The sequence below is a fragment of the Sinocyclocheilus anshuiensis genome, unplaced genomic scaffold, assembly GCF_001515605.1.
Source record: "Sinocyclocheilus anshuiensis isolate Anshui unplaced genomic scaffold, SAMN03320099.WGS_v1.1 scaffold186, whole genome shotgun sequence".
NCBI classification, from domain to species: domain Eukaryota; kingdom Metazoa; phylum Chordata; class Actinopteri; order Cypriniformes; family Cyprinidae; genus Sinocyclocheilus; species Sinocyclocheilus anshuiensis.
Window position 1 is genome coordinate 1181952 of NW_015542355.1, and position 107500 is coordinate 1289451.

Below are 107500 nucleotides of genomic sequence, written 5' to 3' on the forward strand. Positions count from 1 at the left end.
TTTGGTTCACAGTCATCAGTGGTGACACACTACTCTCTGCAATCACACACACACACACACACACACACACACACACACACACACACACACACACACACACACACACACACACACACACACACACACACACACACACACACACACACACACACACACACACACACACACACACACACACACACACACACACACACACACACACACACACACACACACACACACACACACACACACACACACACACACACACCTGAAAACCGTCTTCCATTCAATGGACTGCTGGGGTTGAAACCTTCAGGTCCAGTATTAGCACTGTAATTGGCCGCAGCAGGAGGCTAATGCGGACTCTCAGAGGTGCAGGACAATGAAACGGTGAAAGAGAATGAGAGATTAGTCACCTGCGACCCAGAACCATAGAAACCCACAACACTTTTGCTCCATGTACGAGCATGAACAAATAAACACAGTCTTAGAAATAAATGTTCTTTGATACATCTTTACAGAACAGTGCTAACAACTTTTTAATGCTCATTTAACGCTCATTTTCCTAACATTCCTATTTAAAAGTTAAATACAGTGAAAATATTTCTGAAAGTTCTGGGAAACGTCTAGTTGTAAAATGTTTTCAGAATATTTTTCAATGGTCATACATACATTATACGAACATTTATAAGAACGTTTTCCTCATTATACAAATGTCCTGCTAATGCTCTCCTTGGAAGATTCAATAAATGAGCTCTAGTGTTGTCTTCTACAATCAGTGAGTGAGCGCCACCAACGAAGTACAAGCGTTTTTTTGTTCCTTTGTTGTGGAACAAGCTTCTGACCTCTACCCGACCTGTTGAAACCATTGCAACCTCCAAGAAACAGCTGAAGGTAAAGAATCATGGAACAACAACCATAATCTATTTATCAATTCTGTCATCTTTATTTTATTTTTATACATTTTTTTTAAGCTTGACAGGTCCACTAACCATTTACTTTCATTTTATGGAAAAGAGTGACATGAGGGTGAGTAAATTTAAGAGAGGTAAAGTGAAGCTGACACATACTGTAGATGGTTTTCCAAAGATTAAAAAGGTTTGACTACGGCATCCAACCTTCTTGAATCTTTTTAAGAGTTATAACTAAATGCGTATGCTGTACGCGTCTCAAAACCGCTCTAGAACACAATATCCCAGGCCTTTACAGGTGAGCTATTGAATGGCATCATCCCCTGAAGCTCTCCCAGAGGTGATACAGCTGGACTAAGTTGGATCCGACCTTTTCCCCGAATATAAGTTTCATTTAAGCCTCCCTGCCTTCTCGTTTCAATCCCTTCCACCCCACTTTCGGTCTCCTCTGGCAAAATGACTAGTCGAGATTCTCTCACACGTTCCTCTCCAAACACTTGGCCACTCTGCTCTGCCGCTGCTATGGCAACGCCAGGTCGCTCTCAGCCAGGGAAATCAGACTAATAAATAGCTTTATGCTAATGTCCAGGGCAGCCAGAGAGTGTAGCTGCCAATCCTAATACACTTATTAAATTTCGATCAGATGCTGGGACACAGAGGGCACCTCTGCCGGCCTCTGCCCATTCTGACGCCATCACGCCCTCTTTCTCACCCACCCAAAGACTTTTTACGCTTTGCTCTTCTCTCTTGAATTGTTGGTTGTGGATCTGGCCACTTTGAGCTGAATAGATTCTGTTCTGAATCAGGTACTCAAGCTCCCTCTGCCCTGTACCTGATTTGCACTCCAGCATTCTGGATAATGTGTGCTATTGTCTCTCTCTATTGTCTCTCTCTCTCTATTGTCTCTCTCTCTCTCTCTCTATTGTCTCTCTCTCTCTCTCTCTTCTCTCTCTCTCTCTTCTCTCTCTTCTCTCTCTCTCTCTTCTCTCTCTCTTCTCTCTCTCTCTCTCTCTCTCTCTCTCTCTCTCTCTCTCTCTCTCCAGCCCTGTCAGGATTTTCAGCACTGTGAGGATGCTGCAAAGCTAAAGGTTTTCCCACAATCCTCCACGCTGAGGATCTTACAGGTTCTCTGCAGTATAACAGAGACTGAATACTAATCAAGCGTTCTGCCAACACTATTATCTTCCTCAGGTGAACACACCCTTTCTTTAAACAATCAACTACAGTCCATTATAGTGAAACTATAATGTTTAATTTCAGATTAAATACATTTCATTATGTAAGCCTGTTTCTGCCACTGAATAAAAAACTTTCTTGCAATTGTGAGTTTATATCTCTCTGATTTTATGAGAACAAAGTTAGAATTGGGAGATGTAAACTTGCAATTGCGAGAAAAAAGTCAGAATTGTTAGATAAAAAGTCGCAATTACATTTTTTTATTTTCAGTGGCAGAAACAAGCTTCCATATTTCATAACCTAAAGATAATTTTTCTCTTTAATGTTTACATTTTCTAAAAAAATTTAAAAAATAAAAAATAAGTGAAGCTTGCATATGCAAACCACATAGGGATGTGCCCAAATAGTGAATCCGAATTCGGAAAGACACAGAAAATGAATAACGTGTTCTACAGAGCCACTAAAGGGACATGGTTAGCCGCTTGCTAGCGGTAGCCTGTTACATTACAGTACATAAAATTTCAATTACCACATAAACAGAGTAAGGAAATATGACTGAGAGTCATACTGGCGCTCCGTAGTATACACAGAGTACGTGTGATCGTGAATCTCGAAAGTGAAAGTAATTCAAAAGAGATTTCAATGCCCCGCATATTAATAGTGGCTTCCTGATGACCGCAGTTTATATACAGTATAATTACCCAGCGATATACTTGCAAGAGAAAGCATTGATGTATTCCCTTTAGGGCTTCCGTAGAACACGTTATTCATTTTCTGTGCCTTTCCGAATTCGGATTCACTATTCGGGCACATCCCTAAAACCACACTTCTACAATGCTAGGTAGTCTTTAGTGGTAGTTAGGACATTGCTAGGAGGTTACTAGGATGTTGTTAGGGTTTTCTATGTGGTAACTAGGGCATTGCTAGATGGATGCCATGGTGTTCTGGATGGTTGATTGATAGGCTGTTGCAACAGTGTTCTATGTGGTTACTAAGGCAATGTAAGAATGTTTTATGGTGTTCCACATAGTTACTAGGGCATTGCTAGATGGTTGCTATGGTGTTCTGGGTGGATGCTAGGATGTTGCTAAGGTGTTTTATATGGCAACTACAGCATTGCTAGACAGTTGCTAGGGTGTTCTGAGTGGTTATTCAGGCTAGATTGTTCCTAGGGAGTTCTGGGTAGTGGCAAGGACTTAGGTGGTTGCTACAGTGATGTGGGTGGTTGCTAGGGCATAGCTAGCAGGTCGCTAGGGTGTTTCTAGGTGTTTCCTAAGATGCTTTGGGTGGTTGCTGGGGAGTTCTAACTGATTGCTAGGATGTTATAGGTGGTTACTAGGATATTGCTAGTTAGCTAAGGATGTTCATATAGCACAAACAGTGCAAGTCAGAGCAAAAGTGTAATACTTATGGTTAAAGGTTAAGGTTAAGTATGAGCAATAGTAATGGCAAAATCCACTGAAACAGTAAGAAAAAAAAGTGTGCACCACAGTCATATAGATTATGTTAACTTGTCACTAGTCTTTTGGCAGCTTTTCACATGTATTAATTAATGTATTACATGTACATGTATTATAATTAATTAATTTTTAACCACAGATCAGCTGCAAACTAAAACAGTGGTGTCCTGCTATGTGACATGCTATTTTTTTTTTGTTTTCAAAAAGATTATTCATGCAGTTTTTATGACCTCGTATTAATTGAGAGCCTACCTGCAAATTTTCTACTTTGAAAATTAATTTGTCACACAGCAGGACTATTTAAGAGCAACTGCAAAAACCTAAACTGTGACTAAAATGGTGAAAATCTTAAAAGAAATGGTCACACCAACAAAAAATATCCACCTTCTTTTACACACATTTTAACCTAACAAACCTAAAAAAAAAATAGACGTTATTTTTCAATACACATTTCTGCCATTATAAATGAAAACCTGTGTATTATATTTAATGATGTTGCAGATACACAAGCAGACATGTGTAGCAATATTTCATCATGCGCTATGATTTATGGCTGAGGATTTAAAAAATTAAATTATGTGTCACCATCAATGTACTATTGCAACAGCATCCTCTAGATTTAATTTCTCAACCATGGACTCTAATTTGTAGCTCTGTGACACAGCTCAATGTGTAATTATTCAGCAGCACAGCATGTGAAAATTAGTTTACTGTTGTTGTGTACGCTTGCTGTTTACTCAGATCTGCAGTAGTCCTTAGAGTGATTATGAGTCAGATTATTAGAGACGCATATGTTACAATGTATGGCACAGCACAGCCTTACACACATTATTAACAACACAGTGTGTGTGAGATTGTGTGTGTGTGTGCATATTTTATAACAGAGGGGTTTTTGCTGGTACATCACCTTACTGCCCCCCTCCACATACACGTTTCCATAAGGAGGACATTATATATGTGTATGTGGTGTGTGCAAGCACCCAAGCAGGACTGACACTGCTGCCCTCTAATGACTTAATTAGTGTTTAAGTGTGAAATACACATTGATTGGCTTGGAAGAGGTTCACTGCAGGCCTCGGCTCTCAATAGACTGAGAAAAAGATTCATCCATCCTGTCCGCTCTCTCTAATCAGTGGGCTCTTAGTGATACAAGTTAATCAATCAATATCCACTGCAATCACATCCTGACAAAGACTAAAATAGCCTAATGGTGAAAAAATCCACAGCCATAAATCACAGCGCATGATCAAACTATCATTACACATGTCTGCTTATGCAACATTGCAACCAATATTACAGGGACTTATGGTTGAAAAATAATGTCCATGATTTTTTTCTCAATATATTTAGGCTAAAATGAATATAGATGTATGAGAACGTACATAGTTTCATACTACATAATTTCTATGAAGGTCTTTACCATTTTTAATCACAATTGCTAAACTTACACATATACATATATGCTTATTATATACACAAACACACACACACAAAATAACATATACTGTAAAATATATTTAATGTTTAAAAATGTTTTAATCCATGTATTTTGTGTATATACACATTTTAACTATATATATATATATATATATATATATATGCATCAAAACGTCTACACTTTTCATCTTTTCAGTGCACCTGTTGTACTGAACTCTCCCATGTCTCTTCTGAGTTTTCTCTGTAGTCATTTTTGCAATCATTTATATAAGACCTGAATTTTAAAAGCGTGGGTTTTCTTTATCATTTTTTTCTCCTGTTCCATAATGCAGAAACAACTTTGAAGAAGCCACGATTTCCCCAAAAAGTATGAACACTGTGGCACAATCAAAATTTTGGTGTGTTGGTCTGACTGAACCAGGCCATCATGTTCATTATTATGAATTAGAAAAATGATTCTATGCTTAAACACAATCACTTTCTGCATATTGACTGTCTATGTTTTCAAAACAGTTATGCAAACATGCTAGAATCTATCAAAAAACTTAAGACAAGTTATAAGATAAACATTCAATGCTTTCATTTAATCTTGCAAGCCATTTACTCATCACAGTAAAATTATTTCTACTAATCTTCCAAAAAGAACATCTAATTTTTTAAACCGCTTGTGCAAATCAGAGTGCCTGCATGAATATTCATGATGGTTCTTGTCCGTACGGTCTGCAGTAGCGCAGACAATGCAAAAAGAAGTTTGCTTTTTACAAACTACCCCATTGGTAATGTGCATACAAATGGATGTCGTTCTATACATCCATCCGTTTAGCTCTGTAAACAATAGTTTTATTATGCATAAATGCATGTGATTTTAATCTGCATAAATGTATGCAAATGTAAGTGTGTGCGTGCATGAGTGAACTTATGCACATCTGTGTGTATGCACACGAAGCTCTCCATTATGGCTAGAGGAATCACCCTCATTTGCATAAGAAAGCAGAGGGGCAGATGTGTAGGGTTACGGACTGGACCGCTCGGCTGCAGGCAGCATAGACTTCTGTCATTGACTTGTGTCAGACAGAGAGAAATAAATTAACTCAGTTCTATGTAACGATGAGAAGGAGGGTCTGGGGTCACGACCCCTCTCCCTGACCCCTCCGTCATCAACACAGTGAACCCCACACTTTCATTGACTTCACGCCTACTTGAGTTTCCCCCAAAGGAATGACACAGTGTTCATTTCGGCTCACAGCTCAATTACTCTGCCACAAATAAATTGATTCAATATACAGTGCTGTAATCGAAATATCTTATACATTTTGAGGGATTTTCATTCAAGGCGATGTAATGGTATCAGCATACAGTGTGTAATACAGTCAAAGAAAGACAGAAATATTTATTTGCTACACTGCTAGGTTGATTGACAGGTTAATATTTAAAAAACAGGACAGGATCGTTGTCATCAGTCATGCCTGAGCCGCATAACTTTGCACTTATACACATAAACAAGCACACAAACACACATTCTAAGTATTAATTCAATTAAATCTGATTCTATTACTTTTAGTCATTAATAATGGAGTGCATTAATTGAATTTAAATCATATTTAACCTATGTACATTAAACATGGGGGTGCTTAATTACTGTGATATGGTTATCTACATCTATTTCCTTCTTCAAGCACATGTCTGCAGTACCCTTCTTATAATCATACTGCTGAAGAAGTTGAGAAGGGTCATTTTGAAGTCATTTGCATATGCATGTGAACACCATTGGGTTGCCAGGTCTTTGGAGAACCCACCTTTCCTGCGCTAGTCACCTTCACACATGCAGATGGAGTCGGTAACTGATTTCCATGCACGTTTTGATATGTACATAACTCTGCATATCATCCAGAGCCACGGGGGCTATTAAAACCCTGGATTAGCTTGTCAGCGACAGGGAGGAGTTGTGGAGGGTATAGAGTGAATAAGTTTGTGTCTGATTAAGCTTGAGGGAGCTCATCTGTCCGCCCAGGAGTAGAAATGACAGTCATTTGCTGCTACATGACACATCGCTCCTCACAATGTTATTCATAGCCTGACGTTCTGAAGGACTGATGCAGGGGAGAGAAATCTCTTGAAATAATGTGAGAGGGAGAGACAGATGGAGAGACATATAGATTAGGTGGAAGGAGAGAAGAAGTGGTGTGTGATGAAGATAGATAGATAGATAGATAGATAGATAGATAGATAGATAGATAGATAGATAGATAGATACTCTTTATCTGATATTATCTTATCTTCCTCTGCTGATCTAAAGCTTGACCAACTGAACTGTCTCAGGCTGCAGTGAAAAGGTCAGATTTAATCATGGGTGGTTGAGGAATTAACCTCTGTCATGTACGCACGTGTGTGTGTGTGTGTGTGTGTGCGTGTGCGTGTGCGTGTGCGTGTGCGTGTGCGTGTGTGTGTGTGTGTGTGTGTGTGTGTCTCAGCACATATGATTAGTGTGTTAATGATGGTGGAAGCCTTTGGAATGGGCACGGATGTGGGGCTGATTTGCATTCCAGGTTGTATTATGACTGGATGTGTGTGTCCATGCTGTTCCATTTATATTGCATATCTGACTGTTGAGGAGGGAGGTGCTAAGATTTTATTAGCTGATAAACTGTAGTACAATGGACCCAAGTCACAGCGAAAACAATTCTGGAAAGAAGTGCTAAAAGTAACAAAAACATGTTCTCTATGTTTACCAGAAACCAGCTTTCTATAACTGCATTGGATAAACATGTGATTATATAGATATGAACCACTTGTTTGCTTTTACTCTGGCATCTGAGTTCTATGCAAAACGCAATACCAAAACCTTTTAATGAACAAACACTGTAAGAATTTACAACTGTTATGAATCCAGAACAGACGCACAGGTGAGTAAGTAGTACTGTAACTGAGTTATTCCTTTTCATAATTTACCACGATAAATTAGTGCCTTCCTATCCATCTTTATTGATTTTAAGATTTGTTAACATTTTACTAATGTGAATGAATAACTGGAAAAATAAAGTTCAAATCTTATTTATACATAAACACCCTTTACTAAAATCTACCATGGTAAATATACTGTATGGTTACAATGCTATATATTTCTGAAGGATTTGTCTAAAAAGCATTTTTTGACTATTTTCTTCTTTTATTCAGTTATTCATTCACACAGAATGAATGTTGACAAATCTGGACATGAATGAAGATGAACAAGCACTAAAGCATGATAAATGTAGGAGGTTTGCAGCCCTAAAGATGCCTTATTTAAGCCCAGAGGGACTAAAAGACCCGTGAGATGAGGGAGGGCTGAGCCCACTTGACCTCTCTGAGCACACAAACACATACATTAGCACAGCGGGATTAGAACACGGCCCCGTTACCCCCGACAACAACACAGCCAATTAGAGAACATGGGATCAGCCCCCTACTGCAGTATGGATTAATAATGGACAAAAAAATAAAGTAAAATGAAACAATATACAGCTCTTCTGTGCTGCATCATTGTGTAGACACAAAAGCTACATGAAATAACTTTATAAAACTAAGCGTAAATACAAAATGATGTATATACTAAAGTACAGTGCATAATAGAAGAGCTGACTTGGCTCTGACTGAATCAAACCTGCTAAATTATACTCCCTCAAATATACAGTATGTTTGCGAACAAACTAATTGAGATTTATAAAGCGAGAGGACGGCCTGTCACTGCCTCTGACACACATTGAAACCGAGTGGCCTCATTAAAATGTGTATATTAGACCCATTCACACACTCAACACATAATAGAATGCTGCGTTGACGTGAAAGCACAGGAATCCACTGGAAACCTCGCAACCACGGCCTCAGGTGCAATGCGCTTCCTCACATGGCAAAACTCATTTGCTGCCACTATTCATTGTAGATTCATGAATTTATATTCGTTGTCAGATTAGTCACTGAAATAAGCTGTCATGACAGGCTGGATTGTCACCGAAAATTTCATTTTCTTGCATCGGGTCAATTACCATTCTGAAAAACAGAAAACTTTACACAAACTGAATCAAAGGGGTCTGGACTTTCATTCCAGCTAGAGCTGGGATGAAAAAAAATGCACAAAGCAGATTTTGCAATCAAAAGCACCAAATATGACAATCGAAATGCCGCAACAGAAAACATAAATGAAGTTGTTTCATCCTCAACAAAATGACAGAGTCACACTGGTTAGCGATGCATTAAACAATTAAAAAATTGCATTAAAAAACAATTGTTTATTTAGCATTTTTTTATTGCATGGCAATACATAAAGTCTGTTTTTTTTTTTTCAGATATGTCTAGAAAATGAATGGACATGCACGGAGGGAGTGAAAGACTCATAAGATGAGGGAAATACAACAACAGCTAGCGGAAATTAACTTTTTTACACCATATTCATAAATCATACCATTCTCAGCAAAAAAGCCAGATGCAGACACATTGGTCAGCTATGCATTACCACAAGAGTCCTATAGACACTGTCTCTGTAAATTCACCATTACTTCCTGGATTAGTTATCAGGCACTATTGATTTCCCCCCATCTTCGATTAGTTGAGAGGACCGGCAGCCGGCTGAGTACTCATTTCATAGAAATCAGCACATCGTATTGGTGAATGCAGTGGACAAACCCGCTGGTTAGCAGCACAGATATGAAACACACAAAGCTCATCTCTTGATTTACTCATAAGCACGTACACACACACACACACAAGTACCCAGAATCTCACACATAAACCCAAAGCGTTTCCTGAAGCTCTTAGATCAACTTCTATATTAATTTTAGGCAAATTATAAAAAAAATACTTGCGCAAAATGAATACTGAAAATGCTAAGGAATACAGTGCAAAATGTATTTACGCAATGACAGTATATTCAGAAAGATCTCAATAAGCTCAAAACACACAGGAGGCCAAACACACACACAGCATGATGCAAAATTCAAATTCATATCTGTCAGCAGATGGAGAGGTGCTGCCCAGAGCTGGGCAGTGTGTGTTCAAGTGTGTTTTGTGCTTTCAATCAGTGCAGTGTTGGCAGTGTTTGCGGAAAAGGACAGGGGGAGTATTGGTTTTGATCATGTAGCATCCAAACTCCCTCTCTCTCACACACACACACACACGTGCGCGCGCGCGCAGAGGGAGCAGAGGTCTCAATGGTGCTACAGTCTCAGTATTATCATTGCTCGCTAAATCAGATAACACAAGCTGTGATAAGCTTTTTTTCAGAGGTACATTTCAAAAGCAAATTTACCTCCTACATGACCATCTCTGGAAAAAAATATCTTTCTTCTCTCTCTGTATGAAACTGTACATTGAAACAAAGCAAGCAGTCTAGAGCACATTAAGTTAACCATCAGGATATGAAGAGGAGAGAAAGAGACACAGACAACATGAAAGAGAGAGGGGTGGAAATGGAAAAAACAAGATTCTGAAAAAGAAAAAAAGAAAAAGATGGGAGGATGAAGGAAGGAAAGAATGATGAAAGGAAGTAAATAAAAGAATGAAGGAAAGAAAGAAGGAAGAGAGTGACTAAAGGAAAAAAGAGTGACTAAAGGAAGAAGGAAAATAGTAACTAAAGGAAAGAAGAAAAGAATGACTAAATGAAGGAAGAAAAGATGATGGATGGAAAGCAGGAAGAAAGAAAGAAAGAAAGAGATGGATGATTGAAATAAAAATGATGGATGAAGGGAAAGAAAGAAAGAAAAGAGATGGATGGAAGGATAGATGGATGATTGAAATAAAAATGATGGATGAATAGAAAAAAAAGAAAGATGAATGATGGATGGATGGATGGATGGATGGATGGATGGATGAAAAGAAAGAAAGTAAGAAAGAAAGAAGGATGGATGGATGGATGAAAAGAAAGAAAGAAAGAAAGAAAGAAAGAAAGAAAAAAGGATGGATGGATTGAGGAAAGGAAAGGAAAGGAACGGAAAGGAAAGGAAAGGAAAGTCAGATGTTCTTAACAAAAGATGAGAATGAGAGCTGATGGAACAGGCAGCGTGTGAGATGACAGTAAGTGATCGAGTCAGTCTGTCAGCTGAGCTTCAGCACAGAAAGAGAGTTTGAGAGATTGAGAAAATAACCATAAGCGTGATAAGAATGAATGGAGACGTGTGTTTAGGAAGCATGTGCTATTGATCTCAACACTGCCACATGCATCGTGAAAGCTCATTAAACGGGCATCAAGGTTATAACCTCCTCCTAATTACCTTAATACATACTCACTCAGCTCTCCGTCATTACCTCCACTGAGCAGAACTCCACAGCGGGAGAATCCCATTACACACACTGCTTAAAGACACTCTGTGACAATGGAGGAAATGCATCCATACAGATTCACCACATCATTCATGTATAGAAAGCTTCTATAAGGGATAACTACATTTCAATAGGACTTTTCAAATTAAATCGTCAAGGCACTGCTGGTCAAGACAGTTTGAGGGATTCAATATTCTTCTTATTTAATATTCTGTGCAGATCTTCAGCTGGATCCATGCTCAATTGATTAGAAAATTAAGTTAAGCATCCCATCAATATTGAGCCACACTGAGTGTGTTTGGCTGATTGTGGTTGAGAAACTAAAGACCACGAAAGCTTTAGACAAATTCAATGAATCAAATCAATCATTTCAAGCCCAAATTTTTACCTGATAACTTTCTTGTATAATATACTGTAGGTCTATTGAAATCAAATTTGCTCCAAAAGTGGTAGCTCAATGCTTAACAAATATCTCAGAATCTAGCAAGCACATTCATTCTAAAATAATACAAGGAATAAGAAACGGTTATCAAATTATATCTAATCAAAAAAAAAGCTACTCATCTGATACACATTCCTAACCTGTACAACATAAAGCAAACTTTTTTCAGATGATCTGAGAAACGTAAGATCTCAGATGCACAGTGATACATAATACATCAATCTCAGACTGAAAGTTATATCTCAGAATAAAAAACAACAACTTTAAGACTTTACAATAAGGCTCTATTTAACACAAACTAACAATAAACAATACTTTCATAGCATTTATTAATTTGGGCAGGTGTCAATTAAAATATTTTAATATTATAAGATGTATTTCAACATTGCTTAATGCTTGAATATATGTTTATAATATTTAACACACACATATACTTACATGAATACATATAAATATATATTTATTTAAGTCAAAAATATTATTTAATATTGCTAAATCAACCTAAAAACATAAATTACCACCAAAACTACTTTAAATCAGGTAGAAATATCTCTGTATGTAATAACTGCAGGTTACCACTTTTTGCAGTGAGTAACATTACCATATCTTTAATATATAATGTTATTAATGTATATTTATAATTTAGCATTAACCAAAATTCAAAGTTAAGTATACAGCCTTACTGTAAAGTGTTTCCATTATCATAACTTGACTCTTTTAACTCTACAGTGAAACACTGAAGAGAAAGATAGCCCTTACCATTGAGACCAGTGAAGTTAGCCCAGTCCAGTAGAGACGAGTTGAATGACGGGATGGAGGAGATGTTGAAGAACAGGCCGGTTCCGTTGGTGGCATCACGGATGGTATCGGTGAACAGATTCATCTGTAGAAGCGTCTTTATCAGGTAGCGCAGCATCTCTGCTGTAGCTGCGGAGGGACGCGGCCCCTCTTTCTTTTTATGTGCTCTTCTGTGTCTCCTGTAACGTGTTTGACAGTCCTCTCGCTCTAAGAGTGAAGCTGAGAGTAGATGTTAGAGTTCCTCACTCTTCAAAGTCTTATTTCCTCAATTCAGTCCTATTGGAAACAATCAGATGTTGATGCATGAAAATGACAATAAAAGTCCATTGAGGCAGAAGAAGAACTTTTCTCATTAGTTGTCAGCACCGGGAGGGATGTCTCAATGAAGGGGTGCACCCCTCTTTCATCCTTCTGTTGTTCTTCTCTTGTGGAACATGTTAAATTCGTCCTGGTCTTTTGTCCTTTGTTCTGGAGTCACATAACTTCACACACGTTTGTCCTTCTGCACAATAACACCTCGATGGTGTGAAAGAATCTGGCTATCTGATGACCCTCCCGAATCGCTGCTCTTTTTCCCCACCCCTCCCACTATCCCTTGCTCAGTCTCGCTCTCCCGCCTCCCTCAGCCCTCCCTCCCCTCTTCCTATCCTCTTGCTTCCCGTGATGGTGTGATTGAGTCCCCAAGGGTCACCGAAAGAAAGGAGATCAGGTGCTGTTGGCAATAAATGTTTAATTATTGGATTAATAATCATCCCTGGAGGCATACATAAACAGGATGATACACTGTCCCGCAAGTGGATCCATATACACATGTGCGTGTATTCCCGCAGACGCACACGCAAACAAACAAACATGATGCAGCAAAAACTCCAGCCGTCTGGCAATATGGCAAAAACTGATTTGTCAATTACTGCTACATTGTCTTTTCACAACAAGCAGCCCACTGTGATCTCACACTGTTATCTCACTGTGATGTGCTCCTACAGTAATAGACTTATTCCACAAATTCCACTTTAGAGAAATCTCAGAGGGCTCAGCTGTGTGTTGGAAATCCTAAAAGAGGATATTTTTTCTGAAGTGTTGTTCTGGGTAACAGTTGGAATCGGTGGAATGTTTTTTTTTTATTCCATGTTTTATGTTTTGTTTTATGAATCCAATCTGTGGCAATTTGTTCAGTCGAATTGTAGTTATGAGTGCTTGCTCAATACTTAGATATTCGATATTTAAACAAACCCCTAACTGCAAGTATTATACTTGTTTCTGAAACAAATGTCATGAGTGATACCTAAAGTGGTGCAGCTTGTTGTGCACATCAGACTTGCAATTTTCACCCAGCGGACGATAAAACAGTTGAAAAATTTGTCAATGATTATGACTAGTAATAGTAATAGTAGTTGTAGTAGAAGTATTAAAAACAATTATAAAAAACTTAATAAATAAAAAATATAAAATAACTTTACATAAAATATAAAATAAATAAAAATATAGAAATCAATATTGTATTGCAAACCATTTTAAAATAACTTTGCATAAAACAAAAATAAAATAAAATATTACAAAATGTAAAAAAAAAAATACACAACATTTTTTGGGGATAAAATAAAAAAATAAACTTAAAAAAAAAAAAAATAAATACATATACACACACAGACACATACATATGGGTGGACATTTGACTTGGGCCGTAAGCAACCACAACACCCTAGAAACAGCATAGCAACCACACAGCAACAGACACTCTGAACGCCCTCACAACCACCCTAACATTGTGGTGGGGTCTTATGCACAGACAAGGTCCACTTTTACAGTTAAAAATATGTACAGTTTGCATTTTCTGTGTTCTTGATCTTTAAAAACAACAGATGCCTCCTTTGTAAGCAACTATCAGATTGAGAATCAAATGGTGTTTCAAAGGACACCGAAAAAAGAACATCTATTTCCTCCATCTGTTTTCTTGCGCACATCACCATATGCACAGGACCGAACGGTGTCATTCCTGTGAGAAAAAGCTTTTGTGCATGTCCACACAACACTCAGCAGGAGGACGCTGGGATTGTTGCATGTGTATGCATGTATGTATGTGAATGCGGTCTCACCGGACTCATGTGCTACGGATACGGCGCTTGACAGGATCAGTGTGCTGCCCATTAGTGTGGCCCTTCCCTGTTCATTGCGAGACAAAGGGACGCATCCGCGGTACAAAGTTAGCGTGACGACCCCCATCAAGCACTTTCGGAGAGGAAGTTTTCAGCCCAGCCCCCGTTTCTGTCAGTGATGTTTTGTATTCATGGGGTAGTTGTGCAAAAGGCTTCAGCACAGGGTGCCAATCTTCACAGAGTAGGGGGATTTCATAGACTACTAGGACTACTGCACAGTGAGGGTATCAGTTGGTAATACCATGGTACTTTGATATAGTCCATAGTGCTGAATGACTATCACAATCATATAATATGGTACTCACACAGTTTTTCAAAGAATATTTACATTTATGCACACTTTTATCCAAACTTTTATCCAAAGCAACTTACAAAAAAAGAACAAAAGCAATGTCAAATAGCAAACAATATTTATAATATACAATGCCAGATTTATTAGACAACTAGATTAGGAAGCAAGCTTCTCAATTCTCAATTATGGTTCATTTAAGTACAGTATATAGTATATATTTGAAGCATTAATTCAAAGTTCTTTCCTATAGGACTAAATGTAAAGATGCTACATGAGCAAAACGTCACTCTTTAATGAACTTTGATCCTGAAAACTGCCATTCACTTACACAGCAGTTTCCTCTGAATGCACCACAAATAGCTCATCGGCTTGTCAATAGATGTGATATGCACTGAATGTGGTTGCTATGGAAATGACTAGCTATCCATAACCTAATTCTCTAGGAAGCATGAAACCAATACAGTAGTCATTCTTTTGCAGTGTCAAACTTTAAAGCTTTGTGTGAAGTCAAAAGGCGTGCATGATCATCACTTAACGTTTCATCCTCTTAACATGCTGCTGATGTGCACAGTCTTTCAACAAACAACCAAACCTGACCCATAATACATGAAATCTTACATGATAAAGATGCAAAACAGGCACCTTTAACCATTTCAACACCAAATGGTGCTGAACAATTTATATGGAGCATAAAGCATGAATAATAAAAAATCATCAGAAATAATGCTCTCCCTTTGGTTAGGGAGAGCATAATGATCTTGTTATGATCATATCTTCTCCTCTGCGGACCCCAGGGGAGTTATTTATCTTTCAAGGGTACTAATACACGTTATAGTGCCACAAATTCACATTTTACAGAGGAAGTCCAAAAAAAAGTTAATTGTTGCTCCAATCCAACAGAAAAAAAAAAATTATAACGTTAAATGCAAATGAATTTAAATGTTTCTGAACTCTATACAGACACAAACTACAGAGACAAAACTATGCAGACACCTTATAGAATAAGCATTTTAGCTGTATTTATCACTAACAGGTGCAAAAGCCTTGTCCATAACGAAATGGTTTTGAAACTAAAAACTGAACAAATACCTGCCATTGAGGACAAAAATGTTCCAGTTAACCTGAATTCAACCAACATATAGGTGGACGGATGCACATACTTTTGGCTATTTAGTGTATATCTCAATACTAAGAATGCAAAGTCCATACTAGGGAATTCAAGGTCCAAAGCATCAATATCCGAAAGAAAAAGGAGACAAAACTCCTCTGGTTCATCCTCAGAATATGTATTAAGGTAGGGAAGTCGTGGCCTAATGGTTAGAGAGTCGGACTCGTAACCCAAAGGTTGTGGGTTCGAGTCCCGTACCGGCAGGGATTGTAGGTGGGGGGAGTGAATGTACAGCGCTCTCTCCCACCTTCAATACAAAGCAAAAAAAATGGCTGCCCACTGCTCCGGGTGTGTGTTCACGGTGTGTGTGTTCACTGCTGTGTGTGTGCACTTTGGATGGGATAAATGCAGAGCACTAATTCCTAGTATGGGTCACCATACTTGGCCACATGTCACGTCACTTCACTTAATGAATGCAACATCCACACTAACACAGGATTAGCTCATCGTTGCAGTTAACACATCACTGCAGACAGAAGAACTTTATTTAATGCCATTTACCAGGCTGTTAGCAGCGGCGCCTTGCTGTCTTAAAGACGGGAGGGTGTTCAGTTTTCTGCTCTCTCTCAGAAATCCTATAGTCCTTTAGAAATGGCCCCTAACAGTCACATCACGACTAGAGAGCTCTGTGAGAGAAGTCGATACTGCGCTCAAGACGGCAACAACGCCATTTTCCCTTTACCTGCTCAACACCATCACAATCGAAGACTCATTACCACAGATTCTTCCACTCTCTCCGAACACTCCAGAGCAATCAGTCTGAGTCAATTTAAAGACACGTGGACCAGCACCTCATTGATAAAACTTTACACCGCCGGAAGAGCAGAGAGGCATTGCAGGCTTTGTTTTCTCAAAATACTATTAGACTTGTTCTTTGTGATATCAGCTGCCAGAGATTTTCATTTGTGTTTTTGTGTTACCAGTTGATCCCATTGACCTCTACGGCTGCTGCTGTTCATTGTTATAGTCTTGAATGTCTACGAACTAGGGCTGTCAAATCAACTAACAATTTAAATTAAAATAATTACAAGATATCAGATTAAACTATATATACACAGTATATATCAGGGGTGTTCACATCTGCATTACATTCAGCATATATTATGTCTCTCTTCTAAATGGGAAGATACTAAATAATTCATGTGGCAAAACAGAAGGTTATACACATGATTTAAGAGCAGAATAATCAGTGGGTATGTTGACATGTGAGCTCGCACACACACAGCAAGCTGACACATGCCATCCTGTTCATGGTGAAAGATATAGAGATGTGTCTGGTCGGTCTGGGGTGTAGACGTGGGGGACATATTCTCTCAAAAGACCTCCAGCTAAGATAATAAAGATCACCGCCAGCGTGCCAAGCTGTGCCAGGGCTGTCTGAAGCAGCTGTGCCCGGGTCTGGTATACCTCTCTGCTGGGATGCTTTTGTTACGGATCTGTCATGAGGTTTGGATGACGGGCTGGACCTGGTTTTGTGTGAAGTGCGACCATCTGACAGATTGGTGATCTCAGCGAGCCCAGAATTCAGGTGCAGCCACCAGGTCCCACAGCTGGATGTAAAAGCTCCAGCAGGGTAAAAATCCTTTTTGTAATTGGGCGTCTTTTGGCTCTGGCACAAACAAGTTCTGACCTTTGATGGCTAAGCATTTGGTCTTCCTCATCATTAGGCTGCTCTGCCCACATGCCAAGAGATATAATTGGTCCTTTCCTCCTCAGTCCAGCTGGAGCAGAACGTTCATTGTCTCTCGAGACAGGGAATGCTTCACCATGGAAAGGTTCTTCACCAGTTCCTCTGCTTCTACAGACCCTTCAAAATTATGAAAATTATGCTTCATCATTTTGAGCTGTTTATGCACTGAATACAAATATTTCTAATGATATAATTACCATGTTTCTACTCAAAACCATAGTTGAGATATAATTATTTAAATGATTGCCGTCATACAAACTTTTGAGAAAATGGCCTCTAAAGAGTTTCACATAATTACAGACATAATTAGGGGATTTATTAAAAATTCAAAAATAATTAAGACATCAGTTACAGAAAAAATACAAAAATAATGCATTAATATTATAGTGAACATATTTAAAGTTGCGTCACACCAGCGCAATTTTGTAGAAATTTTGCACAAAAAAAAAAAATCTACTTTCAATAGAATAGCAAAGTATGAAGGGCATTCTTTGGCCCTCTCGTGAAATTCTCGATCATGTGGATTCCTATTAAAATTACTAGATTTCTCCTATGAAAATTAGTTGAAGAATGTTAAATGTGACCTCACCTTAACAACTTACAATTTTACCAACATGCTCTTCTTCTTTTTTTCTAGTGCCAAAACTGCAGTTATCATTTGAATGTTGAGATAAAACTGACAACATGAAAGCATAGACCTTGTTTTATCAAAAACAACATAAAACAGTCAAAAATATTATTTTTTTGCTTATAAATTGCGTTTCTCCACAAACGGTAACATAACCTGGATTTCCTCTTTTGTAGACGTTAAGTCAGGGAGGCAGGTTGGGGTGACAGAAGCAATATGTTGGGGTACCAAGGGACTATTCGCCACTAGGTGGCATGGGGAAAACTGAGGGCAAAGGTGCAGAGAGCTCAAACAAACCCTGTGCCTCAGTCAACAGAGTTAACTCTCCATAAACGCAAAGCAAACTCAGCGTAATCGCACAACAATGGCACAATTAGCAGTAACCCCATGGTTATTAGCTTGGAAAACACGCCCCCATGATTCATACCTTTCAGACATTTGCATGATCATCCATTTTTTTTGTGCCTCAATCCCTCATTTTATTTTAATTCCCTTCTTTTTTCTAAAAAGCTCATTTGTGAAAATGCTAAACACTCATTTAAATATGCATAGAGCAGCACCCCCATCTAAAATGAGGTGCTAATTTAAAAAACCTATAGACCATGTCTGGCTCATGTCTGTGTCTGAAGCTTAGAGCTTAAATCAGCAAATAACTAGCTCTGGATTGAGCAGAGCATTCTGCTTTAGCATTCACGATTTTGAAAGATCTTACAGGTACTTAGCAAAGCACCTCACTCTCCTACAATCAGTGGATCTCGGTTCGAACAGAGGAGAGTTCATCTCAATCAAGGTTGGTGCGACAGAAGAGGGCTCTGTATTGACTGTTGAGGAAAGATGAACTATTTGTTTTTGCTCCAAAGTGAAAGGGAAAAGGAGACCAGTGATTGGCTTTGCTTCGGGAAAAATGCCTTTCGGCAGCTTGCTGAGAAGGCCAGACCTCTGGAGGTGAATTACCCTTGTGGAAAATCAATGTTAGTCTGATCAAGTCTCTCTGTGAAGAATTTCGACTTATTCGCAAGGCAATTTGCCGATGGAACGGCTGTTGTCATTGAGCAATTCCTTACAAAGCACTTCCACACATGTGAGAGATTCCATCTCATTTGTTGTGTTTGTAAGTCTGCGGTGATGATCAATTGCATTCGGAGAACTGAAAAGTCAGCATAAAATGAGATCTGTTTTAAAAGAGAGTGAAATGCATGTCCATCAATCTCATTGAAATCTCATTGAAATAGAAGGATGTTTGTTCAACCATAGGCACTTTTTGAAAATAAACTCTCTTAAAACATACCATGCATACTTTCACTGGGTTAATTTGTCTACATACAATGTCAAACTGTGAAAACACATTCAACAAAGGAGAATTCTGTCATTGAAAACATTTTGAATAAAATGTCAGACTTGTTTCTTACTAAGGCTAATGAGATAATAGCTAGCACTATATGTAGCATAAATACACACAATGAAATCAGATTTTCACTCTTTTTGTATAATCAAATACAGCTTGACGACAGTATGCACAAAAATATTCTGATCACAAGTTTTCCTTGATTTTTCTTGCATTACTTGATTGACTCTCATCTCCTTTTTGTGAGTGTTTTGTTGAGTATATTAAGTGACAAAATACTGATTCCACAAAAAAACTAGTGGCTCACAAAGGTGGAAATGATGCTATAACATAATAAGGGACATAATATGTAATATTTTATTATTTAAAAAAAAACATAACAATTTACAACATAAATATTCCATGATTTATATTTATTTAAGCATTTGTTGTAATCAATGCAATTTAAAATACTGATATTATAATTAATATATTTTTTTAAATTGATATGTGAACAATAGATTTTTATAGTGAAAAGTGTGGGTCAGAAAAAAAATCTGTTTATAAAAGACATTTGGTAACAAAAATTAGCAAAAATAAAACTCAAAAGATATGAAGGCAAATAAATAAGCAAACTAACTGCCAACTAAGTTGAAGAAACACCACAAAACAATAACATTACAAATGCATATGCAAACCCTCATACAAATTCCTCTACTTATACAAAGCCCAATTCCAAATGCCGAGAGTATATGAAACTATGAAAGCATTAGATCCATAGCTCCATTGTTGATGAACCCGTCTGTCTATTGTTCACCCTACACAGAGACATCAAACCGCCCATCGGGTCTGTTAGAAAAACAGTGTATGCACAATGTAATATGAACACCATGCATCACCAGTCAGCTCTGGCCAGGGGCCCGTCCCCAACAGCTGGGTCCACTCTGCAGGGCTGGCGGGAGGGGTAGAGTAACAGGTAGCATCCCCAGGTGCTTGAGCTTCAGTGGGGTCGCTAACCCATCGTGCAGAGCGCTAGCAAAGCTGCGCTTAATTAGCTGAGAGGGAGCCCCCATTGGCCCGTAATGGGCCAGTTTGTGAAGCTCGAATGGGGTACGCTGAGGAAAAGATGAAGAGATGGGGGGAAAGGAGGAGGGGGGGCTCTCCTAAACCCTTCTCTGCATTATGGATTTGCCCATCTGGCCAAGTGAAAAAAGTCCCATCACCGGACGAGTTAAACAAAGACTGAGGTAGAGGGGGGGGCGTTTCCGAGATCACACGCTAAATTACAGTGGCCGTCACTCAACTATTGTGTATCTGATGGGCTGGCTATTCACAGCTGGGCTGGCCAAATTGTTCTTTTATACTCTTTTATAACCCTTTATTGAAGCCAGAGGGGTGAGTGAATGATTAACGGATGGGACAATGAGGTTTGCTCGTCTTCAGCCTCTCTGACTCAATTTAATTCGCTTATTTTTTTCATTCCCTCCTTCCCAGATGCAAATGCAAAAGGGCTCGCTTGGTTAACTGTGTCCACGGTGATCACATGCTGGAAAATTAAAAGTTGCTCTGCAGACAATGAAAAGCCTTCCAGTGATTTCGGTAAACTGTTTGTGCTCTTCAGGTTTTTGGCCCATATTTCTTTGCTCTTAGTTTAATTTAGTTTCACACATCAAAGAAACAATTAAATAAATACCAATGCCTGGTGTACACCATTTATATTTGGTCAAACAACATCTAAATAAATAAAATGAAAAGAAATAATAAGTTATTTTTCTTTTATGTTTTTTAAGAAAAAAAGAAACTTAAAAAAACTAGGCAGATATGGTCAAGACGACAACATAAAAATCAAATAAATTATTAAAATAATAAAATAGAGCTAAAAAATAAAACAAATATTATAATATATAAATTAAACTTCTAAAAGCTTTGCCTGGAGTCCTTACCTTATGTCTGTCAAGTGTATATCATTTTTAACATATTTTTAATTTCTTAATGTGTAAAAAAAAATCTAATTAAAAATTACCTTTAAATGACAAACATTGACCAAATAAAAGCACATTTAGTACATGCTGTCTAGCCAGGCCTCCCTCTTTTTGTTTCATCTCTCTCTCTCTCTCTCTCTCTCTCTCTCTCTCTCTCTGATGTCCATTTTGCTGCCCCTCTTAGTCTCCTGAGGGTACAAGCTGCTTAACAAACCTCTCGAATGAGACTTATCTTCCTCAAACCCACCTACCCCTCTGGACCCCAGCCTGCTGAAGTTTGGGGGCAATTATAGGGGAAGCAAGAGGCTCTTTTATTAGTTAAACAAATGAAGGGACCAGCTGGTATAGGCTCCATCACCCGCTGACATCCTCCAGGTACAGACTGAGACCTGCCATGGCTCTTCCCTCAGATCTCTCACATTGAAACTATTAGGAAACAGCGCCGAGGCAGAGGCTAACGACTTTCAGAGGAAATGACAGGGCTATAATGATATTTCTTACAGATCTGAAGACTGCTTTAGTGCAAGAGAACAAGAAAAATCTAGGGTAAAATTTGGTTCTGAGGTCAAGCACCAAAGGCAGACAAAAATTATTTCAAAACCAATTTACAGGTCAATGACATATAAGAGTGTCTATGATGAAGAAAAGGAAAAATCTTTTTAAAATTCTGTGCCAAGTACACTTTCTATTCAGTTTCATATAGTTAAAAAAAAACTTTTATACTATTTTCAACAAAATTTCAATTGCTGTAACCATCAGGTAAAAATTAGTTGCATATTTTCCTTGCATCTTACATATAATATGAAAATGTATACACATTTTCATATTATACAATAAGACGTAAGGAATGTATACACATTTTCAGTTGTTTTAGTGTATGTTTCAAGGGAGAAAGTATAATGAGTGATTAATTTATAAGTATAATTTAGGATATTTGAATATTTTAGGGTTTTTTTATATTTGGGATAACCTGAACCTTCCTTACCTTGTCATAAAAACTCAAATTATCTGATATTTTAATAATATTACTGACCTTAACACAGTTATGAGGTTATGCAGGGATCCTTTATATGACATCATTTCCTGTTTAATGGACAGTTAAATCACCCAGACAACTTGGACTTTGCAAATAATATCAAAATGAAATTTTAATTCTCATCATAGAAGTACTGCCTTTTTAATTAATTTTTTTAATTAAGTTTATCAACAGGAAAAAAATGTTCAAGCTTTTTAAAGTCACATGGATTTTGACTGGCTGTCAATATTTTTATCTTTCATCAGCTGGAAAAAAAAAGTGGTTCCAATGATATCATTCCTGTGTCATTAAAGCATTTTAATATATTTTTGTTAATGAATTAACAGGCAGGACAAAAAAATTGTTTTAAGGCCAATTCACATATATTCTAAAAAGGATTATTAAAATTGTACTGTTACAGTTATCGTCCTTGGAAGTTTACACTTCTCTTTTGTAAGTTTTAATTTGATAAATAGCACCACATGCCAAAAACATTATGCTGAATGTCTTCTTTTCACAACACACACACACACACACACACACACACACACACAAAGGCTGACAAACTGATTACAGAATAAGAACACAACAAGGGTGAGTGCTGCATCCCAGAGGACCTTGCTGTCCTCCAAACACAAAGCTTATTCCCAAACCCACTCTCACACAAGGAAGAGAGCCTTGTAATTAGGTTCACATCTTTTCATTCACATAATCATCACACCCTTGTCACAATTTGACGCACAATCAACTTTCTGAAGAGGACTGAAGTGCACAGAGCCGACCTATGTGCTCCCGCATACGCAAACAAGCTTATATTTGCCAAACACAATTAAAAGTTTCCTTGAAACACACATTGTGTTTGCTCCCTCCTCCGGTGTCATCTTTCGGTTTTTCCGGGAAACAGTAAAGCCGCACTCGCTGGCCATTTTCAAACACTTGGAAAAAGCTACATTGCATTTCAATAACGATGCTCTGTGCATTTCCTTTGTCCTCTATTTGTAGCAATTTGCTCCTGTCTAACAATAACAAAAGCAGTGCTGGAATACCAAATGTGAGAGGGCTCTACCTTATCCAACTCATTACTGCAATCCTTTTTTCTAATAAGAGACTTTATTAAGGCCTTGCCCTTCATTTGCACTCCTTGCAATTCATATAAAAATGTATCCCTCCATTCTACAGTCAGATCTCCAAAAGAACAAAACAAATTCAGATTGTCCTTGGAGCGCAGGGTGAATTAGTGCTTCAAAAACAGCAACTACAACTGTCTCTCACTGGAAATTGTCGTATAGCTAGTTAAACTTACAACAGTACTCAAAAAAACACCATGTAATTTGTATGTATGAGCATGTCCACTCTGGAGATGAATGATAGGTGTTCGTATAAGGCGTGAGGCCTTTAATTACTCGGTTGTTCTCATGGGACACATTACTGAGGGGAATCCATGTGGTCTTTATTAGTGCATTTTAATATTTGGGGGGTTGATATGGCACCGTTTCCTTTACCAGGGGCACATTTGTCCTGCTTTGGGGGGCTTGTGGGGTATCGGTTGAATATGCATGGGCTGGTAAGGTCCGGTCCCCAAGAGCATCAACCAATGACAGAGTGATGGACGAGGATGCCTGGCATCATCCAGAGTGGGGACCAGAGAACAAAGAGCAGCCCAGACCCCCAGACTAATGAAGGGGCCATGCTAATGAGGGACATGCCAACACTGGGGAACAGAGTTTCAGAAGCAAGAGATGGAATTCTGTGACCCTTTCTGGAAGATGACATTCCAGGAGAATTCCTCAAGATGAATACATAATATAGTTGGTTAAGTGCTCGGATGACGACTTGGTCGAGGGTTTTGACTTAGACGGTAAAAAGTTTACCTTTAAGTTCCATGCACTAGAGGTCGGGAGTGAAGACTGAAAGTTATGCAGTATCCATAGATATTTACTGTTGTAAGTGGCAGCGTGTGATGAGTCTCTTGGATATTAATTAGCTGATTGTGAATTCAAAACGACAATCAGGTTTTGTTGCTGTAAGGCGCATAGACTCTTTTGTTTTTCTCGCTCTCATTCTCATTCGGACTCCACCCATTACACACACACACACACACACAACTCAATAAGCACATATCCAGACAAATAATGCAAACTCTGGAGCAAGGGTTTCAAATCGGGGTCCGGGAACCCACAAACGACCAACAAAGCAGTGCTAGAGGTTAAAAAAAAGAGTGAAAAAATACAAGATTTTTTTTTACAAACAAAAGTATTTTTAGGGCTGTCAAAGTTAATGTGCACTTGATATACACTACTGTTCAAAAGTTTAAAGTATTTATTTATTTATGAAAGAAATTAATACTTTTATTTAGCGTGGATGCATTAAATTGATCTGAAGTGACAGTAAAGACATTTAAAAAAAAATTTAAAGATTTTCATCAAAGAATCCTGAAAAAAAATCGTTTCACAAAAAAACAATTAAGCTGCACAACTGTTCTCAGCACTGATAATAATAAGAAATGTTTCTTGAGCACTAAATCTGCATATTAGAATGATTTCTGAAGGATCATGCGACACTGAAGACTGGAGTAATGGCTGCTGAAAATTCAGTGCCATCAAATTTGCCCTAGTATAATTACAACAAAAAAGCCAATTATTTATTTTGGGAAACAATTACTTCAATTAGTTGTTTTTGTAACATTATACATAATTTCTTAGTATAAATGGATTTTTAAATGCGAAACTGCTTTCATATTTTAGCAAGGATGTCCCTCAAATATTTGGAAGTCCTTGGCAAAAGTTAAAAAACCCCTGCTTTAGAGAACACATAGACATGAACAAAAAAGTAATTCATTTTAATGGTGAAGTGGTGAAAGTGCTGGACAAACCTTTTGGGGAAAATTATTGTTGCAATTCCACCTGGTGCCACTAGTCATTTTCTCAGTTCAAAATTCATAGCTAAACAAAAGTCTTAATAATGCAATCCCTTGATATTATTTCTAGCTATGGCTTCTTTGCTTGCTAAATTATTCCAAACCAAACAAACGTTGACTTTTCTAATCAACAAAAGCACCATCATATCTGATGAATGCAATTAGATCCTTTTGAAATAGGGCAGGATTAGACTGTGAATGAGACAACAATGCCACACAAGTGCTCCCTGACCTTTCTTTGCAAATGCGAGCAAGCCCTCCAAAGCAGGTCCTCATGCCACTTTACACAACAGCGGCCAATAGCATGACTACAGATAAAATTGAAAATAACAACAGAACATAAGTCTAAGAAATAAAGGTTCTAAAACCAATTTGCTGACCTTAAGAACCTAAAAATGTAACTTCAAGTGCATTTTAAATCTCCAAAAGAAACATGCAACTAAAATGTGAGTGATGCTTACCTATCTTCAACATTCCGCCACGATGCTATGTTGTCGTTGCTAGGGAATTGCCAAGTGGTTGCTAGGTAGTATTTTACAGGCTGTAGTCAAAAGAGCCCACCTATAAATCTCTATATTATTCTGGTCCTATTTCAATGCATTTTTTGCCTTTTATTTGCCAAAATTATAAGGCCATCTTTCCTTCACAAGCTGCACCATTTGAGCCTTCATTAAATTAGTTAGCCGAAATAGTGCAGGACGATTCATGCAGTATAGTTCAAAAGTGGAAATAAAGGTATAACAAAGAGATGTAATGTTTACAGTAAATGTTTATAGTCTGAAGGGTCATTAGTGCATGCCGTTAATCAAAGGCAGGGGGAAAGGAAGAGCCCCGGTGGGCCCCACTGCAGCCCCTCTGTTTCCAGCCCCTTTTAATTAGACTCACAGCAGGGGCCACCGTACCCACACACGTGCCTCTCTGTCTCGCTCTCTCTCATCACTCTATCATCCGCTCATCCCCTCCACCCAGTATATGAGTTAGTGTCTGCGAGCCCCAGTGGGGCCAGGACATAATCATAGTCATGTGCTCAAAAGAGCATTTCCCTGCTACAGTCTGTCAGTAACCAATATTAAATAAGAAAAAGTGTGACAAGCCATCTGAATTTCATCTGATTTTCATCTAAGAGGATTATATGAGGATTTAAATAGTTTGTACAGGACTCAAAATGACCCAGCTAAGCGAATCTTAAAGAATACCTGTCTGTTTTGGGATAACGGGATGCCTATTACCAAAGGGGAGGATAGAAAGTGTTGCTGGCCATCTGCCCAGTCCCCTGTGCGCTGACATTTGGCTGCAGACCTTTAACCCTGCTGGAAAATCTCATGCCACAGAGTTTTCACCCCAGGACAATGACCCCTCAACCCCCGAAGCAAAATGACACCCGCAATACAATGTGATTCATTCATTATTATTTCAAGAAAACAATGAGCCACTTTTGACATCTTAAGACTGAAGCATCTCAACTTGACTCTGGAAAACCTCAACTGAGCAAATTTTCGCCTGATAAATGGCAACTTTTGATCATATGTCTATGGCTTAGATTTTTATTATGAGAATAAATATTCCAGTACTCACACAAGACTTTTCTAAAATCTGTAAAGAATATATCTCAACAACATACCCATATATATATATATATATATATATATATATATATACATAGTGGGTACGGAAAGTATTATATGAGTGTCACAGCAAAGGGTCTGAATACTTAGGACCATGTGATATTTCAGTTTTTCTTTTTTAATAAATCTGCAAAAATGTCAACAATTCTGTGTTTTTCTGTCAATATGGGGTGCTGTGTGTACATTAATGAGGAAAAAAAATTAACTTAAATGATTTTAGCAAATGGCTGCAATATAACAAAGAGTGAAAAATTTAAGGGGGTCTGAATACTTTCCGTACCCACTGTATATATATATATACACATACACACAAATAATATCTCCGATAACCAAAACGATTGTGCATCCCGATTCCCTACCATCCACACTGATTTTACAGCTCCATGCTCTTACTGAATGCCAAAAATTGTATTATTCGTAGAAATTTTATAATTTTATTTCTCCTGAGGAATTTGAGACACATTTGAGACAGAGTTGTAATTGAGTTATGTTTCTTGTAATAACTTTAAATCTTCTGAGCTTTGAAAGAGCAACCTATGAGCAATAACATTATCTAGGTTAACTTTGCTTCTGGATCACTGACTTTATGAAGCCGCTACACTGAATGTCTGTACTCTCACAGTAACTTTGCTTCTGGATCACTGACTTTATGAAGCCGCTACACTGAATGTCTGTACTCTCACAACATAAACCTGAATCAAGCCTTGTAACAAAGTAATCCTAACTGCTCCAACTGCAGACAGCAATAGACACCAACTGAACACCCTCAGCAGGGAGAGATAAGACACACATTCACCACGTATCCTCTTGAGCTTCTATTGTGGTTATCAATCAAGAGCGCACAAAGTCAGGGGACAGCAAGTGAGCCAATTTCCTCATGCAGAGCGTCCTCATTATGAGGCAGCTGAAAGGTGCCGACTGAATGAATCACCGTGCAGAGATTTAGAGGGCCGATGTCTGACACGGCATGCTGTGATGGATTTCATACGCCTCAATCACACGCTACGGCCTCGGTGGAAAATTCAGAGGTTGAAATTCTTATTGAAAGCAACAACGATACCTGTGCTTGTGTATTTGGATTTCACGCAAACTTGACTTACTGTTTGTCAAGCACATGTGAAAGTGAACTGGATCAGTCCTGTAAAGACTCTGACCCCATAGACAAGAACAAGCCAAAAAAATTTTATATATATATGCACTTCTCCTTTGCCGAGATAATCCATCCACCTCACAGGTGTGGCATATCAAGATGCTGATTAGACAGCATGATTATTGCACAGGTGTGCCTTAGGCTGGCCACAATAAAAGGCCACTCTAAAATGTGCAGTTTTACTGTATTGGGGGTCCGGGGGGGTCCGAAAACCAGTCAGTACCATGTGCATGATTATTGTCAAATATTCATTAAAATGATCTTAAAGTGGCCAATAAGAAATGATTAATCAGCCCGGTCTATTGCTACTTTCAAGTAAATTAAGTTATAGTCAAATAAACCGCAATCTGCTTGCATGCCTTGTCAAATCTACCATGTGTTCTGCAAACCCCCTGCCATAATGAGCAGTGACCGAGGCATGTGAGAGACCAGTGGTCAGTGCAGCTGCTGGGGGTAATGGTGTATTGAACGACGGACAGTTCTGGGGTCAGGGGCCGGATCCCACGGATCCATTCAAAGGAAGCAGCTGCTCCACACCTGGGCCACAGAGGACCAGAGAACTGATCATCCTTGGCCCTCCTCCAGCCCACGCCACCATCAGTCCGGTTCATCACTCACCAACTACATCAATACAAACCAGAGTAGACTACTCAATCGACTCATTTATCAAACTCATCACCATCTTGATGCCTTTATTGAGTCTCCCTTCACAGTTATTCATTCTGACTGAAAGTTATCAGCACTGATTGTGCATCAATGAGAGATGTGAAGAAATAAATAATTAATCTGAAAAAATGGATATGCTTCACTAAGAGCTCATTTGGGCTTCAAAAGCTCCAAAACAAATTAAAAAATGTTTTAGTTTGCTTTAGGGTCCTTCATTTGCTTTCATGAGACTACTTGTGCATGAAAAGCTGCCTTGTAAATCCTCCAGCTTTTGAAGTGCTGGTCATAGAAAAATCAATGGAAATGAAGGGATTTTCTCCTCAGTTTTCACTCAATCTTATTTTATTTGCAAATGAAGAGGTCCACTGAGGTGAGGGGATAACAGGACAATGAGGGCAACAGCGGCCATCCCTGACCCCTTACACAACACTTTAACACCACAAAGCCATCTGAAAATCTGTTTAAAGTGCAGATGAAAGTTGATTTTATTTGTCTACTTTTATGTTATGCTTGTGATTCCAGCACAGACATAAGGACAACATAGCAACATAGCATAGTGTTTACAATGGGACTACCACAGTGGTTCTCTGAGGCTCCCAGTTGTCCAACACAATATTAGAATCCTGCAGCCCCATAACATTTTCTTATGAAGAAAATGTGAACATTAAAAAAAGCAATGTAAAGCCATGCTAGGGTGATATGAGCTGTGTTGCAATGTGGTTGCTATAGGGTGATCTGAGTGGTTTCATATGGTTTCTAGGTGGTTGTTATTGCGTTCTTAGTAGTTGCTAGGTGATTGCTTACTAGCCCAAGTCAAAAAACCCACAAACAAATCTCTAAGCATGGCTTGGGTCCCTCCATGTAAGCCAGTGGGGCATTTTGGCAATTTTTATCAGTTGCCAGGTTGAAATCAGTGAGTCTAAATGCTTAGGAAAGTACAAATCCCCTCAACATTGCCACAAAGTTTTGATGTAGCATGCATGTCATGCACAAACAGTACAGGATTAGTTAAGCACAGAGGTTTAATATTTAAATGATAATGGTTTTCAAAAAAACATTATACTTTGATGTCTGCAAATAAGACGTCTTCAACAAAATTGAACAATGTCAATTTTATCTAAAGAGTTAAAGATGCTGTCCACAATAGGAATCTGTGCAAATAGGAGTTTTGCAAGAGGCCAAATATTCCCCTTACAGTGTTCAAGTTGGTCACAAAATTGAACCATGCAAATTTATCTGAAGAGTTAGAGACACCGTCTTATTTACCTTTGTGTGGTGAAATTTTGCAGGTGAAATCCAGTATTTTCAATAGAAATCTTTGAAATTTTTAAAGGAAGGGCAATTCATGTGAATTTGCCACACTGACCAACAAAATATGACTTTTTTTTTTTTTTGCAAAATTTCGCTATTGTGGCCTGAACCTGACATATTTGTACAGAAAAAAAAATTGTTTTGCAAACCGGAGACGTACATTTGGGCTCATCTCAAAATATTTTCTACTCTAACAAAGACTCAAATAACCAACCACAAAGCTTGCAGACTTAATTTTTACGTTAAGTTGGTCATGCAAATTCGCCACGTTGACCAACAGAAAGTGACTTCTGTGTGTGAACTCTGTTTCATACATCACTACACTATTGCCAATGAACATTTTTTTTCTGTGGAAATTCACTAATTCATCTTAAACCCGACATATTTGTACAGAAAAAGGGTTTGTTTTGCAAAACGAGGATGTGAAATACTCTTAACAAATCGAATGGCACAAAAAAAAAAAAAATACAAAGCACTGATAATTACACTTAAAATCATCTGGGGAAAAAACTCCATAATCCACTAAACCAGGGGTCTCCAAACTCAGTCCTGGAGGGTCGGTATCCTGCAGATTTTAGCTCCTTGCCTCAACACACCTGCCTGGAAGTTTCTAGAATGCCTAGTAAGACCTTGATCCGCTGGTTCAGGTGTGTTTAATTAGGGTTGGAGCTGAACTCTGCAGGGCGCCGCCCCTCCAGGACCATGTTTTGAGACCCCTGCACTAAACACTGAACAACAGCAAGCTGAATCTCAAATGATCTGATTGAATGTTTACCAACATGCTATCATGCTCAAACTCGACTCAGAAACGTTGATATCTGTCCCTGACCCGGCTCATTACAAGACTCCTTCTGTAAACAGCAACTCCCTCGACACGCACCGAGACAGCCAATACCAATACAATCTTGCTGAGCCTTGAACTTGGATGCCGTCAATGCCAACATCACTGCGCCGTTCCCATTCACCGTCACCCAGGCGTGACATGGCTTTGGCCCTGACCATGGTCTGTTATTGCACTTGAATATCAGAGCCTGCCGTCATCACAGCCTCTCTCATTAGCCTTGGCCGTGTCCGCTGCGCTCTAATGAGACAAGTCTTTAATGTAAAGTTGCTCTCCGGTGAGGGCCTGCTGATGAGGGAGCACGTGTTTTGGAGTCACCGCTGAATTACCTTGGCGTCTGACTGAGCGGAAACACCTGGGCCTCGCCGCCGGAGGGGGTTTAGCCATGGCTATGGCGCTCCCATGGGGTCAGGTCCCATCTGCGAGAGGTGCTGTGGTAAATTCTCATTGGGACAGCGGGTGGCTGCGTAAGAGACCTCGTCTTTATCTGTCTGATGGGCATGAGAGGCTTTTGTTTGATGACATGCAGGAGAATTTGAGATGACGGAATAACATAATGAACTAAAGGATGCTGCCCATATGAATCTCTCTGGCATGTGGTGTCATTTTCATTTGTCTGTTTAGGTATTCATTTGGCACGGTCAAGTTGTCGGAGTGGTTTTCCACTCAAGGTAGCGAATGATTACCTATTTACATAAATCAAAAGGTTTGTAAACACTGTATATTAAGTGGAAAATTTATAACATATAACTATAATTCTTTCAATGTTAAAATGGTCTAATATGGACAGACAACTATAATTTAAAAAAACTGTAAAGAAAATGGCTTTTTGCATGTAATGATTTGTACATAAATCATTATTTTGAGTCAAATCTTTTCAATTAAACATTTGAAGTTATGCACAAAACCGCTCTCTGAATTTCCCAGAAGCATTGTTATATGATCAGTTCCATTGTTAGCAAAATGGTTCAGCTATTCAGTGTTTCCCAAAAACATAGTTCCAATGAACTTTTGCAAACAGCGTCACAAAGTTATGCAGTCACAACTACAGCTCTGAACTGTTTTTTAATAAACATAATATAAAAACATCAAATAAATGCTTTTTAAAAGCTCACAATCTTTTAGTCTTTAAAGATTTCTTAGCATCTAATATTGTCTATGTACAACCTTAATAAGCCTAATATTGTCAGCAAAACCATAAAGTTGGGATTACGAATGTGCTCTAGCACTACGAATCAGAGTGTGACATAAGGGAACACGTATTTTAATCAAACGTCTGTAAATTAAGCAAAACATTGAAGAACAAATGCAAAAATGCCCTAAGATGTTATGTTAATTATTTACAGCAATAATCTGACATCTTTAAACCAACTAATTAACAGAAGTTATTACTTTACCACCTGCACAACGTCATTTTATGTCATGACAACTCTCTGAAAGATTAGCACAGTAATATACATGGCAATGTTAATGTATTTGGACTTGGTCTGCTACGCTGCTGCTTCTGCTGTGGCAGAGCAAGTACAGAGACTTCCACAGACATGTAAGACATACCGCTGCTGTACAGTGTTGGGGAGTAACTAGTTACATGTAATGGAATTACATCATTTAATTACAAAATAAATGTAACTATAATCTGTTACTGAGGAAAAAAATGTGTAATTAAATTACAGTTACGTATGAACATGTTAAGGATTACAAAGGGGATTAAGGATTACATCTGAATATTTTCACACACACACACATGCAGATTTGATTGATTTTTCCCAAATTGCATTGACTGCTTTAAAATATGAGATACCAATGTTTCAGGAGTTTAGGACACAGAATAGGACACATCATGCTTATTTGATAACTGTTTTATTTCCTATTTGGGTTTGTGTATATGCTTTATTTTTAAGATTAATTGTTTTTTCCAAAGCATTGATAGATGCCAGTGTTTCCTGTCATAGCTATGCAAAGATTTGATTTCAAAAACAGTATCATAACTATTAAACTATATCTTATTATTTTAAATCTGTATTTAACCTCAGAACGATCTCAAAGTAAAAAGAGGTGCCAACATCTGACTTTGTGGTGGCTGTTCTTTAAAATTAAATGATTATAATTTTAATCCAAGTAAAGAAGGATTTTGAAAGTCTGACAGTAATCAGTGTTGAGTACTACTGTAAGGTTAACCTTGCCTGCTTTAAATGTTTCAAAATGATTAACAGTTGAAAACATTCGTTAGAAATTTAGAAAAGTAAAAAAGTAATCAAATGTTATCAGTTACTTTACTTTAATAAAGTAATTGAACTAGTTACACTACTTATCACATTTTAAATAGGGTAACTTGTAATCTGTAACCTATTACATTTCAAAAGTAACCTTCCCAACACTGTGTACATGTAACATACATGAATTTACCCTGTACATATAACATATGTGAATTTACCTGTAGCAGCTCTATACAGGTGGAGCTGGGGAAGGTGAAGGGGTTCTGAAAGCGAAATGTAAACTGCTTCAGCAAACGCTGGCCAAGTATTTGAATGTTGAGCAGCAAGCTCATTGGCTGTTGATGCAACAGAAACCAATAAGCTGTGCCGTGTAGATAACAATGTGATTACTAGATGATTGCTTTAAGGTTTTTTTAAAGAGGTCATATGATGCGATTTCAATTTTTCCTTTCTCTTTGGAGTGTTACAAGCTCTTGGTGCATAAAGAAGATCTGTAAAGTTGCAAAGACTAAAGTCTCAAATCCAAAGAGATATTCTTTATAAAAGTTAAGAGTCAGCAACACCTACCTAAAAAGGGCTCGTTCTAACACGCCCCCACATCCCTACGTCACTATCTGGGAAGATTTGCATAATGCTGCCAAATGTTCACGCAAAGAAAGAAGGCGTAACTTTTATTCTCGCTGTAGTATTGTTGCTTCCGCCATGTCGTGAAGTCGCTGTGTGCTTCGTTGTGAAAGCGAAACTACTTTGTTTGGCCTTCCAAAAGAGGACGATATCATCAGAGCACACCTCGCTTTTTCAGACCGATGAGTTTTGTAAAAATCGACGTGTTTCAGAAAGGCGGGGCATAGAGGAGAAACAATAATGTACAGTATGTGGAAAATAATGTGTTTTTTGAACCTTAAACCGCATAAACACATTTCATTACACCAAATACACAACATAATGTTATTTTTAGCAGCATCATGTGACCCCTTTAAGGTATTGATTTGATTGCTATCAGCCTGTGCCATCTAGAGTTTCATGACAGAACTTTGTATAATGGAAATACTATATTGCTGAACCAACATGGTTCGAATGACAGATGTGCAACAAAGTTACTATGGTTTCGGGAGGCTAGTTACTAGCTACGTTTTGGTGATTAAGCAGTGAGTTAGTTGTACGGGAAACGTATTAGTTCACGACTGAATCACTCCAAGTGGTTTGAGTCAACTCATCAATACAATGAACCAAAAAATATCTCTTTCAGACATGTTAACTTGAACATGACAACTCACCAACCCGTTAACCCCAAGAACAGTCAGTGTCTCTTTTGGAGATGGCATCAAAATCCTATCCACTTTTTGACTCCATAGCGATTCCAAGTACCTGCAAAGAAAAAAAATCAATTAATTTCTTTATAACACTATCAATTTAATCAGACCAATTACACATTTCTCTTTCTTTATGATTTCAATTAGCAAGTGTTTAACAAGCCAATCATCATGCTTTACATGTATGCTATATACAGTATATACTATATAGGAAATATTCATCACCTTTAAATCTTAAATCTAAAAACTCAAAAAAATCAATCATAGAATTAAGAATCAAATATAGTTTGAAGAATAAAAAAAATCATCAATAATTTCTCAAGGTACAAACACGATTTGGCTCCATTTTATGTCATGTATTACACAAAGTGTATGGAAGAAAAAAAAAGCACATATTTTAGTATTTCAGTGTGATTTCATGATGCTTTAGGTGAGAAAAGAGAGAAGGCTGCCTGATAATGAAAGCCTTCAAACCAAAATGTGCTTTTCCTCTGAACTGGAGTCTGCAGGTGCTGCAATCAGCCGCGCCGCTGAGTGAATCTAATGATCATTCAGACAACCGTGATAATGATCTGATCTAAAGCCAGTCGAGTGAGATGAAACAGAATTTGAAGATGGGTGTAAAAAGCTCCCATCATTGACGACTCACTCATACCAAAAAGACAGCAAAGCGTCCATCAGTATATCACGGGCAGAATTTGTACTTCGGATCTCCATTTCGTTCCAGAATCCAGAATCAACTCCTTTCATGTCAAGTAAAAGCTCTGGGTTTTTAGGGTTTATCAATATATCCTTATCTCCAAAATGCGCAAAAAAAATTAAATAAATCACAATTCGCTCTAATTGACTGTGAATGCATGTGTGTATTTTTGATAAACAGAAATATCTCTGCCCATTAGACAAGCAAATAAGCACTTTGGGCTTTATAAAATGCAAAGGAATTTTGACGGCCAATCCTAAAAGCAATCTCTCCGACACAAATTCACTTAAATGCTTCCAGCATCTTCGCTAAAATGCTAAATTATGAAATAATAATCGTAATTATCTTCACTTTCTCACCGCCCCATAATGTTTCAGAGGGTCATTAGAATTTCTCTCACATTCAGCCATTTAAATGGCTTTCGTGACTTCGCTGATGATAAAAAAAAAGTGCTGGCTTGATTTCACGAAGACGTGAGTTACTATGTGATCTGACTAAGAAGTGTTCCCCTTAATGTCGGCAAGGCGTTTAGAAATGCCTCTAGAGCGAGTCTAATCAGAAGGCCATGCTTCTGATCATGAGCAAACATATCCATTCCCTCATTAAGCTGAAGGTATGGCAAAGCATGCCTGTGAGGTATAATACGCTAAGAGATTCCCATTTTAGATTTGCATTCACAAATATAATGTCCAGTGTTGTAGTACAAAGTAATATTTTTCAATATTGGGTTGTGGCTCTTTATTATTCATATTCATCATGGTTGAGGGATTCTTCATAACGCATCTGGATAAGAAAAGAACACCTTAGGCTAAATTCATACACACCTTATCTCCAAAATGCGCAAAAAAAATTTAATAAATCACAATTCGCTCTAATTGACTGTGAATGCATGTGTGTATTTTTGATAAACAGAAATATCTCTGCCCATTAGACATGCAAATAAGCACTTTGGGCTTTATAAAATGCAAAGGAATTTTGACGGCCAATCCTAAAAGCAATCTCTCCGACACAAATTCACTTAAATGCTTCCAGCATCTTCGCTAAAATGCTAAATTATGAAATAATAATCGTAATTATCTTCACTTTCTCACCGCCCCATAATGTTTCAGAGGGTCATTAGAATTTCTCTCACATTCAGCCATTTAAATGGCTTTCGTGACTTCGCTGATGATAAAAAAAAAGTGCTGGCTTGATTTCACGAAGACGTGAGTTACTATGTGATCTGACTAAGAAGTGTTCCCCTTAATGTCGGCAAGGCGTTTAGAAATGCCTCTAGAGCGAGTCTAATCAGAAGGCCATGCTTCTGATCATGAGCAAACATATCCATTCCCTCATTAAGCTGAAGGTATGGCAAAGCATGCCTGTGAGGTATAATACGCTAAGAGATTCCCATTTTAGATTTGCATTCACAAATATAATGTCCAGTGTTGTAGTACAAAGTAATATTTTTCAATATTGGGTTGTGGCTCTTTATTATTCATATTCATCATGGTTGAGGGATTCTTCATAACGCATCTGGATAAGAAAAGAACACCTTAGGCTAAATTCATACACAATTGAATCATCTGTATGGGTTTGCTCCTAATTTGTAACATAATAGCAAATTTGAGCTATTATTATATTTTTGTACTATAAAAGTTATATGAAAAACAAATTGATGTGTTTATCAGCATGTGTGCGGCTACAGTTTAGGATTCAGGATCCATTGCCATATGGTCATGAAAGTGTTTGCATTAATCTAGTTACTTTTATAAACTACGTAGGTGCCTGTCATCTTTGGTTTTTTTAAAGGTTATACTGTCTCCTGACTCTACATCTAACCTTTAGCAGACATCAAACACAATGAAGTTGTCAGAAATGTAGGATCTCTGTCTTTGCACGGACCCACTTACACTATTGAATCCACACATGAAACAACCACATTCCATTAAGACAAACTGAGGCACTCCTCTGCAACCGCCCTCTAGCGGCGAAAATTACATATTGTGCCTTTAAGCTGGATTCCCTATAGAATGACAAGATTTTTTTTTTCCAACACAAATAAATAATTCGACAGCTTTGTTAAATAATCAACATTACTAAAGAAGCATGATTCAAACAAACATGATATCATGCAGATATCTGGGTTGCAATGATTGTAACAAAATTCTTCTCCAATGCACATTTTTGGCAGCCAGACAGCTGACTAAATAATAAAAACTGGTTACATCTCTGACAATCGGTATTATGCTGAAAAAAATTAAGAAGAAAAATGGAACATCTAAAGCAGTTATTTTATGCAAAGCATTTAAGAAATTATGTATGTCTATAAAATAACAGAGCCAGAAAAGGGCATGATTATATGCATTATTTTTAGAGAAACACAGACAGAATGCAAATTTGACAATGATTAACCATTTAGTTGTAGGCCTATTTCTTGGGGATAGAACACATGCAAGTAAAATGTGCCAACCAAGTCTGTTGCCACAATAACAAACTATCAGACACAAAGCAGAATGTAACGAGGATGAGCAACCCCGCCTAGTGGTCAGCAGTGGTACTTTCCTTTGTAGAGTAGTGGAAAATACACATGTATTGCAGAGGAAAATACCCATCTCAAAAAAGGATAATGAATTTAAATATTTTAATAAAATACTAATATTAATAATAGTCATATTCGATAATGTTTACATATAGAATTATCATTTGTACAAAATACATATAAGAACAAGAGTGTAACGCTGATTAAATGGTAATTCTGAACTACCTAGTTCCTATATAGCCTAACTAGCCTATATTTCTTTATTTACATAATATGTCATTTTTACACGACATCCTTGTTGACTTTTAGAACAGTACTCTTGTTCTTGTGATATTGCTTATATGCGGTTGTACAAACAAGCAGTTTGTATATATTGGTAAACGTACAGTTCTGTAGGCCGCCAAGCAAGGCACAGATTGAAAGCCTGTCTGAAACCTTTTGGAAACGGAGCGTTCTGGAATCCCTCGACACCAGATCCACTCCAGGTTTTCCATTTCCCGCTAATGAGTGAGAGAGAAAAGACTCACAAACACAGGTCTTAACTTCAAAAACATAAAAAAAAGGTAAATTCACACAGCATTGCTTCTGTTTTCAGAAGGAAATTCCGACGCTTCAACTTCAACTAAAACCTGCTTTTTTTGCACCAGGCAAATCGTCTTATCACTCCGCACCTGCTTTAACTTGGTTAAGCGGAGTGATACAAACGGTGAAGCGTCCATAAAAAAAAAGGTAAATTCACACAGCATTGCTTCTGTTTTCAGAAGGAAATTCCGACGCTTCAACTTCAACTTCAACTAAAACCTGCTTTTTTTGCACCAGGCAAATCGTCTTATCACTCCGCACCTGCTTTAACTTGGTTAAGCGGAGTGATACAAACGGTGACGCGTCCAAGTGTGGGAATATTTTGTATACGCACTATTTTGCATAATAATTATTATAATATTTTAAATATAATATTGTAATATAATATTGTTGCCTATAAAATGATTAATTATAATATTTTGCCTAATATTAATATAAGATAGACTTTTTAAAAGTGATAACTGTCAATATGAAGCTCTCAATTGCACTTCATTATTATTATTATATTTAAATGTACTATTATAATGATTCAAAACGGTAATGTTGCATTTTAAATAATAATTATCTATAATATATTATTTTGTATGTAATATGTTTATTTATAACATAATTATTTATAATACGTAGCATAATATTAATAGACATTGGCTGCAAAAATGATAACTCGATATTATGAAGCTGTCAATCGTGCTAGGAGTGAGCGCGCGCGCACGCCTCCTCTCTGCCCCCTCCCCTTAGCAACAGAGGCAAGATGGCGGCCCCCAGTAACGCCGAACGTTCTCCTGATCTGTCAGTGCCGCTGAAGATTCCCAAAACCGAGGTTCCTTCCCCAGAATCCGAGGATCTGAGTGACAGCAACCAATACCATTCCAACCCCTCCACCCCTAATAGATTCTCTCCTCTGAACGTCGGGGTTTCGCTGTCCGGGGGCGCAGGCCGGAGTGGATCGGCCTCTGCCTCCAACAGCTTCACCGCTTCCCAAAAATGGTGTGTCTGATTGGTCCAGACGCTACACCTGTTTCCCAGTCCTTTTAATTACAGAATTTCCACTCACTTCCTTCTCTCCTCGTGCTTTCTTTAGACGCCAGGAAGTGATGGAGAACGTGATGCGTATCCTGGAGTCAGTGGAGGTCAAATGGGAGCACTTCCAGACATGGACTGACTTCTCCCGCCTCCACCTGTCCAATAAGCTGGCCATCTTCGGAGTGGGCTACAACACGCGCTGGAGAGAGGAGATTCACTACCACTATGCAGAAATCAGCTCACAGGTCCCTCTGGGAAAACGACTGCGGGAATACTTCAACCCTGAGAAGGCCGAGGGCAGGGTTATCATGACCAAGGTGCAGAAAATGAACTGGAAAAACGTGTATTATAAATTCCTAGACATCACTATTAGTGAAGCTCGCTGTTTGGAGCTGCACATGGAAGTGGACTGGATCCCGATCGCACAGACGAGAGCGGCAGGGTGCAGCAACGGCTCCCAGTACCTCCTGCCAGGGGGCATCCCAAAAACATATGGCCTGTATGCAATAGGCTATGAGGAGACGAGCAGGTCCAATTCTTCGTCTAGCACAGATAACAAGTCCTCCCCCTCACAGGAAGAGGAGGAGACGGACCATTGCGAGAGCGTGGAGAAGGACAAGAGGACATCATCCAAAGTCACTTACTGTTACCTCGGCATTGCAGAGGAAAGGACGCTACAGCAGTGTCTGTTCCAGCACTTTCAGACTTCAGGCAAACACTACAGCCGAGAGGAGCCTTCGGCCGTAACCAGGTTCCTGCAGGACAACTGCACCGGCCAGGCCAAGGAGGGCGTCCTCTCTGGATTACACATCTACATTAAGTTTATCGAGGTGGAGCTGGACTTTCTCTCCGCCGGATCTTTAGTGGAATGTTTAGAGACTGCGATTGGTTATTCGTTAAAGTTCAACAAGAAGGATGCACTGTAGCGGTTACATTTGCCAATGATGCTCTTTAAAGCCAGGATTTTGAAATATAGACTTGAACTCAAAGTATTTATGTGGTATGTCAGGCACAGTCTGTTCCAAAAGGGGCCAAATAATCTCCTTTGCAGTAATTGTCTTTATCAGGGAGCGTAAACGGGAGCAAACTGCCTTTATTTAAATCTCCCGAGATCCAAATGCAGGAACTGTCAGAAAAAAAGAATCCTTAATGAGAACTCTTAAATAATCTAAGTATAAAGTCTATCTATATAGAAGTATGTGTAAATATATATATATTTATTTATTTATTTATTTATTTATTTATTTATTTATTTATTTATTTAAGATTATATATTGATATTGTCCAGCATTCCAGCATTTCTAATTCTAGCATTCAAAGAATATTTTTCATAAACCGTTTATCAATGTTTGTTTTTTATTTGTCAGATCACACGGTGTCTTTATGTATGATTGTTTCCAGGTCACAGTCTTGTTTACATGTTTGGAAGGACAAAAAAATAAACAGGAGTAAAATGAAGTGTTTTAAAAATGTACTTTGTTTTTAAATTTGGCCATTTTAGGTGTTTTTATTTATAAAGACCTTTCAGAGTAAAACGTTAATTATATACGTTTAATTTATCTTTAATAAGTTTGCTGCAACCGTGGTTGCTGTGGGTCTTAAAAAAAGTCTTAAATTCATTAAGTCATGGCATTAAATATTCTATGCACTGCAAAAATAAATAACAAGTATCATCCTCTGTATTTTTGTTCTGTTTTTCAATACAAATATCTAAACATCATTAAATTAAGCTACATTTACTTGAGATGCAATTTGAACTGCAATTTGTTTACTGAGAAATTGAACAAAATTAAGTGAGTTTATGATTAAAACAAGAACAAATCAGTGGGGTATGCAAACTTGCTTCCCCTTGAATAAGATTGATTTTTCTGAGTCTATTGAATATTTATTCTTTGCATTTACTTTTATTCATTTAGATGCTTTTATCCAAAGCGACATACAATTGAGGAATACAATTGTTTTAATCATAAACTCTCATCATATTGATCAAAATAAATCTATCACAAAACAAGACTTGTTATTCTCTTTAGACATTTGCACTGGAAAGCAAGACTAAAATACTGATAAAAAACACTTTTTCTGCAGTGTGATCAGAACGTGTAATAAGTTATTTCCATATTTATAGCTGTTGGGAGCAGAGGTATTCAAGCCATAAGATTTTTTTTTATATGTGAATGAATGGAGTAATGGAGAGGTGTTGGAATACTATTTGAAACTTTGAAGTGTTGCTAATACAAGACATTTACATTTAAAAAGGTCTCAAAAGGTCTTCTTAAATTTACCTTCATAAAACCTGCAGAAACACATGGTCGGTTATGTGACCAGCAGGTGGCGGTAAATATCTGGGAGTGGCTGAAAGATGTGTCCATTAAATAAGTGTCCATTAATGTCACATTCTAGAATAGTAAATTAAGTATTAGATTACTACTTATAGGCCCTAAGTAGTGCATGTGAAAGTACCTGTCAAACATGTGAAGTAAAGTGCATTCTGTAATTCTTAAAACATACAATAGTTCATTTTGACCCTGTTGCAGTGAATTATGCCCCAAATCAGAAGACTGTATAGTGTTTTATTTAACACAATGTGCACTTTCTCTTTGTAATGCTGCTTGTGTAGTAAACCTCTTTTGTGGTGTTGCAAAGGTAGTTGGAGAGCTGGCGCTGGTCGAGCATGTGCTAAAGAGAATCAATAATTCAAACGCAAAGTCTAATTTCCCTGCTTAGCCTGTCATATGAGATGAGTATCTCCCTCGGCCAGGAAAAAAAAAAAACACTCCCAATGGAGGTTGCTACACTTTTTCTAACCCCAAACATTTATTATTTGCGTTAGTGATTGATTTATTTGGACGGTGACTAAAATATATAACACTTATTATTATTGAACATGATAAGTGTTCCCCATCGATTTCTCTTTATTCGTAGCATCTTTAACTCATGGGTATTTATTCAATCCTTGTGTTGTTGTTGTTTTTTTACCTTTATTTAGCTTTTCTTTTTCTTTAGCTCTAATATTACATGTGTCCTTATGAATTCTAAAGTCACAAAAGACATAAATGCCGTACAGAAGAAATACATCTATAAGAACACAATTAATACTTTTATTAATACTGTTAAACCACCAATGATATAAATCAGACAGAAACAAATTTACAATTAAGTTATTATAATTATTATTTAATTATTCTAGTTATTACTGTGTGTGTATAACAACAACAACAACATAATAATAATAATAATAATAATAATTAGTTTTATGTATTTTCCATTATTATATTATAATTTTTCATAATTGTAAATCAGCTTTTGATTGTATATAATCAAAATAAACTGATTTATTTCTTTATATATTTATTATTATATTTCTTTATTTCTTAATGTTTGTTTTGAATTATTGTTGTGTGTACATTTATTTATATATATATATATATATATACATATATAACTATTGTGATAAAAATAATCATTTTTTTAATTATAAAAATTAATTAATAAAAATAAATAAACGACAAAAAAATACAAACAACAGCTTACCCGACTTATTCTGTCTCTTTGGCTACAATGCATGTTTCCTATAACTAATTGGCAACAAGGGAAATAAAACAAGAAAGGCTGTAAAATGCTGAACCCTCATGGTTTTTCATTCTTATCTCCTGGTTGTTTATGGTTGAGCTGTGTGTGGTCATAAATGATGGACCTAAATTACACTGCAGCTCATGTTCACGTCATTATATTTTCTGTTTGCTGGTCTGGGAACTGTGAGATGATTGTGTCTCTCTTGTGTGCCTGTGTGACTGACCTTTGGTCGATGTTGTTACAGCTCTGAATCGGTCAGTTTTGCCTTGAGAATGGCCTCCAGAGCGTGTTTTTCGATGTGTTGTGTCGTTTTTATCGTGGTTTAAAAAGGAAAAATTACCTTCTGTGTCACAGTGTGTACTATTGTAGCTAAAACATGTGTTTATTTTATCCCACACACCCCAGCTCACCCTGTCCTCTGAATTTTTTGTGGCTGCAGTTTGCCCGAGGTGCTCGAGTGTGTTTAAGATATTAGCTTTGACTGCAAAACCACATGATTGTTTCCAAGCAGCCCAGGGTGTCATCACAGAACTGAGCTCATCTGCCCCTAATAATCCAGCAGTCCGACTGCATCCACCTCAGCCCTGTTTCCATGGCAACATGCCATCCTAAAGAAACAGGAGTGAGGAGGTATTCACCTCCGAGGGCTGAGACCACTGTACCGCCACGACAAGCCCCACTCCCTGTCCTGTTGCATTATCATTTCAAGAGATAAAAGAACTACACAACATTAGTGCTGCTGTCCCGTCTAACTGAACAACACAAGAGCAGCCTGACTGTATTTGTATTGGTCTTCAGACTTTTAAAGAGTTGGAAAGTCAACCTGGGCAATTGATACTGTGTACAATGACCTGTGACTACAGTCATGGTCATATATTAACCATAAGTATGTACATGAACTACTGATCTGTAAAGCATTATATAATGTTTTGATAATGACTTGGTAGTAAAAGGAAAATTTAATCAAATTGATAAAGTGTTACCTATTGTACTAGTTTATATAACTATAATCATAACTGGTTAATTGTCAAATAGTTATTTGTCAAAATATCTATCTATCTATCTATCTATCTATCTATGGTTCTCAAGCAGAAGTCACCTGTAACTGGAGTGATGACGTGTCAGTGCACGCGGGGGCGGGGCGTTCCCCGCGAGTGCAGGTGCAACAGCTCGCAGAGCAGTCACTACGCACGGACTGAAGTACCTCTAGTGCTCACCGCACTCTCTGTGCTGTCTGTGTAGTGCGTAAAGAAACTACAGCGCTGAGAGAATCTTCTGGGAACAAACGGACACTTGTTCAATCTCATTCCACTGAATTCTGAGGAGTCAAAGATAATTTCCAGCTTGGATGTAGCAGCGGTCTTCCCACGGTGAGCGTCGCTTGTTTTGAGGAGAACACAGTTTTAGGACACTTCAACGAGTCTCAGCGCTTTGATTTGTTTGTAGATAACCGTTATCTACTTCACGCGCAGTGTTAATACGGACGAGCGCACGCAGAGCGGACACTCTTCACATGCTGAGCCATGGAGACGCTGACTTCAGCAAAACTTCACACCTGCCTTTCAATATTCACATTTCTGTGCTGTATCTCAGGTAGGCTGCTTCTACACCGATGTGCTAGACAACACTGTTACTCTGTGCGCTGTGTTTGTGAATACTTCATGTGTTCACATACTGGATAGATATGGTTGCTTAGCTACTTGAGTTTAGTTTGATTCAGGCAGTTTTTAAAGTCAAAAAATTAAAAAAAAAAAACTTTTTACAGGTCAACAGTATTGACTAATACTGTATATATTTAAAATTGTTATAAAATGGTTCATTTTGTAAAATTTTATAATATTTCTTGCTATTGTCAGTTGTTTACTCAGTCTACAAGAATAAGACCAGACAGAATAAGAAAATTCTAAAAGTAAACGGGAATGTAGGTTATAGTTTACCACGTGGAAGTAAAGAAAAAAAATCTAAGAAATATTTCATATTATTTTTTTTCTCCTTCCACTTGGTAAACTTATATATATATAGAGAGAGAGAGAGAGAGAGAGAGAATTGACTTGCTTATATTTTAAATATATATTTTCTCCTCCCACTTGGTAAACTAGGTTAGTAAATTAACATAACACATATATAGCCTAATATTACTACATGGTGTCCAGCATGTAAACCCTTGAGTCACATGCCCTTATAAAACACTGTTATCAAAACACCTTCATCAGTAGACTAGTTTAAGATGGGTGTGGTCATCTGCTCATGGAGTCATTTGACAAGCTGCTTTTCTAGGCAATAATGTCATTTTCCTTGAATTATTCTATGCGTGAAGTACAAACAATTGATATTTTTTGGATCTAGCCTAAGTGACGTAGCAATACTGTAGCAGTTGTAAGTAACAGGATATGAGTATGATTTATGGGGGGTACTGAGATTAATTATCTTTGTATTCTCATTAATAGCGATGCACGTTTTGCAGGTGCGTCCTCTTCTCTGCAGTGCCTAGAAAAGACGGAAATGAGTGAAAAGGCTGTAAAATGGATTGACAGCGGGTTATTTCCTTGAGTAAATTAGATTTTATAAAAATGGACAGAACTTGATCCGTGTTGTTTATGGAGTGAGTGAGAAATAATGAAATGGCTTACATACTAATTGTCTGTAATTCTGTAACCACAGAAAAAGTGTGTACCGAATGTGAAATCTAGAGCTCCAGGTCAGACGTTTGTAGTGCAAACCAAGGATGTACTAAGCCTGCTGGATTTAAATGGTGCAGAACAATACCATCACAGGTTTCTGTGTTAAGCCCAGGTGGCAGGGATAAAATTAGTTCAGAAGAACATCATAAGTTCCTGTAACCCTGCATTGCTCTGGTAGCTTGTAAAAGTCAAAGCATGGCTTTTGATAAAAGCCCTTGTCAGCCATTTGGTGACACTGGTAAGAACAAAGTAATTTCAGGCCAAAGGTTTGTTTGTCCTGTCTTTATATTTAGATAGAAGAACATAGAAACAACTCCACAACTAAGACTGCTGCTCTAGAATCCAATTGAACACATCATGACATATTTACAGTGTCCCAAAAAGTATTTGGTTACTTAAGCTTCACTTAAAATGTCTGAATGTCTTGTGTATTAGATTACGAAATATCAGATCACATGGTATTTCTTTGTTTGAAGAAAGCAAGCTCATTTTTCAAGCTTACTATCTATTAAGAGAAAAACAAAAGTTTGTAGGATTTTAAATGTTAAAAGAATAGATTTATTGTTTAAGATGAAAAGAATAGTTCACCCCAAAATGAAAATTTCCTCAATTTCCTCACCCTCAGGTCATCCATGATGTATGTATATGAGAAGAATTTGAATTTGGAGAAATTCACCATTACATCACTTGTTCATCAATGTATCCTCAGCAGTGAATGAGGGCGATCCAGTCCATCAATTAATGTCTTGTGAAGTGAAAAGCTCTGTGTTTGTAAGAACAAAAAAATCATGATTAAGGCATTTTTAACTTTAAACCGTTGCTTCCGGCTAAAATATCCTCTATCCATAATATTGCTTTCTTCAGTCAAAAAGTCATCTCATCTGAATCAGGAGAGAAATCTGCACCAATCAAGCACCGTTTACAAGTGTTATGGATTATGGACTATATATTTTGGCCAGAAGAAATAGTTTCAAGTTAAAATCCCTTAATGAAAGCTTTTTTTGGGGAACTATTCCTTTAAGAGAAAATGTATTTGGAAAGTTTCATGTGTGTATTTAATGTGATGAACTACACCTGTGTGAACCTGAGCGCAACTAAAACTCTCATGGAGAAATAATTGCAAATATTTGGAAATATCAGCATCATATGTTTGCAGTACCTTTTGATTTGATATTTTGTCTAATGCAATGCCATTTGGACGTTTTAAAGTATGACTTGAATCTCCAAATACTTTTTGGGGTCATTGCAGCTAGAACTAGAGTTTTTCCATTTATGCCATGTTGGTTAGGGTTTGAGATGTGGGGTGTGTTGTGTATCAGGATGTCCCATATACGGAAGTGAGAGGAGTCCCTCTCTCAGTGCTGTGTCCCCAGAGGAACGTGCTCAGTGCGGTCTGGGGTCATGAGAAAACTAGTGGGCGACTTTCCCAACTCTCTTCTTGGCCTATTGCATTCTTGCAAATACACACACACACGCATATGCATAATGACATCATAATCTATTTAAAAAAGACGTACCATTTGCTCTTGGAGAGATTTTTACATCACATGGCTTGTAGAGCCAATTGTCTTTTGATGTGCCATTGTGTTGTCAGATTTTCCAAGCATGATAAACTAAGACTAATATTTCACTATTACACACATAAAACCATTGAGTTCAGTAAATTCAGTATAGAAACACTGGCCTAAATTATTATTTAGAAAAAGCAGAAAATAATTATACTTTAGTTAATTTTTTTATTATTATTATTAGATAAAATTATGATCAAATTGAGTCCTAGAGCAACTTAGAACACCAGTGTGTTTCCATCCATTTATCATTCAATTTAACTTGATATGGTGTAGTGGCAGGTTTTCGTGCTGTTGTCATTTTCGTCTCTACTGAGCTCATGCAGGGTGACGTTGTTGATGCTTTTACTCTGCTCTCTATCTGGCCTTACAGGAATCTGTGTAACGATTCATGACTATAGAGACTCTGAGATCAGATGCAGAGACACCTTCCTGTCAACTCTTGAGGGCACACACAGATTCTCACTCATAAGAATTTCTCAGGGGGAGAAACAGAAGGGCAGAGTTTAGCGTGATGTATTTCAGAGCGAACACCACTTTTCCACTAACAAACTACAGTCCAATTTAACCAATCCATGCATATTTAAATTAAGGTAAATTGCTATTTTTGGGGCATCTTTGCACCATTTCCTAATTTGCATAATTTCTTTAGTGAACGCTTAAACCATGCAGACAGCACGGGCAAATGAATGTCAGTGGGTGCAATTCATTTTTAATGAATTTCCATTGTTTCTTGTGAAGCAGACTTGAAACCTATTAATTCAAAATAATTTATTGCATACTGCATTCCAATTACCATAATAATGTTGATTCTCCTTACCTTGCAATCCAACACCTTTAAATTAAGTGTGAAAAGTAAGAAATTACGATTTTTTTATTTTATTTTATTTTATTATTTATTTATTTGATTACAGAGCATGAAAACTATTGACATGAAACTAAATGAATCCAGTTAATGCAACTCAGGAGAAGAGTAATCTTGGTGAGCTAGCTGAGCTTCTGTAGAGGAAGTGACCGAGTAATTACCACTGCTGAAATCCAGTGTAATCTCATATGGCCGGTCAGGAATCATCCAGTGCTGAAATGCAGTGACAGCAACTTTCTGTCTGTCTGACTGTCTGTCTGTCAGATTGTTCCATTATATGGAGTTCTCTCTTTGCACTGTAAAATTTTTTTTTAAATATTGGCTTCATATGATAGCATCATTATTTGTGGTAGCATTTTTATTCTATAGTGAAAAATATTACAGAATTGGGAGTCTGCAGATGATTTGAAGGATCAAATGATTTCAATAGAGTGATACTGTAAGAATTATAAAAACACACAGCACTCACAAATATTGGGTAAAATTGTCCATATTAAAATACTGAACTGCATGTTTTTTGAACTGCACTCACATTTGCCGTTGTTCTGTGAAATTTCAACAGCAAAATCCAGTCATTCCAATAGGAGAGCACATGAGGGTGAAAAAGTTCACTATGCAGATTTTGCTCTTTTTCAAGTTGGTCATGTGAATTTGCCACACTAACTAGATAGCTGATTAATTTGAAACTGACTGACTGTGTGAGCAGTGTTCTATGCTGTTGACAAAGTATAATGGACCCTTTTTATAATGGACCCCAGAGTTTTTGCTATACTGCTAGGCTGATTGCAGTGCATTCTGGGATTGGCTTGACCATAAAAGGTATGTTTAGTGCTGCATTAAAATTTGTCCAAAATAATGTATTTTAGTTATGAGTATGTCTTTGATGCCTTAAAATGCTCCCTCACTAGGTTTTGGAAGAGCAAAATGGTTCTGGATGAGGCTAAAATTGCCACGGTATAGCTTGAAATAAAGTAAATCTAAAATCTATTCAAATTATAGGTTCATATTACACTTTTATTCATTATTATTTATTTCATGTTAAAAAGGAGTAACAGTGTTTTTAAAAAAAAAAAACACTCCAGTTCCTCAAGGAATGACCATTATAACCATCATATTTGACTAGACTGCTCATACTGCTATCTTGATGCCTGTTGGCCTACTGAGGGGTCTGTTTTTGTTAAGCCTCAATCACTGATCAAATGTTTCTTTGGGTAAAATCGGTGACCTTGGGGGTCACTGTGTGTTGTATAGCTCTCCTGCCTCTACCTCTTTCTTCAGAGAAATAGCCAGAGACACAAATATGGGCAAGATAAAAAAAAATATGTGGCTTGTTATAGAGAGAGAGAACGAAGAGAGTGAAAATCAGAAGTGAGCTGTCACTGAGGTTTTGCCCACCTGTCATCTCACAGCCATTAGAGGACAGAAAGCTTTACTTTACAGCTCATCAGCACAATTTCAGCACCTGCGGCCAGGTACAGCCTCAAAACCTCATTATTGCAAGAAAAAAAACACCCTGCACACAGTCATTTATAACCTTTGAGAACAGTCATCTTCACATAATTACACACTCATACTTCAGACTTGAACTGAAGGGTCCTGAACCTGTGTTTACATTCTGGTGACTATAACAATAATTTTGGCGCAGCTCTCATTATATGCTGTAATTATAGACTCTCAGAGGGAGTGTTAGGATCATTGGCGCAAACCAGTGTTTTGGAGATCTAAGACTTCATTATATTAATGACAACTCAGAGGTGAAGACCCTCTGTCTCGCTGGTTTTATCCTCCCATCGGGCTTTCAAAGACACACAGACAGAGCTGTTCTCAACATCAACTAAAATGAATGATCATTGATTTAATTTGCATGTTGTTGTTTTTTTTTATTCTCCATTCCATTTGTTCCCACTTCAAGACTTTGTGATTTACAGGAAAGATATTAATTCAATCAAGTGTGCCAGGAGGATGGGTTGATCCTGAATAACACATTTAGTTCAGTCCAATGTGATTTCCACTAATCCAAAGCAAACATCAGATTTGGCCTCCAAAGTCACACTGACCAAATGGCCATTGCCCCACACGAGTAGTAACACTCTAAACAGGGAGGGGATTGATTCAGGGGGCCAAGCCTCAGGCACTGACCTCTTGTTTCAGGCTCTTTCATTAACAGTGTTAAGGATTAAATGCTCCAAAATGAGCTTACTGTGTTTAGATTTAAACCCTATTGTTTAGCAGCTGCGTAGCTTGTGCCAAGTCTGAACAAACACAAAGGGAAATGAGGAAATATGGCTTTGTTGAACACTAACTTTATGCCTTTCATTAATGCTAACCTGACTTTTTTCACTGGAAAATCTTCTATAAAGAGACTAACAGTAACATTTTAATTTGTATATTGGTATTGTCATTAAAATTCAGGTTGTTGCCGCTCGGCTCTCTGTGACCCTCATTGACTTTTGGCGAGTGTGTTTTTTTTTCCTCATTAGTGACTGATCATTACTGTCATTGATTTTCTCACTTAAATCCTTTAGTCATTAAGATGGATCCTCTTTGGCTCTTTATAGGGTTATTTTTGGCTCTCATTTGTAGAAGTTGTAGTGTTTCAGTTCAAAAGTGTTAATATTTGTTTTATTACGTGCCTGCTAGTGCTATACAAAATCATAATTGTTGACTGTCTCTACTATGGTAAATGCATAATTTTTAATTAAGAAATTACAAATTTTGATTAATAGAAGTTTCATGAAGTTAAATGCTCTGTCATTGAAGTTTGAGAGCAAAATAGCCCCAACACATTTTAAGTAACCAAATTAATGGTGTATATACAGTATATGTGTATATATACACATTATATATACAAACACAATCTGTGTGTGTGTGTGTGTGTGTGTGTGTGTGTGTGTGTATATATATACACACACATCTCTTACACTAGATTTATAAGGGGCATCAGCGTCAACGCTTGATGGAGGGCATGTCTGAAGCTTGGCGCTGACGTGATCGTCATAGTGGCATCAGCCAATTACATTGGACCGCAATTGGCTAGCACCTGAGCTAGGGTATTTGCATAAGGCGATCTGACTGGCTAACGCCTCCGTTGGCGCTTGAAAAGTTGAGAAATTTTCATCTTCTGTTGCGAGCAACGCCAGTGATGCGGCGCCGACAGACCCACAATGCAGTTCGGCAACGCATGACATCACCCATTCAGAGTAAATGAGAAGCGTTAATGCCGATGCCCCATGTGAATGTACCGTTACCACAGTGTCTTCGCCTTGATTATAATGGCATACCTGTTGTTGTCACAGCACTTGATTCCTGTATTGAGTGTTGCACCATTGCAAGCAAGTGACATGTTGTCTAGCGAATTCACAGGTGATGTTTCTTTAGCACTCATTTTTGAGCCACTGAGTATAAGGAGAAACGCAAAACACTCATTTGTGTTTCAGACTTCTGAAAACTCACTTATTAGAACCACGTGTTGTTACCAAAAGTACTAAAGACCATTTAAGAAGCTCTGATATGTTGATATGTTGCATTTGTTATAGCGTTTATGTGCATTGTATTTCTTGTGCAGCCCCTACTCTCTGCTTCCAATGCAAGACATAATACAGGTATTTGAATTTGTCCCCTGATTTTATTTCTTCAAATCTAAGTGTATAGACTATTTCTATGATAATTTATGATAATAAATTAGACAGCCCAGGGGTGATTCTGCATCTCTGCTGTATATATAGAGCTAATGTCTCACATGCTGCTGCTTCCATCAGCTACATCAAGCGTGCAGTTTAGAAGCAGGGTGATGCGGTATGCTTTACACCATGCAGAAACACGTGTTGTGTGTGTGTGTGTGTGTGTGTGTGTGTGTGTGCTCGCTTGAGATGGTCCTATATGAAGATAAACCTGTGCCCCAACATCTGTCTCCACTCAAGGCAGGATATCTCTACTTGACACCTCATTGCAAAAAAGAAACATCATCTATCCCAGAATGCACTGCTCATTACAAATCTCGCAGTCTGTAAATTACAGCACACCTGAGGCCATCGATATTCCATCCAATTCAAATTCTCATATCTACTCTGAGTCCCTACATCTTTCAGTTAAGTCCAGGTTTTTGATTGTCACCCACCCCAGCTTTGCATCAAATACACTTTTTTTTATTTATTTTTTTATTTCCCCTGATGGCTACTCAAGATGTCGGCGCGTTCACACGCTGCGGCTTCTCTCTCTCCCGACAGAAAGGTGTTTTCGTGTTTTTTGTCTTGTGAGTCGCGCTGTACATGTGGAAGAATTGACAATAAAGCAGACTTGACTTGACTGATGCTGTAACGTGTTTCTCTGAGCTGAACCACAGATCATTTTCTCGATGTTCTGCCTCCGCAATCTCTGGAGTAACATTTTTTCCCACTTTATCTTTCCCTATCGATTTCGTTCCTAATTTATACTGGCTTCCCTCCATTCCCAGTATGCTCTTGGCATTTGTGGAAACACTTATGAAAATAATAGCCTAGGTTCTCCCAACAGTGTTGCTCCCAAAAACACATTAAAGTGAATGAGAGAAATGTCCTGTTCTTACCCCGTGCCCAATCCATTACTGGCAGTCACTGTCATTAGCCATTCATTTCTACTAGCCAGAGCTGTCAGGAGCAGGTCTGCTTTTTCCCTCCACAATTGATAATTCCGGCTCCTAATTACTGTGTGATGCATAATTGAGCACTTGATGAAAACCTGTGAATGTTAATTTAAACTGTTTCACCTTTAACCTGTTTCCTCTCACAATGACAGCTTTGGAGATTCCGAATACTAATGAGATTGGAAATGATTGAGACTCAAGCATTTTTCTGTAAGATTTATGGGTTTCTTCCAAAGATAAAAATACCACTCTTCTCGCAAAGTAAGCTATACAGTATGAACGGAGTAATTTACTAAATTCATGCATCTTTGAGTCCTTATTGTGTTATACAATGAGATTGGGGATGATTGAGAACTAAGCATATATATATATATATATGTGTGTGTGAATTTTTTTTTTCCAGACTATATACAGTATGTGTAGTTCTGGAATGATGCATCAGCTTCCAGGACTGCAGCTATCCATTTTAAGTTATATAATAGTCAAATGGTAATTACAGAATGCATTATGAATTTTAATTCTTTTAATTTTAGTTACAAGTTTTAGTATAGAACGAAAACTAAATGATTTGGGGAACAAGGGCAATGGAAGGGAAAACTTTCTAGGATAAATGATAGGGATGGGTGATATGGACCTAAAACATTTCACAATATTTTCTGGTATTTATTTTGCTATAACGATATCAATGACGATAATTCATATGCATCCACTGAGAGACAAAAAAACCCCTCTTTTTCTTTAGAGAGTTTCTTTGTTTCTTTTGGTTTCTTTTACCAAAAATAGGGTGTTGTGATCACACACGTAATGTAATGTCTGTTTCATTCATACTGGAAGCCATTCATTCATACTTATGCGCCTTCGTGCATAAACTCAATACTTTTGACAATACAGTATATGGTTTATCTGTGTTCTTCAAGCCAACTTGGGTATTTTTTATAAGAATAAAGTATATGTATAATGCAATCTTAATCAACACAGCCTTTATCACTGTATAGAATACTATAAAATAGTGTGATTTCTGCCTCATTCTGTGATTATGAAACCATGTCTGGTCACAAAAAGGAGTTATTTCAAACACTTGACTGATGTTATGAAGTGAATTTGGAGTCAAAGTATGTCAATAAATCTCTTTGTTGGACAACAGGTTTGTAAACTTGCTCTTACACATGCAAAACTGTGTCACACACATGCTACTGTAGTACAGTGCATTTATTCATTGCACAGACCAAAATTTGTTATTTTTTTTGTCGCTCTGTACATACATCGAGCAGAGGCTGTGAGAAAACACCAGCAGTGTCTGGATCAGAGAGTATTGAAGTGAGGCGTCTATTAAAACGCAGAAAGATCCTGAGCTCTAGATTTGACTGTTTAATCGAGTCTGTGAGGATTAGGGTTGGATTATTCAGGCATTGCGAAGAATCAGCAAATTAGCTAGTGGGTTTAATCCGAGAATAGGACACACACAGAATAAGCACAGATATATGGAGTGTGTGTGGAGGGTATGTAATATAAAAGTTGTACTGGCTCATTTCACATATTTGTAAAACATACTTTGAGACTATTGTTTAATTTATTGCATTACTTACCATTAATTTGATTTGAATCTTCTGGTTTGCCAGCAGTTACAGATGTCAAAAGAAATTCCTTTCATTGGTGAAGTATTATGGATTTTTACATTTTCTAAACACCGAGTTGGCTGTCTTGAACCTGAGATCAGCATAAATGCAGGGTCAAGGCTTTAGATCAGGGGTCACCAGACACGGTCCTGGAGGGCCAGTGTCCTGCACAGTTTAGCTCCACCCCTAATCAAACACACCTGAACCAGCTAATCAAGGTCTTGGGTATACTTGGAACTTCCAGGCAGGTGAGTTGAGGCAAGCTGGAGCTAAAGTCTGCAGCCCTCCAGGATCAAGTTTGGTGACCCCTGCTTTAGATGTTCCATCTAAGTATCCTGTGCTGTTACAAATCACCTTACTGAATATTACATCTTGCTCAGGCTGACATCTTCGAGGTGACATTGAAATCATTCTCCGAAGCTTTATAAAGACATTGAAAGATTTGAAATGCACAGTTGCAAAGGATTACTGCGGAGTGGAGCCTGAGGATTGTGTGCACGGTAGTACTTTGCATCTCGCACATTTCAGCGTAACTGTAAATTTATACCATCTTTGAAAATGCTATGCTTGGGATTCTGGGATATGCGAAGAAATGCTTTTAGATTCACATTGTTCAATATTCAGCTATCGCAAATTAACTAGAGATTAGTTTCTTTTGAAGTGTCAATGTTTTGGTCATGAATGATAGTTGCAGCTCTATGAGCGAGGCAGCTGTCAAAGCATAAGTTGTGCACCAGTGAAGGAAGCCTGTCCCTTCAGTGAGTTTTCTATTTTTGGTGGAAGAATTAAGGTAAATCTCATTCCTTTCACTTCTCATGACTGACTGAGCAGAGAACATCTGCAGAAAAGTCTTAAAGTGCAACATCTGACGTATCATTTAGAGTAAGGAATTTGCTTACTGATGTTATTGGGGCACAGCAGCTAAGTACGCAAGCTTGTCCTGGGTTGTCTGATCAAATTGGTGCAATTACAGAGGAGAGACTGTGGGGGGAAAAAAGACTGGAGATCACCTTACATTTAGTCAGTGTAGTTTGTGGTTCAGATAGCAGCACTCTCAGCTATTTCACAAGAGGCAGACCTGCTTAAAATCATAGCCTCTAGGAGCTCTTTGTATATGCCATTCAAAAAAATTTTTAATTAAAATTAATAACTAACCACAAGTTTATTGATATCTGATACTGATATCAATAGATGGTGTGGCTGACTGCCAATATGATGTTGATTTCTGAAATATGATACAATTAAATAATAGAAAAAAAATACTAAATTACACAATTAAAATGAACAATTAATTTTTTTATTTTATTTGCGTGCATATCTCATTGCGTGTCCATCTTAATTTTAACATAAGAGTGGGCACAATCATTTGTATATTGAATGTTCAAGGTTTCTGGAGTCATCAGAGTCCAGTTATTTGCTGTAATGTTATTATGCTGCTTGATATTGCAAACTGGTATTTCTCATCATATAACTTTAATGTACTGATGTAATTATAAACATACTTGTTTGTAGCGCAAATAATTTTACAGTTTACTGCGTTTTGGTATTCTTTTAGTATTTTACCTGTAGCGGCTAATGAATTGGAAGTCTCACACATTTACAGAAAATAGCTTGCTTCCATGTTGAAAAATAAGGTGGACACACATTTATCATAACGTATAGCTGTTTGACGTTCTGCTGCAAGTAATTGTGATTTTTATTTGTTCTTTCAGTCATTTATAAGAAGAAGAGATGAAGGGCTAGACTGCTGTCCTACTGGAACATCTCCCTAGAGACACGCACACACAAAATGCACCATAGTACTGGCCTCTGTGGTTTTTCACAGTAAAACTGCATTTTTAATTTTGTGGTCGAACGTCTCACAAATAACTCTAAATAACAGTCGAGCAATATAATAGATTTGTTTGTTCAAAATGAAATGTCCTATATAGTGCCTGTGGTACACCTGTTGTTTCTCATTCTTTATGACCACCATTTAGTTTATATAAATAATTTTCAATATATAACTGACTGGTGACAGACAGATTATGTTTTGTATCATAGTGTGTGTGTGGATATTTTCAGTTGCTAAGGCCTTTTGGGGCGTTTTAGAGTTCAATCTACCATATTATAGCTGAATTATCTTTTTTTTTAAGACATAGCAAGTACTTCAAATGTTCTGTGCAAAAAAACATTGTATCATCTTAGTAGCATGTTTTCTTTTGAAATGCAGAAAGGAAGAATGGAAAAGTAGAAGGAGGGTGGGAGAAAGAGGGAGAGGCGGGGAGGGGGAGCAATAAATTAAGGAAGAGACAGCATTTAGGCCTTTCCTTTTTCTGACTCCCCACTTCCTGTCTGACCGCCTGGCAGTCCCTGATAAGCTCCAGCATTCCCTCACTAGGCAATTCCACTGTTCCCAGATCACCTCGAGAATGCCACCAAATAAATAAATACATTCAATGTCCTGTCCTCAGAGTAATTCAGAAATCACTGCAGTGACTAAACCTGAGATACACAAACTTATCCAACGTTCAGCGATGGAGAAAATGCTGTCAATCTGAACGATTGCGGTTTAAAAAATTGACTTTCACAGCAGTGGTGTGTAGAATAACTTTTATCTCAGTTTTATTTGAAAATAGAATTTCAGTAAGACATTCTGCAGTTCAAATGATTTTCCAGACCTGCTTTACATCAGATTATCACAGTTACTGTTTTGAAGGTCTGCAATCTAATCTCGAAAGTTTAAAGGGAAATGTGACTCTGTTACCCAGGCCTCCACCCATCCTTCCTGAAAACGGACCCCTGTTGGAAAACTATGCTTGTAAAGGAGTGCTTTGTTGGGATTCGGTAGCCAGCGCTATTGTTTATTGTCCCTCGGGATTCGCTACCACGGAGTGTCATTTTGCAGACACGCATTGAATGCGTTTTGTTGGTAGAGAGATAGCAAAAACTTGTTTTTTGGCAGGATAATGTTCTTCGATTGCACCCTGACAGATCATCCATTCATCAAAGTAACAACAGTGAAGCTTTCGCTTTTCAAAATGGCATAAAGATCAACTCTGATCCTCTTAACCCAACTTGCCTGCCTGCTTGGGACACTTGATTATTGCTAATTCTGTCTGCTCTGATTCAGATTGCTAAATTGTTTGTTCATTTGTTTGAGCATTGCCTTTGTGGCGATAATCCTAGATATTTGTGAAGGTTTTGCCTAAAGGTATCTCCCTTCTATTTCATTGAATGCTTGGAGTGTGAGTGTGAGTGTGAGTGTGTGTGTGTGTGTGTGTGTGTGTGTGTGTGTGTGTAGCTACTGATTGGGACACTTGATTATTGCTAATTCTGTCTGCTCTGATTCAGATTGCTAAATTGTTTGTTCATTTGTTTGAGCATTGCCTTTGTGGCGATAATCCTAGATATTTGTGAAGGTTTTGCCTAAAGGTATCTCCCTTCTATTTCATTGAATGCTTGGAGTGTGAGTGTGAGTGTGAGTGTGTGTGTGTGTGTGTGTGTGTGTGTGTGTGGAGCTGCTGAAGACAGCTTTGAGCTGTGAGAAGATTAAAGGGAAGAGACGAGGCTTAGACACTGCCAGAGAAGATGAGCCCAATCTCAGAAAGTGCAACAGGAGGGTGTTGGAGGGGGGAAGGAGATGGTAGGATGTCCATAGTCTTATCTCACCTACAGTTAATCTTCTTAAGCAAAACACCGAAGGTACACATGTTTTCTAGGTTGCATGAGATAACTCGCTCTTGAAGATGTCATCATCATCTTGTGTCATTTCTTAGAGGTCAGTCTCTTAGGGGCATACAGATTTCGGACAGGCGGATTTTGAAGACAGATGGCTGTGCTCCGTGACCCCTGTCTGTCAGAGCAGATCTGAAACCGGCTTCACATTCTGTCTGAAGGGTTGGTCCTTAAAAACCTAGTCACATATGTGCTATAGATGCATTGAGCATTAAGCTGTAGAACTCACAGGTTAAACTCACAGGTTAAAATGCCACATTTGCATTTAGACATTTTTTCAGCCATTTTAAATGTATTATTATATGTGTGTGTGTGTGTGTGTGTGTATGTATAGTATAATATATATATATATATAAATGTCCAAAAATGGCAATGTCTAGCAAAAAGATAATTAAATTGTTGTATAGGATGTGCACACACATTTCTCAAATTAAAATTAATGTTGCTTTTACTCAAAATTCATTCAAAATATTGTGTTTTCAGTATGTTTTTCATTTGATGGGGGGTTGTGTTTGCGGAACGATGTATGTTAAAAGCACATGTCCAGTTTTGTGTGAGTGAAGGAAGAGTGGAGAGATTCGTCCTTGCGCACATGGATCGCGTAACATTATGCGCTCTCGTTATTGTCATTAAGATCACAATATAGAAACCGCCTAAAATTAGAAATTTACTAAAAACAAGCCTATGGCAAGACATCTGGTAGGGGGGGCACCTGGGGTGGCCAGCCAAATTTCAGGGGGGGCCGGTGCCACCCCTGGCCACCACGTAGACACGCCCCTGCTTCTTATTCATACAGGACTTCATATAAGTCACATAGACTGTTTCATACAAGAGTGTGAAATATGAATATAAAGGGGATTTTATTAAGTATTAAGTATTAAGTTTTATTAATACCCTTTGTATTTGAGAAGCCTTTGTTGGTCTCTGGGCATTATTGCGCTTTGTTTTGGGGCTGCAGCCATAATGTGGGCAGCAGAGGAATGTTTGTATTCCTACTCGTTTGCTATTCTTGTAGATAAACGGCAAGCTGGTTGCTGAAGAAAATGTCACCAATGACCGTAAAAGCTCTGATGCAATGTTTTTCCTATAAATCAAAATTATTTTATTTTATTTTTTATTTTATGCATATCTTTTTTTTTATTTTATTGTATGTGGGGGGTTTGTGAGAGATTTTAGGAATGGACTGCCTGTTGGGATTTCTAGATCAGACAGATCATAAACCCTGAGCAATCAGCAGTAAGCCTTGTGGCTTATCTTGCCATCTTAATTCCACATGAATTAGTTTATTTGTCACACCTTAATCAGAGAAGCTTTAGATCCTCTCATCTATGTCATTATGAGAAACGACCATATAGAAGCATTTTAATGCTCTCTGATCATTTTAGATATTATTTCCCATCATTTATTTGAACTATAGCACCATTGCGAATCATAATCCAAACTGGTATGTAATTTCTGGGTATCCTTCAAAATCTACTCCTGTCTTCCTGTGGATTAAACATCTTATTAGGTTTAATATTTACTCTGGAAATTGAAGGAAATGTTGACCAAACACTAATAAACTCTGAAATAAGGGTCAAATCCAATAGCTAAGACAAGTCCGAGCTTATTGTCGGTCCAGTGGACAAACACACAATCTCTAGCAGTTACCCCAAATGAGAATTGAAAAATGACTTGCTGTGTGGCAGTGTCAAGGAGATGACATGCTAAGGTGCAACCGTGAGGCTTGTCCTGCTGCATTTCTGTGCCTTCAGAAGTGTGTACTACAAGATCCACTCTTGAGTCTCTTAGCACTCATTCTCAACAGGAGGCAGATAAATGCTTAGATGGTCCTGGTGGACCGCTGTGCCTGTCTGTTTCTCTTTTTGAACTCATGACTGCTCAAGGTCAGACTGTGCACTCAAGTGCAAATAACTTTTCTATGGAAGCCTTACACCAGACAGCCCTTGACAAAAATCACACTGAGATGCAACCAGTTTTCTGATGTATTTGCCTGAAGAGTCAAAGTGGATTTTTTTTGTTGTTTTTTTTTTTGTTTTTTTTGTTTTTTTGACTGAAGTAATCTCAAATCTGGTATGTATTTGTAATTGTTTTGGTCATTTTTAAATGTTTATTTATTTGTTTATATTTTTATTTAAATGTTTATTTTTACATTTTGTATTTATATTTTTTATTTATTTTATCTTTTTCATATCTTTTTCATCGTATATCTTTTTTTATTATTTACTTTTTAAATGTTTATTTATGTTTTTAATTCTTATAATTTTTTTTATTTTAATTTTTATTTATCTTTGGAATGTAATTTTGTTTTTTTTTGTTTTTTTTACATTTTGTTTTTGTTTTTTATTATAAAATGTATTTTAGATTAAAAAAAATCTATATAAAAATTATAGACATGTTTGAGAGTCCTTGAAGTCAGTTATTTAAAAATCTGGATTTGTTACATCAGCACCGGGGAACACAGATTTCAGTGAGTGTCAGGAATTATTTTGAAAAACACTTTGAAGTCAGGGCTGGATTTGGTTTTGCTTTGAATTCGCTTTTGAGATCAGCGCTGGCTGAGTGTCATATTCAAAACCTGCGGGGTAACTCTTGATGAGTAAAAACCCCTGATTGAGAGGCATATTTATCTCAATAACAGCTCCCCTTGAGCCTATGGCCTGGATCAAATTTCTCTGGCAAAACAAGTGAAAGGATTATGACACACAAGTAATGTCCCTGTGTCATAATGCAACCACCTGAACTGGTATAAACATTACAGATATGATCCTAGATCAGCAGGCCTCTAATGAGATTTGTTACGCATTACAATTATCAAGCCCATAGTGGTGGTTAAGCTTTATCTGGGTCGTGGGTGTCTAGATCATGATTAACCCATGAGCAGCTCGACAGCACATATTACATTCAGAGTCGGACCACCTGTCAGTAACATGAAATGAAGATGACATCACTGCTGTTACTCCTCTATGGCATCAGCTGTGAACTAAAGCTTGCTTTTATGACATCAGGTATATTAATGAGGCAAAAATTGATATAAAAGTCGTGCTGTTTCAAACTGAGTCACTCCTTTCAGCTGCTACATTTCAAAGAATATTCCAGTTTTTTTTTTTTTTCAATTGAATGCCTATGTAAAGCATGACTACAGGCAATAATTTTATCTTTTGTGTAAATTCAACGGAAAATGTTATTTTGAATACTCATCTCTCAGAAGTATTTGTCAAATGAACATATCAGTGCCATCAGAGTGCATTGTGTCATTGTTCACAAACAAGATGTCAAAATATTTAGCCATGTTGTCAAAATAACAGTGTACTCATTTGTCAGTGTTCGTGGGTGGGGATTGAGCAATATGACGTCATATTGCTCAGAAAATCAAATCAGCTTGATAATTGAGCCCCAAAAAAAAGGAGTGAATGGATTTTTATCATTGTAGGGGGATTGTGTGCACACTGATAAGCCACATTTATATGCAAACACCATGTAAAAGTGAATTTTGCATCTGATGTGCCACATTTATATGCATACACCATGTAAAAGTGAATTTTGCATCTGATTAATATAATATTATATACTTGTTTTTGGACGTTCATCTTCAGCATATGGCTTAGTGAGTCATTTTTTCTTAATTTTACTTTTGCAAGATGATATTTTGGCATACTTTGTTTGCTGCTGTATTTCAGAACACATTCACACAGGTGTCATGTTTCACTGATTTATTCGATTTTTTTATTTTCATTTGTTCTTGTTTGTTTCGTTAGTTTTTTTTTTTATTTTTAGATTAGCTTTGCCAACATCTAACGCCATTTATCAGTTGTCAGGCATAACATAATTATTATTAGCTTATTGCCATTAATTAATAATTGAATATTACTAATGTTAGGGCTGGGTATCGATTCAGATATTTCGATTCGATTTCGATTCGCAAGCTCTCGATTCGATTCGATTCTCGATTTTTTTTTATTACATTCAGTGAATATAGTTTTAATACAAATGCTATTGATATTTCAAAAAAAATGAACAGTAAACATCAGTTTACAAATGGTCAATTAATAAAAAGAAATTAAGAACCACATGCCTGTATTTTAAACCTATTCTTTTTTTTGTATAGGGTCCTTTTTTAAACAAAAATAGGGCCCTATAAAATGCTCTTAATTTTTCTGGTAATCAGATGAAGGCATAAAACATTAATTTAATTTATCCTAATCAAATTAAAAGTAAACCCTTTTATTTTTTGGGATATATCGCATTACCGAATACCGGCACAAGTCTATGCACAACAGAGGTTTACTTAAGCTTAAAAAGAAAACAGATGTGATTATTCTTTTAAAAATAAAGATTAATATTTATTAGCAGTAGTAACATTGAGTCTTAATATATTCTGACAGTTTCTTAACATTAAACTAACGGCGGTAGTTTTCTCAAATGAAACGGTAAAATGCTAATGAAGTGACTCTCAGAGCAGCTGGAGATGACATTCGTGTTCATATCATCATATAGTGAGACGGCAGAAGCTGAAAACACCGCGAGCATCATCCGCGCTTTAGTAAGTGTGTAGTAAACAAAACAGTGCGCTGCGCCATTCATTCATTGCGGAAATCATGGCGCCTTATGCGCAGTATCAAATGCTTCCGCAGATTTTTAGTATTACTATTGCATTTCACCTGAGCATTGCAAATCACGCGTATGGCCATGATAAGCGCTGAATGAATGACAGGCTTTCTGTTGTAACATCGCGCAAGGTAAATAAGGGTGACATCTAGTGGAGAAGACTAATGATAAGATTCACGTTAATCAGATCTTGTTTTAAATGTGTGCTGAAATAAATAGCGGAAAAGATCGATTTGCGGCTTTTGAGAATCGATATCGAATCGACGTCATTTTAAATAACGATTAATCGAAAAATCGATTTTGCCCAGCCCTAACTAATGTATATCAATTAAATATATTTTTTATTTTAAACCATCCAGCTTGTTCATGTTATACTGTAAGTGTATTTGCTGATCCATAGACATTAAGTTAAAAATCCTTTTTCTTTTGATAAAGAATAACAGTGTTATCTGTAGTGATTGTTTTGTGTTTTGCTGGGACTTATGGGAGTTTTATCTGTGGCTGAAATTGTTCCCTGCAGGAGCTTTGTCAAGGGTGGTGATATTCTGTAAATTGGTATTTTTCCATAAACCGGTCGTCGCAGTTTCTCTGGGACTGTGTTTTCATAACTCCTTGTTTTCAGATGAAATATTGTTGCTCTCTTCTCCTTGGTTGATTTCTCTGTATTCAAGCGGCCACCACAAACACCAGCATTCACGCTGGGAATATGTTGTTATATACACAACTTGAGAGTTTGATAACAGGCGCGACCTCAGCAGGAGGAAACGTGACCGGCACCAGGATGTGCATGCATGTGTGTCTGTGTGTCGAGACGTGCCACAGGATCCTCATCCTTTCTGCTTCTGTTTGTTTCCATTGATCCTCGGGTTAATCAGAGCTCCTCAGAAGCAAAAATGCAAAACGGAGATGATTAATTACGACCAAACACAACATCACGACCTGCTGTTGCTGTTCATGCCCATTCTTTTGGCCTTCCAGCTTCCCCTATCATAAACTTTACTCAGTTATGGCTTTGTGTGTTTTTAAGACAGGTTTAACTGTGGAATTGCAGTAGCAGGGCTGTATGTGTTTTTGTGACAGTATCGCTAAACTGAAGTGACACTGTGTGGGAACGTTAAGTCTTCTGAGAGCGTAATGTAATCCAGCCCCTATGATGCTTGGCCTTTCTGATGTTGTTGCTAATTTTATTGCAAATATTTTTGGCTCGCAACTGATATTTTCCACTACATAATACTAAATAATTTTAAAGTAGCGCAGTTGCTGCTTTGTTTCATGTTATGATGGTAAAGGACAGAAAGGGCAGCATAAAGAATGCTGTATGTTTTTCTTTTTGATGGCCGAGAGATTCTTTATTCAGCTCAACAAACATTTGTTTTATCGGTTCTCACGTCAAATTAAGATCAATGCGTCACTCAGCCTACCAGAGAAGCTTTATCTACTGCTGTAGTCAAGCATCTGATGTATATAAGAACCTTGTTGAAATGCACGTCTTAATCGAAAAGTCCATACTGCTCCTCAAACTGATAAACTGCATCCATCCTAGACTGAGCCGGATCTCTTTCCTGATACACTAGCTCTGCAGAGCTATAGATAAGGCTTTGGTCTCATTGATTTATCTGCACTGCACTGTTTTCCATAAGATTTAGAGGACTGGAGCTCTATGGTAGTTACATTGTCTTCATAGATGGGTAATTAGTTTTTGGATATTCATCCTCAGCATGTGTCTTAATTATCAAATGCATAATTTTTCTGAATTTTACTTCTGTTAGATGGGCATAGTTTGGCATAATTTGCTTGCAGCTGTATTTCAGGTGATATAAACACAGGAATTGCATCACGATTCACTACATATTGATTACCTTTGTCATTATCTAATGCCATGTAACATAATAATAATTATTAGCTTATTGGCATTAATTATGGATAAATGGTTTTAATAAATTATTAGAATATGAATATGAATTACATATAAAAATATTTATTTATTTATGATACATTATTAGATATTTTTATATACTATACCATTCAAAATATAAAATGCACTATACCGGGATTGGTAGGATATTTTTAATGTTTTTAAAATAAGTCTCTTATGCTCACCAAGGCTACATTTATTTGATGAAAAATACAGTAAAAACAGCAATATTGTGAAATATTTAAAATAACTTTTCTATTTGAATATATTTTACAATTTCATTTTATTCCAGTGATGGCAAAGCTGAATTTTCAGCAGCCATTACTCCAGTCTTGTGATTCTAATATGCTGATTTGGTGCTTAAGAAGCATTCTTATTATTATCAATGTTGAAAACAATTTTGCTGTTGAAACCGTGATGCCTTGATGAACAGAAAATTAAATTTGGAATAGATTTTTTGGTAGCAATGTGAAAAGTATTTGCTGTCAATTTTGATCAATTTAATGCTTCCTGTGGTCAATTTGATCAATTGAATGCGTCAAGCACCACTGTGCCCCCCTTCAGGTATTAATTTATTCAATGCACTGTATTAACATGGAGGTTTCCATTTCATCTGTCAGTGGGTTTGTGTCACTTATGACAGCAGTGGTGTGAGTTTTGATTAATACAGCCTTAAACTGAGATGATAGACGTGTATCCGAATCAGATTAAAGGCATTAGGTTTGTGTGTCACAGATCATCACATTTTGCAGCTCCTGTAAAACACAGGGTAATCCCAGCACAATTCATCATGTTAATCCAGTGGACAGATTGCATCACCTGCCACCTCTCAATATTGTACAGATTCGACTCCCAGCTGTCAGTCACTGTGTTGAAGCGATCACATCTGGGCCAGAGGAGCATCCTGAGCGCAGCGATTGATGCACGAGCGACAAGGGCTCATATTGAAGTTATTTCAGGATCTTAGATGGTGATGCAGGTGTTTGTGTGTGTGTGACCCTGCATCCTTTGTGTTGTTGGAGTGTGTCCCAGTCTTTCTTATCTGGCCCAGCTCTCTTTCCTGTATCCCTGTTTAACACAATGCACAGGAAACCGGAAAGAAGGAAACAGGAATTTACACTGGATTTAGACTCTGTCTTCACTTCCACCGTTGCCCTTATATGTCAGCGTCAGCCCAGTGTTTCTCACCCAAAATGCAACAGCCATAATTAAAGAACAAGCATAACTGGTTGCAGATCCGCATATGTGTGTTTTTTTTTTTTTGTGAATCCAATGAAAACATACAGGTTGCATTTCCCCCTATTAAAAAGAAAAGTAACTATATAATCTTTTAATTAAGATTGTTTTATAAATATTATTTTAATATATAAAAAGTGACCTAAAAATGTGACTTATAAAATTTGGCTAAAATATGACATGTTCCTGTCAGGTTTTCTTCCTGCCCCATTTCTCACCTATTTTGACTTTGTAGAAATAATTTTTTTCAGTTGTCTTGATATGGAGTCCATTGTTTTTTTTTCTGTCCATTTTTCACCATCCACATTAATCAGATTTCTCTCTGCGCCCTCATTACTGCTTCAATTAACCTTGAACTGCTCAGCTGCACTAAAGTCCATCGCAGAGACTCTTATCATTCCTTTTCATCATCACATCCACCCTCACAGCCCTCTCTTACGACACGCAATCTTACTTCTGAAGTTAAACTAATGACTTACAAATATTTCTCAAATGAACCAAACAGAGACATAGTTTGATAGAACTGATGCTCTCTATCCGCTCTCGAGCATTGCCTGTAATTACTGAGAGATAATAGAGAGGAGAAGAGGAAATTGGAAAGAGAAATGGCAGTAGAGAGAGAGAGAAGTCAAAAAGAGACAAGGGAATAAGGGATTTCTTGTCAGATAAGGAGTTTTTTAGAAGAGGTGACAGAGAGCAACTTTGACTGGTTTCTCTGTACACAAATCAAAGACGTATGAAGATGTTTTAAAATCTACACATTTACTACACAAGTTCTTAAAAATATAACTTTTGTAGTTGTGGTTTTTAAAAACAAACAAAAAAATTATACAAAAATTGGTGTACCAAAGTAAAAGGCTTAATGGTTTATGGTTAATGGTGACAACGAAAGGGTGTCCTAGGTGGGGAAAAAAATAAATAAAATAAAATGTAAGTTAAAAATTAAAAATACTTGCAAAACCTCCAGGCAGTAATACCACCTAGATGTTTTTCCATTCTCCAGACCAATAATAATTTTAATTATTTATTATATCTTGTAATTGGGACACTGAGAGCATCATTCTATATTAGGCCTATATGTCTAGATTTCTTTACAAAAAAAATTATGTAATGCTGGTGTGTTTTATCAGGTAATCTTTTCTCAGCATATTAAAATTCTGTCCCTCAGATAGTAATTTTCCCTGAAGGCACACAAATAAGAGCCTCCCTACCACATCGAGAGTGTTCATTACGAAACCACTTCATAAAGGTTTTTTCAGTGACATGAAGAAAACCATCAGTCAGTCTCTCAGATAGGCAGTGCGCTTGTGTACGTCTCCACCCCGGCCATCAGTTCTCGGGTTGATCTGATCAAGGCTTTATAGTCTAGATTAGATTTGTCATTCTCAGTTGACTCATTTTGAGTCTCAGATCTGACTGAAGACCCAGGGCAGGAATGCTTTAACGGTAACTTTGCAGTGTAGATAGACTTAGGACAGGAAGTTCCACGCAAACTGTCAGATGCATCAAAGGCCTTTCCCAAACTCTTTATCAGAGCCTAGTGCCAACCTCCAAAAAATAAATAGTGCTCTTCCTGCAAATAAAAGCATCAACATCTCTATCTCAGTCATGCACATAAGCATGCGCATGGGAGCAAGCTCACATTGTGCTCGAACTGCCATGTTCATGTCTTCGTAAATCTCGTTATCCATGATTCCCTCAAGAAAGTTACATTAAAGTCAACTTGATTTTAATAACGTTCATACTGTGACATATTTTAGAGTGAAACAGGATGTTCTGTGAGACAATAATATAGAGCAAGACTTGGCTGGATTGTGAAAAGCAGGTTGTTGTAGGGGTGGGATTTAAAATTGAGAGGGTTTGGTCTTGTCACCCATAAAGGACAGTCAGTTTGGATTTGTTAATACATTTAGTTTCTCACTGAATCTTTCACGATAAGACCAGGAACATTTAAAGGAACACTCCACTATTTTTGAAAATAGGCTCATTTTCCAACTCCCCTAGAGTTAAACAGTTGAGTTTTACCGTTTTCGAATCCATTCAGCCGATCTCCGGGTCTGGCGGTAACACTTTTAGCTGTAGCTTAGCATAGATCATTGAATCTGATTAGACCATTAGCATCTCGCTCAAAAATGACCAAAGAGTTTAGATATTTTTCCCATTTAAAACTTGACTCTTCTGTAGTTACATCGTGTACTAAGACCGACGGAAAATGAAAAGTTGCGATTTTCTTGGCCGATATGGCTAGGAACTATACTCTCATTCTGGTGTAATAATCAAGGAACTTTGCTGCCGTACCAAGGGTACAGCAGCAAAGTTCCTTGATTATTACGCCGGAATGAGAGTATAGTTCCTAGCCATATCGGCCAAGAAAATCGCAACTTTTCATTTTCCGTCGGTCTTAGTACACGATGTAACTACAGAAGAGTCAAGTTTTAAATAGGAAAAATATGTAATAATGCTACCGTCAGACCCGGAGATCGGCTGAATGGATTCGAAAATGGTAAAACTCAACTGTTTAACTCTAGGGGAGTTGGGAAATTAGCCTATTTTCAAAAATAGTGGAGTGTTCCTTTAAGAAAGGAAAATAGGCTCGTTTTTGATTTCTTGTTCACTTAAAGGTTAATATCTGAGACCATGAAGGACATTAAACCCATTGTCTTGATTAAGCTATGCACAGCATGATTGTCAATAGTGTTGATTTATGTTAGTGCAGCACTTTAGAATAATGGGGTTATCCTAGAAATTAGATGGTTTTCAGCAAAATGTTCCACATAGAAACTTCAGGCTCAGCTGATATTAAACCGGTGCGGTGCATAAAAATATTAATTAATAACCTAGCACTTGCATATCACAGATAAATTGCACGCAGTCACATTGTTTTAGGGTCTCAGAGTACAATATTATAATTGTGATGATTTCTGTCTTTATATAACCAAAGTGAGTTGTTAGATTAGAAATACATTTTATTTGTTGATTTATGTAGTTAACTATTCAAATGTTTCGGATCGGTACAATTTTTAAAAATATTCTTGAATGAAGTGTTTTATGCTTATCAAGGCTGCATTTATTTGATGATAAAATGCAGTAAAAACAGCTATATTATGAAATATTATTACAATTTAAAATAATTTTCTTTCTTTTTTTTAATAATTAAAAATGTAATTTATTCCTGTGATGGCAAAGCTGAATTTTCAGCAGGCATTACTCCAGCCATCAGTGTCACATGATCCTTCACTCTAATATGCTGATGTGGTTCTCAAGAAACATTTTTATTATTATTAATGTTGAAAATAGTTTTGCTGCTTAATATTTTTGTGGAAGCTGTGATTTTTATTTATTTATTTAAAAAAAAAATTCCAGGATTCAAATAGAAAGTTCAAAAGAACAGCATTTATTTAAAATATAATTTTTTTGTAAATTTTTACTATCATTTATAATCGATTAAATGCATCTTTGCTGAATAAAAATATTAATTTCTTAAAAAAACATCTTACTGACCTCAAACTTTTGAATGGTATAGTCTGCAAGCGTAAGTTTTATTTGTATTATATTTATTTAAAGGAGACATATTATGCCCCTTTTTTACAATATGTAATATAAGTCTCTGGTGTCCCCAGAATGTGTCTGTGAAGTTTCAGCTCAAAATACTCCACAGATCATTTATTATATCATTGTGAAAATGCCTATTTTGAGTGGAAGTAGAATCACGGTGTTTTTTGGGCCTGTCTCTTTAAATGCAAATGAGCTGCTGCTCCCCGCCCCCTTTTCCAGAATAGAGCTGTGCCATTACAGCTCGGACCTGCTAAAAACATCTGTTTTGGTTCTGATTATCATGTTTATCATGCACCGGGGACCTGATTATAGCACTTAAAACCTGAAAAAGTCAGATTTTCATGATATGTCACCTTTAATGTCTGAATGTCATTTTGTATGTACGTATGTCTGTTTTGCTTAATATAAAAATGCAGTGAATATTTATATACTGGCACTGTACCTTGTGTATCTTTGTTGTAAACCTGATGTCACATTAATGTTTTAATTTATGCGCGTGCGTGAGCGTGTGTAGTGTCACTGTTCCAATGTTTAATGGGCATTACTGGTGTCCATGACTTACTAGATGGGTTTTTGGTTGATGACACCTCATTACCTCTCCAGCATGTGTGGCTCTAACTGATGATCTTTCCATCTCTTTTCTGACTTCATGCCACTCTGTAGAATATATTATTCAGATCAGACCTGCTCACATCACTTGCTGCTGCTGCTGCTTCTTCTCATTAGTCTTACAGAGAATAGAAGTCTGTATTCAATAATTGACTTTCACATGAGCTGCTTTCTCTTTCTGTATGTTCTTCTCATTGACCAAACCTGTCCTCAGAGCTTTCCTTCAAACTTTCTGGGGTTCACAACTGAACAAACAAAAGCACATTTGCATCAGCGAAAACAGTCAGTGTGTTTGGAGGACTATAATGCCAGAAATCATTTGCAGGCTCATTAGGCTGATGGGATTGGGACAGTACTGGAATGTCATTAGGGTTAAATCAGAAGATGCTGTGATTGTATTATGCTCGACGAGTCAGGAAATGGGCTCTTCGCTTTTGTCCCTCTGTCATTCTCACAGTAAAACAGAAAAATCCCTTAAAATATTTCCTGGAGGAATCATTTATCATTGTTAAATGACTATAAACAACTACAGTAGCATTGGACATTCACTTGAATTTGTCCATCCACAGCACAGATGCTTTCCTCCTGTGGCATGTAAAGAGCTTCATGTTTGTTTGAGGTTAATTGCTTTCCCAATCAGTGAGTTTAATAGGATCATTTAAACACTGCTAAGATCCTCATGTGGATCTGAGAGACTCTGTGTTCACAAGAGAGAAAAACACTCCCAAAAGTGCTCTGATTAATGAGAGAGGCTGATGCTAACACAGGTTCCCTACTGCGTGTCAGCTACTAGTTTAATCTCTTATTGAGGCTTTAGTAGAACGATCAAGAGATGGGGAGAAGACTTGGGAATGCTGGCTAATTAACCTAATGATTGAGAAGCTCTTCTTTGGTCGATGCTGATAAACACAGTGATTATAGATAGATGCCCTGAAAATATAAGACTGGATGCACGAGTCAATAACTATCTATCATAAGTCCTGAATGAAGGAATGAAGTGCTCAAAACATATTATTTGGTGTTCCTTTATGTTCTTATTTATAATGACTGAGTTTATTGCATAGCATTTGCTGCCCTCTACTGGTGTGTAGGCAGTCATACAGTTTAAAGTCAAACTCTTGTTCTAAAAGTTAATGGAAAAATAATATTTTTTTTCCCTCTGTCTTTAAGCTTTACTTCTAAACTGCTTAGGGCTTAACATGCTTCGTATATGTACCCTAGCACGCAGATTATGGAAAATGTTCTTGAAGTTTGTGTTATTGTGAATGAACTGTAAATTATTGATTTAAAATGCTAGTGTTCATGCTAGAAAGCTGTTAATTAAATGTTTTATTTACAAATCTAGTTGATAGGATACACTAGAATAAACTCTTTAATGCTAGTTTGAAAGACATGAATACTCATCAACAATATTTAATATTTGCTATCGTTTAAAAGTTTGGGGTCAGAAAGGTTTTTTAATACTTTTAATAAAAGGACTTTTAGTTTACACCATGTGTGGTACATTGTCATGATAATCAGTACACATGTTGTCTGTACTCTCTGTATGTTTGTTTATAAATATTTTAATCTGAGAAGTGTTTCACAGTCCATACGGGCTGCGGATCACTGCCGTGACATCTGGTCCTTGACCGTGCCCTCAAATGACAGAGGGAGGCAGACTGGAGCACAGGATTAAGATATATTTTTCTTCTTTTGGTAAACAATAGAACTGCCACTGTTTGCAAGATAAATATGGAAGAGACACGACCAGAAATCTGTTTTCCCCTTTGACCTCTACAATGAATTGTTGATCAAGATTTTCAGTGAAAGCAGATCAATTCCTTTAGTTTATACATTCATAAAGTTCAATTCAACGTTTGATCCAGTCCCATATATAGGCTACATTTCAACGGCTTTATTTGACGAGAGTCATTGGAAGCAATTTGACAATAATTGCTAAATCAGGTTAAAGACCAGCCTGCAAACATAAAGCAGAAGAAAATGTCAGAAAGATGGGCACAAACAGGATTCTAGTTGAGGATTAGTGGGTTTACACTTAAGGGAGGGGAATTCGACATACGCATGGCATTGTGGCTCATTGCAGTGGGCCTGTGAATGTCCCTCTCCCTCCCACGTACCTTCTGCTAAGCCTGACACAAGATGCTCGGCAGTTGCGTCACCCAGTTTTTCTCCCAGCGGACTTTCATCTGAAATCATAAGTGACGAGCATTTTAGAAGCAGATTCTCTCTTATGAGTCTCTATGTGGCACGTATTTGTTTCTCCGGGAGCCTAGCTGAAGCATCCCAGCCAAGCTGGCGGATCAGACGGACAACCAGGACAGCTGGATTCAGCTGGTTTACCTCCACTTGGGGGAGTGTATGTCACTCCTGAATGTTTCGTAGCTTTTATTGGGGTTTCAAATGAGTGCACTTGGACTTGGAGACTGTCAGCTGGGTTGAATGGTAATATTTAGCGTTTTTCAAGTTGTTAATCGATTTTTGCTTTCTCTCCTTATCTTTCCAGGTGACCTGGCCCAACTTCAGCTGCCTCAGAAAAATGTAGAAGTGATCCAAGGGAAGATGGTAGTGCTGCAGGCTTCTTACACTGGTGTGGAGATTAAGAAAAATACAGTGGTCTGGAACTACATGTCCAGCAGCACAGAAATGGTGACTCTTTTCTATATGTTGTTTTTCTTTGTTTGTGTTGACAGAGACATTAGTGTCCTGCTGTGTGACATGCCATACTTCATCTAAAAATATTTTTTACACATCAGAATTATTTGATTTTATTAATTTGATGAACTCTTAATATTTTTTTATTCTTATTAATTGAGACAGCATTGAATATTTATACTTAATACAAATTTATTTGTCACACTAGAAATACTTAAGTGAACTGCAAAAAAGTTAAACAATTTATTTTTAAATAAATGACTTTTGAATGTTATATATACCCATTACACCCAAAAATCTCAGATGTTAAAAACATGAACATGTTATTTGTCGCTTTTATTTATTTAAAGCATACCTAGTCAGCTACTTTGACTGTGAATTAAATATAAATAAATAGCAGATAAAAATGTTAAAACAAGATTAACATAAGAAATAATAATTTAAAAAGTAATAATAATAAACAAAATGTAAATAAGCTAAGATTAAAAATAAACACCCAAGGTAGTGCAAAGTCTGTGTACAGTATACTGTGACGATGAGTAGTCAGATGTACATAGAATATAGTAGTAGTAGTAATAATAATATTAGCATAATTTAGGCTTGTCATAGTAAAAATTTTTATTTTGCCCATATAAACTGCTTTTAGTTACTAATAAACAATTAATAAATAGGTTAATATTACTATATTAATAACTATAATAATAATAATAATAATAATTGTAATCCCTTAATAATTAATATAAATATTATGGGAATTCTTAAGCTCTTTTTGTTAGAATAAATGAGAGACAATGTATTATAGTAAAAGGTAATACTCTGAAAACTATGAAATATGAATACTAATAATCACACAGTAATAAAGACTTTATAAGTAATATAGTTAATTAACTACTGTAGGTTGCTGAGCAATATAAGGAGTGCAGTATCTTGGGTCATGTGCATATATTGGCTGTTTTCAATTTGATTTCATCATTTTATAAAAGTAATTATAATGATAGATTTTTCTCAGATCGTAACATGGCATGCAGCTGATGTAATATAATGGTCACTCTCTGTCCCTGATCACTCCGGTTTGAGTTCCAGAGGTCAAGAGTGCACATAGACGAAATCCCACTCCTCATTATCACACACACACTCAAATAATCATGTGAACACGCTTCAAATGCAGTACAGCGAGGGGATTCTGCATAGATTTATAATGAAATCCGATAATGTTTTGTCAGCCCAAATTAGATTTTGAAATGGTCTGGTATTATGGGTGGGATTGTACTCATTCGTTAGTTTTTGTGCAGATGCCAGAACATTTTGCACCATCTGTGCATGTTGTGATTTGGATTATGAATGGCAGAGACTTTTCTGGACTGACTATAAAAAAATGTGTCTTAAAAATTATCACTTTTTATATAGATATTTTGTTTCTGTTTTAATTAATTAAATAATGTAGGATGGATGCTCATATCCAAATATTGCAATCACAGGATCACAAGTACAAGAAATCATGTGGGTCATCACAGCAGACTACATATCTCATATTGCCTGCAAACTTAGACCATCTTACCTTAAGAGCTAGTATAATACTGTGATTGAAATGTCCACTCTTGGCAGCAATTGTCTTTCATTTTGCATTACATGGCATCTCATTACTCTGTAAGAAACCGTGTTATCTGCAGATTGTAAAATCCTCTATCCTGCATTTTCTTCAGTTGAGATTAACTCTGCCCACTGAAGGATCATCTGATATGAATCCTTTAGACCTGTCCACTGAGAAATTCTGTGCCTGCCTCTGAGAGATTGATGATCTTATGTCATTTTTTTTTTACACAGTGGTTTAGAAATTTCCAGCCGTTTGCCTAAGCATTTTTTTGTCTTTTTTATTTTTGCAATATATTTAATTATTATTAGAAACGTCCAAACATTTGTTTTATATGTTAATACCCCCATCTGTTTATATTTTATTTAATGTGTGTGTGTGTGTGTGTGTGTGTGTGTGTGTGTGTATAAAATGTTTAACAATATACAGGTATATTTATTCATTACATGTTTCACTTTAAATCTCCTGAATTATCAACTATTCATACCTCATTTGTCATTTTGATGCCTTCCACCCTCTTCTTTGTCTTTCTTTAGATCATTTCATACGTCGGTGGAAGCTTAAGTCATAGCACTTCCCAGTTTGCTGGTCGAGTCGGTTTTATGCATAATATGCCCAACACCAACCTGTCCCTGTACATTAACAACACCAAAGCATCAGACTCAGGAAAGTACATGTGCCAGGTCATCATTCCGGAGGCCTCAGGACTCACCGGAGAGCTCATTCTTAATGTTAAAGGTGTGTACTTACTGCCACACTGTGGTGCACACATGCATAGTCCTAAAACACACATGCCTATGTACATGTCAGATGCTTGTTCTATGACACAGGCCATTCTTTCTTTCAGCGTTTTCCAGAAAGACACTTTAAATGCAGATTTAACATCACGTGACCCATCCTGTCTCTTTCAGTCCCTCCTTCAGTGCCAGTTTGTCAAGTTAAAGGAAAGCCTGTTCTTAAAGGGAACATCACTCTGGCTTGTAACTCTAATGATGGTAAGCCGGCACCAGAATACAAGTGGACCAAGACTAGCCCCACCTCAGAGATCTTCTTCCCTCCTGCACAAAGTGAGTCTATCTTTGTGTCCAAGTAAGACACAAGAATATGTTTAAATAATGTATTCATTCTCCTTTCTATTAGCATGATGTGTCTCATTAGCATTAACATGTTTCTCCAAAAATGGCTAAATTATTTTTGTAAACATGCAAATCTAACTTTACCATCCCACTGTTGTTGTTATTGTAGATGAAACGGCGGGAACTTTAAAACTGAACAATCTGAGCAGTAATATGTCGGGGAAATACATGTGCACTGCATCCAACTCTGCAGGAGTGGAGACGTGCTACATCAACCTGGAAGTCATCACATGTAATTTAAGTCGTCTGAAGATCAAAAATAAAATCGTAAATTAAAAGGCATACGTTAACTTTTCCTGTTCCTTTCGTACAGCGACTAATGCAGGGATGATCGCTGGTGTTACGATTGGTTGTATTGTGGCTCTCATCCTGATCATTCTCTTCTTCGTCTTCATGTGGACAAGACGGAAGGACACCGAAGAGGATTTGGCCAATGAAATCAAGTAAGATAATTGAGATTTGTTGATTGATTTAGTGATTTCTAACTTGTGTAGACATTAAGTTTTTTTTGTGTGTTACAGAGAGGATGCTCAGGCTCCCAAACGCGTCTCATGGGCCAAGAGTGGCACTGGATCTGACATCATCTCTAAAAACGGCACCCTGTCCTCCATTCACACCGGCTCTTACCCACGAGACACCCAGAACCACCACCATTACCCTCACTCCGACACCGCGTCCATCCTCACGGCCACAGGGGGCAGCACAACCGACTACCGCTCGCAGCCTCCAGCAGACGCCACACTGGAGCGCACATTGCCAGGCTACAACACCAACCCCACCCTGCCCCGTGGACCCTCGGGACCCCCCAGCACCAATGGAGGCTCCCAGCACACCTCAGTGCCACGGCCAGCCTCCGCCCAGCCTCGGATTCCACGTCCGCCTGTGCTGCCCACCACCGTAACTGCTGCCAACATCTCCCGCATGGGAGGGGTACCCATTATGGTGCCGGCGCAAAACCAGGCTGGCTCTCTGGTCTAGAACCAAACATTTCTGCTCAACCTCTGAAGGGAAAGAGAGAAGAGGACTGTCTGCGGTCCCACAAACTGATGCACATTGGAAAGGATGGATTGGAACCGATAAGCATATTGCCTCTGTATGGAAACCGTATGATGTAATTTTCTTTTAGATTTTTTTTTTATATAGAAAAAAAATGTAAGCAAATATATGTAAAGATGCTCATTTTATTGTTTTATAGTTTTTACTGTTCAGTGTATTACAGAAAAGCCTCTACTCTCTATAAAGTGGAACTTGTTAAACAGTAAACAAAAAGACACTGACCTGGAACTATTCACTTTTCTTTTTTTTTTCACTTTTATTTGTGTTCTTTTTTTGTTGTTACTGCTTTACTGATTGTTCTTTTTGCAATCTAAAGATGCTAACTTGCCTTGATAAAAACAAATGAAAGGTTTATTCCACATTATTTAAAGACACTCCTCATGAATAATTATGTTTACATATGTTTAATGCATATGCGATCAGTCCACCGTATTTTGCAATGCGGAAGTAAGCTATTTTGTTTGAATGGCTGCACCCATTCTTACATTAAAATGAAGGTGGATAGCATATGTTTCATAGCAGCATCTGTTAAATGGAATGTCAAGGACATCACTTAAAATGTGGCATTAAGTTGCTATATTTGCCTTTAAATGTTTTTGGCCAAATATTTAGAAATGTGTGTGTGGTAGCTTTTTTCAATTTAGAAGTGTAGAGTTTGGCGGTATCTTAATTTATATAGTGTTTTTGTACCCCATGATGATATTTTAAATCTAATGTATTGTATTGAATATGTAAACTATAATTATAAACATTCCTTTACCTTACTGTAAATAAGGTATTTATTTCTCATTCAAGGTCTGTCAAGGTCTCATAATTTCACAGCAAATAAGTTCAAGATTCTTCTAGGATACCGGATACAAAACCAAAGAGTTCATGTTCGATGGTTGTTGATGTGGGGGAAACTAGCTTTCCTTGTCATTCTTATCAGCATTGTTCCAGAGTACTGCTAATGCTACTACAGTTAAAGCTGACAAATTCCTAACAAAATGAATGGTATCTTAAGAAATATGACAGGCAGACAGGCTGCAAATGTAGGTCATAGTAAGGGTAAAAGAAAATAAATGCACCAGTGAAACATGAACTCAAAATGGACCCGATTTATTTTCTTAATACAAGTCACTGAACATCCTGGTTTTACTCAGAAATGTGTCCTATTACAGAAGTAAAATGGGTTGCAAATGGCAGTTCACTTTAAGTATAGCAGACCATACAATAAATCACAATCTAGAAGTATGCCAAATCATGTTGTATTTTTTTTTTACCACATATTTCATAAATGCTTTTTAAACAACTGCTGTATCTTTTAAGTATGTTGTATTGTATGTACTCCACAGTGCTACTGACTGTTTTTCAAACACAAACTATTTTACTTTATTTTATTAGAAATGTTTCATTGCCTATACCCATGTCAATCTTTTTGTCATCCGCAGACTGGACAACCTCAAACTGTTCTCTATAGGACCTTTATTGTATAGACATGAAAACACTTTGTATTCATATTTTTGATTAAAAGAAACCGGCTGTACAAATGCAATCTGTTCATTTACTAGGAAATGTAATGTTCTGCAGAGTCCGGAATTTAGCATTTCATATATGTTTGTTGTCATTTCATATATGTTGTATGATGTTTAACATATGTATGTAGCCTATTTGTGATCCAGTCCTGGCTTTATTGACCAGCAATGACCTATTTTTATGTTAATGCTTACTAATAAGTAAATTAATGCACAATAAAAATCAGTCGTGCGTGCGCATAATTTTTCGCGCGCTTTTTGTTGGAAAGTGGAAAGAAGACTTGCTTTAAAAAGAAGAGAGCATAAGGTAAGATACTATTAAAACTAGTGTTTTAGGACATTTCTAGTGACCCATTATTAGTAATACTTGGAAAAGATAACCTAACGCGTTACGTAATATAAATAAGCCGCAAGCTGTGTAACATTTAGGGTCAGACTCCGTATGGCTAAGCTAAGGTGACAGTGGTGAACATTCAAAATTAGCAAAACATTTATTCCTCTGTTGTTGTTTTTTTTTTGCGTTATCTAACATTTGATATATTTCAGATATTGTTTTTAGACGACACAAAACATCTAACGCTGTTGCAAACAAGCTATGTGTATGAATTAATGAATGAATGAATGAATTGTAATGACCTGCATATGACTGACCTCTAGTGGAATGTTGCGGTATTATAATGAAACAGTCATTCAGGCTTTCACAGGGTTTGACATTTATTGGAATCATAACTCAGCAATACTTCACATTCCTCCATGTCCCTTAGTAAATAAGAAATATATACATTAAAGATGTAAGCACAAGGCATGAATAACAGTTCTGTTAAGTAAAAAAAACAAATTTTTTTATTAGACAAATGGATGGTCAAAGAAACCACATTACGTAGAACTGAATATTTCATACACAGGATGAAAAAAAATCTCAGGTTACCCAAAATAAGAAAAGTCAAAAAGAGGTTTCTAAAACAAGGTTCCTCCCTATAATTTGGCATTAATGTAGAACACTAAAACATGCTGTATTTTCAACCAACATTGGCTGAAATGAAGCCACAATACTAAAACGGCAAAAGTAGAAATTATGGATGGATTATTTTCAAATGTGCTCTCGAATCAATTAATCTACGCCTTAATAAGATTGTGAATAATGCCCTTCTCATCATCACCTGTGTTCAGAACGGATGTGAATGACTGAGTAGTATGTAAAATGCCTTATGTTAGGTGTATATTTAAAAATAAAAATAAAAATATTACCTGATCGTAGAGTTAAACCGATTATCGTTCACCTGTTACCCTTACACGTTCCATATGGCTTTTGGCCCGTAGTAACGTACGTAGTAGAAAACATGTAAAGCACCAGGCGCTGTGGTATGAACCTCGTGGATATGTGAATACAGGAAGGGCAGTGAGATGAGCAAGGTCAAAGGTCATTAGATAAGCAAGAGAAGGATGGTTAGATGTTCAGGGTCCCTCGCTGATACAGAATAAGGGAGCTCATGCAGCTGGGCTGGAGAACTGAGAGAGGACGAATGAAGACAGTCTCACCATCAGCACATCACGCTCAAGACTTTAGGTAGGACACAGAACTGCAGGATAGAGACGTGATATTGTGTTATTGGTCTCAACACTACTAAATGTCTGTGCATGTACTTCAGATACATTTATATACTGTATTATATAGCGTTATATTATATTTAATTAAATGTAAAACCATAAAAAACTGAAATAAAATCAAATATAAAAAAAATATTTCATTTCAGCTAGTTGCCAAAGCAACATTTCTCATTTCATTTAGTTTAACTTGATGCACTAAAATAACTCAAACTGAAATAAAACGTAATACTATCTAAACATATCAAAACAAAACAAAAAACGAATAAAAATTACAAAAAAACAAACAACACAATTACTACAACTTTAAAATTAAAATTAAAACTAATTCAAAAACTCAGTGATACTAAAATAATGCAGGTGAGTTATTTATGAGAATATTTAGAGGAGAGCAGTGATATTCTGTGAATCCAGCTATTGCATTAAATTGAGGTAGAAATAAACATGATCAAAAAAGACAATTCCTAGCTGGTAAAATGTTTTCAAATTATAAGCTATTTCAGAGCCACAGTTAGTTTCTCTAAAATTTCTAAATAAATAATAATACTATATAAAAATGATGACAGCTAAAAACACACAAAAATTATAATAATACGAAATTATTTTTAAAAATTATTCTAATTATGGGGGGGGAAGTGTTAGATTTACCTTTTAATATATAGTCAGTCAGGAGGGTCGGGACCTTCTCACTGTCTTCTTTCATGGCATAAAGAACTGAAAAACAATATCAGTTGAATTAATGGTCACTACTTTTTTTTTCCTTTGATGGCCTAAATTTGTTAAATATTAAATAAATCAGTATTAGCAAATATCATTAGTATGAGTGCAGTTAAGTACACTTACTTTTTGTGAGCATTTGCAAGTCATCCACAGATGGAGGAGCCCCTTTTTTCTCATATGGGATGACTGTGTTTAGGTACTGTCCAACATACGTATGAAAAAATAATCAGAAAGAGTTTACAATCAGATCTTATTCCTGCATATATATGCAAGTTTAGTTCAGAACATTAACTGAAATGCTCCTCCTTACCTGTCTTTCTGTTCCTGAGGTCCCAAAGGTCTGTCTGATGCCTGTCTGCAGGATGTTGGAAAGACCCTCCATGCTGAAGCGCTGGAAAACATTAAAACATCAAATAGTAAGTGCCAGAGGCTTAGAAGCTGGTAAAATTCAACTGGGGATCTAGAAATGATGAAAAAAATTCTGAAATGATTGTGCATTTTAACAAATATTAATTTAAAAAATAATAATAGTAGCCACTTATCAATTATCAGCCATGACATGGCTATACAATAATTTATTGGCTAAAATCCTAAGCTTCTGAGTTCAGGAAAAAAGTGCAAACATAATATATTAAATTTGAGCTTCACAATTTTGCCACTAACTCTAGTCACTGTGTACAGAATAACTAAAATGATCAACTCATCCCTGTGAGAACATGGAGGATGAGGACGCAGAGATGCAGTTCTTGCATGATGTAATGAAATCACAGCGGCATTACTGGTATTGCCTTCACAGCTCATACTGCAGGGGAATGCTTCCCCTGCTCTTCCAGAAAGTGCTAAGTGCAGCTGAAGAGTAATGGGGCGAGATCCATTAAACGGAGAGAGAGATGTCTGTGCATGGAGACTGAATGGAGGTAAACATGCAGTTCATTTCAACACACGTACTTTTGCAGGCATGCTCCCAGTCTTCTCGGAGCGGGCAGATCCTTGTAGACTCATGGCCTTGTCCTTACGCCTGCGCTTGCTCAGCTCCCTTTGCTCCTTCTGTCTGTTCTGGACCTCCATCATAGCTGTGATGAAGGTATTCTTCACCTCCTTCTCAAAATCCAGCTCATCCCTCCGGGCCAGCTGGGCCACCAGTTCCTCCGAATACTCTCGTATCGCCGCCTCCATTCGACACAAGATGTCAAGCAGCGCCGAGCTTGGCATCAGCCTCAGACCTGCATGACAAACATTCAGTTTAAAAAGACTTGATCAAAGCGAGCAACACTTGACTTTCACACTGTGACTAATGTTGTGACGTAATGTTTCTTTAGTGTCGTTCTCAGTTGACATGGGCTATTTTTCATTCGCTTTTACTCTACTGCATCTTTGGTTTCAAAAACATGATCAGTTTCATCTGTCCGTGTGATGAAGAAATGCTGAAACAACATAGTTTAAAATAGAAACCTACCCTATATACTCGATAGGCACCGGTTTCATTTCCTGGGGAGCATGTTTATATTGACCTTGATCTGGTAATATAAAAATGAGACTTTTGCTGACAGACATCATGCTTGTATTTTATCTATAAAGATAAAGATAATCAGTCCCCTGTCCATGAACTGTATTTATCAAATACAGAGTTCTGGCATGAAACTCCAGATGGCGCAGTTCGATAGGTCTAACTAAATCTGACCTAATGACATCATTATCACATGGCACAGCTTATTGGTTATCGCCTGTATCGGTAGCCAATGAGCTCGCTGCTCAACATTCAAAAATATGACTAGTGCTTGCCGTAGCAGTTGCAGCTTGCTTCAGAAATCCTCCACCTTCCCCAGCTCCACCTGTATAGATCTGCTACGAGGTGATTCATGTATGCTATATATGTATGCTATTATTTCATGTATGTTATATTTGCAGACCTGCCAACCTTGGAAAGTTTTGGAAAGGGGGGGGGGGGGGTTTGCAAGATCTAATGTTAAATATATTTTCTATTTTTTATAGGTTAATAATCAGGGTCTGCACTCAGTTTGTGATATTCCTGTTATACAGTATTTCAGAGTAAACATTAGGGATGCAACAATACAGTTAGCCCACGGTTAAATAAATACCTCAGTTTTTTTTTTTTTTACCACAGTTTTTGGTTTAGTTCTTTTTTGCTATTTTTAAATGCTATTTAAAAAAAATAATTAGTATTTTTATGGATTGGCCATTATTTAGTGCTATGAACACATGTAATGTGTGTTTCATTCATACTGGACGCCTAAGGGCGCCCTTGCGCAGAAAATCCACATGTACATTATAGAAGAAATAGAACTCAGGACGCTCCAGGAAATCCCTAATATGGACAAAAACAGCCAGCTATCACTGTAACTGAATGAAAGAAGACAGAAACGGTTTAAATGATGACGTTCAAAAAGAACATTAAGATAATAAACACTGTACTGCGACAATGTTTATCTGTGTTCTTAAAACCACCTTGAGTATTTAAATAATTAAGTAACGTTATATTTATAATCCACTGCTAATCGACTTAGCCGTTATTCCAGTGTAGAATATATTTCTGCATCATTCTGTGATAAGAAGCCACATCAGATCAAGAAGGACATTTTTTTAAACATTTGTCTGATGTTGTGCAGTAAAAGAATGTTATAATGTTCTTTTTTGTTGTTGGACAAAAGGTTTAGTCATTACAAGGGAAGATGCTCGGCGTGTGTTGCTTTTTCAGATGCAGGCGTTTCCTCATCTCAGCACGCAGACTCACGGACACACAAACAGAGCCAGCTTGGAGAGAAATAAAACGCACGGAAATTTAAAAGCAAAACCTTAAAAATGCTCTGATTGGTTGAACTCTTCATCTTTTTCTTTTTTGCGTAGTTTAGAGAGTGACAAATCGTACCAGCGTACTTTGAAGTCAAAATGCGTATCTGCTACGCAAAATGCGTACAGGTTGGCAGGTCTGTATTTGCAGCAGCAATATTTCTTACATGCTCACAGCAGCATGTTGTGGATATATTGGCAGTAGCAAGTCTCGGTACTTGCTCTGCCGCAGCAGCAGCAGCAGCGTAGCAGATCTATTCCGCCAAGACCAAATACATTAACATTGTCATGTACATTACCATGCCAATCCCTCCTAGAGTTGTCATGACAGAATTACATTTAAAGCAGTATTTGTTTGAGTGTTCAAACTGTTCAAACTTTTAGTTTAAATCTAGTTTCATCTGAAGATTCATAAAAAGTTTCAAAAGTCAGCCTGAGATGCCTGAGATTCAATTAACTGCAGGTTTGAACGAGCACCTTCATAGGAGCAGTTGTTGTTGGAGGCCTGAGACAGCATGCGGATCTCCTCCAGTAGAGAGGGACTGCTTTTAGAGGAAGACACCCCGATATCATCCTCCTCCTCTTCCTCTGTCTCTCCAGGATCTGGTGAGTTTTCCATCATCTCCACAATCTCCTCAATCACCTTGGTGAAAGAATAAATGACAGATTTCAGTGGGCGTTTAAACAATTTTGAGGACACAACAGAACTGTAGCTTTGAATTTTAGCTTTGTTTGCAATAAATAAATGAAGCACACTTGATTTTAAATATAGCAAAGCTTTAGGTTACTGTTCAAGCGTAAACCTGCTCGATGTACAAATACAGTATTAGGCTAAATGTATCAACCATTAGTATCTGACAAATGCCACAAAATGCTGGCACACTAATTTATTAACCTTTTGATGCATTAATTGTTAAACGCAAAAATAATCCTGTACTATAAACAGCATATAATCATTCTAATTTTTTTTTTGACCAGTGCAACACATTTGTTTATATTGTGTAAAAAGAAAACAGACAAAAATCACTATTTTTTAAAAGGCAGCTGGAAAATTTTAGGCTCACCTGATCAGCTGTAATAAGAGGTTCTACACTCAGACAGTTGGCATTGTCATTCTTCTCGTTCATCTCATCCTCTTCTTTTTCATGGATCTTTAAAACCAAGACAAATACGTTCATGAAAAGCTTCTCAACATGTTTAGTAGCACCTGCTATATCAATATGACAAGATGGCAAAGAGCAATGGCTCCATATAGTTCCATTACACTCATTGGTAATGTGTTGAAGAGAGTGCATTCAAATGTTATCTTGGCAGCTCTTCTAGCCCGCATTGATGTACAACAGAATCTTGACTAAACTAGTCAAAAGCTAGCATTAGATTACCTCATTTCACATCTGACCAGTTGCAGTAGTTGGTAATTAGTGTAATATTATGTAAAGACTGTAACTGACTCACTTCACATGGTGACAAAATATAAAAGAATATACAGAAATGCCAGTTAGTCATGGACATTATTCAGAGCTTCTGTGGGATTTTTTGTTGTGTCTAAACTGTTTATTGCAAAGCGTGTGACAGGCTGATTGCCAGAGAAAGTAGATCAGGTTGGGTTTTTGGCAGCGAGTGACTGTATCTGCCGTCCATTTGGCATAAATATACACACCACACCCTGAATCAAGAGGGCAAAGCTGTACTCTCATATAGTGCTACAGTCATTTGCTCAGAGCAGAGGAAATAAATGCTTTTTCAATGTAGGAGAAAGATATTCCAAGATGTTTCAAGAAAATATAGTTCAAGATATTTGATGGCCAATGCGTCAGTGATAACTTCTTTGCAACATAATTCAGTTCCATTAATATAATTTAATTAATATTATTAATAAATTACCTTTAACAATAAAATAGTATTTATTGATATTAACCAAATAATAATATTAATACCAGGAGTAATCTAAATAGTAATATCATTGTATGATAAAATTCACATTATAATATTAAATTACTATAAATAATGTAATATAATCATATAAGTATAAATATATATATATAAGTCTGCATTGGTAAAAGGTTTGTTGTCCCTAACACGTTATTGTACTTTAACTTATAGTCATGTTCTATAGCACTAATCTATACAGTAACCCTGCAGTATATTATCATGTCAACACCATGAATGTTATCAGAGCAGAGCAGACATTTACCTCCTGGTCTGAGAGGTTGCCGTTCAGTGTTTCTGAGGTGGGGTCGTCCCAGCTGGACACAGAGGAGGGGATGTAGTTGTCAGTCAGAGCATCCCACACGCTACAAAAACACATGCATGGACATTTATACGCACAATGTTCCAACCGACACACAATGAAAATGGAACAAATGAGACAGTCGTTCTCAGAATTATGAATAATGCATTCTTTAACAACACCTTTAATAAGCACTCACTTCATTAACTGAGGAATTTCATGTATATGTATCAATTATGATTTGTTAGCACTGACAAGGAAATTTAAAAGCAAAACCTTAAAAAACGCTCTGATTGGTTGAATTCTTCATCTTTTTCTGTTGCTTGTTTTGAATACTGCACATGGACAGAGGCGTCACCAGGTTTTTTGCGTAGTTTAGAGTCACAAATCGTACCAGCGTACTTTGAAGTCAAAATGCGTATCTGCTACGCAAAATGCGTACAGGTTGGCAGGTCTGTATTTGCAGCAGCAATATTTCTTACATGCTCACAGCAGCATGTTGTGGATATATTGGCAGTAGCAAGTCTCGGTACTTGCTCTGCCGCAGCAGCAGCAGCAGCGTAGCAGATCTATTCCGCCAAGACCAAATACATTAACATTGTCATGTACATTACCATGCCAATCCCTCCTAGAGTTGTCATGACAGAATTACATTTAAAGCAGTATTTGTTTGAGTGTTCAAACTTTTTATCTAGTTAGTTTAAATCTAGTTTCATCTGAAGATTCATAAAAAGTTTCAAAAGTCAGCCTGAGATTCACATATATTAATTAACTGCAGGTTTGAACGAGCACCTTCATAGGAGCAGTTGTTGTTGGAGGCCTGAGACAGCATGCGGATCTCCTCCAGTAGAGAGGGACTGCTTTTAGAGGAAGACACCCCGATATCATCCTCCTCCTCTTCCTCTGTCTCTCCAGGATCTGGTGAGTTTTCCATCATCTCCACAATCTCCTCAATCACCTTGGTGAAAGAATAAATGACAGATTTCAGTGGGCGTTTAAACAATTTTGAGGACACAACAGAACTGTAGCTTTGAATTTTAGCTTTGTTTGCAATAAATAAATGAAGCACACTTGATTTTAAATATAGCAAAGCTTTAGGTTACTGTTCAAGCGTAAACCTGCTCGATGTACAAATACAGTATTAGGCTAAATGTATCAACCATTAGTATCTGACAAATGCCACAAAATGCTGGCACACTAATTTATTAACCTTTTGATGCATTAATTGTTAAACGCAAAAATAATCCTGTACTATAAACAGCATATAATCATTCTAATTTTTTTTTTGACCAGTGCAACACATTTGTTTATATTGTGTAAAAAGAAAACAGACAAAAATCACTATTTTTTAAAAGGCAGCTGGAAAATTTTAGGCTCACCTGATCAGCTGTAATAAGAGGTTCTACACTCAGACAGTTGGCATTGTCATTCTTCTCGTTCATCTCATCCTCTTCTTTTTCATGGATCTTTAAAACCAAGACAAATACGTTCATGAAAAGCTTCTCAACATGTTTAGTAGCACCTGCTATATCAATATGACAAGATGGCAAAGAGTAATGGCTCCATATAGTTCCATTACACTCATTGGTAATGTGTTGAAGAGAGTGCATTCAAATGTTATCTTGGCAGCTCTTCTAGCCCGCATTGATGTACAACAGAATCTTGACTAAACTAGTCAAAAGCTAGCATTAGATTACCTCATTTCACATCTGACCAGTTGCAGTAGTTGGTAATTAGTGTAATATTATGTAAAGACTGTAACTGACTCACTTCACATGGTGACAAAATATAAAAGAATATACAGAAATGCCAGTTAGTCATGGACATTATTCAGAGCTTCTGTGGGATTTTTTGTTGTGTCTAAACTGTTTATTGCAAAGCGTGTGACAGGCTGATTGCCAGAGAAAGTAGATCAGGTTGGGTTTTTGGCAGCGAGTGACTGTATCTGCCGTCCATTTGGCATAAATATACACACCACACCCTGAATCAAGAGGGCAAAGCTGTACTCTCATATAGTGCTACAGTCATTTGCTCAGAGCAGAGGAAATAAATGCTTTTTCAATGTAGGAGAAAGATATTCCAAGATGTTTCAAGAAAATATAGTTCAAGATATTTGATGGCCAATGCGTCAGTGATAACTTCTTTGCAACATAATTCAGTTCCATTAATATAATTTAATTAATATTATTAATAAATTACCTTTAACAATAAAATAGTATTTATTGATATTAACCAAATAATAATATTAATACCAGGAGTAATCTAAATAGTAATATCATTGTATGATAAAATTCACATTATAATATTAAATTACTATAAATAATGTAATATAATCATATAAGTATAAATATATATATATAAGTCTGCATTGGTAAAAGGTTTGTTGTCCCTAACACGTTATTGTACTTTAACTTATAGTCATGTTCTATAGCACTAATCTATACAGTAACCCTGCAGTATATTATCATGTCAACACCATGAATGTTATCAGAGCAGAGCAGACATTTACCTCCTGGTCTGAGAGGTTGCCGTTCAGTGTTTCTGAGGTGGGGTCGTCCCAGCTGGACACAGAGGAGGGGATGTAGTTGTCAGTCAGAGCATCCCACACGCTACAAAAACACATGCATGGACATTTATACGCACAATGTTCCAACCGACACACAATGAAAATGGAACAAATGAGACAGTCGTTCTCAGAATTATGAATAATGCATTCTTTAACAACACCTTTAATAAGCACTCACTTCATTAACTGAGGAATTTCATGTATATGTATCAATTATGATTTGTTAGCACTGACAAATATAGAGCATTAGTTTTATGTGCACATGTTTATTTTAAGATGTTCTTTAAGTAGCTGGTTTGCATATTTATATAACTGGGCTAGTGACAGTGCTTTCTTTCTCTTTTCTATCTGTTTATCTACATACTGAAATTACTCTCCACACTTTCTTTGTGCTTCTGTCTAGTCATCCAGGGAACAAGTGGCCATTCAAAATGTGCTGATCCTCTGAGGGCACACAGACACAAGCCTACCAGCCTCCATTCCAGCCATGCAACAACACCAAACTGGTACAGACTCATCATCTACCCATATGCCATTGTCAGGAGTTTAATTTCTGTTTGCAACATCTTATCTAGAATATTTACCAACCACAGATAAAAATAATTAAATAAATAAAATACTGAGAACTGCAGCAGGCTGGTTTCTGTAATTCGTCAGATGCACAGCCACAGGCTGAATTCTAGCACAGGGACAGATTTGTGTCTGAATGCAAGCCAAGAACAAAAGCCACAGGCAAAGAGAACACATCACAGTGGGAAGCGCAGAAAAATAACACGCTAACAAATCATAAATCAATGACATATTTACAGCACAAACTATGAGAGTAATGAGCAAGATGCAAATACAGGAAACCCCAGTGACATGTTCATTTTTATCTCTTACAAGGCTACAAAAAGGATAAAACATTTTGATTTAAATCTCATTTTCTGTCATTTTTATGCTCTTTTTTTATTTACTAGCTAATATTTGTGTATATTTTTGCCATTACAGTCTCAATCAGTGATGATGTTTTGACTGTTTTAAATCAACAAGAATGTATGCTATATTTAGACCAAGGGATTTTTTGTCCTATTTTGTGAGAGGCAGATTTGATGGCAGAGAGAGGATGGTGACAGGCTGCCAGCACAGACAAGTCAGGACAAACAAAAGCACCGAGGCGTATAAAAATTTGCTGAATAATTCACGGCCAAACCACGGACACGCACACAGACAGGCTCTGGTGATGGACAATGGGTGTTTTTATAAAGTTTGATTGGCAGGCCTGTCAGACATGTCCTCACTTTTGATTTGCAGAGAGACAGCCTGGATGGGCATATTTATCAGCACAGTCATAACAGTATCCATACTAGATTTTTTTGGTGGTGCAAAAACATGATGCTAAATGCATCAAACTTCATTCAAAATTCATTCATTCATCTACCTACATGTATTTACTTGACATATATTAGGAGTGGAACAGAAACGATCTTACTCTTCATCTTGAAGCCTCTCTTCATCCTCCTCGGCGTGTGATTGGTTGCGAACAGGTGCCAGACCTTCTGTCTTGGTGTTGTAATTGTGGAAGCACACATTCAGCTTCTCGTCAAATTCATTGACGAGGTCCTCCATGGACTTGAAGCTCATCATCTCAGAGAAGTTCTCCAGCTCTGAGAACTCTTCACGGCACAACGGGGCCAGAGGAATGGTTTTGTGAGGCCGGCAGGCAAGCTGCTCTGGTTCGAGCTCATCCATCTTGCAGGGCCGCAGATCCTCGAATTCCTCATCCAGGCAGACCAGAGGGGCCTCCATCCTGATGCCCTCTTGATCGCACGTTGAGGTTGCCGCTGCAACAGTCCCTAATTAAAAATATGATTATTGTCAATCTTTCATTCAAAATCTCAACTCATCATCTAAAACATAAAATGCGGATTTAAAATGTGGAGTAATTCAAATAGATTTTTCACTTCTCAGCTAAAACTGTATTTGGATATGAAACATTATATAACAGCAATGGCTTCCTCAGAGGCAAGAACATTTTGTGAGGCTTTTTTAACTATGAACATTTGGACTATGAAATACAGTTTTTCTCAGATGACATCTCGTTAAATTAATTATCTTCCTTTCCACTAAGCGAGCAGGGAACAAGAATGACTGCATTTCGCTCAAGCAGAGTGAAAGTAATTGTGTTTAATTTGCATGGTGGTTGCTTCAGCAGAACCTCTGGGATTTTCCCCCAATGAATTCTGGGACTGTGAGGCAGCCAGAGTCAACCTGCAATTATAGCTAATTCAAATTCACTTTCTCAAACATATGAAAATATATATATATGTAGAAATATATACGTTAGCTTTTTTCTGCAATTATTACTGCCTTATAATACACTCTATATCAATTTAATATTTTAACATTTATTTTTAGCAAATTAAAAGGTACAATATGAGCGTTTCTAGGCAAAAATGCATCTTGTTAAATTCTGATTCACCCAAAACAAATGCTTTTTACATTCTATTCAGCTCAAGATGACTTCCACAAAGATTCGCTCTTCATTGAAATTAACAAGTTCAGGTTGAGAGGAGAGTTATTATAACATCCACCCTTTAGTTCCTACATCCTTTGTTGGCCTATGATCTGACAGTTCCCATGAATGAGCTTGACAGGCTTTATCAGGCATAACATCAAGACTGCAGGATAAAAATCCATTTAAAACAGGCTTGCATAAGCTTTTACCCCAACATTACATTAGTCAGCAAAGTTCCATTCCACTAATACACTCTTTTACTTTACCCTAGTATGTATGTGTCTGTCTGTACTATGTCAGAATTAAGGGAATTACCTTTTTTCACTTCCTGGTTTTTGGCTACTGATTGATTTGTTTATCCGCCACCCATAATTCTGTGCCTATGGCCAAAACCCATTCAAAAAAAACAAAACACAGAGGTAATTCAATGTTACAGTGATAAACTACTGCCCCTCATTCACACTGCCTGAGTAAAGTGGTGGGATTGAGCAGGAATGTAAATAGCATATTGATGGAACAAACTGTGGCCATGGAATAAAACACTTTTGCTGTGGGACCTCTGCTCAGAGTGACGTCATCTAAATGTGCATTACATTCATATTTATCACTGTGCTGAAAAATGCAAGAGATATTTCTCAAACGCACTACATAGAGGATACATTTGGATCACAGAATGAATTTGTGAGTGCCAGTTAACGGTGCTTGCGGCAGGTGTGACCTATGTTGTGAAACATGAAAATGAACACAACCATGTCACAAGATAAGATTAATTGATGAGCTATGATGGGAAGAAATATGGCGGATCACATCATAAAGCATGGCAGAGATCAAATACAACATCACCCTGTATCGTTTCTAATGAAGAATTTTTAACCATTTTTTTAGGTCACACCACATGGATTTGAAAATATTATTTTTGATTATTCAAATGGAAGAACAATATTCAAATTGTGCAATACAAAAATAACAATTATATTTTTTCTAGAAATATGTGCAGAATGAAAATGAAAAAAAGGGATGGATGCAGAACGGATGGAGATCAAGCTTACCCCATTTTCCCAGTGGGAATAATGGGAAAACAATGGCGGGATGGAGACGGAGTGATGGAGGAGAAAGAGAGAGGAACAAATTACCTGCAGAAGAATCTCTCCTTGTGTATCTGGTTAGAAACAGCCCCTCCTGTTCCAATATAGTCAGAGAGAAACCACCATCAGCAAATCTTGGTCAGGATGAAACGACAGCAGACAAAATCATTCCCATCCCACACACAGAAGCTCCGTGTCGTGATGGCCGCTGTTCTAGTCCACGGCGTCTTGTCTAAGCCAGTCAAGGCTCAGAGTGTTGTTTTCTGAGCATTAGCAGCAGCCGTCCTCTCCTGCTCCACGGAGTCTGCGCATTGCTACGGCAACTGACGGAATCATCCTCCTCGCCGCCCCTCCCCCTTCTGCTCCTCTCCTCATGCACCTCACTCTCTCCGCCCCTTACCCCTCCCGCTCCCTTTCTCTCAATCTGCCATAAACCAAGTCCTAAGGAAGGGGAAAAATAGTAGGTAATGGAGAGAAGCTGTTCTGGGGCTTTTAGTCACAACTTGAACTTGTCATCGGCCACATCAGGGGTCTCTTGGCAGGATCCCCTTCTCATTATCCCTCAAAGCACGCTCAAGGGATTTTCAATGAGGAAGCCTTGCTAACAGCATGTATGCCAGTTCCTTACTGTCAAGTAATTCCTATTGAAATAAAAGCTATACATTTGGCAAGATTACAGTATTTTAATAATGTTGTGGGGTCATATAGAGTAATAGTATAGCATAGTAGGGTCAGAAAGTCTGAGACCACTATGTGAAAATGCTTCTGTATTGTATTTTTATAATAATTTAATAATAATAAAAAAATACAAGTGATATTATTGGTATAACAATTTAAGTGAAAAGTTCAAATTAACATATTGTCAAATGTCACAAATTTGGTTATTTGATTAGTGACCTATAGAATGTTTTATTGAAGTCTACATTTGTTTGTTTAAATAACGTTTATGTTTTTTCAATATCGTAATATCAGGTAGTGGATGATTTTAATTGTTCATGCTCATTTTCCCTAATTTTACATTTAGTTGCCTTTAAAAACTTGAAATACACTAACAATTTAATAACACTTTTAAATGTAATCTTTTGCAAATCTCAAAATAAATATCTATTTTTTTTACTACATTATAATGTACATCATAATGTTGTGATCCCCAAATTCCTTTGCCTTGTAGCAATCACAGCAATTGATTTTAGTTTTTAGTGTTTTATTTTTTTATTTATTTAAACAAAATAGAATAGAATTTTAATAATGTGCTGTTTATCAGTTATCGGACATGACGTGAAAATAATTATGGTAACACTCTACAGTAAGGTTTCATAACATTAGAACTAACAATGAACAGTACTTCTACAGTATTTATTAATCTTAGTTAATAAAATCAAAAGTTGTATCTGTTTAAACATCATTTGTTAATACACTTTGAACAAACAGGCAAAATACGCTGTTTCCGGCTAGATTTGTCTGACTCTGTAGGCCATCCAGCGAGTCAGAAAGACTGAGAAATGCAGCAAAGACAAAGACCGTGTTTTATAGGAACTGATGGGGCATAAAGAACCCGTTTAGTTTGGCCGTAGTATTGCCCAGTTGCCCTTTACGTCACACATATCCACACCTCCCATGTGTAATGCCCCTCTCCCTGCTGCCCTATATCCTTCACAGTTTTAATCAGCGTCTCAGCCTGTAGAAAGACACATACAGTTAGAGACGTTCTCCAGCATGCATGTGTCTGCATGCAAACAAGCTGCTTAAAATTGGCTTGCCATATTCCAGGGATTAGCATCTGATTTTGTGGATCACAGACAATGCGTTCACAGTTTTGAGCAGATGACTGTGGGAAACAACAAAAGTGTGGCACACGCTGCTTTAATAGAGCTTAGACATCACAGGATGTCTGGTCCTTATATAGTAAAGCTTCCTGTCCATGTGGCCAGATTTACTCCGAAATGCATTTCGGTGCTAGAAGCATGTGACTGAAATACAAATGCAGGTGTATTGCTTGCTACTTGAATATGAACTGTTAATAATTCTAGCATGCTTTAATATATTTGATAGTTTAGGACAGTTGTTGGCTGCATGCATGTGGCACTGCTTTGTCTATCAGACTTTAAACCATGTGAGTCCATTAATGGTTAATAAGGAGGAGGAGAGAGCAGAAAGTAACAGTAGTGGGTCTTTATGAAGGGGGAGGAATATTCTGCAAAGCTCAAAGACAAATATGACTTAATCTCCTATGGGAGTGTCAATCATTGTCGAATGTATTCAACAACTACAAAACTGTTAGATCATAAATCTGCCTATTTTTATCATCAAAATTATTTCGATGCAGAGACCTTTTCAAAGCATCTTTCAAAACCCCTTCCACTTGCCAAAACGAAAAAAAGTCTTTATTAAAAAATAAATAAAAAAATTTAAACCACAGATCATCTCATACCCCATGTTTGCTGTCCATCCATATTACATACTGCAATAACATTTGACGAAATAATGAAAAAAAAAAGAGAAATACACACAATGACCTGATTTCCTGTGCAAGACTCCCCCTTCTCACACAGATGCAACGCTTCTCCACAACACAGTCAAAAGACTTGGAATGACGGAGGCCCCATCGCCATGGTAACCGGGTTTATGCAGCTGAGCATTGCCTGGAGCAGTTGCTGTGGTTATTGGTGAAGGATTGGAACTGGCCCATTATCTCCACGCCTCCACCGAAGGCCTAATAGGTCTGAACAATGTGGCCGCAGGATTTATTGAGCTAAGATGTTGTTTCAGCTGACATTTAATATTTATGATGTGATAGCAAGTTACTGTATGTACTACATGAACCTCCAGTTGTTTTTGTAGGGCAAGATGGTAGTTTGACTCATTATCAGTAAATCAGTCAACTAAACTCAATTAAAGTGGCAATAAAATTTTTAATAAAAAATCCAACCATTCTTTTTATTAAAATAGGCCTAATAATAACATTTAATAATAACTTATTATTTTTAGCAGTAGTAATAACAGTAACAAAAATAACATTATTTTAATTTTATTACCTTTATATTATTTCGACTAGTGCCTTCTTTTTTATAATTCAGATTGAATTTTACAAAATGAAAAGTGATTTTATTGCTCACAAGGAACAAAACAGCCTCCCCGAGGAAAACACATGTTGTACGGCTACTCTATATTGTGTGACAGATTCAGTTCAGGATTTGAACACAAAGACTTGTTTTTTCTCCTCAGTCCTCATTAGTGTCTATGGGCTTGAATTCTGCAGATGTAGAGAAAGAGGTATGATCAGTACTCATCCAGGTTTCTCTTCTCAGCTTCAGAATTCACTTGGAAAATACAGCTGTCAGCACCACGGCCAGCCGATCAATAACAACGTACAGTACATCTCCTCAAAGCCAGAGGACTGCACACACTATTGAAAACTCATCGGCTAAGGTATCTGCCTTTATACTTGTTCATCTGGAACATTGTACAGTAAGTGAGTAATAAAAAATCTTATACCTAAATGCCTAGTTTGGAGTAGGTAAGGTTTTTATGTTTTTGAACGTCTCTTATGCCCACCTTACGATCAAAAATATAGTAAAAACAGTCATGTGATTTTTTTTAAAAACAATTTTAAACAACAGTTTTCTATTTTGATATATTTTAAAATGTAATTTATTCCTGTAATGGTATTTTCAGCAGCCAATCATTCTAATAGGCTGATTTGGTTCTCAACAAACAATTATTATTTTTGTTGAAAGCAATTGTGCATCTTAATATTTTGTGGAAACTTGTGATACATTCATTGATGTACCGTGTAGCTGATAATATATGTAAAATGAATACATTGTAATCCTATTATCAAATTGGCTATAAAGTGTTTTGCTGATTGGGCAAATGAGGTTAGTCTGCCCTCTTGGGGTTATCAAGAGCTACTGTTGACTGATTTTCAGCATTTAGAAACTCAATTAACCTCAAAAAGTTTCATTTTACCATGCAAATCAAATTGTTTTGGAGAAAGATGAAAAAATGAAACTGGAGTTTATTAAAGGTAAAAGATACTCATTTTAAGACCAGTTCAAACTCCTTTAGCTCTTTTAAGAGATATTTAAATATATATAAAAGATAGACCTTGTGGATTTTTATTTAATGAGAAATATTCACAATGGCAACACTACGTATAAGACCACAAAACAGCTTACTTTACACAACTTATTTTTCCAAACTGAGTTCCATTGCTGGTGAAATGACGACACGCAACACTGAAAGTTTATTTGAGGGAAAAGATGAGCGTTTTTTTCTTCTTCTTTTTAATCCGAGGAATCAAAGTAAAAACAAAATGTCATATACAGCACAAGTACTGAAAGAGCAGTTAGGCTGTCTGTTCTGTACTCATATTTTACATTAGCACAGTTCTAGAATCTCCTAGAATCCATTTTGCAAACTCTGCTAGTACCTTAGAGGGATTTCTAAATTATTTCAAAATCATATACTTACAGTTCTGCAAATATATACTGTACATACATAATATTAATATAGAAATATGGTTATCTAATGCCATTTTAAGCAGCACTTTTTTTGCACAATGATAAATGTAAAGAAAGTTGGGAAACAACTAATTCTTTGTTTTGAAAGGATACACAGTGCTAATTTGTAAAACCATATACGTGAAGTCAGTAAACACAGTGTGGCACATAGAGCCATGAGTATTCTGCAAAGAGATGCTTTAGATCTGTGAAACAGAGCGGAGGGATCACTTACACATAGAAATGTGAGCTTTAGCCCTCTGTGACAGGCCTTGCCATCTTTTACTAGTTTGACACCAAAAGCAAGGGTTCTTTACATGCTATGCAAAAAAAAAGAGGAAAAAAAGGCAATTTTATCAAACAATATCTGGAGCCTAGTGTGTGATCAGTATGTCACGATCTTTCTTCAAACACATCACAGATCTAGATCTTAGTTAGTGTTCATTGCCGGACACAAGGATCATTTACTACTTAAGTGAATGGAAGTACTAACAGAAGACCAATATTGTGAAATTGCAGTCTCACAGAAGGCAGCTCATTGTTATATAATTCATCCTGGTTTTTCGGACAGATAAACACCCCCACGGTCCTAACATGACAAGAAATAATCACGACAATGAGAGCCACTAACAAGGCAGCCGTAATGAGCCTGCAATCTCAAAATGGATATGCATCCCTTACACTACACTAAGTGTTAATACTTTTCATCCTGATCACACACTTTATCAGTATTTGCTAAGCTGTACTGTTACGGTCAAAGATTTCTAAGTACATATTGGTTAGTGACTGGTTAGAAATGTGACGTACTATGAAAGTTGATCTCCAGTGTTGGTAAAAAATGAGAACTAAAATAAGATATTAATGCCACCTGAATTCTAGAAATGACATGAATTAAAGAACATTAAACATTAAAACAACCAATGATAACTTAGTAACGCTTTAAAATAAGATTGTTCAATAGTTAATCCTTTAAAATGTATTAATCTTGATTAATGTTAACTTTTACATAAAAATAGTACATTTTTGCTTTAAACATTCGTTAACATTAGTTTATTAGCCAACACGAACTAACAAATAAGCAGTTGAATCATAATTAATTTATAAATAAACATTAACTAAGATTAATTTTTAGTTCTTGAAACCTAAGGCATTAACTAATGTTAGCATTTTGAACCTTATAGTAAAGTGTTACCCAACAACGTCAAACATTTTGGTTTCCCATACCAAAACATCAACAGCAATAACACTGAATTAAAATTCTATTTTTTTAGACACTTTTAAAAACATGGCAAGGAGCTTGTTCATATAATGTTATATCATTATATCAGCACAATCTGACAGGTAAAATAAAAATAAAATTCAGGTGCATTTCAGTTTAGCTACATACCTGTATAGAAATTAATTTGGTTTGTTTGTTGACTCTAAGCAGAAATGTTTACGTAATTTTGGGCTGATATGGAGACACTGAAATCACATTGGCAAAAACCCTGAAGTGCTTATCATTTATCTTCCGGAATGGCAACAAAAGTAAAAAGGCATGTATCGGTAAGTATTAAAAAATGCACTAAAAATATGAATTAGTTAAACACCATTTCATTAAAAACAGAAACGGAATACTGTATGCAATGTATATGTTATGAAAGAAAAAAATCTACAATAACAAAACATTCAATACAGAATTAATTTGAAAAAGGCTGTAAATGGAAGATGGAGAGTGGAATGTGTTGGTTTTGTTTAGATGGACTGCTGAAATGTTTGAAATAAATATACAGAGTCAATTAAATTCAGGGTGGCGGGCAAAAAGTAAACAATCTCAGAGGAACCGCCAAGAAGAATTTGTAAATATCGAATTGTGGTTTTTGGAATCAGTGTTTTTACTTTTCATATCCATCCCTTTTTAAAAGCAACTTAATAAGAACTTGTTGATCATAAACTGGTATGTTTAAGAATGTTAAATATCATGTTTACATTGCCATCTATTTTGGGAGCACGCAGCTTCTATAAATCCACACACACACAGACACACTCTCTCTAACACACACACGAGATGATGAGAAGACATGGTTGGGTTTAGTCGTCCTCCTCTTTAGCTTGAGAGAGTGCTTTCTCTGAGCTCGCCGAGCCCTCGAAGCGCTGGGAGGCGATGGCAGCTTGATGGGACATGCTCTTCCTCACAATGTCTCCCTTTCTCCATAGCGTAATCTCCTAAAAATCCACAAAAGTGTCAATTCATACACAAATTTCATACACATCTAATTGAAACAAATTCATGCTCTGGGCATTTAATAGTTAAAATATCACTACTGCTATGGAAACGAGAATGAATCCTTAAAATCAAAGTGGTCAAAGTAGTTATTTCTGGACATCAATAATGAAAATTAAAGTGCCTTTGATCATATAGTCTAATTGTTTTCACATTTAGTTTGCTATTTTTTATTTATTAATTTAGTAAGAAAGTAAAGACCAACCTGTTGTTTGAAGTAACGTCTCTCTTCTTCATCAATGAGTACAAGATTCAGGTAATAACGAACAGAGAATTTCTTATTAATGTCCCTCATGGTGGGCGTCATCTCGTACCCAGCCAGAAAAAGACGGATAGGGATGGATTCACCTAAAGCCAGTAAAGATAAAGTAAAAAATCAGTACACTCCATTTCAACATTGAAAATACGAGTCACTTGTAAATGTTGTATGTTTCACATGAATCCATCAGAAACGTAATCCTTATAAACGGAGGTGTTAAGAATTGTTTCATACCTCGTACAGGTGCTCCATCCATTATCTCGTATTTTGCAATGGTGTCATTTTCATGGTACACATTTGGCCCTGTCCCTGTTGTCTCCCGTTTAATAATATCAATCTCCATGTGTTTGATCTTAATTCGCACCAACAGGAAATAGATCTTCCCTACAATCACATCTTTCAGGTGATACCTGTCATTTTAGGTTAAAAAAACAAACAAAAACAAAACAGGGAAAAATGCAAGCAGGATATCAGTGGATGACCAATTTAAATTATATTAACTGTTTTAAGTTAAAACCATAAACTCACATTCTCTGGCTGTTTTGACTTACTTGGACTTGTTGTACTCAAACTCAATGTGTAGACAGTCCTCAATTCCCACCTCCATCTTTATGGAGGAGTTGAGTTCTGGATATGTGCTGAGTGTGTGCACTACAATGTCCAACTCTTTGCAGACGTCATTAAGTCTCCTGCTGATGATCGCCCGCAGGAAATAGCTGTAGGAAGAATTAGAGTTTAAAATAAAAGCATCTAAACCAACATCAGAGAGTTAACTGTCAACTAAGTGCACAATATATTGTAGGAGCTCATATAAACAATTTTTCCAGAGCTACACAACGGGAACATACCGTAGTTTTACATTCTGGCCTGTGTAGGACTCGTACGGTTTCTCCACGTGTGTGAACTCAAAATCAAAGGTCTGAGATTGAGCCATTTCTCCAGGCCGAGCTAAATCCTTAACCAGAGAGACAAACTCATGATGGTTTCCTCTGTCGAAGTACAATTCTAAGAGAAAAAGCCACAGGAGAGAAAAATTTTACTAGATGCACAACTTTTGACATGGTTTCTTAATAAAATGTTCATATTTTGTTTGTGTATTTGGTTTTCAAGTGAGAACAATTCGTTAAGGCTTTGCGTTTGTTAGGTTTGCCAGGTATGGAACAACACAGCGTTATGGGGTCAACTATGCCTTTAATATACAATAAATAAGGCTGTATAAAGATCTTGATTAATTAAATAGGCGTCAGGTGAAAAAAGACATTTTCTTTCCATAAGTTTCTTCACATTTCTTTGAAATGCATTACATTTTAAATACATAGAACAGGGAGAAACAAGCATCTTTTAGGGAACCTGTTCATTAGTGAAAATAAAAACAGGATTCATAGCTTGTGACGAGCATCTAGGGGTGTGGTTCCTATTATACCGCCTTTTTTACTAGAGATTGGAGTCGACTCATTTCGGAGAATCGGTTCTTTTGAACAAATCGTTTCAAAGAACGGGATAAAAGAACTTATTTGTTGCACATAGTACTGCTCATTATGGGTTTTATTTATAAGAGTGTTTTATTTTTCCATTTAATCTGTTCCACTTCAGATTGTTGTAGCCATGATTCAGCTAACATCGCGACATTTATTTAGACCCTAAATATAATTTGCATTTACATTAAATAATAATACAATTTTATTTATCTTTCTTAACTGAAAAAGTTAAGGCTATTTTTAAGTCCAGCTCCTTTTTGGTTGATAAACCATTTCCAGTACAGGTTTTACAATTTGTAACATTTCTGCTTTTTAAAAATCAACTTATTTTTCGCCTCACTCATCAGTTCTCGACTAGTGAGGAAAAATGTCCGAACAGGTCGGTGAGTTGTTGGTTGAATTCGGAACCGCATACTTGTGGATTACTCTTGCTATTTCTGTCATATAAAGATACGCTCAGAGCGATTTCTGAAAGATTAATTGCGAATCGTGAAGGAATCATTAGGAAGGCTTTGTGAACCGGTTCGTTCAGTTCACTGAAAATATCCAACTCGAAAGAACGATTCGTTCACGAATCAAAAATGTGTCATATGTCACGAGACTAGGTGTTTGTAATTTGACACTTCAACATATTAACATGTTATTACTTAAGTCTGGATCCCCCTTAATGAAACGTGCTTTACAAAACAAATGTGCCCGCGACACAAACGAACACAGATGTAAATGTTGAATTGTCACATACTCACATTACAGCACATACGTTGCGTCATCAAGCATCGCTCGTTCAAACGTTGTACTTACCGATTTGCCCGATAAATTCTATTTTGATCCCTTGATGCTCGAGTCTCTTGCCTGGGTTCTTTAGGGTTACGTTGACTTTCCCAGAGACTGTCTCCCCATCGTAAAACAGGAAGTATTTGTCCTTTTTCCCGTCCTCTGTTTTGTGCTCGACCTTTTTTCTCGTCTCGGCATCATTTAGAACTATGTCAATTTCAGCAGTTTGTCCGAAACTGAAGAAGCTCATCCCGACACCTTGTGCTGGACTGGAATCCTTTTGTATTCTAACACCTGGCCCAATTCCACATCAATACAATTCCGTCTTGTTCACAAGCGAGCTACTTTATCTTCTGCAATGCATGTACGTTTATAATAGGCTGTTTAAAATCAATTTGAGCGAATTCTTCATATGGCTACTTTATTAACACATGCAGAGGATTTTTTTTTCGGCAATGTACAAACAGGCACAAGCTTCAGAAATGAATTTACTACCGGGATAGTGTAGTCCACGTAAATTTTCTTTTCAAAATAAAAGTCTTAAAGAGACGACTGAAATCAAATCTAACAAATTGATTTTAATTTACCAAGAGTCAAATGTACGTAAGAGTAGTTGTATTTAGGAGTTTTAAATATTTTCATTTTTAATAATTTGATGTACACAACATGTTGTTTTATACCCAAGGGTGCACATAAGTGGTGCGCATACGCGACCAAAATAAAAAAAATGTGATGTGTAAATTATGTTCAGACTAGGGCTGCACGATTAATCGCATGCGATATTTAACGCGATATCGCATGCAATTAATCGTGCAGCCCTAGTTCAGACCGTTCATTTGCGTATCGACATTGTCGACAGCTGTTAATGCACAATCGCCTTTTTAGATCGACTGTGGTACTGTATACGATTTCCACTCACAGCGAAAGCATAAATCTAGGATATGCGCTGCCTAGCCTAGCCTAGAACACATCAACACTGATATTTCTCTCTCTCTCTCTCTGGTTTTATTGGCGGGTCGCAACCAACTTGTTCAGGTGCATACCGCCACCTACTGTACCGGGGTGTGCAACTTCAGGGCTTCATGTACTTGGCATGGTTATAATCATTAAAAAAAATTAAAAAAAATAAATAATATTTCCCATTTCCTATATGCTGTGCTCTAACCCTGTATCTTTAAGAAAATTAAAGAGAGCCTTGCTACATTCCCACATTTTCTCATCTGCCCCCAAAATCCCCTTCAAACTCCATTCTTGTTCCAACTCATATATCTTATCTTGCAAGATCCTCCTTTCTGCATTATATTTTTTACACCTCATAATGATATGCTCCACATTTTCTGGAACATTACAGTCATCACAATTATCTGATATGCATTTTCCCATTAAAAACAGGGTTGATTTTAAACCAGTATGTCCAAGTCTTAATCTTGATATAATCACTTCTTCTCTTCTGCATTTCCCTTTAAAAGCCTTGACGTTAATCGATTTCTGAACATTATAATAATATCGCCCTTTGTTATCTATGTCCCACTTTTTCTGCCATGATTCTCTCACTTTTGTTTTAATTAATGATTTGGCCTCACCTTTACCAAATGGGACTTTCATTATTTCCTCGTCCTTTAATTTCAGTGCATTCTTTGCAGTCAAATCTGCTATCTCATTGCCCTCCACGCCAGTATGAGCTGGAACCCAACAAAACTGAAGATTAATTCCAATTCTCTCTATATTTAACATTATCATGGATATCTCTTTATATAAATAACACTCTCACGCAGCACTTCCGGTTTGCGATCCTCTCCCCAACTGATATTTCTTCTTCTGCTTCTTCTTATGATGTTTAATGGCGGTTGGCAAACCAGCTTTTGGTGCATATTCCGCCACCTACTGGGATGGAGTGGTCTTGTGAAAAGGGTCAATTACAAATTTTTTTTTTCAATTCTTCCACCTATATTTTATTATATACATTTGTTCTTTTCAGAAAATTAATAAGAGCTTTATAACCTTTATGAAAACTGTTTAACACATTCTGTAATATCATATAATTAATGCCGGCAGATTTTAATTACTCTTCTAACTGTATTCTTTCCCTTTCATATGCCCTACAGTTAATCAGCACATGCTCTACAGTTTCTGGAATTCTTGATTACATTGACCAGATTCATGTCTTCCTATCATCTGGAGTGATTTATTAAGAGTAGAGTGTTCAATTCTCAATCGAGATATAACTGTATCATCCCTTCTATTACCATAAGCAGTTCTTACATGTCCCACTTGTTTATTTATATTATACAAATGTCACCCTTTGTTACCTTTATCCCATCTCTCTTGCCATATCTTTCTGACAGCTACTTTAATTAAACCTTTAATTTCAGATTTACTCAAGGGTATATGTATGTCAATATTTGTGTGCTTAAGAGCCTGTTTCACTATCTAACTGATATTTCATTCACTCGGCAGCGCTAAAACCAGCAGCGCAACTTACTTGCACTGTTGCCAACTCTCGCAAGATAAATAAGCAACCGCAGTTTAAAAAACAAGCCCAAAACAAGCCCAATATATATATTTTTTTAATTATCATCAATATTATTTATTATCAATAATTTATTACCAATAAATGAACATGCAGCATATTAAACTGAAACCACTCTTTTATCTGAAAAGCAAAAACAGATATGTTAATTTACAAAAATCAGCAAACTGCAACAAAGTGAGAACAAAACTCATCTCCAATCACCTGTGAGCAGAATAGGACTGGAGAGATGGAAAAGGAGAAAAACACAAGAGCTTCAAAGGGGAACTGTAACATAGCCACATATTTATAGCCTACTAAAATATAGGCTATTCGAACCAAATGTATAGGCTATATAGTATTAGTATAGGACTACTTGTTTTTTTGTTACAGCCCATGATTATTAATACATTACAAAAACATTGTAAAAATTAAAAATTAGGCTAAAAGAAAGTCATCCCACTCCTCTGTCTACTTCTGTCATCGCTTGGATTACAGCGTCACGCGCCTTGTTTTTGAACGTGATTTTCTCCAATGAGGGGGAGGAGGGGGCGGAACATTTGGCAAATTAAGCTGCAGCATTTATATTATTGCACTGGTTGGCTATTAACTGTGAGCAGACAGAGTGTCAACCAATGCATTGGAGAATACGGCGAACATAAATAAAGAAACGAAGTTGCTTGTCAGATTTCCCTAACAAGCAACCATATTTTTTAAAATAAGCCCAAAAAACCGCAACCCGGGATTTTTTCACGCAACTTTACAAAAAAAGAAGCCCAAAGTCGCGTATAATACGCGGACTTGGCAACTATGCTTACTTGCCGGCAACCCGCCAAAATAAAAGCGTGCTGATTTTAGGTTTGAAAATGATGAAAATACATACAAAAAAAAAAAAGAGTTAATATAAGCATTGTATTTTTAACTGTACTATAAAATAACTGTATTTTTATTTTATACTCAATTTATTTATTTTTAAATATAATAGTATTATCACACTGATTATTTTGTTTATTATTTTATTATATTTTATTAAAATACAAAATAAATAAATGCAATAATACTATTATCACTATTATTAATTATTTTATTTTTATAGTTATATTTAATGAGTCACACTATGTGCAGTGTGAGTTACAAACTAATTCTCCAGGTGCTCTCATGAGAACCAGACCGAAAAACTTATGTGCACCCCGTTTATAACATTTGTCATATTGGACGCGGTTTCTGCAGGTCTTAAAAAGTCTTAATTCCCGCTTTCTCAAATTAAGGTCTTAAAGTAAAGTCATTAAGTATTCCATCAGTTCATAAAGTCGTGGCATTAATTGTTGCATGCAATGAAAAAAAAATCTCAGTATTTTTGTTTTGTTTTCGAATACAAATATCTAATCATCCTTAAATCAAGATGCATTAACTTGAGAAGCAAAATGAAGCCTTGTTTTCTGAAGAATTTAACAATATGAAGCGAGTTTATGTTTAAAACAAGAACACATATTAAATCATATGGAAACTTGTTTTCCCTTTGAATTAAGATTTTCTAGCGGAGCCCATTCGAAGATATTTCTTCTTTCTTTAATCATGAACTCACTCAATTTATAGGCTATATATTTCTCAAAAAACAAGACTTTTTATTAAAAAGTTATGAAGCTCTGTTGGAAGTTGTTTTTTTTTTTTTTTCAAAAAGGTCATAAAAAATCTAAAATTTACCTTCAGAAAACCTGCAGTAACCCTGATCCATGGCTGATTGTACAATTAGGAGAGCCCTGGTTTGTTGAAATGTCATATTAAATCAAAATTATACTTATTTATAAGTGGAACGTCTTTGAAAATGCTGACAAAAAGATGTAATGATGCACCCTTGGGGAAGTTCAAGCTCAAACCGGTGTGCACCGTTTTGCTACGGTTTCCGGTTTGAACGACATGTTTCCTGGAAACGGTGACCTCATCACCAAGGCGATCGAGAGCTCCCCTGAGAAGCGGCTCACCCTGTCTCAGATCTACGAGTGGATGGTGAAGAGCGTCCCTTACTTCAAAGATAAGGGCGACAGCAACAGCTCTGCCGGCTGGAAGGTAATGGCTCTCCAAGGCCAAGCACAAGTGTCATTAAAAGTAGCATTAGAGGTCCCATCATATTGTATATGTTATATTTAAATACACTAACATATAGAATTATTTTTGCACACTGAAAGCATCCTTTAATGTGTCCATTAAATAATTATTTTGTTTTTGCAACTCAATTAAAAAAACAATTAGGAAAAATAAGGCATGTGATGCACAATAAGTGGAAGGATGAATGTTTTTCTACATTTATATGTGTGCAGTTGTTAGCTAAAATAGCAATTCATATCTGATAGTAATCTTTTACAAACAAAAACACACATTTTCTTAATATTTTAATCTGTTTTTTCCAGTAAAAATACCTAAACTTCCTTAAAAGAAGATACATTTAATGTGTAAGAAATTAAGACTTTTTTTTTTGAGAATATATCTTAAATTAATTGTTTATCATTTCAAGTATAAATCTAACATAATCAAGAAACAAGATTTATTTATTTATTTAGGCAGTATATTTCCTCCTAAATTACCTTTTTACCTGACCTAATTACCTCTACCTGACTGGTAATTTTTGTTGGGAACCTAATGTAGGCAAGCTTTACAGGGGGTCCTGGGTGGGTCTGGCCTGACCAACCATGTTCTAGCCCACCCCTGCAATCACCCACAACTGTCTGTCCCACCTTATATCTCTTATATCTTATTAGTGAATTTAATTCACTAGTTCTAAGATATAAGAGATATATAATATAATGCTTTTGACTTGAGCTAACTTTTGGTGTTACCACATGAAGCACATGTTGAGATAGCTTTTTTTTTTTTACGTAGCGTAATATATGACAGTAACAATTATCCTTCAAAAGCACAGTTGGATTGATTCTTTCTCAGAGCAAATGAATGACTTGCGGTTTGTGGAATTTAAGGCTCGAAAGAGGAGGGAACTGAGCTCTCAGTGTTCAGAAGAATGCATAACATCTCAGTATCAGCTGCGCTTTTGCTGATGCCAGTTCAGTTTAATCGTTTATTATCCTTGACAGAAGAACTTGTGGATTGGCTTTCTGTCATTAGCCTGATGTAGAGAGAGGGTTAAATAAGTGGAAATAACAAATCGTACACACTCATGAACAAAAAAAAAACGTTTTTATTTATTTTTTTTTTTTTTAACTTGCCCTCATGTCATTCCAAACCCGTATGACTTTTTCTCTTCTGTGAAGGTGGAAAATTTGTTTTTTATGCTGGTACTGAATCTTTCATGCTTCAAAAAGGATGCAAAACCGTCATTAAAAAGTGGTGCATACGTCTTGTGCACTATATTATTCCAAGTCTGAGCTTAAGGCATACAATAGCTTTGTGTGAAATATAATGAAAAGAGTGACCAGTAAAGTCTTTAAAGTTTCTACTTTTTGTGAGTAAACTACTGTTATCTTGTTGTGTGACTGAACTGTGGTCATTTTCATCGGTTGTAGTCATGTGACGTATTTTTCCAGCGTTTTTGCAGAGGTATGTAGTAGAGCCTGACCGATATATCGTTTTGCCGATATTATAGGCAGATATGAGCCTGTCGCCGATATATCGCTATCGGCTAATATGCCGCTGATATGAAATTTTTTTTACAGAACATATAACGCAGATAAAATGCTTGAAATGGTGTCGGGTGGCGTTCGATAGTGCTCCTCGAGCTGAAGGGATCCCCGAATTTGGTGGAGATCTGCCGGCGCGTTCGCGAGATAGTGACACCAGTCAACACTTTCACTTCAGTAAAGAGGTCTCTTGTTCAGGCAGCAGCATTCAAGCGTGGTTTTATTTGACCCTAAGTGCCCTGCGAAGTGAACTTCACATGAAATTCCGCCATGATTCCAGTTCCAAGGGAATGTACACGTTACATTCAAAGGGCATTAAAGTGCGCGAGACGTGAATTTATATTGTATTTATTTACAGAGGTAGGGGAAAGCGGGGCACAAAGTAACACTTTTTGACTTTCTCAGTTTGTGTAAATCCACATGGGGTTCAGAATATATATAT

At 37.0% G+C, this 107500-nt stretch overlaps 5 protein-coding genes across 9 annotated transcripts in view; 3 read left to right on the forward strand and 2 right to left on the reverse strand.

Moving 5' to 3' along the window:
• The first annotated feature begins 39345 nt into the window (after nt 1–39345).
• Nucleotides 39346–40830, forward strand: LOC107691690 (myb/SANT-like DNA-binding domain-containing protein 2). The gene is made up of 2 exons (XM_016490470.1): nt 39346–39515; nt 39676–40830. The coding sequence occupies exons 1-2, from the start codon at nt 39346–39348 to the stop codon at nt 40541–40543; spliced, it is 1038 nt and encodes a 345-aa protein (XP_016345956.1). The 3' UTR covers nt 40544–40830.
• A 3559-nt stretch (nt 40831–44389) lies between these two features.
• LOC107691642 (endothelial cell-selective adhesion molecule-like) lies at nt 44390–76632 on the forward strand. 2 transcript variants are annotated; one of them, XM_016490369.1, is made up of 8 exons: nt 44390–44560; nt 44663–44783; nt 72688–72830; nt 74964–75165; nt 75339–75494; nt 75673–75795; nt 75877–76006; nt 76085–76632. In XM_016490369.1, exons 2-8 carry the CDS (start codon nt 44714–44716, stop codon nt 76539–76541), a joined length of 1281 nt encoding a protein of 426 aa, XP_016345855.1. In that variant the 5' UTR covers nt 44390–44560; nt 44663–44713; the 3' UTR covers nt 76542–76632. The 2 variants fall into 2 exon arrangements, with proteins under 2 accessions (XP_016345855.1, XP_016345856.1); XM_016490370.1 differs by lacking the exons at nt 44390–44560; nt 44663–44783 and adding an exon at nt 72338–72540 and having other exon boundaries at nt 76085–76631.
• A 2197-nt stretch (nt 76633–78829) lies between these two features.
• LOC107691643 (fasciculation and elongation protein zeta-1-like) lies at nt 78830–91963 on the reverse strand. 4 transcript variants are annotated; one of them, XM_016490375.1, is made up of 10 exons: nt 91693–91963; nt 89534–89897; nt 88006–88057; nt 86876–86962; nt 86289–86454; nt 81407–81681; nt 80769–80849; nt 80582–80657; nt 80387–80452; nt 78830–79642 (listed from the first exon to the last, which is right to left on the reverse strand). In XM_016490375.1, the coding sequence occupies exons 2-10, from the start codon at nt 89848–89850 to the stop codon at nt 79581–79583; spliced, it is 1182 nt and encodes a 393-aa protein (XP_016345861.1). In that variant the 5' UTR covers nt 89851–89897; nt 91693–91963; the 3' UTR covers nt 78830–79580. The 4 variants fall into 4 exon arrangements, with proteins under 4 accessions (XP_016345861.1, XP_016345859.1, XP_016345858.1 ...); XM_016490373.1 differs by having other exon boundaries at nt 88006–88105; nt 89534–89885; nt 91693–91962; XM_016490372.1 differs by having other exon boundaries at nt 88006–88105; nt 91693–91962.
• Nucleotides 91964–95851: 3888 nt separating this feature from the next.
• LOC107691644 (vacuolar protein sorting-associated protein 26B-like) lies at nt 95852–101443 on the reverse strand. The gene is made up of 6 exons (XM_016490376.1): nt 100948–101443; nt 99517–99673; nt 99220–99384; nt 98903–99078; nt 98615–98757; nt 95852–98351 (listed from the first exon to the last, which is right to left on the reverse strand). The coding sequence occupies exons 1-6, from the start codon at nt 101168–101170 to the stop codon at nt 98217–98219; spliced, it is 999 nt and encodes a 332-aa protein (XP_016345862.1). The 5' UTR covers nt 101171–101443; the 3' UTR covers nt 95852–98216.
• Nucleotides 101444–105346: 3903 nt separating this feature from the next.
• The window catches only part of LOC107691691 (forkhead box protein O1-B-like), a 50488-nt gene continuing 48334 nt past the window's right edge, over nt 105347–107500 (forward strand). The window contains exon 1 of the mRNA XM_016490472.1: nt 105347–105496. Within this exon, the coding sequence (XP_016345958.1) occupies nt 105347–105496 (150 nt within the window). The remainder of the gene's footprint in view (nt 105497–107500) is intronic.

What these genes read in the sequence shown, in the direction of transcription:
- LOC107691690 (XM_016490470.1), top strand. Translation starts at nt 39,346, where the DNA reads ATGGCGGCCCCCAGTAACGCCGAACGTTCTCCTGATCTGTCAGTGCCG. An exon ending in CTGAACGTCGGGGTTTCGCT is followed by an intron (nt 39,516 to 39,675) that starts GTCCGGGGGCGC and finishes TGCTTTCTTTAG; the next exon opens with ACGCCAGGAAGTGATGGAGA.
- LOC107691642 (XM_016490369.1), top strand. Translation starts at nt 44,714, where the DNA reads ATGGAGACGCTGACTTCAGCAAAACTTCACACCTGCCTTTCAATATTC. An exon ending in GCTCATTCTTAATGTTAAAG is followed by an intron (nt 75,166 to 75,338) that starts GTGTGTACTTAC and finishes TGTCTCTTTCAG; the next exon opens with TCCCTCCTTCAGTGCCAGTT. An exon ending in CTTCTTCCCTCCTGCACAAA is followed by an intron (nt 75,495 to 75,672) that starts GTGAGTCTATCT and finishes TTGTTATTGTAG; the next exon opens with ATGAAACGGCGGGAACTTTA.
- LOC107691643 (XM_016490373.1), bottom strand. Translation starts at nt 89,850, where the DNA reads ATGGAGGCCCCTCTGGTCTGCCTGGATGAGGAATTCGAGGATCTGCGG. An exon ending in GCAACCTCTCAGACCAGGAG is followed by an intron (nt 86,963 to 88,005) that starts GTAAATGTCTGC and finishes TTGGTTTTAAAG; the next exon opens with ATCCATGAAAAAGAAGAGGA. An exon ending in CCTCAGGAACAGAAAGACAG is followed by an intron (nt 80,658 to 80,768) that starts GTAAGGAGGAGC and finishes TATGTTGGACAG; the next exon opens with TACCTAAACACAGTCATCCC.
- LOC107691644 (XM_016490376.1), bottom strand. Translation starts at nt 101,170, where the DNA reads ATGAGCTTCTTCAGTTTCGGACAAACTGCTGAAATTGACATAGTTCTA. An exon ending in TTTGAGTACAACAAGTCCAA is followed by an intron (nt 99,079 to 99,219) that starts GTAAGTCAAAAC and finishes CTAAAATGACAG; the next exon opens with GTATCACCTGAAAGATGTGA. An exon ending in GACGTTACTTCAAACAACAG is followed by an intron (nt 98,352 to 98,614) that starts GTTGGTCTTTAC and finishes GTGGATTTTTAG; the next exon opens with GAGATTACGCTATGGAGAAA.